This window comes from Schistocerca piceifrons, chromosome 2, assembly GCF_021461385.2.
Source record: "Schistocerca piceifrons isolate TAMUIC-IGC-003096 chromosome 2, iqSchPice1.1, whole genome shotgun sequence".
Classification (NCBI taxonomy): Eukaryota; Metazoa; Arthropoda; class Insecta; order Orthoptera; family Acrididae; genus Schistocerca; species Schistocerca piceifrons.
The window spans coordinates 242053110-242197288 of NC_060139.1; the positions used below are offsets into that span (position 1 = coordinate 242053110).

The 144179-nt window shown below is 41.0% G+C and overlaps 1 protein-coding gene across 1 annotated transcript; it reads left to right on the forward strand.

The window, feature by feature from the left end:
• The first annotated feature begins 9026 nt into the window (after window positions 1-9026).
• LOC124777891 (juvenile hormone acid O-methyltransferase-like) lies at window positions 9027-64145 on the forward strand. The gene is made up of 6 exons (XM_047253436.1): window positions 9027-9048; window positions 11114-11342; window positions 15447-15667; window positions 19430-19562; window positions 35727-35874; window positions 63378-64145. Exons 2-6 carry the CDS (start codon window positions 11190-11192, stop codon window positions 63560-63562), a joined length of 840 nt encoding a protein of 279 aa, XP_047109392.1. The 5' UTR covers window positions 9027-9048; window positions 11114-11189; the 3' UTR covers window positions 63563-64145.
• Window positions 64146-144179: the final 80034 nt, after the last annotated feature.

A 144179-nucleotide genomic window follows, 5' to 3' on the forward strand; every position in this document is an offset into this window, starting at 1 on the left:
GTCCTCAGCTGCAAGCTTACAAGTAATTCACTTATTAAACTCCTCTCTGTTGAGTGGTATTGTGAAGTCTTTTCCCAGAGAGATAACATCAGTTGTATGGAAATGTTTGAGTCCTATTGCTATTTTCTGCATGACTTACGTAGTGCTATGCATATAGTTGTGTAATTAGGACTGACTCTACGATTAATTACGTAATTAAGACCAATCTGTAGTTCAATTTCCCAACCAAAATAAATAAAATACACTAACCTAACCTTCCTCTCCTGCATCTGGACAGTTTCCTTGTGTTGTGGGTGCACTTGGGCTTTCTGTCCAAAAGGACAAGAGTTCGAGTCCTGGAAATAGCAACATCATTTTGAATTTGAGACCACTTCCTTTGTGGGATGGGGGAGAGGTGGGATGTCAGGGTAGCGGTGGGAAAAACAAATTTCCACCAAATTTCGATATTCTCGCCATAATTCGAAATTGCCATCATATTTGCAATTCCCACCAATGGGACTGGGTGAGGGGGAGGCGTTGGGGAGCAATGTGCAGGCTGAGGGAAACACATGATGTCACCTGGGGATGTGGTGGATTTGGGGTGGGGGTATAGGTGGTAGTGGGTGGTGGGACTGTTATAGGGGTGGGTGTGGGAGTAATAATTGATCAACTGAATAAATTTACATATCAATTTGATATCAAAAGTGTCCTGGGAGCCTGAGTACCCTACTGCTCATATACTAGCATCTTAAGGGTCTTACAATTGCAGTTGCGGTAACCTGAATAAAATGCCTGAAAGCAGCTGAGACGTCCTGCTAAACCCGCAAGACAGGACAAGTAGTAGGAACTGTGGAAGGGAGCCAGAATGAGCGGCTGTAAGTTACTCTCCAAACATAACACTTTATGTAGTTATCCAAACATTACAGCGCAACTTCTAAGCTTGACTATCGACAGAAAACGCCTTTAATTCTAAAACGGCTGAAGGCCCATGAATTAAATACAACAACTATAAAAAAATTTTTTTGAGACAGAAGGCGCCACGCTTTAACCTTAAGTAGCATTTAATCCCAAGTGATGTAAGACCTGATAAGTAAGAATCGAAAATTTTAAAGCGGCTGAAGGCCCATCATTTTAAGAACAATACAACTACGATAAATTCTCAACAGGCAGAAAGCCCACAGCTTTATCTTCCAAAGGATGATACTTGATAAGTAAGATCCATAAAACTTAAAGCGGCTGAAGGCCGGTGCTTTTAAAAACAACACACTACAATAAATTCTCAACAGTCAGAAAGCCCACAGCTTTTTCTTCCAAAGTGTGATACTTGATAAGTAAGATCCTTAAAACTTAAAGCGGCTGATGGCCGATGCTTTAAAACAATATAGTAAATTTTCAACAGGCGAAAGGCCCAAGCTTTATCTTCAGACAATGTAAGACTTGCCCAATTTAGAAAAACTTACTTTTAAAACTGCTGAAGGCCTTTGATTTTAAAAACACAATTACAAGCAGACGATTTCCAACCATCGGCTATGAACCATTAAAAATACACACTTAAACGAAAACAGGAAAGGCAGTATAGGCAACGGTGCTCATAAGTTTCCAGGGGGCTCGGTCTGCCCTTGAAATCGTAAAATTCGCTTAGGTGAGACAAGAAGTCGGCCCAACTATACTCGATCCGTCGGTAACACAACCAAGAGAAAGTCAGGGACCCACCGACAAGACCACTTGCTAGTGACCGACCAGTATACGAGAATTCCAAAGCCAGAAAGTTACAGACATAGCCGCCCACAACCAAAAATACATTGAGCTGTCAAAAACTACACACCATGTTGGACAGTGACAACAGGTGAGGAAAGGACACTGCCTGAATTTACGTCAGCGACTTGGGCAGGTAATCGGAATGCTAACGGCCACAAGGCAGAAAATTCCTCTGGTGCACTTGAATTTCAAACCGACAAATGTAGTTAATTCCTCCACACGGCGGCTAAATCTTCACTAACTCGAACACTCGCTGTTGCTCCCAGGAATACCACCAACAGCGAACCACCAACCAAGGGAACAACGTGAACAGACGTGGCTTCGGTAATTAAATCATCACTCAACTTTCATGCCCTGGGTCGGTGAGCCACGAACTTCGTAGCACTCGGAACAGCCCCCACATGCTCTGACACTGCACAGAGACCGACAGCGGGCCCGGCCGAATGTGCCACGCAGACACTTGCTTGCTAATCCGCTCCAACCGACCGATTGGCTGCACACCGCCAAGCCGGAACTATAAACACCAGACCGAAGATGGTATACGGTGCAAATATCGATACACACCGCTGCTGCCACACGTAAAAAGAGGAAGAACCACGGCATAACCGCAATAACCGCGGGAAACCAAACGCAGAGTAACAGCCAAGTTTTAAAGCAACGCATAAGCAGGGGTCAGCACGGCTCATCAACGACTTACTCGTAGACGGTAGTGAGAAACAAGCTGCAGCCATATGTCCATTCCTTCTGTCGTTTGGTATCTTTTAAGGAACAGGCCATACAGATACATAAAATGTGTACCTAACTCAATCGTCTGAATGTATTACAGTATAACAAACACGAGTATAATACTCCCGATGCCATAGTCAGTTAGTTCGATCAACGTCCCGTGTAAAGATCTTTTTGTGGCAGTTGCACCTGATGTAGGACAAATTAAAACTTTATTGAGCAACAAATATGTATGCTGAATTAAGGCCACTTTGTATGAAGTGTTCAGCCAATTTATAAGTATTTCACTATTAGTTCTTTAAATCACCAGAAGACGAAAGCCACTTCGTAATTACATTTACCAAAGAAAAACAAACAAACAAAACCTTAAAACAGCATTTTCTGTTAGGGAATAAAATTGTATAATAATTTCCACAGTGAAATTTAAAAAATTAGTAAAATACATAAGTTTATAAAGCCAGCTAACCATAAGTATAATACGAGGGTTGGAACTTAAATAGTGACAATTGTTTATTCAGAACCGATACAAATGAGTTACATGTTTGCACCTGTTACTGTCCTTCAAAGTAGTCACCAGCATTGTATAGAACCAGTTGCCAGCAATGTGGAAGTCGTAGTATACCGCTAGCAGAGCCTGTTCTGTTGATGGTGCGAATGGAGCGGTCTACTGCCTGTCAAACCTCTGGAACAGTTCTGAAGCGAGTGCCACGAAGTGGTTCCTTCATTTTCGGAATCAAGTCAAAGTCACAAGGACTTAAGTCCGGAGAGTATTGTGGATGGTACAGTACTTCCCAGTCCCATAGACCGAACAGAGCAGCCACAGCTTGCGCTGTATGCGCCCGCATAGATGCGAGGGTTGCGCAGAAAGTGTCGCCGCTTCTTTCGCAAAGCTGGTCGCAGGTGATGCTCCAAAAACGAACAGTAATACTGTGCATTGACGGTCTGCCGTGGAGGAACGTGATGCGTTAGGATAACACCATTACAGTCGTACACTAGAATAACCATAACTTTAGACCCCTCCATTCGCACCATCAACAGAACAGGCGCTGCTAACGGTATACTACGCCTTCCACATCACTGGCAACGGGTTCTACACAACGCTTGTGACTACTTTGAAGGACAGTAACAGGTGCAAACATGTAACTCTTTTGTATCGGTTGTTAATAAATAGTTGTCACTATTTAAGTTCCAACCCTCGCATCTATGGGCCTACTAGCCCACTTTGCACTTAAATACAATGTTGAAGTATGTGATACCACTGAAGTCACACTCCAAGATAGAGGCCATTTGGCACTAAAAAAAAAAAAAAATGCACGTGTTAGTGCGGGCTGCCTACATGGAGTATCAAATCATCAACAATATAAATGGTGTCACCAAGCCACTCTTTCAGACTCCTTCTCTCCTGTAAAGCCAATTATAATCCAAAATAGCCGAACCACTTGTGCTATCGTGCAAAAATAAATTAAAGATGGTAGAACAGCACAACTGTGTTTCGTACCATCTCCCCTCCTCCTCTCCAGGCAGTCACAGGGTAGTATTACAATGAGACAGTAAAATGTATTAAATTGCCGGCAAGTTCGAAGCTATGCATTAAGGAACTACATAAACTTTACTTGAATAGGTACCAAATTCAAGATATGCATTATTTCGGAGAAGGTCTAATGTAATTCTGTACACATACGTACCTCTGTTTTTAAGCAATGTGATATCAAAACTATCTGTAAAAATGGAGTCAACTTCCATTATTTTCATGGCAGTCATTGATTTTTGCATATACATACACATGTCTGTATTTCATCAACGTAATATTAAAATGATATGATAATTGGTATCATGTTCATAATTTCCATGAAAGTCAAAGATATTTACATAAAATGGTATAAGATATTTTACATAAAATGCTATATTTGCCTCTCGGTGTAGGGCACTGCTTAAAGAAATGGTGAGGGTAGCCATTTACAAATTCAGAATTGATCACTCTCCTTTTTTTTTAAAAAAAAGGAATGGGTAATTATTTAAAAAAAACGGATCGAGTAACCATTTAAAGAAATAGAATGGGTCATCAAAATGACTCTGAATCGTACCTCTAACGCGTCAAATTTTGAAACTAAATGTAAGAAGTGTGACGCAGGGCGAAAAGCTGTGTTTCTGTCATTGCTGAGTGTAGGAAGTGGAGCCGACATTCACCGTTTTTCTCGTTTATGGCTGAAATCTAACACATATTTTAAGAATTGAAGGACATGTTGTATTAGACATTAGACTGACAGACCTGGGGGAATGTTTCCAGATGGATTTTCACTCTGCAGCAGAGTGTACACTGATACGAAACTTCCCTGCTGATTAAAACCGTGCACCTCATTGGGACTGGAACCCAGTTTCTTTGCCTTTCGCAGGCAAATGCTCTACCTGCTAATCTACCCAAGCACAACTCACGACCAGTCTTCACAGTTTTACTTTCGCCAGTACCTCATCTCCCATACCTCATCTCCCACTTCTTTCCAAACTTCACAGAAGCCGCCAAATGGCAAGTGTGAAGAACAGGGGGGAACGGGGAGGGGTTTAGCTGCTTCACTACCCTGTCCAGCAACCACTTTCGCTGTTCCCTATGAAGGAATTCATAATAGTGTGTTTAAGGGCGCTGGCTGGCTTTACGGGAGTGACAAGGAGAGACACCACACAATAAATTCAGTTTCGGCCTTGGGAACGGGAGGCAGAGACCACGGTTGGTTTGCTTTCCAGATTAAAACAAATCTAATCAATCTACATTTTTTGTCATGTATTTCGTTAATTCTTGTCGATTAACCTTCGCGGTACCATGGGGGTTGGAGGCGGTAATTTGTATCTATGTTTTGAAAATACTGCAATGTAGTCAGGTAATTTATATTCTAAAATTTTGCTTTAAATATTTATCGTTCCTAATGAACCCATATACCAGATTCCGTATTTGTTTTAAATCCTTCAGTTAAACGTGACCCACAAACAGTCGTAGCAGTAGATGTAATGTTTCACAATGAATCTCATATTCAGGATTTTCAGCTTCACGACCACATGCACAAATTAATATCTCTTTAAAAAGTATGTTGTGAATAAAAGTCAACTATAATTAATGAAATGTATATTTTTAAAATTTTTTGTCGAGGTCATATAATAGCTCCCCACCCACAAGTTGTACACATTAAAAAGGGCATTGATTTTGCTAAGTATGTGCTAAAAAGTTCTACAACGTAGTTTTACATCAGTACCCTTACAAAAACTACGTTGTTAATATGAGTCAACAGCAGTTAATGAATTTTTAATTTTTTTTTTTTTTTTTTTTTTTTTTTTTTTTTTTTTTTTTTTTTGGGTTGGCATAAGTATCCCCCTCTCGAAACTGGTAATAGCCGTTACTGAAAATGCATTGCTATTGCTAGGGCGAATGTGTTGAATATCAAAATCGACGATGATTGAAGTTGTGTTGAAAGTACTGGAAAGCGGATAGTATCAGCGGAGATAGCAGCTAACTTTACATATGGGTGATGTGCTCCTTTTATTGGGAACTACGAATTGTAGGCCTTGATGTTTAGTTACTGAAATTGCGATATTATAGTATTCAATTAATTTTTAGTTAGGAACGAGTTATTCAACGTACAGCATCCTGCAATGGTTCATTTAATCAGCTTGAAAACGTGCATCTGCATAAGTAACTTTATTTGATCAGAAGTATATGGAGACCTATATGAGATGTGGAGTTGATCACCAAATGTCACGAGAAGCGTACCCCCACCCCCCACCCCCAGTATAAATGCAGGTGGTGAGTATTGTGTTGTCAGTAGACGATAAAAAACTGCAGAATGGATCAGACACGAGAACTCAGTGACACTGGATGTCGACTGCGGACTGCTGGTGCTGCAACTGAGAACTGGAAACGCGATGCAACATTTACAGCTAAACTAAGATCATGCGTGCCTCATGTACTAACGGAGAAGTATTACCTTGAGTGGTTGTAAAAAACTACATGAAATCGGAGGAAGGAATCACTCCTGAATTACAAAGTGCTAGTAACAGTTCACCTAGCACAATGACTGTGCATAGGGAGTTAAAAAGGAATGGGTTAAAGGGTTAAAATAACCTCGCAGGCCCTCATGAACCACAAATTCGTGTAGTCAATGCTGAGCACCTCTTGGGATGGACGGACTGCAGTTTACGCTAAATGAGTGACTCAGAGCAATGAGTCACGCTATACCCTGTGGCAGTCCGAAAGAAATGTTTGGGTTTGGAAACGCCCAGAGAAAATTTCCTGCCATCATGTGTAATGCGAATATTTGAGTTTGGAGGAAGTGTTGTGATCGTATGGGGCTGTCCCTCGTGGTTAGGGCGTGTTCTGCTAAATGCACTTAAGTCAATGCTAAATGCGGAACGATATGAACCAATTTTACAGCTCTTTTGACAGCACTATGTGTTCGATCAGCAAGCCAATGCAACCTGTAATGAAGTAGCATCTATCATGCAGTGGTTTGTGTACAATAATATTCCTGGCAATCGGCTGGTTCCCCGTGGGTCCTGACCTGAGCACAATGGAACATCTCTGGGGTGAGTTTGAACATCGGCTTCGGCCCACACTCCAGCGTCTAACTAACTTTTCCGGTTTCCCGATCTTGAGGAATAATCGACTGCCACTTCTCCGCAGACATTCAGACACCTCTGTGAAAGAGTCTCCAACGGAGTTCAAGCCACCATAAGGGCGAATAGTGGACACAGCTCGTATTAGTGTCCACAATAGCTTGTTTGATCAGATTGTGTAAGGGTATAAAATTTGGAATGCAACGACTAGTCGTTACGGAAAGTACAGCTCGCGACTATATGAGGCCGACCAGAGGCTGCAGTGGAACACTACTACTTGGGGGCATTTAACTGCCTATGGATAACACTAACACATAAACATGACAAACACTGGTAAATCCCTGCAGCACAGCAAAATTAACTGGCACCGCCAGGTGTTAACTAGACGTCCAAGCGGCAACGCAGGGGAGCTGATCTGCACACTAAAACAAAATAAAACCCAACCACAGCCCTTACACCGTCATCGATTTACGAGCATTCGACCACTTATATGACAGTCTTGGCCTGTCACAGAGCCAGACGCTGCAGCTGGCCCAGGATACCTCGCAGGTGCCCAGCCCCAGCGCTACCCCTTCTCGAACATTCTTTACGGCGACCTAAGCTATGACAACGGTGCCGGGCATTACACGACACCCAAAACTAAAGGCCACCCTATCCTCATATGTTCTGTCACAGATAGCAAGCAGCTCGCTACTGCTCTTATTATCCTACCAGACAATCGCAGACTCTTGACGCTTGCCTTGGCACATTTTTTCCCTCTGCCCTTGAAAACACTGCCCTTCGCTCGCTTTTCATCCACCATCTATCTCCTCGATGCGACCGTATTAGTGGATAATCTTGCCCAGCCCCATATTCCATTAAGTACTCGGTTAGTAACTGACAAATATGGAGGTGACAGTAGATTTTATGAGATGGTCACCACGTCATTGAGGGCGTAGACGGGCTCTACCCTTTGCGTAATAAAAAAAAAAAATGCAGTGGAACTTTCAGTTTGCGACCACGAACTGTGTAGGATCCAGTCGGTTCGCGTGGCCACTCAACAGCACATTCCCGGATGACACACTGTCTTAGATGTGTGTGCTCTCAGCGCCTGTAAATTTTTAAGTGTCCTAATTCAGTCTACGAAAATATTTAATAGGTTTAACTTTCCTCCCTCCGGTTATGAGAACTTCCGCTGTTATTAAGTAGTAATTGCTGGTTAGAACTTCGTAACTTTTCATGAGTCGCAACCCTCGGGAAATGGATTTATTAGTGGTTTAACGACGAGGCAGCGCTTTTTACTGTCGTGAGTGAACGACACTCGAAAAATCTCGAATAATGCGCTTGATTTGTAATTTAACTTGACTGATTATGAGATTTTTCACCCCAGGCGCATAATGTGACAGTGACGAGTACACTGAGTAGGGACTCTCGTGTTAGTCTAGAGACATTAACTGTTATGAAATACCCTGGGTGCTGAGCTGACAGTCTAGACTCACTATTTGTGCCAGTGGCATTCAGTAGCGTATGGACATTTTAATAAACAAATTAAAAAAGAGTTCAATAGTGTAAGCGTAGGTTTCTGCGGCTGCTGTCACTCTCAATAAAATTCTCTTGCGCTGTGGACAGCATTGTCAATATATAAAACTGTGCGACGTTTCAGCCGCTACTGCAAACGATCTTCCTCGGGGCTTTGTACTGAGCTAGACTGTTGAATGTGAGAGACTTTATATCTTATATAGCAGCGTAGGAAGCTGCCTTACGTAATTTGATGGGGCGCTTGTGGGCAGAAGGGGTGTTAGGCGTCCGTTATTGGTGGGTCCTTGTCATTGGTGGGTAGTGACGTGTGTGACTGGTGTTTAGATTACGTCTTGCCATTGGTGGAAACAGGCGAATCTGAAACGGACGGTAGTTGTGACGTAGCACTGCGTACTCGTTATCAGGTGTGGGCAGCGGCGTGCCCGCGCTCAGTGTGCGTACGACCACCGCGGTGCCCCGCTCGCACGTGTAAGTCGCTTTGCGCGCTGTCCGCTATCTAATGTCTCTCTCATTAGGCAGTGTAGCTCAGCATAAAGCCCCGAGGCAGGCCGTCTACAATAGTGGCCGAAACGTCGGACAGTTTAAGTATTGACAATGCGGCCAACAATCCAGAACAGTTTGAGTGAGAAAGTTCAATAGTATTAACAGAAATGGGTTCGTCTTGGCTGCATAGATTTGTAGTCGCTTGCATTTCTGTCACCAGCCTAATGATATAGTGTTCTCTTACAGCTATTGTACTGCATCAGAACTCCCCAAGTTGCGATAAAACACCTTCCCTTAGGTTTCGTGCTTTTATGTAGCGTTTAATCTTCATATTTTCTTGTCAGGTATTCTTCACCAGCGATTAGAAGCTCGTGTGAGCGCCACATGAAAAAAAAATGAGAGGCAGATGTTAATTTTCTTCTGGTGGACACAATGCTAACGTGCCATCGTGTTTTTGTAACAAATTTGCCAAAGTAAATGGTGGGTCTCAGTACACGTTGGCGCGAACTGCGCTGTTCATTTAACCCGTCGAGTTATCTTAAATTTCCATTAAAGAAACAACCAAAAGCTTTCTTCCGACAGTCACAAGGATCGACCACAAATGATACTAGTCTATGTAGGAGCAACTTACATGCGACTTAGAACTAATACTTACGGATGCAGGTTCTCTCCTCCCCCGTCAACCCATCATCACCACCAGATAACGAATGGCCAGACACTTGATGACATTTAGACTAGAACCCTCGAAGGGACGTTAACTACATTTCTATGAAACCTGACACGATCAAAGTTTCTGGAGTACTTTATCTTGATTTTTAATATAAAATTTGTCTTGGATCGCACATTCATAAAAAGATGCTCTGTCTCGATTGCTAACTCATGACTTTCATATTTAAAATAGACAGAAAAAATATTGTTCGCAAATACTTCTACGTACTTACAGTATTTACCCTATAAAAAGAAAAGAAAATGAATGAGCATAGCATCAGAGTTTCGTTACACTGAGTAACTCGTCAGATGTAATACAAACATGTACAGTGTCATAAAATTACTTTGCGGTCTATGATGCTACTATTTAACATAGAGACAAATGCACATCTGCTAGAGAGCACAACGGCGTGCACGGTAGCATGATTAAAGTTATCGTATAAAAATCATACAAAAACACAGGAAAAAACTATTGGAAGTTAAATTACGTGCATTTAAGGATTACATTTTAACACGAGTTTCTATGGTATCCGCATTTTGTAAACAAATGGAAACATACCACGGCATTAGTTTAACTATGTTTTTGAACGCTAAAACCGGTTTCATCCACCAGTGACGTTTTTCAAATGATTATGAACCCAGCGCCGTTGAGATACACAGAAAAAGGGAAACAGCAACTCGTATTCTAATCTGTATGCTATTAGTAACCAACTTGTCACGAAACATGTAAACGTACTCGTACGGTACACTGTGGTGTATATTATAATTTTCAGGCTGTTATAACCGTGCACCACCAAAGACAAAATCGGTTCACAACACTTACTTATACTGATCACATTACGGGTCTGGAGATGTACAGAAGTCTTATTTTACGAAAAGCTCGTGTTATTTGATGTTATTAATATATACAAAGTGTCCATCAAACGATTCTAGTAAGAAATTCAGGAATGAAATAGAAGGAGTGGGTCACCAATAAACCCCTTAGGATCTTCTTAAACTGAACTTGTTATGGCTGCTGGAAATATATTGTTGATATGTGCTTCTGAATAATGGACACCTTTCTGGACCGGAGTAGGTGACCTTAAATTTTTGTAAAGATACTTAAAAATTGTTCCCATGGAGCGAACTGTTGGTTTGAAAAATGAGGTATATTATTTACGATAAATTTCATTAACGCGTAAATAGCTGGGAAGCAGTAGCCAGTTTCCCTCGGCCTTCTTTAAAAACCTCTTCCAGAAACTGACTAGTATTCCGTCTCTAACGGCAAACGGTCAACGTCCACCTTCCCATTAAACTGTATCCGATGTGAAGGGGGGTTTCTCTAAAAACGTTTTTCTTCCAGGCATCAGCATCTTGTTCCTGGCTGTGAGGAGGATAGACTTCTAACCGGCTTGGCTGAGCAAGAAGTGTACACCAGCATGGATAAGCCGGACTTGTACAACCTCGGGTGTGCTCCACTCACGCTGCTGGCCGCCAAGCAGGTTGACGAGCTGTGGCCGGTCCTCACGTGGCCGAGGCAGCCGCTGCCGGTGCTCGACATTGGCTGCGGACCCGGTGACGTCGCCAGGAAGGTGGGTTCTTCACTTCCAGTCACGTTACTACTCCATCAGAGCAATCGACGACTAAGCAACTCCGATGTACACTCCTGGAAATGGAAAAAAGAACACATTGACACCGGTGTGTCAGACCCACCATACTTGCTCCGGACAATGCGAGAGGGCTGTACAAGCAATGATCACACGCACGGCACAGCGGACACACCAGGAACCGCGGTGTTGGCCGTCGAATGGCGCTAGCTGCGCAGCATTTGTGCACCGCCGCCGTCAGTGTCAGCCAGTTTGCCGTGGCATACGGAGCTCCATCGCAGTCTTTAACACTGGTAGCATGCCGCGACGGCGTGGACGTGAACCGTATGTGCAGTTGACGGACTTTGAGCGAGGGCGTATAGTGGGCATGCGGGAAGCCGGGTGAACGTACCGCCGAATTGCTCAACACGTGGGGCGTGAGGTCTCCACAGTACATCGATGTTGTCGCCAGTGGTCGGCGGAAGGTGCACGTGCCCGTCGACCTGGGACCGGACCGCAGCGACGCACGGATGCACGCCAAGACCGTAGGATCCTACGCAGTGCCGTAGGGGACCGCACCGCCACTTCCCAGCAAATTAGGGACACTGTTGCTCCTGGGGTATCGGCGAGGACCATTCGCAACCGTCTCCATGAAGCTGGGCTACGGTCCCGCACACCGTTAGGCCGTCTTCCGCTCACGCCCCAACATCGTGCAGGCCGCCTCCAGTGGTGTCGCGACAGGCGTGAATGGAGGGACGAATGGAGACGTGTCGTCTTCAGCGATGAGAGTCGCTTCTGCCTTGGTGCCAATGATGGTCGTATGCGTGTTTGGCGCCGTGCAGGTGAGCGCCACAATCAGGACTGCATACGACCGAGGCACACAGGGCCAACACCCGGCATCATGGTGTGGGGAGCGATCTCCTACACTGGCCGTACACCACTGGTGATCGTCGAGGGGACACTGAATAGTGCACGGTACATCCAAACCGTCATCGAACCCATCGTTCTACCATTCCTAGACCGGCAAGGGAACTTGCTGTTCCAACAGGACAATGCACGTCCGTATGTATCCCGTGCCACCCAACGTGCTCTAGAAGGTGTAAGTCAACTACCCTGGCCAGCAAGATCTCCGGATCTGTCCCCCATTGAGCATGTTTGGGACTGGATGAAGCGTCGTCTCACGCGGTCTGCACGTCCAGCACGAACGCTGGTCCAACTGAGGCGCCAGGTGGAAATGGCATGGCAAGCCGTTCCACAGGACTACATCCAGCATCTCTACGATCGTCTCCATGGGAGAATAGCAGCCTGCATTGCTGCGAAAGGTGGATATACACTGTACTAGTGCCGACATTGTGCATGCTCTGTTGCCTGTGTCTATGTGCCTGTGGTTCTGTCAGTGTGATCATGTGATGTATCTGACCCCAGGAATGTGTCAATAAAGTTTCCCCTTCCTGGGACAATGAATTCACGGTGTTCTTATTTCAATTTCCAGGAGTGTATTATGAAAAGTACCGTCGCTCTTGGATATCTAGGACCACCGAGAAAAGGAGGTACACAGAGTGTTCATTTTAACAGAAGATACTGTAGTATCTTGAAACTACACTTCGGACCAAAAAAAGTTCAAATTCCAATTTGCTTGCTTGGAGGGTGACACTCAATGATATCAAACTCAACCCGCCACCCAACCCCGTGCGTGGCTGGTATGGGCGACTTTGAAATCTTCAATGGGAACGCCCGTTTTTTATTGCAGATTACGATTCTACGGCCAAATCTATATACTTTTGTCTGAAGCATTTCCTTCCTTTCGCCGCAGATGACGCTGTAATCAGAGGAACACAAATGGGTACCCCATCGTAATTTATGATATGATACTCAGTGGCCCTTGAAAGGTATTGGGACCGCACCTCCATGCTGTGAAGTTGGGACAGGCCAGTATTTCGTAACTTTTACTTGGAACCCCATTCGCTTCGTCGTATTCCTCCGACGCATCGAACAGGGGAGTACTTGACGCGGCACTGTGGCCATGGCTCGCGACGAACTCTACTCTCCTTTTCCATTTCGAGTAAGTGTTCAAACGTAGTATCGCCATCTCCAGTACACTTAATGATCCACTTTCCAAATGACCGTAAACAGGACAGAAGCATAGATGCGGGAATAGCAGCATCGCCGTTTCCGATGCTGTCGCCCATATCTTTACTGCCTGTTGGCACTTGCTGCTGCACTTCATCTTTTACACATCCCCAAAGGAAGAAATCCAGTGACATCAAATCCGGCGACCTAGCAGAACAATTAACAGGGCCACTTCTCCAGATCCATCGACCAGTGTAAACACGATTTAATAGCTCCGGTGCTCCAATTACATAATGCCCCGGGAACTGTCATGCTGAAACCACATACGTTGTCGAACGTCGGAAACAACGTCTTACAGTTGTACCGGTAGTTCCTGTTTGTGCCCCTTCAACGTGCCGTCGATAAGATACGGACTAATGAGTTTGTTTCCTACGACGCCACAAGATATGTTAACCGACCAAGGACGCTGATGGTCAACTTGTTGTAACCAGTGGGGATTGTATTCACTCCAGTAATGCATATTATCCCGGTTAAGGCAACCATGGTTTGTGAATGTAGACTCACTGGAAAATAGTTTCTCGGCAGATAACTTGGGGTCGATTGCATTTGTTGACGTGTCCATTTACAAACCACTACCCGGTTACGGAAATCGGCGCCATGCAATTCTTGATGCAGCGATTTGTAGTGTGGATAATCCTTAAGACGAAGCAATATTGTACATTACTACCTACGAACATATTCGAATCGCGGTGTAATTGCTTATCCGTGGGCTGTGGTGCACTGCCACTGTTACAGCTACTTCACTATCTTCTCCTTCAACAAACAATTTGATATGCCAGACTACCAGTAAATGGTAGCTTTAATGCGCCGCTGCACATACTTACTCGATCCTGAGAAAATGGGTTTTTGACAATTGGAGAGACAGATGGACTGGCAATAAAGTAATCCAGCAGGGGTTCGATTTTTACCGACTGAAGTAAGGAACCTTAAAAAGAAACGAACTGTAAGTACATTGTGTTTTCATCAGTTTATGAGCAATGTTCTGACACAAGGACACACAAATCTGGAAACGAATCCAGCTCAAACGCAGCCGATGTTCCTCACACCAGCGTTGAACGCTTGCTGAAGACGTGGACCCGACAAGCTCACCCTACGTATACAGGAGCCGGCCACGACCCATGGAGTTTCCACGATACCGGCGGGTTTTCAAATAGACACCGGTTGATGATGCGCCGCCTGAACTACCTTCCAGTTGACGCAGGCTCTACAGGGTGGTCATAAACAGTCTGAAAAGCTTGTAGGGGTGTTGCAGGGTAGGTTGTACTGAGATATAATTGTTGAGAACAAAATTCATACGTTGCGGCAAGTCCGATTTAATTAGCAATAGAAGCACTTGCACGGGCAAAAGTGCGGTAATGCACAGACACCTGTTAGTCCGTGAATTACCACTTCTTCAAATGCACATCACCAGCTAAAATGTGCCTTTTCCGGAAGTTATAGATTTAATCTAGGTGAGTAGAAGCTACATTTGTGCTGTCTGAGGAAACGAAGGAAGAACATATTTGGCAACAGCTACTCCGGTACACTGCTTGAATTCACGCGTTCAACTATTTGTCTAGCTAAGTTCAATAATAACAAAATCAGAAACGATTAATAATAATTTCCCAGTGTAACCTACCCTGCAACATCCATACAAGCTTTTCAGGCCGTTCCCGACCGCCCTGTACAGGCTTTAGTTGGCGCGGTGAGCTATGTTCCGCGGACAGCGCGGCGAGCCGCCCCCATGTACCAGACCACGACACACGGACTGGACGCTCTGTAATCTGCACCGTGCTCTCCATTCGACAACTGTGGCCTCTTTCATCACCCTCCTCTTTTCTCAATATTCGACATGTCTGGAAATTGCACAGCACGGTTGTATCAATGATCTGCAATCCCTGTGGATCGCTTTGCCTCTTCAAAGAAACGGAAGCACTGATTAACTTTATATGCTGTATAGCTTAGAAGAGCAAATCAGAAAGTATATATCTGCACTGGCAGGTTTTAGCTCCGCGGCTGCCAGCGGGCACGAAGCTGGTGGCCTGCGACATCAGCACAAAGATGCTGGAGTTCTGCAGGCAGCACAACGCGCTGCCAGGCACCATCACGTACGAGCAGCTGGACGTGGTTCAGCCCGACCTGGAGAACTCCGCCGTGTGGCAGTATGCGCCCTTCGGCAAGGTGTTCTGTTTGCTGCTGCTGCATTGGGTGCCCGACAACAGGTGTGTGCTCAGTTTGTCGCCCTATCCCATACCGTACAACAGCTGGCCTGCCTTATTTCTCCGATTGTAATGCAAGGGGGTTACACTTGATCACTCCAGCTATGGATTGCTGTTGTGGTACTTCCACGAGTAAGAAATACCATAACAATCAATCATACGTTTTCTCCAATAATATTTTAAGTTTATCGATATGTATATCTTATGGTACGGACAAAACTAGATTATGTAAGGCTTGTTGTCAGACTGGCAGAAGAATGTGTTATGTATTAAAACGAAGTCACAGAGCACCATGCAACTACGAGGGCACGTCAAAGGGTAAAGAACACTGTTTAAAATAGAAATAAACTATTTTATATTCAGGCCAACCTCAGCTTTTGAAAGACATGACGTTAGGCAGAAGTCCGCTAACAGTTGGTTAAATTGATTTTCATTGAAGCACAATGGGTTTCTCTGCCTAAAGCCTCATCGTCAGGTGCAACATACGCGGTAAAAAGCAAAGTACAGGGTCACCATATAATGTGGATGTTAAAATTAGTAAACGAATGTCAAAAGTATAGTCACAACTTAAAAAGATTGCAGGCATACCGGTCGCTCCTATTAAGGATTTACTATTCAGTGAATATCGTCATATGGCGTACCTTCATTTCTTAAAATTTGCCTGCATCAAAAAAGACGAAAGAAAATATTTTATAGTGAGTGGACGCTAAAAGTTTTTAAAAAAGGGACGGTTTAGCGTTAAAAAGTTGTCACTACTAACATGATTTGTTACGACACTACGCAGATTACTGTGTGGAAAGTGTCAGGTGACAGTGTCTTAGCAGTGTGACAGAAGGGCAGGTCGGTGCAGGATAAAGCAAAAGCTCCCTGCATGACCGACAAGGAGAGACTAGCTGGCTGGCGGAACGGAAGCTATCCATGTGGACCGAGGCCCACAAGAAAGACAGGCCGCGGCGCGTACGTCACGAATGTAGGCGTGCGCTCGCTCGCTCGCTCAACTCAGCAGACGAAAACTACGTTTATACGTCTGTTAACTGGTAACTAAATGTGTACGTACTAACGAGAATTGCATCTTTTGCTGGAATCCGCTGTTATGGATTATTACTGTTATTAGTCCTACAATGATAGGAAGTCCACTACGGCTGTACTGGGGTACAATAAAATTAAAATCATGCCAAAATGATTATCAGTTGCATAAGGAACCACTTATTGTATGAAATGAGGACTGCTAAGCAGAAGAGACTAAATACGATACACATTTATATCAAGTACTAGTCTTAAATTACATTTTGTTGTAGTACTGCTAATCAGTAGGACTTGGTTCAAATGGCTCTGAGCACTATGGGACTTAACATCTGTGGTCATCAGTCCCCTAGAACTTAAAACTACTTAAACTTAACTAACCTAAGGACATCACACACATCCATGCCCGAGGCAGGATTCGAAATCAGTAGGACTACATAATAGCAAATTCCAGTAGAAGATGCAATTCTCATTAGTGTGTTCACACCAAGCTGCAAGTTAACAGGTCTAGGAACGCATTTTGTCTGCTGAGCTGAGCGAGCGAGCGAGTTCAGGCCTACCTTCGTGACGTACGCGCTGTGGCCTGTCTTTCTCGTGGGCCTCGATGTGGACGGTGTGACGTCATGTACTCATGGCTAGGAGCGCTGGGTCGATGCCTTTACACACGAGAATAATACAGAATTTTATTACGTTCTAAAACTAAATCATACAAACAATCAAAATTAGACAGAATGATGTGGTGCTTTAATTTCAATTGGTTATTCAACGTGAATTGTGCGTTTTCGTTTACTCTCTCTAACATATTTAAAATGTGGCCTTTTTCTTTCTTATGGAATATTTTTAAATTTTCTGAAGGGCTTGTGATGTTGTGTCCCCCTTCGCTAAGTGCGCCGTTAATTTAACTCGTGGGTTATTTAAGATAAGGTGTTCCTGAAATCTTATTTGAAATGACCTACCGGTTTGTCCTTTATATTTATTACGGCAATCATTGCATGTAAGACAGTATCCAGCCGCTTCATTATACTTGTTTACCAGAGCTCATATATTGGCTCTGAGCACTATGGGACTTACCAGAGCTTTTTGCCTGGGTTTACTGCTTCTATCCGAAAATGTAAAATACGCTGAAGTAATGTTTTACATCTCGTATGACTGCATTTTTTTCGCGTACTGCACCCAGATATGGTATTCTAAAAGAAATAGAGCGTTTCTTTGCCTTCTCGGGTGGTGTTTTGCTTTGCCCTTCACCGAGCTGCCCTAACTCACACCGGAAAGACACTGCCACCTTATACTTTCCACATAGTAACTTGCGTACTGCCGCGACGTGTTAGAAGTGATGATATTTTATTGCCAATCCAGCCCCTTTTTGAAAACTTTTAGCGTCCGCTCATTATAAAATGTTTTCTTTTTTCTTTTTAGATGAAGACAAATTTTAAAGGATGTAGCACACCCCTGGTCTCCCGTTAGAACCGAAATTTTTTTTTTACCAGGAGAGGACTTGGCAGATGTTCGACAAGTCAACTGGAAGAAAAATAAAAGCTGCAAAGGCGTACTGTTTACTGAATATGTTCCTTCTCGATATGCATAAAAAACAATGAAAGTTCATGATTCGCTACAGGTTGTTCTGCAAGGCATCTTTGAACGAGAGACTACGGGGAGAGTAGTATAGATTTAGAAGCTGTAAAATTACTTTGGAGGAAATAAACCCCTCTGGTCTCTACGAGACATGAAAAAAATCTCATTCACGCTTTCAACTCAACGGAGAAAGAAGGAAAGGACACTATAGATGGGTACAGGGGAGAAGCTGCTGGTTTCATTAAAAACAAAACGGCATATCCCGTTGTGGCTACTCCCCCACATCCCCCCGCCGTCCACAGTATCGGCATCTATTCGAGCTATGTGATATAGCAGAAGAAAATGAAGACAACATGGTCGTTATGAAATAATATTAGGAAAGTTGTTGGACGCGAAAACGTATCCCTTTCATCGTGCCAGAATGAGAATTTCAAAGAAATCACAATTGAATGCAATGATAGTAAAAAAAATGCCGTCGATAGCGCCTTAGCTGCAAAATTCAGCAGAAGGGTCCTTCCCTGTCCCTAAGAGTCCGTTAGAAGAACATGTCGCTTTAATTCCAGGCTATGTACAACAATAGTATATTCGTAAGATAAATTTAAAAACTCTTTCATTAATCAGTTGGAGGATAGACATCTTAATTTTTTAGAAAAACTGTTCTTTGCCCCTAAAAGGTTGTAATTTTACAATTAGTCTATAATTTAATGCAACATTTGAAGCCACAGGAACAAAAAAGCTGTAGTCAGTAATTTTTTTATGGAATTAATGAAGTGCAATTCTGAATTTTCACCAAGGTGTGCTCAATCTGCTGGTTTTCAAATAGCACAAGATATCAACAGAGAGCAAGGAATGATTACATTGAAGACCTATAACTACACTGAATTTACCGTTACATGTAATTTCATTTTTGTGCTCACATTTACAATGTTATCGTTCTCATAATGTGTTCGGCGTTGTGAACAGCAAGTTCAAGCCTGTTAATTTAACTTCGTTTGCATAATGTGAAATTAAAATCACCTTATTTTGTGTGGGGTTTTAGTATTAGTGTTGTAAATTTTCACCACAAAATAGTTTTGTTGTAATTCGTTCATTTGATTCTTACAAAAAATCAAAAAGTCTTATGTGTCCTCCACTAGGGCAACGCCTCCTAAGACATTAATATTTTCACAGGCGCGCTGTCCAGAACATTCAAAAGCTGTTGGTGCCTGGAGGAGAGGCTGTCTTCAGCATAATAGCTAACATGGTGTTTTACACAGCGTTTGAAGAAATGGCGAAAGACTCGCGTTGGGCGCGGTACATGCAGGTAACCCTTAGGCCTACCCGATATTCTCCTAAATCTTAGAAATACTTGGGAAATTATGTTTAATAATTCTAAAAATGCCCTACCTCAGGAGAAGTCAACCTGTTTAGCCTGCCACCCACTTTTGTTTCTGTGTTAGTTGTAAAATTTTCTAACCGTCCACCGATTACACAGTAAATATGATTTATGAAGTAGGGATAAGTTTACTTTAGAAAATTTATAAAGCCGAGCTACATCAAGTTAAAACACACAATAGTCAGTCCCTTATTGTCAACCCCCTGCTGCGATCATCAACAGGAGTCTTCTGGTGTCCCGTGGTTAATGGACAGGGCTAATTATAGGGCAGAGAGAGGCATCCGAGCACTCAGTCTTGCCGAGTTTCATGTACGATAAGAACCGGAAGATGCGGTATTACCGGTCAAGCTGATAACAATAAATTATACTGCACTATCCCTTGGAATATGGCTGAACTGGAATGCAATCACACTACTGTCTATGGCTCTACGTTGTCCAGGTGTCTGATTGCATCAGCCGGATCTTGTTCAATTGATAATTCACATGAACGCAGTTCCCTCGAACTGTACAAACAAATAAGTTACAATAAATTTTGAGGCCAATGCAAAGAGTTTGCAATAAATTTAAAAAATTTATTTCAGCAGATTCCATAAACACTTTTCCTGGTGCCTTTTGTCCGCCTCAACTGGTATTTAAAGCAAAATCGTGCACCAGATGTGCTTAAAAGGAAATGTGAAAGTCCATAGATCGTCTCGTGTACCTCCATACAACGTAGGTAACAATGTAAAATTTCTAACTTGTGAGCGCTGATGCGCCAAGTAAGTCACAGTTCGAATGATACGAGGGCTTGTAGAAAAGCGATATCTCCGAATTTTTAATTCTGTTCTCTATACTGGTAGAGGTACTAAAGGTCTGGCTTATTTCTCAGTCGACTGACGTAAGATGGTTTCGAATTGTAGCGTGTTAAATAGCGGTATGTACCGCAACTATGTCGGTGCGTAAGAAACAATGTGTTGTAATGGAGTGTCTAACCGCAGACAACGTGCATCCAATTGAAATCCATAGAAGAATGAAAGCTATGTGTGGTGATGATTGTATCGACATCACTAATGTCCGACGCTGGGCTGTTCGTGCTCTTAATGAAGGGAGTAAAAATCGTCGAAGGAGACCAAGAGATGAATACAGTAAGTAGATTCAGGACCATGTAGTCTGCAGTATTTATTTGGGTATGAAGAGACTTGCACAGTGTAGAATAGCGTGGAGAGCTGCATCAAAGCAGTCTTCGGACAGAAGGCCACAATAACAACAACCTCATTGTGAGTGACAGAGCACAATCTCTTTCCAAAGCTTAAAGAACAGCTTAGAAGACTTCGCTTTAATAGCGATGAAGCAGTGTAATTAGAGGTAAGGTTTTGGTTCCGTCAGAAAGTCAAATATTCTACAATGGCTGATCAACAAACCGGCCTCTAGCTGGGGGAATGTCTTCGTCACCAAGGTGGCTGCGTTGAGAAATAAGTCTATAGACATGAAAAATAATGAAGTAGATATTAATAAAGCTTGTTTAATTTAAAAAGTTTTGCGATTTTTCGAATTAAAAAAGTTCGGAGTCATTCAAGTTCAGCACATCCTCGCAAATACGATTCTCGACTGAACTCAAGCCACAAACCTAGCGGGTATCCCGGGAGCAGTGATCAGTATTGAGGAATATGACAGGAACGATCATTCGAAGCAACAATGCCCAGTAAACATTGACTGTAAAATTCATGATTAATGAGCCTTGAGCACCTGTTCATCATCGATACTGTGAAACCAATCGCACATCGACAACGACCATATACTCTGCAACTTACGCAGAATCGTCACTGGAGAGTGGGACAAACTGGACCAGGGCTGGCTTGATAATCTCATCGAAGATACATAAGCAAAGGTTTAAAGTCTGAACATATTAACGTTGGCCCAGGAATGCTGTGAAAAACCTCTAGTGGGAAGCAGAGGATTTTGTCCTTACACAAATGTCTGTGTGTTTGATTTGCTGATCTGAACACATCCCAAATGAAAACAATCGCATGATTGAAGCCAATTTTTGTTTTCTGCCCAGTGAATTTCCAAATGAAAGGGCGATGCACAACATTTGTTGTTGCGTGTATTTTTTGAGGAAATAAATGCAGATGTCTCGAAGTGTTTGGGTGACGATTTGCCTATTCTTTCATTTCTCCAGAGAGTGGAGAATTCAGCATACGTCCTATGTCCAGAACATCTGCTATGAATTTCGCCTTGATCATTAATAATAAATTTTATCATCATTGCTTTTTCTCAATTCTATTACAGTATGTAGATTTTATTTTAATAAAACGGATTGCTCTTCATAACCTCACTTCGAGAGCCAAACTGCTGAGCAGACAGCTCTCACAACGCAAGCACTTTCGGCGCTGAGGTGTCATCAAGAGAAACCACTCGTGACAGACGAGACTTGTTACGTTGGTACAACGCCAGAGGTCCTGCAGTAGACTCACTTGTCACGAGTAGTCAATGGAGACAACAAAATCGTTCACGTGAAAGGGGCTTTAGACACAATCTGCCGAGACTTTCCAAAATAACCAGTTCTTAGCAGCCGAATCTGCACTAGTATATCATTACGATTTCTACAGGGTGAGAATTATAGAACTATTTGAATAAAACGTAAATTAGTTACAAACTACGGCGTGCACACAATTTATTCAACATATGAACGTCACTACAAATATTCGGATTTAGATTACGACATGTTCGATATTGCAGCCGTCATTGGCGATGGTGTGGCGCAGACGAATAACGAAATTCTGCATGACCCGCTTAAGTGTCGGAACAGCGATGCTGTCGATGACCTCCTGAATGGCTGTTTGCAGCTCAGAGATGGTTTTGGGGTTATTGCTGCAAACGTGTCATTAATATAGCCCCACAAAAAGATGTCGCATGTGTTCCGATCCAAAGGATATGGCGGCCAGTTGAGGCCCATGCAGTGGCTTCTGAGTACCTGTGAGCCATAATGTGTGTCCCCAAAGTGCTCTTCCAGAACATCAAACACTCTCTTGTTTCGATGGGGTCGAGCTCCGTCTCTCACGAACCATATCTTGTCGAAATGAGGGTCACTTTGTATAATGGAGATGGAATCATCTTCCAAAACTGTCACGTGCCGTTCGGTAGTCACCGTGGCATCAAGCATCAACGAATATCGAACCGACAATCCGTGACCGGACATTGCCCACCACGTGCTGAGAGCGAAGAGACTTCTCGATCGCGAAATGCGGATTATCAGTCCCCCAAACGCGTTTATTTTGGTTACTGACGAACCCATCCAAATGACGGTGGGCTTCGTTGCTAAGCCAAACAACAATGCGCATGCTAATTCCCATCATGCTACGCAGCCAACAGTGCAGTAACAGTGCGGTCTGAACTTCATAACGCAAATCATTCAGAGAAGCTATGACGATTTTATTTCATGTAGTTCAATATTTGCCCCCCCCCCCCCCCCCTGTATATCACTAAGGTCAGCTAAATTCTAATGCGCGCTTTTGCGCTGATTAATTCAAGGCGTTACAATAAGATGTGAATGAAGTGTTTCTCACTCTGGACATTTCCACACTATCACAAGTAGACATAATTTAACTTTGTTTATTTGAACAAGTAAACTTAGAACACAAACAGTCACTATTTCTGAAGCAGCGCAACAGAAGAAAATAAACGTTTTCCAACGATTCTTTTTAGTATGTGAAGGAAAGTTTCATCACAAATAACTGTTCTTAAACGAAACCGGTATAGATTCTTGAGAGCTTAGATTACGTTCTCGCGAGCAATGAAAAGTCTGTCTTAGAAAACAAAGTACGTCTGCAAAGTTGTATCTCACGGGCAGTACGACTTGTCCACGGCGCGGAACACAAAGGCTCAGAGCGCAGGTCGCGGGCGACGTCCCATCTGAGGCTGTGTCCAAATAGTGGTGGTACTTGAGTCGCTGGCTGGCGAAGACAGAACTTTCTCTAGCCGGCTCCGTGCTGGGAGAAATACTCGCGAGGCGGAAGTTATTAATTTCCCTATTGGCTTGCGAAGCTGCAGCGAATGCAGCTAGAGATACGTGTCTGGAGTGACGCCTGTTCTGCGCCCTCTAGCTGCTTACCGGGAGACCCTCTGTGGAATGAGCAAGATACGGCGGGAACCAGCATGACCGCAGGTGTTGGACTGACGATAACCCGCTGAACAGAGATGCCTTGCGGGTTGGCGGTGTCGCAGGCGACTCTGAGATAGACACCAGTTTACACGAAAGTTCTCCCTTAAATAATAACAAATATAACTAGAATGACAGCACAGTATCACTAAATTATTGAAACTGCCTAAAAATACTACTAGGCAACCAAGAGGCGTATCATTCCAATGGCAAATTACGTCCTTTTCTGCTAGCACAGACTTCTTGTAACGAATGCATCTGATTCCTTGATTTTTATATTATCGTGTTTCGTTAACAAGCTTTCCAAGATTTATGCGTTACCATTTTCTTCGCCTCAATGAATCTCTTTTAATTTTATGTGCTACTGATACAATTATAATGAAATATTCAGCGTTTCGAGCTCTTTAAGAGGATATATTATGCTTCTCTGACCTTTTATGGTGCAGCAACACAAACACAAAAGTAAATCGTTTCGAATACAAGCAACGCACGTAATCAGATGACCAGTACATGGACGCACCAGCCACGCGTAAGTCTGACATTTCCGCGACGCTACCTATACCTGTCCATCGCGAGGTGACTTTTCTCTGCAGTGACAGCTTTAAGCGACTGTGCCACGCCCCCTCTACTACCAAGGGCGCCATGTTCGTTTCGGTCAGACGCTGCCGACTCATCGCTACTCGGGACAGCTTTTCGTGTGGCAGAGAATCCGTAACGTGTGCTACAACACTGCCTATCCTTTGCCATGCTTTGTGCAGTTTCTTGCAAAGTATGTGTGTATATGTCATGTAATCTCACAATTTCGCTTATTATCGAAAGAACTATCACTTAGGATATAATGTGATATTTGACATGACATCAGAATTGAATTCAAGATGGCGATCCAAGATGGTGGACCTGGGAATACGAACACACTTCCTAGGTCACTTTTCTTAACTTGAAAGTGGCGGGAAATAAAAAAAAAATCATTCCTTGCAAATGAGAAAAGTAAACATAATTTAAATGTACCCAACGAGGGTACAGAGATTGAAATAAATATTGATGACTTCATCCAAACTATGCACAATTTTTGGTGAACTTAAGAACTGTTATAGCTAATCCAGATGAATCAGGATTGTATTATCCAACTTATGATGGAAAATCCAATAATAATGTAACAAAACTGTTTCGTTAAGTGACTGTAAAGGAAAGAAATAACATTTTATCTAGAATCGCACATTCTTTGATATTTACTATTAAAGACAGTCTTGATCACGATTTATTTATCAAGGTGACCGGTTCCGACCACAACTGTGGTCATCTTCTGACGTACAGGATGTATACAAAGCTTTAATTAGAGGGCTACATACATTAAAGAAGATACATAAAGTTATGAAGCTATAAAAAGATGAATTACTATTGAGTAGGATCCTCTTTCTGTTGGAGAATCAATACTGGAGAAACCAGTGCACGTCTTACGATACATAATGGAGGCTCCACTGACTTCAGACTGCATGATGTCATTACTAACCACTGAGTTATAAGTCGAATTACAATTTAAAATTTCTTAGTTAAAAGAACATTGTCAAGAACTAAAAATAAATACACACTAAAATTAGCTTATTAAACAGCTATTGTCAATTAAGAAGTGTTAAAAATATTTAACCATGTAGGAAAAATGAACTTCGGTTTGGCTGTACATGGGTTGCCCTCTCAAGGCCTGTTAGTGAACCATTTGGAACCACTGGTTGCCATGGTGAAGTTGGACGCCGTTGCAAAGATGAGGCAGCAGGCTTCTTTCCACTGATAGTTGTTGTAAAGTCGATAGTCGAACTAGTGGTTGCCATAGTGAGGACAAACGCCAGTGCAAAGATGTGGCAGCAGGCTTCTCTCCAACAAAATTGTTGTGAAAGTGGAATGGTGCGTCAGACGATGTATTATTGAGCAGCAACATGTCTTTATTGAAACGATTTTCAATGTGTAAGCTGCAATAATCTGTAGCTTATATGTATACTACATGCTGCACAGATACAATATGAAGTAGTTGTCCATATATATGAAATATTGTCTATGAAGTTGGTATGTAAATTACATGTGACAATTTTTAAAGGCATTGCTATTCCTCAAGTTATATTCCAGTCTTATAAGCAAATAAAAATAATGAAAAAGGGAGGAAAATTATAAAATTATGAGCCATAGTGTCAAAAATAAAATGATGTGAATTAGCAATATGCAGTCTAAAAGCATATAAGCAAAAATTCTAAAACAGATAGTCAGTCATAAAATAATATTTGGTGAATAAAATTACAATGTAAAGATAAAATATTTCCTAAAAGTCTTAATAATTTTTTAAAAAAAATTTAAAAAACAAAGGACAGAAGAGTAAACATTCTAAAGAAGATCATCGAAAAGCTCAAAGAAATGTTAATCTTTGAACTGAAGTTGTTCGTTTAAAACATATAATGGATTACTTTTGTGAAGTGAAAAGATTTCAATTTCTTCTCAGGTATTTAGCAGTGGTCCTTTTGGCACAGTATGTAATATTTTCAAAGTGTTAGAAATGCAACCCTCTGAATTATTGTAACCATCAAGATGTTGACCAAATATTGATTTGGTACATGCAGTACCAGTAGTATGTTCTTTGAAGCGTGTTACAAAGTTACGGCCAGTTTGGCCAATATACTGTTTCTCACAGTCATTACATGTTATTTTGTAAACGCCTGACTTTTGGTATATATTTGAGTCTCCAATTGTGTGTTTCAGTTTCACCTGTAGGGGGTTATTAGTTTTAAACGCTATTGTCACGATTGTGTTCTTAAATAATTTATTTATTTTATCTGAAATAGGTCCCATGTATGCCTTTTTGTAAATCTCTTCTTGGAATTTGTAACAGCATCATTTGTTTCTTGTAATTTTTGATATAACAGATCAATACCTGATGGGAATTATAATTGTTAGCAACTGCTATCTGTTTTGATGTATCAATCTCCTTCTGGATTGCATCATGTTGGAGAGGAAATTTCTGTATCCTACGTATCATAGTTTTAAAAAAATACCATTTTGTATCTTGATGGATGGCATGATTTAGCACTTATTATTACATCGGTTGATGCGGGTTTTCTATAAATAGAAATATTATGTTTTCCATTCATATTTGTAATTGTGAGGTCCACCAAATAATACTATTGTTACTTTCGTGTTCTACTGTAAATACAAGTTTTGGATGTAAATTATTTGAGTTGTTAGCGAAAGCATCAGTTTCTTCCTATAATTTAACTCCACAATTGAGCAATGCAAATATTAAACGTGTGATTGCTGACGTAAAGATTGCTGCAAAACATGCACAATTTACTAAGTCTGAAATATGTGACATTGCACGTAAAACTAAAAATGTCATTACTAATGAAAAAGATAAAAACAGACATAATAATGAATAAAAACTCGTACAACAAATCAACCAGAAGTTAATAACTAATAAAGCTCTTGCAATCAAGGCAGATAAAGGAAATACTCTTGTCATTGTTAGTGAACATGATTATGTTTCTAAGACTTTACATCTTTTTAATGCTAATGGAACAGTTGAAGTTAATAAAGACCTGACTTCAAGATTTCAAACAAAAATTAAAAAGCTTATTGATGATAGTGACTCTTTACTTTCACCTAAAGATAAAATAACACTTAAAGTTGTGAAACTCACTTTACCTAAGTTGAGATCACAAATCAAATTACACAAACCAATTTACCAATTCGTCCAATTGTTAATAATACCAACAGTCCCTCTTATCACCTGAACAAAAAGCTTAATCAAATCTTAAAATCCTTCTACATTTATGAAGAAAATTATAGTATTAAAAACAGTTTTGAATTAACTAAGTTAATTTATGATGTGCATATGCCAAAAAACGCAAGGTTCACATTGTTGGACATTACAAATATTTACACGAATATACCTATTCAAGAGACTATCTCTATTATTGATGATAACATATCACAAAATCATGAGCCCTGAAGAAATAGTAGAATTCATCAAACTGTTAAGAATTACTCTAGATTTTAATTAATTTTCATTTAATAATAAAATATACATACAGGAAGATGGACTTGCAATGGGGAATTCCCTGGCAAGCACTATAGCAGATATCTTCGTCAATTATGTTGAAATTCAGTTTTTAAAAAATAATCCAGAAATAGCAAATAAAATTATATACTACAAAGGATATGTTGACGACACACTGCTATTATGTAATGGCTCTAAGGAAGAAATTGATGCTTTAGCTAACAACTCAAATAATTTACATCCAAAACTAGTATTTACAGTAGAATACGAAAGTAACAATAGTATTAATTTGCTGGACCTCACAATTACAAATAAGAATGGAAAACATAATATTTCTATTTATAGAAAACCCACATCAACCGACATAATAATAAATGCTAAGTCATGCCATCCATCAAGATACAAAATGGCATTTTTTAAAACGATGATACATAGGACACTGAAATTTCCTCTCCAACATGATGTAATCCAGAAGGAAATTGATACATCAAAACAGATAGCAATTGCTAACAATTATAATTCCCATCAGGTATTGATCTGTTATATCAAAAATTACAAGAAACAAATGATGCTGTTACAAATTCCAAGAAGAGATTTACAAAAAGACATACATGGGACCTATTTCAGATAAAATAAATAAATTATTTAAGAACACAATCGTGACAATAGCATTTAAAACTAATAACCCCCTACAGATGAAACTGAAACACACAATTGGAGACTCAAATATATACCAAAAGTCAGGCGTTTACAAAATAACATGTAATGACTGTGAGAAACAGTATATTGGCCAAACTGGCCATAGCTTTTTAACACGTTTCAAAGGACATACTACTGGTACTGCATGTACCAAATCAATATTTGGTCAACATCTTGATGGTTACAATAATTCAGAGGGTTGCATTTCTAACACTTTGAAAATATTACATACTGTGCCAAAAGGACCACTGCTAAATACCTGAGAAGAAATTGAAATCTTTTCACTTTACAAAAGTAATCCATTATATGTTTTAAACGAACAACTTCAGTTCAAAGATAAACATTTCTTTGAGCTTTTCGATGATCTTCTTTAGAATGTTTACTCTTCTATACTTTGTTTTTTTTTAATTTTTAAAAAAATTATTAAGACTTTTAGGAAATTGGTGTACCAACTATTAAATATGAACCAACTTACGAGTTAGAACAACGAGAAAATATTCTGAAAAAATCGAAATTTAAGATATCTTTTTATGATGTACAACTGCAGAAGTAGCAGGATTGAGTAGTAAGAAAAATTTCGAACTAGATATCACATAACTGCAGAATTTATGGCATATTTCGAATTTATTACATTTCAGACAAATTGTAAAAATAATCAGTTACTTTGCTCTTCGTTATTCGACCACGTTAAATGGAACAAATGAAATTTTACCACAGGAAATCTGGAATATTAACCCACCAAATAATATTCTCAAAGCATACAATCAATTTCTCGATTTTAAATGAGTTACACTACTTATATCAGATGCTGACATAATTCTACGTAATTTCATAACGAACTATCCTATCTATGTGATTAATGTGACGTGCAGAAATAGTATTGTAAGTTCAAAGGAAAGGACTAGGAATCTTTGTGTGGAACTTTTAATGAACAAATCCCTTCAGATACTTCAACGTATGTTGGAATGTATAGTAAGAAAAATTTAACTTACAATGCTTCACACAGAATATTTACTGAAAGTTTTTAACTATATAAATGAATAAAAAATTAGAAAAAGTTAAAGAAATTTTAACATCATGTTTTCATTTCATTTTAAAATATTTTCAGGAAGATAAAGAAAACAAAACTGAAAAATTTAGTATGTTAATTAGAAAATGGTTGCTCATTGTATTTCTTGTGTATAGCTCCTTTTATGTAGATTATATTAGTATTTTGAATTTTTAAAATCAATTAAGATTTGCGTGAGATCGATGGCTAAAGGACAAGTCTGCTTCAGCTGAACTACCAGTTTGCAACTCGTATTTTATCCGGTGGCAGGTGGCCTCTAGATAAAGATAATACTGACCTAGAGCAACAATTTCCGTCAGTGAGAGAAAGGTTGCGCACTGAGTGAACTTACGTAAACATTCTTTTCCTCTATTTGTGGTATGACTTACGTGAAACATTCTCTCGCGCCAATCTAAGGCAATTCAAAACTTCTTTCAGAGACGGCGCTGATGGACGATCTATTGAAAATAATAGCGGTACATGTTTTACTTTAAACATAAATTAATTGTTTTTAAAGTTGTCTTCAGTATTCATACTATCATTTACATGTTATTCACATTTCTTCACTTCAAATAAAACACGAAAATGTGAAGAAAATAACTTATTTACATCCAAATTAACTGATGGAAGTAGTGCTTGTAGAATGTACTTTGTCACTTGAATACCTAACATATATACCATTTTAGAGGATATTTACTGTGTCAAAGCTCTAAACCAAGTATGAAGATTGAAGGATTTTGACCATTATCTCATGAAATCATCAAAGTGTCAGTGGTTAGAGAAGAACTAGCTATTTGACAAAACTTTTTCTATTCTCGCTTCTGTACGATCTATCACCAAGTAAAGGGCAAGTTTAAGACCCATCCTAGGGAGTGGGTGGTGTGTTTCATCCCGAAATAATGGAGCCCTCTGTTATCTCAGAAGCAAGATGCACTGACGTACGGGAGGTCAGAGCCCGGAATCTCGGTTTATAGGACTAACACAGTGGAAGGTGTTCGCTAGCGAACGTTTTGCACTTTTTAGGAATGAAGCTAATTTTGTCGTATTAAATTTCATAATCTTGAAATGGACAATATCAAACAGCTAAAGCAGTGTGGTGACTGCCTAGAAAAAAGAATATTAATGAATTTCATAAAGATAAGTAACGAAAAGATGGATTTGTAAAGAAAGTGCATCGAGACATCAGAAAATTAAAGATACATGTGAATTTGGTAGAACTGTTGGTAAAACAAGAACACTAAAAAATCAAGTACAATCGACAGTTCATAAAAATCGTATGGCTGCTCAAGAAGAAAGAATTAGGAAAATTTTGAGCAAAGGATAGATTTCTTATATTCACCATAATTCATTACGTTTTATTTTCTTACGTTCACTTTTTATAAAGAAATATTAAATTTTATTTTCTTACATTTACGTTTTATATGAAATATTAAATTTTATTTCCTTGCTTTCACCTTTTGTATGAAAAAATAATAATTTGAAAATTATTGAACGTGATACGAAAAAATGTTCAGATTTATTAACTTTTCTAAGTAATTTAAAAGAAATTAAGTGATTTAGACCTGAAAAGTAGATGTTCTGTTAAGTTCTGTGTAAGTTCTAGTGAGCTAGCTCACGAGGAACGAATCAGCTAGTGAGCTAGAACTGAGATATAATCTACCAAAACGTCCTAATCTCATTGTCTATAGAAAATCTGACACCCACGCACATTGAACCACATGTGGAATATTTTTAAGCTACACTGAAGCGCCAAAGAAACTGGGAGAGGTATGAGTATTCAAATACAGAGAAATGTAAACAGGCAAAATACGGCGCAGCGGCCGGGAACGCCTACATAAGACAAAGAGTGTCTGGTGCAGTTGTTAGATCGGTTACTGCTACTACAATGGCAGGTTACAAAGATTTAAGTGAGTTTGAACGTGGTGTTATAGTCAGCCCAGGAGCGATGGGACGCAGCATATCTGCGGTAGCGATAAAGTGGGGATTTTCCCGTATGGCCATCACACATGTGTACCGCGAACATCAGGAATCCAGTAAAACATTAAATCTCCGACATCGCCGCGGCCAGAAAAAGATCCTGCAATAATGGGATCAATGGCGACTGAAGATAATCGTTCAACATGACAGTCTTCCACAAATGTTTGCAGATTTCAATGCTGGGCCATCAGCAAGTGTCAGTATACTAACCATTTTCTCAAGTACCGTTGATGACTGCACAACACAAAGCATTACGCCTTGCCTTGGCCCGACAACACCGAAATTGCACTCTTGATTACTGGTAACATATTGGCTGGTCGGACGAGTCTCGTTTCAGATTGTGTCAAGCGGATGGACGTGTACGGCTATGGAGACAACCTCATGAATTCATGGACTCTGCATGTTAGCTGGGGACCGTTCAAACCGGTGGAGGCTCTGTAATGGTGTTGGGCGTCTGCAGTTGGAATGATACGGGACCCCTGATACGTCTAGATACGACTCTGGCAGGTGACACGTACGTAAGCATCCTGTCTGATCACTTGCATCCATTCATGTCCATTGTGCATTCCGACGGACTTCGGCAACTCCAGCAGGAGTGTTCCACACCCCACACGTCCAGAATTGCTACAGAGTGGCTCCAGGAACACTCTTCTGAATTTAAACACTGACGCTGGCCACCAAACTCCGCGGACATGAACGTTTTGATCATAACTGAGACGCCTTGGAACGTGCTCAGAAGAGATCTCCAACCCCTCGCTCTCATACGGAATTATGGACAGCCCTGCAGGAATCATGGTGTCATCTCCCTCTATTATGGGAATCGATGATGATGCTGACTAGTTGTTCCTGTTATCGACATTGACATTAGCAAGATATATGTCTTACCTTCAAATTTGAAGTCGATAACAAATGACAAAAGAAATATTTTTCTTCGTGTTATATAAGTAAGGATTAATAATTTCGGATTTTTGCTTTAAGTGTACTGTGAAACCTTGGTTCTAAGTCAATGGGAAGTACCCTACAGGTTTTGGTGAGTGAAGTTTCGAGTATCAAAATATGCGATAATCGGCCATTTCTTTTGATAGTATTGACTTAGAAGCTTAAATTTTTACACTGCGAAGGGGCCATAGACCTTGAATATGATACGCCAACCTGTTACAGAGAAAGTTTGTCTTAAGGGACGGACAGACAAACAGACGGATGAAAAATGACCAAAAAATATTTTTTTGTGTTATAGTTTTACATATTAAGCATTTTCGATTTTTTTTGCTTTACAATTGTACTGTGAAACCTTGTTTCTAGCCAAATTTCATGATTCTAGGTCAACGGAAGTGTCCTATAGGTCTTGATGAATGAGTTTTGCGAATATGGAAATATGTGACATACATAGCTGCATCGACTTATAACCTTACAATTTTTTTACCGTTTAGAGACCACAGCCCTCTCTGGCTGCTGAGGCAACACTGGGATAGCTGTGCATAATGGGAGATGGGACTCTGTGGTGTGGGTAATGAGAAGCCTGGGGGCGGGGGGAGGGGGAGGGATAGCAGTGTGGAGTGGAGGACGCTAAAGTGCTACCTGTGGGAGCTCACAGGGACCATGGAGAGCGAGTAGGGCAGCTATGTGCAGCCGGGAGGTTTGACGGAGGGTGGGGTGGGGGGTTAACGGGAAAGGAGACTAATAAAAAGACAGTGGGTACATTGGTGAATAGAGGTCTGTGTAGTGCTGGAATGGGAACAGGCAAGGGGCTAGAGAGTAGGACAAAGACTAACGACATACATAGCCAGGAGGGTTACAGGAACGTAGAATATACTGCAGGGAGAGTTCCCACCTGAGCAGTTCAGAAAAGCAGTTACTGGTGGGAAGGACCGAGGTGGTGCAGGCTGTGAAGCAACCATTGACATGAAGAAAGTTGTGCTGGCAGCATGCTCAGCAATGTGGTGGTCCAGCTGTTTCTTGGCCACAGTTTGTCAGTGGCCGTTCATGCAGACAGACAGCTTGTTAGCAGTCACGCCCACATAAATGCAGCACAGTAATTGCAGCTTAGCTTTTGGATCACTTGACTGGTTTCACAGGTAGCACTGCCTTTGATGGACTAGAGTAGGTGATGGTGGAAGTGTGACGCTACAACGCAGTCCTTGCTATGAATTTTTTCGCTTACTTAACACATGAGCAAATGCCGGGATGGTTCCTTTGAAAGGGCACAACCGATTTCCTTCCCAATCCTTCCCTAACCCGAGCTTGCGCTCCGTCTCTAATGACCTCGTTGTCGACGGGACGTTAAACACTAACCCACATCACCACCACTTAACACATGAAACGGTTTGTATACGATGTATTGTCTAGCGTAAATATGTATTGTAAATACTATGTTTAAATTATGTAATATTTAACACTGGCAAGTCAGGGCATATTTAGTTAACGTTGAAGTCAGAGAGATTGTTTTGTCGTGCCGCTGGGCGCGGGGGCGCACCAGCGGGCAGTAGTATCAGTGACGCCGTGCTCGGCGTAAGATGTACAGTCGAATGCTGCTATTCCTAGCTATGTTACATCTAACGACTAGTGTGTGGATCTAAGTACGACGGGAAAGTAATGGTCGGCATATTTGGAAGCATGGCCGGGCAAGTCATTACGGATTAATGGGCATAGTGCTGAAGAAACGAGGGCTTAAATGTGAAGCGCACTGTGGGCCCAAGTCGCAACAGTAAAAGCCCACTGTCACATTGTGTCGCTGCCGTGGACTTGCGTCGATCCACCGACAACGAGGGAAGTAAGATCTACATAATTTTCGTAGGATTAAATTGTAGAAGGCTTGCCAGTGACTGTGCTTTTCTCCGAAGTTGAACAATTAATAACAAGATTTGTCTAATCGAAGTGTTGCATTCCACCCGACAATAACACCAAGTAGGTTCCTTCCGATCCTTATTTATCTAATTGAGCCGAATGTGTCACGCCATAATCAAGAGAAAATATGTTAATTTTCAAATTATTAGCATACACGGTGAAGAGTAAATTTCAGACTGTTTTGAACGATTGGTTATCATGGTTAATTGTTGCACTTAATAAGCTTATGCGAACCGTAGTAACTTAATAACAGACTGAAGTAATAAAATTGATTATTAAGATTTATTTCCATGCATATTCAGCTTAAGTGGCCGGCCGGTGTGGCCGAGCGGTTCTAGGCGTTTCAGTCTGGAACCGCGCGACCGCCATGGTCGCAGGTTCGAATCCTGCCTCGGGCATGTGTGTGTGTGATGTCCTTAGGTTAGTTAGGTTTAAGTAGTTCATAAGTTCTAGGGGACTGATGACCTCAGATGTTAAGTACCATAGTGCACAGAGCCATTTGAACCATTTTTTCAGCTGAAGTTAGTTCAAGGATATTTCATGAAATTATAAAGCTTATTCCACCTGACAATCGCCCAATTAATGAATTTTTATCATTCAAAACATAGTTAATCAATTATTGGCGATATATTTCATTATCAGTAGATCAAACTGCGCAAAGTACGTAATTTTAAAGACAGAATGACAGTCCATTATTCAAAATCTAGACAGATAATTATCTGTGTTGTCAGCATTGCACTTAACTGACAAATTATGAACAAAATAACTATCAAAATACTTATTGAAAGTTAACCACTAATGTTTAAGTGTAGTTAGATTGTTATGACATTATTTTATATGACTACTGAGCCTGACACAGCACTCACGTAAAAGTTCACGTTCCACCTGCTGCGCTACAAACTGGTAAACTTTATTTTTGACACAATTATTCACGTACTTAACAGTACTGTCGCTCATCAGTTGAGCTGGCGTCCGATTTTTTAATTGCTTTTACAACTTAATCATTTCTTTCGGTAAAATTTCCACTGGCAAAATTTATTTCCAAATTATTTCCATTATTTCATTTACCGATCGTTATTGAATGAAATTACTCATTCAATAATGATCAAGTTATAACGTCTCCTGTTTCCCGTTGAATTATCATTATTTACTTCGGATTCGGATGCCTTATCCCGACATGGGTGAAAGTTCATAAGTCACGGTCATTGTTAACTTGTAATTTCGCAAATCCCGGGAGGCCATGAGGCATAGGGTTGGGAGCAGAATGTAATGTATTTTTTTCTGAAGACAAATCGTTTGCAAGCGTTGTAGTGGAGTGTCGATGTTCACGGATTTTGCCGTTCCTCTCAGGACGTGGAGGAGTTCGTTTCTCCGTACCAGCACAGTGAGGACCCAGTGAGCGACTTCCGCCAGCTGCTGCAGAGCGAGGGCTACCAGGTGCTGCACTGTGACGTAGCGCCGCAGGTGCTCTTCTTCCCGAGTGAGATGCAGCGCAGAGGTGAGCAGCTCCTTTACCTTTAGTGTCAGCCAGTGTCTCAGAAACAACGCTTTACATGTGCCTGGGTGCATCTAACGCCAAAACCTCCAGCTGTCCGACACTCAGACCTGTACCGATCGTTGTATGTCGATAGTGTGTCAACCAAAGCTACGATTTAGTTTGTACTATGTGCTGTCGTCCAGTAGAACGACGTAAACGTTAATTAAAAGCAACATGAGAACTATGGAGCACACAAAAAGCACTACGATCAGTAACTGTCAGGTATAGTTTCCGTGGGGAAGTTGGTAGAGCAATAGATCGTTGTACTAAGCATACTGGGTTTAAAACCCAATGACTGCAATTTTTCTTTACTATATTACGAGTGAAAGTGTTATATGGAACTACGTCATGTTTATAGAACTGTGCACTTGGCAGTCTGTTTTCGCTTCGTTCCATTGAAAGCACGTAGTAAACCTACAGAGTACATTTGCAATTTCACAATATACAACCAGAACAAAAAGGAAGAAACAGTTGCATCACATGTGCAGAAGTAATAATAATAATAATGGTCACAATAATAAAAGTAATAGCCGTAATAATAAAGAGCGTGATCCATTCAGGAATTAAGGCTTCACAGTACTGGCTGCTTAAGAAGAAGTGTATGAAGAAAATTACTTTTGTTCACCAAGCACATTTGATAAGAGCTTACATTTGTGCATCCACCCTGAAGATTGCCGAATGAAAGATTGTGTCTGAAACAGAACTTTGTCGAAGTTTTAAAGCCATTATCCACCGGTGACGGTGAGAATTATGCAAATGTGGAGAACCAAACTGACTGTATGTGACGGGCTGCAGCTTGAGAAGATTTTTCCGTTGTTGCTGACTAATCTCTTCCGAAGAATCTCGAGCACCATCAGACATTTTACGCGTCATATGCTTGTGCACTCTGAAGAAATGAAGATCGGACGGTTGATAAATGAAGGTTGTGTTTGCTGGAATTACGTGAATTGCGATTTTGTTTCCTGGTAGGTTATTTTGTGCGTACTTGTCACGAAGAACACTAATGTCTTCGTGGGGTCCATACGAATCCAGTATTAGCAGAAGTTTCTCCCATATAAATTTCACGCTTAAACACTTAAAAGGATTTTCAATCAGAGGGGTGCTGTGGGGCGACGGGTGGAAGTTATTTGTTTTACAAATGTAATGAAGAATGTAGAAATTATTGCAGTGTTCCCGGCCGTTTTAACCATATGTGGGGCGGCTGGTGGAATTTATGTATATATTTATATATAATGTTTTGTGATGTAGAAACACTGCATTTCCCTGCCGTTTAACCATATGTGGGGCTGCAGGTGGAATTATGTTGTTTAAAATGTTCCTATTATTTATGCTGTCGTTTTGCCGCTCTCAACACTGGGTCTCTAACTACAATTTTGGCAACCAGAATGTGATTAGCAAAACGTGAAGCCTGTAATTAGAATTCCTAGTGCCCACTTCATCTGAGAAATACACTTATAGCTACAGCTTATAGCTCTGAGGAATTAGGAATTTGTCTGGGATTCATAATCAAAAACGATCGTGAAAAAAAAACGTTCTCTATATTCTGAAAGTCACAGATGAAAAAAAAAAAAAGAATCAACACAATCTGACTAACAGAGCAGTTCAGAGTCTAATGCGCTGATGCAACTATAACTGTCCAAATTAAATGTTTAAGTGAATGCTCGCCATAATTTGATGATTAGGTTCATCAAACGCCACGCTAAATAATGGTAGAATGTCTGTCCCGCGGCGGCACGTGAAAATACGACATACAGGTACGCAAACTGAAGATAGATAATTAAAGTCATCCCAGAATTAACACTTCACTCGAAAATGATTTCATGGTTACGCGTATCCCGAGTAACTTAATACGGCATCCGAAGTGGTTTATAGCAATGATACCTACGCGGCGCGACTGCCGACACAGATGGTGTGCTATTCAGCGTCTGGAGAGAACTGGGGCCTTGCTTCTTCGCGTGGATCTGCACGGAGATAACTTGTCCTCCGATGTGTGATGGAGTTCGCAGCAGTTATTGCTTTGCCTCCCATGCATGCCGATGTAATGCGTCTTCACATGTAGGTTGTCTTCTTGAGTGTCTCCTCAGCACAGTTCTGCAGTGAGCTATGCAGCGAGCAGGTGTGGCCAGCGGGTGGTGACGCTGCGCGGCAGTTTGCGGCCCAGCGTCCGGATTTGGGCGTTGTGTGACCGGCCTGCACGTTCGTAAAATGTGCGGGCGGTCGCTGGAAGAGGTCACGGAGCAGAGGTACTTCCACGATGTCGTGAAGATAAGCGGTGGGGAAATCGTAAGGCAGGTGTAAGGCCAGCCGAAGGATGCGATTCTGCAGTGTCTCCAGCTTCTTCAGGTTCGTGTCGGCGGCGTTCCCCCAGACGACGGCGGCGTATTGGAGTACAGGGCGGAGCAGCGCCTTGTAGAGAGTGATGCCCAGCCGCGGTGGTAGTTGGGAACCGGGTTTCAGCACCGGGTACAGGATGCGGAGCCTGTTCCGCACTTTGGTCTTCACTTCGCGGATGTGCGGAACCCACGTGAGTCGGCGGTCGATGGTGACGCCGAGGTAACGCGCCGTTGGACGCCACGGGACAGGGCTGCAACCGACCGTGAGTGGCTGCAGACCTGCAGGAACGAGTCGCCTGGTGACGATCAGGAACTGCGTCTTGGTCCCATTGAATTGTAGACGCCACTTGACGGCCCAGGCTGCCAGGGTGTCAACGGCGAGCTGCAGACGTCGGCGCATGACGGCGGCAATGAGGCTCCTCGTATATAGAGCCGTGTCATCCGCGTACAGGGCGAGCCGCACACGGTCGATCTTCGGCGCATCAGAAGTGTACAGCGAGTACAGGAGTGGCCCCAACACCGAGCCCTGTGGCACACCGGCATTGATGTGGCGGACAGAGGACAAGCCATGCGCGGCCCGCACATGGAAGGTCCTATCGGCAAGATAGGAACGGATGGGGCGGACATGCGACGTCGGGACCCTAAGTTCAAAAAGTTTGAATAAGAGGCCGCAGTGCCACACACTGTCGAAAGCACGCGACACGTCCAGGAACACCGCGCCGAAGAACTCGCGATCCTCGAGGGCAACGAACGCATCTTCCACTAGCCGAAGGAGTAGGTGAACTGCCGAGTGGCCCCTGCGAAAGCCGAACTGCTCGTCGGGCAGGAGGCCTTCCTCGTCAACGTGGCGCTGCAGCCGCCTGATGTACACCCTTTCAAAGACCTTGGAGACGGCCGGCAGTAAACTAATAGGTCTGTAGTTCGCAGGCTGACGCAGATCCTTCCCCATCTTCGGAATCGCCACGATCTCTGCGTGCTTCCAGGACTGAGGAAAACTGCAGGACCGGAGGATTACATTAAAGACGTCGGCAACTTCTGGAGTAGGGCGTTGGAAACTTCGTCTGGGCCCGCATCTTTCCTGGGGTTCAGGGCACGCAGGATGGACGACACCTCCTCCGCCGTCGACTCTCCAATGACGTCATCGTCATCGCGTGCCTCCAAGTAGCGTGGGAGCCGGTCAGCAACCAGGTCGTCGTGGACAGCGTCGGTGGGGTCTTCGATCGGCGGAAACGCAGCCTCAAAGACGTCTGCGAGGGCATCAGCCTTCGAAGCTGGTTCGCAGACAGCCTGACCATGGACCAGCAGCGGAGGGATACGTTGCGTGCGGCGTAGGAAACGCTTCGTCGTCTGCCAGGCCGTGCCGTCGTCAAGACAGAGGGTGGCGACCTTGTTATTCCAGTCGCAATTGCGATGGTTGTCAATGGCAGCCCGAATGTCCCGACGCATCCTGTTGAGGAGGCGCTTGGTGTCGGCAGTTCTTGTCCTCTGCCACTCCCGGTATACCCGGTTCCTCGCAGTGATGGCCGCAAGGATGTCCGGCGGCAGCTGTCGGGAGTAGTCAGGCGGATTGCGAGGTCGGGGCGGCGTTGCTATATTGGCAGCGTCGATCGTGGTGGCCGCGAAGTGCAGAAGTGCTGCGATCGCTCCAGCTTTCGCAGGGGGCGGCGCGGCGGCGAGTGAGTCCGTCACGGCTGCTTGAAACCTGTCCCAGTCGATGCCAGCGAGATGTCTCTCCTGGCCTGTTGGAGGGCGTCTAGGTCGATATCAAAAACCACTGGGACATGATCAGAAGACAGTGCCGTCCTCGTCGTGGCGGTGATCCGATGAGGGATGCCCTTGACGACCGCTATGTCGATGACATCCGGGAGGCCACGGGTAGGGAAGATTGTCGGATCGTACGGCCCCACCACAAGCGCATGGTGACGTTCCACTACCCGGAGCAGGCAGCGGCCACCGGCATTGGTGATCCTGGAGTTCCAGGAGACATGTTTACTATTGAAGTCTCCGGCGACGAACACCTGCCCCCTCAAGGAGAGCAGAGCATCGATGTCAGCAGGGTCCAGTGGACGAGACGGCGGTCGATAGGCAGCGACGAACGTGATGGCGCCCGCCGAGGTGTGAACGACGACACCAGTGACCTCCAGCGTTGCCAGTGGCGGAAGTTGTATCACATGGTGACGAATGCCATTGCGGACGTAAACGGCTGTCCCACCACCCGCCGTCAGTCGATCGGTGCGATAGCTGGAGTAGTTGGCCGCCCTGACGTCGACCCCAGGCTTCAGGTGGGACGCCTGATCAAATCGGCTCTCCCAACTAGCCGCTGGGCTAGTAAAGCACCACTTTAAGTTACTGAATAAATCATAGTTTCTTTTGCTGATGGCAGATGAAGCTCTCAATTTAAATGCGCATTCAGCACACAGATAAGTAATCATAATAACAGTCTGACGTGGCTAAGTAAAATATTTTGGGCGAGAGAATTAATTTAATTACATTACACACAGTAGACGAGCTGTGAACTTGCCCTTTGGAGATACGCTATCACTATAGTTTTATAGTTATTCAATTGAAACTTCTAACATCCTTATGATTATAGCGGATCTCACTTCTACTTAAATTTAAAAATCCTAGCCTTATTTATTCGCCTACTTAATCAATCTTGCTTCCTTATTTTTTAAGACAAAAACCAGAAATCATGAATTTCCACTAAAATTTTAATTTGTGAAATCCAAAGTACTGTTTCTATTAAACTGTTATGAAAAAGGAATCTAAATATAAATTTTTAAATCTCTAGCTCTTTTCTGTTGCGCCAATGATTTTTACAGAAAAACATCCAAATTTCGAAAATGGTTAAAGTTATTGAACTGACATTCAACACATATTGATTTAGTATTACTCCTGACATGCTAGAACCGTTTCAGGTTATTTACTTGATTTTTAAAGTATTGCGCAACATTTATGGTGTCAGATCCAGTTACAGCGGACTGGCTGGCACGCAATGGAAAGACTGAGTAGGCTGCTTCCCTACAGTGCGATCCCGGGACCTATGGTAAGACGACCTCACACTATACCAACACACCCCGAGATCCACAAAACAATCGCTCACAGATACGCTTTTCCAGTGCTCCGTAGTGTTACTTTTAATTACCGTTTACGCATCTTCCACCAGATGACAGCACGTAGCTCGAACTAAATCGGTGTTTTGGTTGATGCTCTATCGACATACAATATGTGGTACCGATCTAAGTGTGTGACATCTTGGAGGTTTAGGTGAAAGCAGCAAAAGTTTGCCCAAACTATAAATCAAATGCCTTTACAGACCCCCTGTCTCTCTAGTCTACATCTACATCTATACTCCGCGAGCCACCTTACGGTGTGTGGCGGAGGGTACTTATTGTACCACTATCTGATCCCCCCTTCCCTGTTCCATTCACGAATTGTGCGTGGGAAGAACGACAGCTTGTAAGTCTCCGTATTTGCTCTAATTTCTCGGATCTTTTCGTTGTGATCATTACGCGAGATAAATGTGGGCGGTAGTAATATGTTGCCCATCTCTTCCCGGAATGTGCTCTCTCGTAATTTCGATAATAAACCTCTCCGTATTGCGTAACGCCTTTCTTGAAATGTCCGCCACTGGAGCTTGTTCAGCATCTCCGTAACGCTCTCGCGCTGACTAAATGTCCCCATGACGAATCGCGCTGCTTTTCGCTGGATCATGTCTATCTCTTCTATTAATCCAACCTGGTAAGGGTCCCATACTGATGAGCAATACTCAAGAATCGGACGAACAAGCGTTTTGTAAGCTACTTCTTTCGCCGATGAGTCACATTTTCTTAGAATTCTTCCTATGAATCTCAACCTGGCGCCTGCTTTTCCCACTATTTGTTTTATGTGATCATTCCACTTCAGATCGCTCCGGATAGTAACTCCTAAGTATTTTACGGTCGTTACCGCTTCCAATGATTTACCACCTATGGCATAATCGTACTGGAATGGATTTCTGCCCCTATGTATGCGCATTATATTACATTTATCTACGTTTAGGGAAAGCTGCCAGCTGTCGCACCATGCATTAATCCTCTGCAGGTCCTCCTGGAGTACGTACGAGTCTTCTGATGTTGCTACTTTCTTGTAGACAACCGTGTCATCTGCAAATAGCCTCACGGAGCTACCGATGTTGTCAACTAAGTCATTTATGTATATTGTAAACAATAAAGGTCCTATCACGCTTCCCTGCGGTACTCCCGAAATTACCTCTACATCTGCAGATTTTGAACCGTTAAGAATGACATGTTGTGTTCTTTCTTCTAGGAAATCCTGAATCCAATCACAAACCTGGTCCGATATTCCGTAAGCTCGTATCTAGTGTGCATTCCTTGCTCAGTATGTGTGCAGGTTAAGCATTAGAATGTTATTCCTGATGAACCCCTCGATGTGATGCTATAACTACCCGGACTTGGTAGACTGGCCTCAGGGAATATGAAGATACTTGCCTTCCAGCTGCTGTGGAGAAATTTTCTCTCGCAGCAAGATTGTCCTCAGTTGAGGTGGAGATGAGGTGTCCTCAGGGTTCTGTGGAGAAAATTATTCTCGCATCAGTTCCGGACAATGTCTCGTCAGCCCGGCAGTGTTGTTGGTGGCCCAGTTCCAGGACGAGCTGGTTGCAGGTTTGACCCAACTTCTCGTAGAACGAGCCATAGGAGCAGATGTGGAGAGTGTTTCATAGTGTCGTTGTTGGTTGGTTTTCTTGTCATAGGGAGAGACTACAATTTAAATTAGATATTGAGTGCCAGTTGTCCTTCCTCCATTAGGGGTAAACAACATAACTCACAGAGAGGAATGGTGTGATTGTGGGAGGGGGGGGGATAAGATTTAATGTCTGCAGAATTAAAGTCTGCTGCAAGTCAAGACACAGTTATCAAAACACAAGGTCATTTAAACATTGTTGTCGGCATCGTGTTGTCGTTGTGCCTTCTCGGGGATTCTGACCTACGCGTACTGTAGCCTATAGCAGACTGACTGCCTTACCTATTTCATTTTTGGATGTGCTGGTTCTTGTTGTTCTCTTCGCGTAGGTCATCTTGTTGCACCTCTTGCTTGTTTTTCTTGCTGTTGCTGCGTGTGGTGCTCGTAAATAATGAACCAGAAGGTCCGACCGCCTCGTAGTCGTTCGCCGGTGCACCTGGTTGCTCAGGCTACTGACGAGACAGTTTTCCGAGTTACGCGCTAACGCGCAAAATTTCCTCGCAAATTGCCCGAACCGATCTCTTAGCATCGGAATTCAGGCAATCATGTGAAGCTGTCCGTCAGTATTTATTAGTTCAGACATTTAGGACAATATTCAACAATTCTGTAAAACATCTTGTTCAGTACAATTACTAAAATCTTTAAATAAATTCTTGTAGCACATCGAGTCATTCCAAAATTGTCAGACATGCTCCCAAATCTCCACTATGGCCTCCAATTACACAAATGCGAGCAAATTCTGACCGCCGTTATATATGGTGTACTGCAAAGATGCAGATTGAACCTTCAATAGCATACAGTTCCCTTACTCTAATACGGTAAGTAATCCATCAGCAACAAAAGGAAGGCAGGTTAACATTTAGATGGGCACTTTGAAAACGAACATGTATTAATACCACGGAAAGTAGTAACTACTGCAACCTACATCCTTCTGAATCTGCTTAGGGTATTCATCTCTTGGTCTCCCTATGATTTTTATCCTCCTAGGACTATTGGATGGAGGAGGTGGACAGAGAGAGGTGGAGAAAAGACAGACAGAGAATAAGGAAGAGGAAAAGGACAGAGAGAGATGAGGAAGGCAGAGATGAACCAGTAGAGGAGTGGAACAAATACATACCAGGAAAATGCTGGGTACTCATCATTTAAACATAAGTACAGTTGCTGTTATTAGTCAATTAATCGTTTGCTGACACACAAGACAACAACACTTCCTCATGCAATTACAGTGTCACAACTCTCGGGTCGCTGAGGGTGGCAGTAGTCTTGGAAAGAGAACAGTCGGCACGAAGTGTTCGAATGGTGCCGACTTCTAACGATCAGAATTTTTTCTTTTTTTTGGGGGGTGGGGGGGAGGGCGGCATCCAACTCATCATGCCCTTTCTACAGCTAGTCTATTGTAGGTGTGGTGTAACGTGTAGGTTACTGATTAATAATAATATCAGTACATATGAGGCCTCAGGTGCCACCTGTTAAGGAAACGATTCCTGGAGATTGACTATGACCGTGAATCTGTAATCAGAAAAGGTTTAAAGAAAAACTACATGAAGTAAAATAGTATTGTGTAAACCCCACGAACCCGTTTTACTTCCGGAAACTTCAAAAGCACACCTCTATATGAGAAGTTTCCCCACCCTGTTAAAATTATGATAATAAAATCCTTTGATATTGGAAAACAGTAAAACAATCTGATGTTAATTTGATAAATAATGACACAGTGTACTGTAGCTTTGTTTACCAGTAACAGTTAAACCCATATAAATAGGCATCTAAACATGAATGAATGGAAATATTACAATAAGATCGCATACAATAACAGTTGTCAGATTCAAAGTTTCCTCTGTAACAGTTAAACCCAGATCAATATGCATCTAAACATGAATGAATGGAAATATAAATTAAGATCGCGTACTATGACAGTTGTCAGATTCCAAGTTTCTTCTAATACGCTAACTTGAACCAATGGCGAATAAGCTACATCTTTGTAATTGGTCGGTGTAAATACCTTCAATGGCAGATGCCTCAACTTACACGTCTAGTCTCATTTCGCCAGTGCAACACATAAATTCTCCTGTCTAAATTACTGTATATACACATCGAAGCACACCCTTCCAAAAGACACATACAAAGTATGCAACGACTAGTACAAATACACTGAAAAGCAAAACCAAATAGATGATGGGAGTAACTGCTGTTCGTGATCGCGTCAACAATCACTGAAGGTGAACAATCTTTACAATACACTACTTTTATTTACAGACATTAATCAATTACAGAGCATGAAGCAATTAAATTGCTTACAATTGTGTTTCTCGAAGAGGGGAATGTTTTTTGAGTCTTATCTGTTCTGGGTCGGCGTGCTGTGGCGACAGCGGTGTAAGCAGTGTGAAGTTGCTGATATGACTATTGTAAGTTCATCCAGTCATGTCCCTGGCATTAAAATATCCTCGTTCTTTTCATGCTCTTTTGGCTGGCAGTGGTAATAAGTGACGTAGCATCCATTTGTCGTAGGCCGGAACAAAGTAACTGCTGATGTAGCACCTGAAGGTCGTATTAGTTCACCTGCAACTTTCACAGGGGATAGTTTGGCACAGTCCACATCGTGTTTAAATTAACCTTCCACTTGCTACACTTTGCCAATTGCGAAGCTAGACAGTCCATCTACCATTAATATTCATGGTTCATAATAACACTTTTCTCACGAAAACAGTCACTAATATAGCAAAACAGTTCACAGTTTCCACATTGGCAGTTAGTGTTTTAGCACATGTCATATATCGTAGTCAAGAAATTGCGCGATATTAAATTCACAATTTATGTAATGCTGCTCAATTCTAAACCGACGACTATACTGTCTGTTCACGAGTCATTGTCACTGCCATAGGCATCGTTTTGCAAAACCAACAGCGTTTGCATAATACAACGTCCGTTTAGAACATCCACCATAAAGTCAGATTTCAAACCGGTCTAACACAAGAATGTCCGGTATAGGCACACACACTTCATGTGCTACACTATATAACCAAATGAAAAATATTCTTTGTCACCAGAAACATATCTATGGAGTACAAGGTAGTAAAAGAAAGAAAAAAATATATATATCGTTATTAGTCATGGCATCACACACCCCACAATGCCAATATTGGCTCTTCTACAGAAAAGTATGACGACCACTAAAACAGAATTAACTACCGCCCAACAATGTAAGTATTGGCTCTTAAACAGGAATGTTTGCGATCACTCATCTAGAATTAAGTACAGGAAAAATCTTGAGGAAATGTAATTCATTTACGAAGCGAGTACCTTACAAAACACTCTTAAGGCTTACTCGTGAGTTCTGCTCATCAGTCTAAGATCCTTACCAAGTTGGGTTAACAGACGAGAAAGAGCCAGTAAGGAGCAGCGTGTTAAGTAGACGCGAGAGCATTGCAGAAATGCTAAACAAACGCCAGTGGCAGACATTGCAGGAAAGCCGATGTTTATTTATTCCATGGTGCTAAAATTGCAAAATGAATCGCATCTGCCCTTTGAATATTCCGTGGAATTTGTATTTTAGACTTCATTGTTATTACTCTTTGAACATGGTTATGGTCTCGTTAAAATAAGTGTACCTTTCCAATTATATGGCCGTGTTTGGTTCAGTTGATAGTGCATACATGTAATATAAACAGGTCCGTTATGGCAAAAGCCTCGCCACTCTTGTTGTTATTGTTGTGATCTTCAATCTGATGGCAGGTTTGATGCAGTTCCCCACACTAGCCAATGTTGTGCAAGCCTTTTCATTTCGGCGTGATTACTACAATCTATGAACCTGCATTCTCTACTGAATGCTTGGGCTCTGAAAATGTTACTCTCCCATAAGTAATTACCAGACTAACTATTCACTAATACTGCAGGACGTCTCATATTAACTGATCCGCTCTTTTGGTCGAGTTGCACCATTAACTTTTTTTCCCTCAGTTCTGTTCAATACCTCCACTTTAGTTATAACTATCAAACATGCAGCATTCTTCTGTAGCACCAGATATCAAATGATCTTATTCTCTTGTTGCCTCTACTCTTTATTGTCCAAGTTTCATTTCCATACGGGGCTACACTCCATAAGAAGTTCTTCAGGAGGGACTTCCTAGCATTTAAATTTGTACGATGTTAAAAAATTCCTTCTTCTGAAAAACGCTTATCATGGTATTGCCATTCTGCATTTTATATCGTCTCTGCTTCAGTCATCATCAGTTATTTTGCTGCCTGAGTAACAAATCTCATCAGTTTTTTGAGAGCCTTATTTTATAAATCTGATTCTGTCAACAACATAAGTTTGGATAGGCTTATCAAGAACAAAAGACAAAACAACTCCGTTAACATCTATCTGAAGCATTGTATTTACCACAGTATTCACATTTTCCCATCTCTCATCGAGCAAAAGTTACTCCATATCTTCAGAATTCAACATGTCTACCTGTTCATAGCTATTCTCTGTCATTTTTCCAGCATCGAAATCGGCTACGTATGGAAGTGTCAGTCCCGTGTTGGTGGGCTCTCCACATGCACTTTATTCCGTGGATCAGCTGACTGCAGCTCTGCAGTGCTCAGACCTTAGTTCCTATCACTCCAGTGGCCATCCCTGGTATATTCCCTGCTACCTCTATTGTTAATAAAGCGTCTACCATTCGAACCGTCTCAACCTGTCCTATCATCATGATTCTCGATGCTACCACTTCCCATTACCACATCTATATCGTCGTCAATATATTGCTCGCGGTCGTAATTTCTAATCCCTTGTAGACTTCAATCAAGATACACAGACTGATTATTACTCCTTCCAGGAGCATTCTCATCACTATTATCATATTCCAACATCTGTAATAAATTCTGACAACCTAAGTCATCTTTCACTCAAGCAGCTAAAATAATTTGATGTAAATGTGACAAAAGTTTCATTACACAGATACGAATCGACGTAGCAAGACTATAAGGACTGTATAAGAATTGATTTTTCAATAACATATGTTCAAATAATCAAGCAGGATTGTATAAACCACAATTGGAAAAATTTTACATTATTACAAGACCGTGTTTAAGTCAGTGTTGTGCTGCCTCAGACCAATAAGCAGGCAGGCACATAGGCCTAAACACCTCATAGGATTAACAATTTCTAGTCAATATATGTATCTGCACAGCATATTCACTTTCCAAGTAACCGTACACAAATTCAGTCTTGCAGCCAGCAGGGAGACTAGGCAGAAGTATAAAATCAAATTGCTCCAACAAACATGAGGATGAATGACAATTGCTGTATTCCTGACAGGTAAGGATTTACTATAAGCGAATTCAGACACACCCTCAGAAATCTCATTCTCTTGATAAAGCTCTCTATGACTACTCTGGGTTCTCCAACTCCGTAATGGCACAAAGGATCTGGTTCGTCTTCATGATCTGAATCCATGTCACAGTGCAGTACGTGATCCCTACTGTAACAGCGACATCCAGTACCTTCACTTAAATTAATATTCTCAAAGCACAGTATATAGTAATTAGTTACCCAGAAAACAACACATGCATTGGGTAACACAACAAGTCAAGCTAAAATACTGGGTCTCTTACTAATGAGTACTACAACATTCACATCTACATCTACAGGATTACTCTGCAATTCACAATTACGTGCCTGGCAGAGGATTCATCGAAACCCCTTGAAGCTACTTTTCTACAGTTCCACTCTCAAACAGCGCGCGGGAAAAACGAACACTTAAATCTTTCTGTGCGAGCTCTGATTTCTCTTATTTTATTACGGTAATCATTTCTCCCTATGTAGGTGTTCGCCAACAAAATATTTTCACACTCTGAGGAGAAATAGGAGACTGAAATTTCATGAGAAGGTCCTGCCGCAGGTAAAATTGCCTTTGTTTTAATAATTGTCACCACAACTCGTTTATCATATCCCTGGCACTTTCCCCGTTATTTCGTGATAATACAAAACGAACTGTACTTCTTTGACCTTTTTAGATGTCCTTCATGAATCCTATCTCATGCGGAATAAATCGCAATCTTTGGTTTGGTATCCCAAGAACATTATCTGTGAACTCATTCCAATTTAAGTTATTTGTGTTGTAATCCCTAAGTACGAGGGCTATCCACAAAGTGCATTACGTTTGGAATTAAAAATAAATACAGTATTGGAAATTTTTTTTATTATATACAGATGAAAGCCACACTTAAATACTACTTTTCTACATAGATGCCATTTAAATTAAGGCACTTATCTTAGCGATGGTCGAGCTTGGAAATTCCTTCGTCGTAAAATTCGGCCGCCCGCGTAATCAACCAAGTGGTTATCTCTTTTGGGACAGAAAAGCTGTGATTTTTGTGGATTTCCTGGAAAGAGGCACTACAATAAACTCTCAAAGGTATTGCCAAACTCTGCACAACCTCAGAAGAGCAATACAAAAGAAGCGCAGGGGAGAGTTGGGCTCAAAGATCTTGCTGATTCACGACAACACCCGGGCCCACAAGGCAAATGCCACTCGTGAAGTTCTAGAATCTTTTAACTGGGAGTTGTTTCCTCATCCGCCGTACAGTCCCGACCTGGAACCTAGCGACTGCCACTTATTCCCACCAATGAAGAAGTGGTTGGCTATGCAGCGTTTTGATGACGACGCACAGCTTCAAGAAGAGGTAACCACGTGGTTGAAGGCGCAGGCGTCCGAATTTTACGACGAAGGAATTTCCAAGCTCGTCCATCGCTACGATAAGTGCCTTAATTTAAATGGCAACTATGTAGAAAAGTAGTATTTAAGTGTGGCTTTCATCTGTATATAATAAAAAAAATTCCAATACTTCATTTATTTTTATTTCCAAAACATAATGTACTTTGTGGATAGCCCTCGTATTTAGCTGGTTTACAGCCTGTTGAATTTTGTGATTTATCCTGGAACTGAAATTCAGCGGATTCTTTTTAGTGATCATATGGATGATTTAGATTCAACTGCCACTTTTTTCGCAATACAGTTAGCTTGTCTAAATCATTCTGCAATTCGATATGATCATCTGACTGTAAATGACAGCATTATCTGCAGAAAATTTGAGATGGCTGCTCTGATATCTCCTAAATCGTTTATGCATGTAAGGAACAACAGAGGGCCTAATACATTTCCTTGGGGTACGCCGAACGTTACTTCTGTTTTACTCGATGACATTCCGTCAGTTATTACGAACAGTGAGCTTCCCGACAAGATATTACGAATCCAGTCACACAACTGAGACGATACTCCATAGGGATGCAATTTAATTAGAAGTCACTTGTGGGGAACGGTGTCAAAAGCCTTTTGGATATCTAAAAATATGGAATCAATTTGACGTCTCCTGTCGACAGCAGTCATTGCTTCTTGAGGATAAAGAACTAATTGTGTTTCACAAGAAAGATATTTCTTAATCTGTGTTGACTGTTTGTCAATAAATCGTTGTTTCCGAGGTGATTCATAATGTTCCAGAATTCTTCTGCAAGTTGCCTTAGGGATATTAGTCTGTAATTTAGTGGATTACTCCTATTTCCTTTGTTGGGTATTGGTATGACATGTGCAACTTTCCAGTTTTTGGGGACGGAACATTCCACGAGAGCGCGACTGTAAATGATTGCCAAGTACTGAGCCATTGTGTCAACGTACTCTGAATGGTATCTGATTGGTACACAATCTGGAGCGGAAGATTTGCCTTTCTTAAGTGTTTTAGGTGCTCCGCTAAACCGATGATATCTGCTTGTAAGTTACTCATGTTGGCAGTTGTTCGAGAGTACAATTTTGGAATATTTACGTTGTCTCCGTTGGTATTCTAGTTTCGGAAAACTGTGTTTAGTAACTCTACTTTAGTGGCACTGTCGTCAGTGACGTCAGCATTGTTATCGCGCAATAAATGTATGGATTGCGTCTTGCCACTGGTGTACCTCACATACGATGAGACTCTCGTTGGATTTTCTCCCAGGTTTCGAGACATAGTTTCGTTCGGGAAACTATGAAGAGCTGAAAATAGGTTAAGGAAAATGCTTGTAAAATTGAAATAACTAACAACATTCTGAAAGGTGTTTCTATGAAGTGCTGCCTGATTGTACACAATAACTCAAATACTCTACACGATCCTTCAGTATCCTTAACATCACACGAGACCCTAAATCCTATGCAAAGCTTGTTAAGTTCTAGATGGCTCCAACCAAAAATTAAATGAGATAAATTTAATTAAATGAGATGAATTTAGAGTAACCAATGAATTTAGTATGCTTTAAATTATTTGAAAATTCCTCTTCCATCAGTCTTCTACACTGAAGAGCCAATGAAACTATTACACCTGCCGAATATCGTGTAGGGACCCCGCGAGCATGCCGTAACACGACGTGGCATGGATTCGACTAATATCGGAAGTAGTGCTGGAGGGAACGGACACCACGGAATTGCCCAAGTCCGTCGAAGTGCACAATGGACATGAATGATGCAGGTGATCAGACAGGATGCTTCTGTACGTGTCACCTGTCACAGTCGTATCTAGACGTATCAGGCGTCCCATATCACTCCAACTTCACACGACCCACACCATTACAGAGCCTCCACCAGCTTGAAGAGTCCCCTGCTGACATGCAGGGTCCATGGATTCATGAGGTTGTATCCACGCCCGTACACGCACATTCGCTCGATACAATTTGAAACGAGACTCGTCTGACCAGGCAACAAGTTTCCATTCATCAACACCCCAATGTCGATGTTGATGGGACCAGGCGACGCGTAAAGCTTTGTGTTGTGCAGTCATCAAGGATACAAGAGTGGGCCTTTTGCTCTGAAAGCCCATATCGATGATGTTTCGTTGAATGGTTCGCACGCTGACACTTGTTGATAGCCCATCGTTGAAATCTGCAGCAATTTGCGAAAGGGTTGCACTTCCGTCAATCTGAACGATTCTCTTCAGTCGTTGTTGGTCCGTTCTTGCAGGTTTTTCTTCCGACTGCAGCGATGTCGGAGATTTGATGCTTTACCGGATTCCTGATACTCACGGTATGCTCGTCAAATGGTCGTACGGGAAAATTCCTACTTCATCGCTACCTCGGAGATGTTGAGTCCCATCGCTCGTGGGCCTACTATGACGCCACGTTCAAACTCACTTAAATCTTGATAATGTGCCACTGTAGCATCAGCAAGCGATCTAACAACTGCGCCAGATACTTGCTGTCTTATACGGCCACTGCCGACCGCAGCGCCGTATTCTGCCTGTTTACGTATATCTTTATTTGAATACGCATGCCTATACCAGTTTGTTTGGCTTGGCACTTCCGTGCAGAAAAACTGCAATAAAGGGTACCTAGGGGGGGTTGGTGGAGGGTGGGGGGGGGGGGGGAGGATGCCCTCGAAATCGACACAACCGTCAGTAAAAACTGAATCAACCATTTGTAGCACTGTCTATGCTATCACAGAATCAATTGCTGAAACACATCACAGAAGTTCCAGATTTACTTCTCTTTATGAGCAGACGACTTTCAAAATGGTTCAAATGGCTCTGAGCACTAAGGGACTGAACGTCTGAGGTCATCAGTCCCCTAGAACTTAGAACTACTTAAACCTAACTAAACTAAGGACATAACACACATCCATGCCCGAGGCAGGAATCGAACCTGCGACCGTGGCGGTAGCGCGGTTCCAGACTGTAGCGCCGAGAGCCGCTCAGACGACTTTCCAAGTTGAACAAAATAAATAGTTTATCAGCACCAATATTCTACACAGAAAACACACTTCCAAAGAACAAGCATCCAAATCCAGAAAATCACGTTACATGCCAAAATATACAATGATTAAGAATGAAAATTAGCAATGCAGGATCCAGTCCTTAAGACAAAGTACAACACTTCAACACACGGTAAGAAGAAAATGTTTATCAGTTTAACACTAAAAAAAAGTTAGCAAGAAAAGTAAATTAATTCACTCTGCAACAGTCGCAAACATTCCGATGCTTAACATCTGCCAATCTTCTATCTGAAAAAAAATATATCAGTCCAAATTTAAACTTAAATAACAAAATGCTGATTATACTTTAAATTCGAGAAATTTTTCACCAGTTTCGACTGTCTCTTGTTTCAGTATGCAGAATAGTGCAAGAAGTAATCATTAGCAACCGCCATTTGTGTTTAGACCACAAACAGCAAAAAATTACTTTCCATATTGTCCTTACTTATCACAGTAATTATTACATAATCATGACAAAGTACTCTTTACTATTCTCCCTCACAGTGAGTTATGTCAAGAATTAAGTGAAGAAACTCTTTTGAGCCACGCCAAGTATGCACTCATTACTGATCAATTAAGTGCTTAAAGAAGGTGAGAAGATAACGTGTATCATATGCTTTAACGCAAATTGTCCTGTGTTCTCAGCATAAGCAACGATATTCTGTAATAAAATGTATGCCAAACTGATAATTGTTTCAGAGAACAAAATTTTCAACAAATAGATGAAAAGATTTCTGAACATTAACAAATATACCCATTCGATAGGTAAATTTTATTCGTTAGATAACTCTGGAAACTTACGTTCTTTCATCTTGGCAGTGTCGCCAATATGTACATCTGCTGTCGTGTTGTAGCTTTCAAGTGAGTCATCCGGCTGAAAATTCCCCCTTTCAATCATAAATGTTCACCCAGGAAATAATATTATGACGTAACCTGAAACGAAGAGCAAGGCTGAGTGTTGGGAAGAAATGACCTGAGGTCACATGGTCAACAACGGACGATGAAGTCAGCTGTCTCAAAACCTTGTACCCGAGAAACTTTGACGTTGGCTTGATGTGACGTTATGTGTTGGCCAGTGTGAGTGCTATTATTTGAAGTGGAATATTTTAACATGACATGACATGATGGGAAGAGCGACTTGGCCTTAATAGGTGCGTGAAATACGATATTTGGAAGTTGACAAATTATAAGACAACTTTCAAACACAATGTGAATGGTCGACCTAAGTTCAAACGGTGTTAATGACTGTGGAATCAAGTGATTTCCTGATCTCATTAAGTGGCCCCTAAACTATCAATAATATTGGGCAGCAACATTGTGCAACATATCAACAGCTGGTTCCAGACAATGAATCGATATGGCACAATATTGGTGTCAAATCCCGGATGTGCAAACATGGCAAATACTGATGCCACATATGGCGCTTGGGCTGGTTTTGCGCTCATGCAAGAAAAGAGAAAGCGTAAACGAATAAAGGAGTGATATAATAAGAGAGGAGAATTGACACATGTAAACGTCCTAAGTGACTTGACAATAAGCGAGCCAAATGAGTATCGGAAATTTCTGAGGATGGACGCTCACTCATTAGATATACTGTTTCACGTGATTACATCTATAATTCTGAATATATATAGTTAGTATTTATTTATTTACATCCAGTTTTGAAAATAAGAAGTACACATAATTTTACTTATAGTGTGTTAAAAAATTTCTTGCCCTTGCATAAAGCTCAAGCCACCAACGCACCAAAGTGGTGGTTCCAGTAGCTCGGCACCACCAGCCTCGCTTTTCGATGCACTTGTAATTCTTTTCAGCTCTTTCCTATAATTTTTCCACAATGAATTCAATTTCTTTACTAAATGAAGCTTATGTGCTCCCAGGTACGTTTCCCTATATTTCGACAACAACTGATAGAATTGTTCCGTTTTCTCATGGTGACTGCTATATTCGTTCCATTTATGTTGAGGTTTGGTGAACAAAAGATATGTTATGGCCATTGGCAGTGAGTTAATGTGTATGGACCTTTTCACCTAATATGTGTATTATTAGCTATCTATGCTAGATTTTTCGTTGTATGCTTTTGTGTGTTGGCCTTTGCAAACTGCCAGGAGCAAATTAAATATAATAAATAAAATCTATTTTCGTGAACAGTATTTCTCTGCCTATATTATTTTACTGTACAGATATAAAATTCAATAGGTTATGGTCCTAGGAAAACCGAATTGAATAACTTTGACCAGTAAATTGTGGTATACTTAATATTACTTGTGAGAAGTCTATAACTTACAGTACTTGTATTGCAACTGCGCAAAGAACTTCTGCCCAAATGAGGCAGATTGAGAAGTTCATGGGTCGATATAATTATGCAGTTTAGAAGTCTGTGGTATAAGCTTATCTGCACTTGGACAATCTTCGGGATGTCATTGATGGAACCTTGAATTTCACAGATTCAGATTTCCAGAACAAAGATCGTAAGGCAAAATCCAAATTAATTCTTCTAGTCGGATCATGTTAATTACCTTCACACAGAAAAGGCCAGTACAGCGAAGGAAGTATGGGACAATCTAAGAAGAGCGTTTGAAGAAGGATGTTTGATTAGGAAAATGAATTTGCAAAGAGAGCTTATCACCACACGTCTAGACGAATGTAAAAATGTTGATGAATATGTGAACAAAATCTTCTTCCATTTTGAATCGTTTAAGAAATATTGGATTCGACATCGCTAATAAATGGATTGGTACCTTGTTACTAGCGGAACTACCTCTAAGTTCTCCCACATAATAATGGGCCTAGAGAATTCAGGTAAACCCATTACAGGCGACAGCGTAAAAGTCAAGATATTAAGAATATATAAAAATATTCTGTCCAGGACATAGGAATGCCTTCGTATCGAAAATACAAAAAGAAGAAACCTGTTCGATGTTATAAATGCCAAGGGAAAACAAGTACACAAGAAAAAGTCTTGTTTCAAAGGGAACACAAAGGAAAGCGAACAGTAAAGGTAAGGTACTGGATATTATTCTTGGCAAAATTTGGGTAAGAATACAGGTTAGTTCCTTGATTCTGCAGTGTCTATGAATGTAACCAAAGGCCAATGAGTTTTATACGATGTTTCACCTAGAACATACATTATTCGCCTAACAGTGGATGGTTCTCCATTGCAATGTGATTGGAAAAGAAAGACAAACTTTAATTTGAATGCTAATGCAGAATCACACGGCATTACAGCTCATAATGTACATTACATTAAGAATGCTGCTAAAGATTTTTCCTTCAGTTAGTGAAAGGGCTACAAGATAATTTTTCTATTTAAATGGTGGAGAAATAATTGATCAGAAGGGCCAGTGTGAGACCCACAGATACTAAAGAAGAAGTTATTTATGAATTAGATGTTCCTGTAGTTTGAAATAGTTATCCTTTACATTCTGCGAAAGGTTTTTTATGTCATAAAGGACTGGACATCATAGTAGGAGAAGTACGGCCTTGTTAAAACACACGGCAACAGGGTTAAAGGAAAATAAGCGTTGTAACTTGCGTTGTGAAATTTGTTTACAATGAAATCAAGCCAGATTATCGTTTAAAACAAGTAAAAATAGATGTACTGAGCTTTCACAGCTGATACGCAGAGACGTTTGGACCCATGGAAAAGGAATCTATCAGAGCACTTGTTGTTTCCTTACCTTGATTGGTAATTTTTCGAAATAACCCACGTTTATTTCCCTGGAACCAAGGACAAAGTGAGCGAGATATTTGCCACTTTCGCGTCATGGCTGAAAGAAGCAGTGGTAAGAATATAAATGGTATGAGGTAAGAAAATAGTACCGAATGCGTCAATAAACACTTTAGACAACGACTGAGTGAACTTGGAATCAGAAATCAAACTGCAGCTTGCTTTAGTTCTGAGCATAATGCAGTAGCAAAACAGGCTAATAGAAAAATTCTATAGAAAGTAAGGAGCATGTTTAAAGGATCCAGAATTGCTCTTATGTTATTGGGCAGAAGCAGAATCAAGTGCTGAGTATCTGAATAGTAAATCGTCTACTAAAGATTTACCAAATACGACCACATATGAAATTTGGACTGGAAAGAAGCCAGATCTAGACCATCTAAGAATATTTAAATGAAAGGCCATGGTACAAGTTCCCAAACTACTTAGAAGAAAATGGGGCTCTAAATTTGAAAATCATATTTATTGTAAACTGTAAAGATTTCCAAGGTTATTGAATCGTAAAGCCTGAATAAAAAACGGGACTAACTAGCAGAGAGGTAACATTTTTATAATTGGTGAGAATGAAATGTATAGTGAAAAAGTATGTGCACATATTAATCTGAATAAGATGTCCAAGAACGTTCAAAAGCACCAGAAAATTTTAGATATAAAGTACATGAAAGAGCTGTTCAGGTAGAATCAGATATGTTGAGTGAAGATGAAAAGGATAATGAGAACCAGGAAACTCCAGCAGCAATGGACGTAAATTTGCGGCGTTCATCGTGTAGAATATAATCTAAATTGTATCCAGAATATAAAATGTGTGTGGATGCTCAAATATTCAACAGTAACCTCTTACAGTTGAAGAAGCCTTGGTTAGCCCGAGTGCAGTTTATTGGAAGAAAGCTACAGAAAAGGAATTAGAGCCTTTTTCTACTCCGACCGGTGTAGCCGAGCGGATCTAGGCGCTTCAGTCCAGAAAAGGGCGATCGCTACGGTCGCAGGTTCCAATCCTGCCTCGGGCATGGATGTGTGTGATGCCCTTAGGTTAGTTAGGTTTAAGTAGTTCTAAGTTCTAGGGGACTGATGACCTCAGATGTTAAGTCCTATAATGCTCAGAGCCATTTGAACCATTTTCTTTTTGTACGAATGATATTTACGAGTGCACCACAAGGAAAGAAACGATACGAGTGAGATGGGGATTGTACACTCCTTATCTATGGTGCACGTGATCCGATCGCGTAACGGCGATTCAAACCGATAACCGTCTTCCCTCCCACTGTGCGCCGTGTACTTTGTGGTCGCTACGTAACGATACCGGTGGCGCTGTATAGAAGATCCAGATCGCGTTGTGGAGAACTCAGTTTAAGCTCGACACTTTGGTCCACAGCTCGACGCTTTGGTTTGCGGCAAAAAGAATTATACACATGGATACACGTCTATATTGGTCCGTTGCTCAGCTCACACTGGTCTCCACTTTGTCTTGTGCGAGCCCGTGCACTTCGCACTATTCCCAAAACTTGCCCAAATGGTAAATCTGCGGGTGTGGTGTCGGCGGCCACCGCTAGTTTGGGCCGGCACTAGCTACAGCTCGCGCATTTCTCGGCACAGCTGCCACAAAGCTGTTTGTAGAAAACGAAGGTAGAATGTGAAAAAGCAATTCCCTTATTTGCAGGCAGTCGCCATACTTTTATAATCAGCTCAAATTCCACGCCAAATAGTGCCTTCGCTACTAATATCGTGAACAAAATTTGCTAAGACCCTAGAATTAAACGTTGGGTTGTAGTTAAAAGAAAATTGTTATATTTAAAAGGAACCGTTGTTTACCAATTAAGTAATTGTTAGTGAACAAGAACCTGGAAAGTTATATTGATGCAGACTGGGGAGAAGAACTGCATAACGGACATTCTATTACAGGCAGCTGTTTCAAGTTGATGGGAGGATTAATATCCTGGTCTTGCAAGAAATAACCAACAGTGGTTTTGATTACTGTTGAGGCTGACTATATGGCATTGTCTTTCACCATACCAGAAGTGATATGATTAAGAGCTCTAATAGGTGAAACTGAGCCACATACTATTATTGAGTCTACCAAAGTGTTTTCCGACAACAAGGGAACTGTCAAGCTAGCTCAGAAGCAAATAACAAGTGTACGATTCAAGCACATTGATATTGGGTACCATTTTACTAGGTATCGCCTAAAACAGAAGGATATGGATATAAACTGTTTGTGTACGGAGGAAGCAGGTCTGATTTATTGACCAAGGCTCTCAGTAAAGACAAATTCCAGCTATTTGAAAAACTGTATGGTTTAACAACATAGAGTACAATGCGTAGTGCTCCGAAACGATGTAGTGTTCATGATTATTGTGAGCACATAAAACATTTGTTCAACAGGAAGTGTTGAATGTTCGTGCTCGAAATATGTGTTATGTGTGTCAGTATTGAGTTGACATGTATAGACTTCCTGGCCCAAGGTATGTAGTCTTGGTATATATGCTAGATGTTATGTGTTCCATTCTTGTTGTAGTATGTCTTTGTAAATAACGGGGAATACATCAAATATAATAAAAAATATGTTCCTAAATAGCGTTTCTCCATCAATATTATTTTACTGTGTAAATGTGCAATGCAACAATTAAGTACTTTGTGAGACTGGAAACCACTAAATATTCTCAATAATAAATGTCCGTTCCTCTATTTTGAACCCATTTCCATTTCACAACACATCAAAATGCACAAAATAAACACCGTAACAGACAGCTCTGACAGGCATTCAATATTAGCCAGCGCCATTAGCATAAGACATTTTACTTTTAATCTAATTTCAGTAGATCCGTCAGTGTGCCGTATAATATATTACACAACTTTCAATATTACCTACAGACAGCCAATATCATTGGGCAATATGAAATATTGAGTCATTCTCTGACATTTAGTTCCCACAAATATACCGTGAAAATGTTGTTGAATAATATGTATGCGTGCACCCAGAAATGTACTCATTTACGTGAAATACACTAATATGCACAACCCTTAAATTTAACATAATGTTGTAAACTAACTAACCTCAAACACATGTACACCAGCTGTCAGATTTTAATATTGCGAGGGCTACAGTTCCGGACCTGTCAGAACAAAGCACACTTATAATAGGTGTGTCAGCACGCAGTGTAATGGATTTATAAATATCTTCATTTCATTAAGTTATTTATGTATCACGTCAGGAACGTGACGCTATACAACGTGGTTAATCCACTGAATGAGAGCAAGTATGGATATTAATTTACTAATTAGTAAAAAAATTATTGGATGCGGAATGGAGCGAACAGTACATTTATGTGTCCGTACTGTTCCAATGACAACATTGTCTTAAAAATTAAATGAAAACAGTCCTGATCACGTTTCCAGATTTTTCATTTGTTAGCAACAGGTTTCGGCTCGTTCCTCGAATCATCTTTAGGCTCTTTCTGCCATTATGGCTGCTGGTGCCCGCAGACGGAGCGAGATCCGTGTAATTACGGTTCTTTAGCATTTTATACCGATCGCTATGCTCCATCTACAAAATGCTTTCTATAATTTTGAAAACATTGTCGTAGATTGACCAGATATTATGACTGGAGCAAATATTGTTTTAACATGAAACCAGATTGACAAAATATTATGACCGGAGCAAATTCTGTTTTAAAGAGAAACCAGATACCGTACTACATTGATACTTCCTGGCAGATTAAAACTGTGAGCCGGACCGAGACTCGAATTCGGGACCTTTGCCTTTTGGAAGGTGGGATTCGAGGTACTGGCAGAAGTAAAGGTGTGAGGACGGGGCGTGAGTCGTGCTTGGGCAGCTCAGTTGGTAGTGCACTTGCCCCCGAGAGGCAAAGGTCTCGAGTTCGAGTCTCGGCCCGCCACACAGTTTTTATCTGTAAGGAAGTTCCATATCAGCGCACACTCCGCTGCAGAGTGAAAATCTCATTCTGGAAACATCCCCCAGGCTGTGGCTAAGGCATGTCTCAGCAATATCCTTTCTTTCAGGAGAGCTAGTTCTGCAGGGTTCGCAGGAGAGCTTCTGTAAAGTTTGGAAGGTGGGAGGCGAGGTACTGGCAGAAGTAAAGATGTGAGGACGGGGCGTGAGTCGTGCTTGGGTAGCTCAGTTGGTAGTGCACTTGCCCGCGAAAGGCAAAGGTCCCGAGTTCGAGTCTAGGTCTGGCACACAGTTTTAATATGCCAGGAAGTTTCATATCAGCGCACACTCCACTGCAGAGTGAAAATCTCATACCGTACTACATTATTTATCCAGCTAAGAGCCTTATTAACGTAGCAGCCTTTTTCAAAAATTCTCGCTGTGACTGCAGCTGACATGGTTGCAGTATTCCAAGATAGTATGGCGGGTCTGGTATTGGACAATAGTATGCTGAAAATATTTTTAGATCCGTTATACATCTGAGGTAGAGACAGGACTCCGATACTGGCGCAGCTGTCGGCGTGAGCTTGATGTCGTGGAATTGCAGGTCCAGATATGCATAATTTGAAACATTCGGTCATATGTTCGTATATTCTTCTGCTCAGTGGAACTTGTGATACAATTTCAATTTAGTGACTTACACGACACAGTTTTAGATTTACTCACGTAAAAGTACAGTCTTCGAAACACTCAAACGAGATACCATGCACACACATTGTTCCACCAGTGACCTACCGATTTGTACCCAAAAACGGACTCAGTTTATTCAAGAATAAAAGTGCGACACACAGTTCACATTATATTACTCGCTCTCTTTCTGCAGTTCCCATCAATGCGCTCACGTATTAATATAATTATCCGTGAGATAACGTACGAAAACCATCGCACCAGCCAAGCCACAAGTCTGCAGTCCGCGTTCTCATGTTACTCACGGTCCTACAACTCGATTATTCAGTCTCTACAGGGTCTTTTTTTTTTCACCATGTACTGAGAGTATACTGAAAAAATAAAAAAAGTCTAATGAACATACGTCCGAATGTGCATGTTTTCCACGCTAGAGACCATTTATTCAATCATACTTTGATACAGAGACTGCGGTCTAATACGCGCTGCAATACCATGCAGCCACACTTAAAGTATGCATGGTTTTCTCCTAGAGGGTGGTACAGTTCTTCAGATATCAGGCCCTAGAGCCCTCTCCTGCCATAGCAGTTGGTAACGTTGTGTCCGATTCACTTCTCTATGTGATTCATGTTGAAGTGGGTGTGATACAGAGTTGTACACAATGGTTCCGACATAGTGTTCACTTGCGGAAAGGCAAATGGCAAAAGGGGGGGGGGGGGGAGCAGCAAGATTGTATCAGGAGAGATATCCTCACCGTCAGTAGCCACAGCATTCAATATTTGCAACAGTGTATCGCCATTTGTGTGAGACAGGGTCGTTTCAGGAAACAGGAAACCACGAAGAACTTACCCGAAATGTTCGAACACCAGACTTGGAAGAAAATATGATTAACACATCAGGAAGGCGACCGCTGAGTCAGTACCATTCGGTTTGCCCACCGGTAAGGGGTAAGCCAGACGACCGTGAGGAACTTTCTCTGTATCAGTTGTTACTACCCTCATCACTTCAGAGGTGTGCTGGGCGCTCTAGAGACACACTTTCCACATCTGGAGCAGTTTCGTCACTGGTTTCTTCCCCAGGCAACCACGATTCTGGGATTTGTGTCGTCTGTCCTATTCACAGCTGAGACCACCTTTACGAGAATTGGTATGTTCAACTTTCTTATCAGTGATCTGTGCTATAATATGCAGAACCCCCATGGTATGGTGACAGCGAATTATCAGCATCAGAGCAGCCGGAATGTGTGGGACGGGATAATTGGCGATAGTCTTTTGGCGCCAGTCTTCCTTCAGCGTCGCCTAACGGGCCGGAACTATCGGCGTTTCTTGCGGGTGACTTTGCCTCCCTTACTGGAAGAAGTGCCAAAGATGATTCGAAGGGTTACGTGGCGGCTACATGATGGTTCTCCAGCCTACTGGACGCATCTTAATCGTGTCTTGCCAGGTCGGTGGGCCAGACGAGGGTGTCCAGTTGCATGGCCTCACGTTCACCGGATCTCAACCGGTGTGGTTTCTGGTTATTGGGCCATCTCAAATGTATCCTGTACACAGAATCATTCCAGATATGCAGACAAGGAAGGAGGATATTCATGCTGCTTTTGACACTGGTCGGATGCAGCCTGGCCCACGTGAACGTGTGAGACAGAGCATGCTACAGCGCGTACATACATGCCTTGAGGCACTCGAAAATCATTTTCAAGACATACTGTAGCTATGGCTGCATGGTGCAGCGTGCATTAGACCGCAGTCTGTATAAGAGTGTATGATCGAATACCCAGAAATCATGAATTTCCGGACATAAGTTCATTAGATCTTTTCTGTTCTGTATCCTCTCATCGATAAATCCACAGACTTTGTACACGGGGGGAAAAAATCCTCCTGTGTTGTCGAAAACGGGAACTTTTATAGCACAGAGAATTATAAACAGAAACAATGAAAAATTAATGTTCAGGTAGAACTACTAATTGAACGTCTTGACGTTTGCTACTAAACACAATGAATAAAACAAAACAATAAAGGGAAAAATTAATTATGTAGGCTCCCTAGAGCTATACCTTCAATTTTTAAAAATTGTTTTGTTTTTCTACTATATGACATGTCTGATACAGTCTGTAAATGCACTATGGATGAATAAACAACTAATTAACAGTGCCTCGATAGATAAAGTCTGAAGCATTGAACATACTGTAGAACATCCTTCTTTTGCGAACTTTGTCTTGATAAAATGCTGCTTTCGATATCTTAAACCATTATTCAAATATAATATTTGTATGCTTTGTGATTTTCCATCGTAATCTGATATTTGTCGTAATCGAATATTTGCCTTTTTATTTTTTTTAGATTTTCTGAAGTCAGTATGTCCATTCCTGGACCGAGTTACGGAAGACCAGAAGGATAATTTCTTAGATGATTGGCTACAGCGTATGGAGAAACTGAATGGATTATCAAAGGACGTTGGAAGCAGTGAAGAGCCGAAATACTACATGCACTTTAACATAATGGTGGCTATGGCCAGAAAACTGTAATTGGGAGTTTTGCACCACCGCTTGAACAATAAACAATATTTAATAACGGAAATGACAAACAACACAGAGCACAAACAGAATTCCCCGGCTAGTCTGTTGTTAACAGAAAATTAAACTATAGACATTTATATGTAATTATCTTCCCGTAAACTGTTTGGAAAATCCTCTCAGGTGTAAATGGCACTCTAAGAGTATCCTGATCTGTACAGTTTTGACGATACTCCTGTCAAAGATATTCCAACTGTGCTAGTGTTCCGTTTTTAATTACCAGGATGTCATCAAGATGCTCCTTTGCTCCCTTAATTCGTTGGCTTCTCCCTCACTTTAACATCAGGGGCATAAATGATTCGTTTCGCACCTCTGTCGAAATGAAGAACAACTAAAGGTTTGCTGCTTTAGTATATACACCAACAGAAGTGTAAGCAGAAAGCTTACCAATCGAACGGAGTGAAGTAACCGAACAGAGAGACTACTAAAGGTTTGCACCTTTAGTCATTCTTCATGTCGACAAGGGTGGCGAAAGGAAATATATTGTTAAGAAGAGTTGTAATTTATACCTTCACTGGTATTCACTGACAGATGCAGCTCAGATTATTACGAAAGGGGTAACTATTGCATAATTTATTCTCATGGCAAATTTTTTGAACCCTGCAATACCAACAATGCTGCCGGCTGCGGTGGCCGTGCGGTTCTAGGCACTTCAGTCCGGAACCGCGTGACTGCTACGGTCGCAGGTTCGAATCCTGCCTCGGGCATGGATGTGTGTGTTGTCCTTAGGTTAGTTAGGTTTAAGTAGTTCTAAGTTCTACGGGACTCATGACCTCAGATGTTGGGTCCCATAGTGCTCAGAGCCATTTGAACCATTTGAACCAACAATGAAACAAGCAGAAAGTTTACCCCGCAAATAGTGTGAACTAATAGGGCGTGTTGAAAAGTAATGTCTTCGATTTTCTATGTGAAAACTCTTACAACTTTTTTAAATAATCCAACCTTATGAAGATAATGCATCTTCAATGTTCATGCCTACATATTTATTTCTGAACGTAGGCACCCTGATGAAGAACACATTTCTTCCAACGAGGGACACGTTTGTTAATATCGTCACTGCAGAATGTTTGACTTAGTTGACGGAGCCACGCCCTCACCTCTGGTGGCACCGCTTCAACCCTATCAAATTGAAGTCCTCAAAGGTGTTCGTTAAGGTTTTGAAACAGCTGAAAATTGGATGGAGCCAAGTCGACATTGAATCGAGGATGGTCGATGACGGTGAACCAAAGACGTCGGATTGTTGCAGATGTCGCAGCGCTCGTGTGTGGTCTGGCATTGTCGTGCTGAAGAACAGGGTGTTCGATATGCGGACAAACTCTTGGAATTCGCGCTTTCAGATATCTGAGTGTCTCGCAATGCACTGACACTGTTACGTAACACATCGCCATGCTGCATACTATAGTTTGGAGCCCTCTAGCGGCAGAGCGTTGCAACTTGCGTCAGAGATACGGAAAAGTCTACCGGCTAATATCAGTGTCATGTAACAGCCGCTATTGAAAACAAAATGAAGAAAATTAGGAGACATTACTTTTCAACCCGCCCTCGTAATCGGACAGTGTGGTATTTGAAGTTAAGGGCCGATCAGAAAAGCAATCTTCAGCGAAGCTCTTTGTTGCCCAATATTTGATATCTATGCATATCTAAATGTTTTCAGAGTGGACAGTAGTGGAATGAATTTATTTAGCTTTGTGGAGAAAGTGCCACTAGAAAATTTAAAGTGTTTACATTTCTAAGCAGAATAAGCTGGAGAAGTGTCACAAAGGAAAATGACGTCAAATCTGTGCATTTACATTATCACAAATAATGTAAGGTACGAGGGCGAAAGAAATACTTTACTAAAACTTACTGGCAGATTAAATATGTGTGCCGGACCGAGAATCGAACTTGGGGCCTTTGCCTTTCGCGGGCAAGTGCTCTACCAACTGAGCTACTCAAGCACGATTGATGATCCCTCCTCACAGCTTCAGTTCTGCCAGTACCTCGTATCCTACCTTCCAAACTTCACAGAAGCTCTTCTGTGAACCTTTCAGAGCTAGCACTCCTGGTGGTGGTGGTGGTGGTGGTGGCTAGTGTTTAACGTCCCATCGACAACTAGGTCATTAGAGACGGAGCGTAAGCTCGGGTTAGGGAAGGATTGGGAAGGAAATCGGCCGTGCCCTTTCAAAGGAACCATCCCGGCATTTGCCTGAAACGATTTAGGGAAATCACGGAAAACCTAAATCAGGAAGTCCGGAGACGGGGTTGAGCCGTCGTCCTCCCGAATGCGAGTCCAGCGTGCTAACCACCGCGCCACCTCGCTCGGTAGCACTCGTGGAAGAAAGGATACTGCGGAGACATGTCTTAGCAACAGCCTAGGGAATGTCTCCAGAATGATATTTTCTATCTGCAGAAACAAGTTTTTATAAAATGGATTAATGTGGTTAAATGATCTTTATCAAACCCCAAATGTCTTCCTGAACATGGAGAGTCACTATACCTACATCTACATCTACATTTACATGGATACTCTGAAAATCACATTTAAGTGTCTGGCAGAGGGTTCATCGAACCACTGTCACAATTCTCTATTATTCCAATCTCGTACAGCGCGTGGAAAGAGTGAACATATATATCTCTCCATACGAGCTCCGATTTCCCTTATTTTATCATGGTGTTCGTTTCTCCCTATCTAGGTCGGCGTCAACAAAATATTTTCGCTTTCGGAAGAGAAAGTTGGTGATTGGAATTTCGTGAGAAGATTTCTACGCAACGAAGACGCCTTTGTTTCAGTGATGTCCATCCTAAATCCTGTATCATTTCAGTGACGCTCTCTCCCCTATTTCGCGTTAGTACAAAAAATGCTGCTCTTCTTTGAACTTTTTTATGTACTCCGTCAGTCCTATCTGGTTATGATCCCATACCTCACAGCAGTAGTCTAAAAGAGGATGGACAAGCGTAGTATAGGCAGATCTGTAACATTTTCTAAGTGTCCTGCCAATAAAACGCAGTCTTTGGTTAGCCTTCCCCATAACGTTTCCTATGTGTTCTTTCCAATTTAAGTTGTTTGTAATTGTAATTCCTAGGTACTTAGTTGAATTTAGTGCCTTTAGATTTGACTGATTTATCGTCTAACCGAAGTTTAACGAATTCCTTTTAGCACTCATGTGCATGACCTCACACTTTTCGTTATTTAGAGTGAATTGTCAATTTATGCACCATTCAGATACCTTTTCTAATTCGTTTTGCAATTTGTATTGACCCTCTGATGACTTTGCAAGTCGATAAACGACAGCGTCATCTGCAATATGCATTTAAGATCTCTGCCATCGATTCTGTATCACGTAGCCGTGGTTTTCCTCTGTGGTCGCTGTTCGGCTATTTAAGCACGCGACGCTGTGGGGAGAGGGGTCATCTCCTCCAGTTGGCTGATGACACCGCCTTCCTAGCCCTTTATCCTAACCCTCAACGGTCCCAACGTACCCTCCAAATTGACCAATTCACTGCTTGGTGCAACCAGTGGTTCCTCGGTATCAACCCCTCCAAGACCCAGGCGATCATCATAGGTCGAACCACCAGCTATTTCCATCTCCATGATCTCTACCTCACCATTTATGGCCGTCCTGTCCACCTCACTCCTACCCTCAAATACCTTGGCCTCACCCTCGACCGCCACCTCACCTGGACTCCCCATCTCCTTACCATCCAACACAAAGCTCACAACAGACTCCGCCTCCTGAAACTGCTGTCCGGCTGGACATGGGGTCTGCATCCTTCCACCATCCTTCACACCTACAAATCCTTGATCCACCCCATCCTCTGTTGCGAAAGCGTGGCTTGGATTTCCGCCCCTCCCTGGTTCTATAAATCCATCCAAATCCTCGAACACCATGCGCTCCACTTTTAATTCTGCATTGTCCTTCCATCCCCCATGAGCATCCTCTACGACCTCATCCCCTTCCCCCACATTCTCCTTTTCCTTGAACACATCTGCACGCTATATATTGTCCACCACATTGATTCCCCTCACCCCCTCATGTCTCCCTTCCTCTCCATCCCCAGCCCGTTGCTGTGCCTTTACTGCTGTGTCCCACCCTCTGTCCATCTCCACACCCTCCGCCTCCTTTCCTAACGCAACTTTAACCATCTACCCCTTCCAGATGATGAGCTTCGCCCTGACATGTATCCTTCATACCAAATCTGACCCCATCTTCCACCTGCCTCCTCCTCAGGGCTCCCTCTTCTCCCCCTCCCTTCTCGGGTCTTTCTCCTCCTAGTCCCCATCCCTCTCTTGTACTCCCCTTCAGTGTCTCTGCACTCCCTCCTGCCTTGTCTTCCCTCTTCATCTCCTGCCCCACCAGTTTCCTGCCTCTTGGTGTAACCGCTGACACCCCTACTCTTTTCATCCCACTCCCTCCCCTGCTGCCCCATGCTCTCCCCTCCTTTTCCATCCTGTCTGGCCTCTCCCTCGGCAGGTCCCACCTGTCAGTTTTATTCTTCATCGTATGTGCTCCAAGTGGATTTAAAGTGTGTTGTTCTGGAGTGTTTTTAACACTGTGGCTGACTTTTAACCTGTGTGTTTGCCTTCGGTGTCTTCTTAGTGTTTTGAGATTGCCAACTGTGTTTTTTTAACTTTATGTCGACTTTTTTAATTATCCCCACATGACCGTCTCCATGTCAGTGTATTTTTACCTCCATTATCTCCCCTTACTCTGTCTTATGTCCCCCGTTTTTATCGCCTTATATGTAACATTTTATTCTCGTATTATTGTCATGTCACTCGGCTGAAAAGCGGCGGACTGTGCCGCTGACAGCCCTCCCCTGCCCTTATGGCACAGGGGAATGAAATGACAATAAAGAAAAAAATTGGGGAGAGGGCTGGTTTTGATCGGTTGGTTGGCGCTCCAGTGTGCAGTCTGGTTGTCGACGGTCGCTCTTCGCGCATTCTCTGCCTGTTTCTGTCACGTGGGCAGTGGGGTTGCGGACGGAGACTTGCGTGCGGTCGGCGTGTGTGTATTGCGTCTTGTGAGAGGGCGATGTTCTCATCTCTGCTGCTAAACGATGTGAAGATGTGAAAGTGCCTTTCGTATACATCAGCCTGCAACCAGACGCGCTAAAGAATCAAACGGTGGGAATTATTCAGGTTCTTAGAGTTCTGCTGTATACATGTTTATTGAGTTTCGTGCTGTTTGCAGTTAAAGGATCTTATAGTGTTTGCACTCCCTTGTAGTCTGTTTCGTATTGACCACTGGTGCACAACGTATTGAACAGTGGTTACCTGTCTGAATGAGGTTTGCCTGTTTTGGTTTTATGTTGGTGTTTCCGTGGTATAATCAGCATTGCGCGTCGTCTGTTGTAGCTGATCGTTTAACTGGGGGACGACGCCTTGACGGCGGCCAGTTTGAACTGTAACCGATAGCGTGGTCGCCGTGTTTGCCAGTAGACACCAGTTCTTCAGTGAATCTAAGTTGAGTATTACATTATTTGTTCCTGGTGACGCCAAGGCGTCCGTCTTTCCTTCTTCATCATTCCTTTCAGCTTTCATTCAGGCTCGATCTGAGCTGCAGTTTCCGCAAACCCCTGATATGGTACTACTTGTCACTGAAATTTTGTAAAATGTGAAAGATGCCTTTCATTCTACTGTGTTTTTAATATCTTACTGCTGTTATATCTTAGAAAGGTGTCTTGCTTCTGTGGGAGTGTGTGTCAGTAAACAATTTATTGTTTGTATAGTTCTTAAGATTTATGTAAACAGGATTCTAAAATTGTTGATTTGGTTTGTTTGGAGTGGGCTTTGACGCCCGTAGACATTTTGGCTTTTTAGTAATGTTTCAGTTTCTTGGGTAATTATGTATATTATTCTGGAGTAATAGCAGTCTGCTGTTGCCATGCAATTGTTAAATAAAATATGTTGGAAATTATAAGTCAGTGTGTGTGTTTCATTGATAATTAATGCCTTGTCTTTATTGGGTTGAAGTATCCTTGAGAGTGTGTCTAATGTCACAATGATGTTGATGGTAGAATCAAAAATTTAAGATGGCGTTGGTGGAAAACTAAAAATTAGAAGATGTGAAACAAACCCTGTTGTGCTATTGGGCAATTAAAAACAATTAAATTAGAAAAATAAAAAAATCCAAAAACGTTGGAAGTATACCAGTTATACCTTGCAAGACTGCTGACTCTGCAGTCCAGGACGGCGCTATGTTCAAAAGTATCTGAACGATTTGGATTTTGTGCCGCACTCAAAGGCGCTCGATTATACAACCCAATATGATTTTTGATTCTGTGAAATTTTCACGGTTCTTGGAGAACTTTTTCGTACTGATTTCGGATCTGTTAATAATTTTTTTGTATCGTCTACAGCTTTTTCACAAGCGAAGTAAACTCATTTTTCATTTAGATTTATGTTTGACCAGGAGAAATTTTGTTGCAAGTAAGGAAAATTGTGTTTTAATAACATGGAGTAGCTGGCTACACTTGTGACAACCATCTGACTGTTAGGGGGAAGCATTAATTGATTGTGGATATGCTACAGTGTCGTGAGATTACATTTGTATTGTTAGATGTACTTTTCCAGTTTCTTAGAAATGAGTTTCAACAAGTGTTTGAATAACAGAAACGTATTCTTTTATGTTTGTGTTAACTATGTAATTGGTAAGAAAAGACTAGTCATTAATAGTTTTGTGAAAAATGTCTGCTAAACAAACTTTTTTCGTATAAGGCTTGGCAATCAAGACAAAAGCTGAGCACAACACAAGATGCGCCGTACATATGTTGAGGGACTGAGATTGTGGAATAATGTGAAGAGAAAATCAGTGCTTTTCGCAATTCGCATAGTGTAGAGGGAGTTGCAAAAAGATATATATAAGATTATGTAACTCAATTATTTAGTTAAAACGATCTAAGTATTTAACTCGTGCCTTGACTCTGACAAGAGATCCTGCCAAACTGTACGGGCTTCGACTGGAAGCCAAACACCTATTACCTGGAGACTCATTCTCTTTGTACGGAAACAGACCCACCTACGATTCTTAAGAATTTGCGAGAGGAGAGCAGCTCCAAAAATGAATGCGATGATGGTGATGATTACAAGCTAGAAAAAGATTATGTACCTCAATTATTTAGTTAAAACGATCTAAGTATTTAATTCGTGCCTTGACTCTGACAAGAGATCCTGCCAAATTGTACGGGCTCATTCACTTTGTACGGGAAGAGAGAAACAGAATAAGTAAAATTATTTATAGAAGAACATATGGCTGTTTGTTGTGACACTGAACGTTTATGATCCAAATCAGTGGAGGTTATTTATATTCTTGTCAAAACATAGCTGAAAGATGTACTTTTATGTAATGGAAATTTGTTTGGCTCAATACCAGTTGCACACTCAGTGTACCATAAGGAGGTGAACTGTTCCGTATGCGGCACTATTGCCTAGGTTTGCATTAGCAGCCCAAGGCCATCGGGTACCTATACTGCCTACTGTTTTCTGCTCTTTCCTCTCTGGTGGCAGAGGTGGTTATTGGCAGCAGTCAAGACACAGACGAGATCAGTCATCTGGTCCTTGGTCGGAACCACGGCAGCTATTATAGCGCGTTTACTCAAGTTCGTAGTACGGAAGGAATCTATGTAAGCTTCTGTTTGAAACAGATACTTTTTCTTGGAGTGGCCATATCGCCATTTTCTAGTTACTATTTAAACGGATTGTGCATCGATAGAGTTTGAAAGTTGGACGTTCATAGCGTCTTTTGGAGAGTTGGCTATTGATTCTGCTGCTGCGTGCATACAGCAACTTTGAGATATTATTATTGCGAGTGGTAGCGAGCGAACAGTTAGATGTTGGTAGCAGTGGGACGCAGCCTGGCGTGGGGAGAAGCTGCGCGTCAGGAGAGGTTGCAGCGTGCCCTGACCGCGATGGTGGCGCCGGAGGAGAGCTCTGTATTAGTCGAGGATTTCCAGTCATTTGCAATTTGGTGCTCCTAGTTGAGCGCTGAAGGGACTTACTCGATTTTGTGTGTGCACACATTGAAAGTACTCGTAATATTCATATCTTTGTTGTCACCAGATACGTAATTATTGATGTACGAAATCGTAGAATAATTGATGTTTTCAAAATGTTCAAGGAAAAGAAAGGTCTGATTGAGGTTTGTCAGTGTGTGAATCGTCAGTTTTTGGAATATAGCGAATTAAAAGTTTTTATTGATTCTTTTAATTTTTTTCACCGCTTAAAAGGGTTGTTGACTAAATCGCTCCTTACATTTAATTTATATGAAAAAAGGGTAGTGGTTGCATCATTAGTTGTGAACATGCGTTGCACTCTGCATGGATCGCAGTATTTCTTTTGAATTATTTTAGCATTTTGCTGAATGCAGAATATTCAAGCAGTTCCAACGGAAAGACGAGGCAAGTTGTCTGTTGCGTGCAGGAACATTACAATATAACGGAATATTCTAAAAATTGCGGTCACATACAAAAGACTTAATTTTTCCTGGTGTAACGGTAGCGTCATCGGTCCCGAGTTCGAAAACTGCCACAGCTTAAATATTGATTGATAATGACCGTTGACAGCTGAGATTTCCAGCATAAGATGTCAACCTCATTCTTCCAGCAGCCATTTCAAAGAGGACGTAGTAACAGACATAGAATCATGGCACTCTCTTGTCCTTGGGATGGGAAACTGCACCTAAGGGTGGAAGCATCAGCAATGAACAACGGCTAGAGGATACAGAAGGCAATGGAAACCATGCATTAAAGACACATAACGTGTATCCACAGGACATCTGACCTGTAATTGAAAAGGTGTCATGATGATCTCGCTATTGGCAAAAGGTTCCGGAACAGTCTCGATTCTGGAATAGTCTCGTATCTCCAGGAGCGGACTGCCAAAGAGAACGCGACAATAAGAAAACGACTGAATAACCAACGAAAGGATAATGTTCACGATTTGTAGCGTGGAAAGTCAGAAGCTTGAACGAGGTAGGCAAGCTAGAACATCTGAAGAGGGAAATGCAAAGGCTCAATCTAGATATAGTAGGGGCCAGTGAAGAGAAGTGGAAAGAAGACAAGGATTTCTGGTCAGATGAGCATACGGTAATATAAGCAGCAGCAGAAAATGGTATAACGGGAGTAGGATTCGTTATGACTAGCAAGGTAGGGCAGAGAGTGCGTTACTGTGAACAGCTCAGTGATAAGGTTGTTCTCATCACAATCGACGGCAAACCAACACCGATAACAATAGTTCAGGTATACATGCCGAGGTCACAAACTAAACACAAAGAGACAGAGAAAGTGTGTGATGATATTGAAAGAGTAATACAGTACAGGGAGATGAAAATCTAATAGTCATGGAGGAGTGAAATGCAGCTATAGGGGAAGAAGTAGAAGAAAAGGTTACAGGAGAATGTGGGCTTGGGACAAGAAAAGAGAGAGGAGGAAGACTAATTGAGTTCCGTCATAAATTTCAGTTAGTAATAGCGAATACTCGGTTCAGGAACCACAAGAGGAAGACATATACTTGGAAAAGGCCGGGTGATACGGGAAGATTTCAGTTTCATTACATCATGGTGAGAAAGAGATTCCGAAATCAGACACTGGATTGTAAGACGTACCCAGGAGCAGATATAGACTCAGATCACAATATAGCAGTGATGGAGAGTAGGCTGAAGTTTAAGACATTAGTAAGGAAGAATCAATACGCAAGGAAGTGGGATACAGAAGTACTAAGGAATGATGTGCTACGCTTGAATTTCTCTAAGGCCACAGGTGCTGCGATAAGGCATAGCCCAGTAGGCAGTACTGTTGAAGAGGAGTGGACATCTCTAAAAAGGGCAATCATAGAAGTTGTAAAGATAAACATGGGTACAAAGAGGGTATCTGCGAAGAAACCATGGGTAGCAGAAGAAGTACTTCAGTTGATCGATGAAAGACGGAAGTATATAAATGTTCAGGTACATTCAGGAATACAGAAATACATTTCGCTGAGGAATGAGATACATAGGAAGCGCGGAGGAGGTTCCATGATGTAGTTTTTAAAGTGCATTTAGCGGCATACGTGGATACTGCCTAAGATACGTATTGCGAATTCAATACGTCACACACGACATGGCAGTTTCGCACGCATCTCATTGTTTAAGACGTCATTACTTATCTCCAGAACTATAATAGGTAGTTGGTTCTTACCCCCACAGCGATTGTTGCCTGACAGTAAGGGCTACGTGTACTAGACTTGTTTGAAACTGATCTAGGTGGCTTGGAAGGAAATGTGAAAGTTACATACATACATACAGACACACACACACACACACACACACACACACACAAACACACTGCATTTTTATAATATGTATGGACTTACAACAAGGTAGAGTCATTAAGCCCATGAAAATATTAGCCCCAAAAATTATAACTACAAAAAAATTTTAATTTAAATTCTAGCACCACGTTTAATATTGTAGCATTAAACAAAATGTTGGTCCAGCGAACTTAGGACAGCAGTTAAATACATAGATTTGCTCCGAAATTCAAGATACAACAAGACTCTTAAGACAACGTTAGTTAAAACTTTTCAGTGTCATAGCATACGAGGCAATAAGGTTCTTTAAGTTCAGAATGGTCTGGACTCGATTTCAATTTGTTGATAATCACTCAATTCAGAAGAATGAGGTAATAATTACAATAAACACGAAGCTCTCATTGGAAGGATCCCAATGTGTTACATAGGCCTTGGTACCGTAGCCACAGTCCATTAGTAAATACACAAATAAGGAAATGTCAAAGGCTACCCTGAAACAGCTGAGTGGTACCAATACTAAACTAGGAATTCTTGCCGCGGTAAGGGAGTGTAACAACACTTTGTGCAAGTTTCACAAGCTGGCTGCACATGAACAATGTGCCGTCCTGCAAGGCTTCAGTTACAGAACAGCTTTAAAATATATGTGCGATTCATACATGGTTGTAGGTAATCATACAACTGTCCATCCACAACTCACACTCACACGAAGTCTATCGCTATTAGAACCAGTCGGCACAACGTAGGGTCAGGTGCCCTAAACATGATACAGCCAAAACTTTCCAACTATCTGATACATCGAATCCGTTCATAAGAAAACTATACCTACTACAAACATTCCTACTGCCAGTTATACAGCCAAAATTTAGGAATAGGTAATCATAATTTCCTTTTTCAACAGAAACATCGCTTTTGAATTTAAATACTGAAAATAAATGTGCACACAGTTCTAAAATACTTGCCACATTTACGCAATTAACGAAATTTGTGCTACATAGATAATTGTGCTGTGTAGGTTGGATTATTCATTATTTACAGATTTATTATAATGAGATAATTGTTAAGCAATCGCTATAATTCTTAAATATGATACGCTTCATTCCAAAATACACGGAGGTGACAAAGTCATGGGATAGCGATCTCATGTATACAGCTGACGATAGTATAAATTACACAAGGTGTAAAAGGGCAGTCCGTAGGCGGAGCTATCATTTGTACCCACCTGTTTCATGTGAAAAGGTTTCCGACGTGATTATTGTCGCGAAGTGGGAATTAACGGGCTTTGAACACGGAATGGTAGTTGGAGTTAGACTATGGGACCTTCCAAATCATTAGGGATTTCAACATTCCGTGATCCACAGTGCCAAGAGTGGGGCTAGAATACTAAATTTCAGGCAATACCTCTTACCACGAACAATGGTGTCACCGACAACCTTCACATAACGACCGAGAGCAGCGGCGTTTGTGTAGAGTTGTCAGTGCTAACAATCAATGTGGGGCGAATGGCTAACTATCCATTATGACAGTACGAAGAAATTTGGCAGCAGAAGACCGTCGCTAGTTTCTTTGGTAGCAGCACAACATCGCCTCTCCTGGGCTCATGGCCATAAACGTTGCATCCCAGACGACTGGAAAACCGTGGGCTGATCAGGTAAGCCCCGATTTCAGTCGGTAAGAGCTGATGGTAGGGTTTGAGTGAGATACAGACCCCTCGAAGCCAGGGACCCAAATCATCAACAAGGCACAGTGAAAGCTGTTGGTGGCTCCATAAAGGTTAGGCGTGTGTTTACAGGGATCGGACTGGGTCCTCTTGTCCAACTGAATCAAGCACTGATTGTACATGGTTACGATGAGCTGCTTGGAGACCATCTGCAGCCATTCATGGACTTCATGTTCCCAAACAACGATGGAGTTCTTATGGATAACAAAGCGCCATATCACGGGGCCACCATTGTTCCCTAAAGTTTTTAAGAACGTTCTGAACAGTTCGAGCGTATGACTTGGCTACCCAGATCGCCCGACATAAATCCGATCGAATATTATGGGACATAATCAAGAGGCCAGTTCGTGCACAATATTCTGCAGCGGCAAACTTTTAGGAATTATAGGCGACTGTAGAGGCAGTACGGTTCAGTATTTTTGTAGAGTACTTCTAACGACTTGTTGAGTCCATACCACGTCGAGTTGCTGTACTACGCCAGGCTATGCTTGGACCAAAGCTACGACAAGTACACAAAAAAGAAAAGAAACTAAGGAGACTTATTCTGTTTCTGACATATCTTTCAGGAGTGATGACAGCGTAGATAATGTCAACCCATTTGGAAAATCCACACTGGATCCTATTGTAAAGACAGATCAAATCCATATTGTTGGAGGACGTTGTATCTTGGCTAAATTTCATGGAGGAAAGAGGAATTCATACAGATACAGATATGTCTACAGCATACAAAGAGTAAAATAAATATCTCTTATTAATAAAACTGATTTGATACGGAAACTGACGATTTCTCATATTCCTACAGGGGTCGTAAACATATTATACGAGGGACCTGCTTCATGTTTAACGGTCCTGTTGATGTAAAACAGTGATTATCTTTTGCGAATCTCCTATTTTTGTATTACTGTCAGTATAGTCAGTTCAACTGTAAACAGTTCATTGCTGGATGACGTTATAGTACTCACATTAAAACAGTAAAAAGAAGTAGACATTTCTGTAGTTCAGTCTGACATAAATTTCTTGCCATAAATTTCCTAGAAATACGCCCCATAGGAATATCCCATTTGCATTTATTTATCGTTTTGTGGGTTCTCTATCTCATTTTTAAGATCTTAATTTTCCTCTTCTGTGTACATAACAATATCACATTTATATTATGTTTTGGAACTACGTATCATATCTAAGAATTTTAGTCCACGAAAATGATACACAGTTTTTATTTTTTCTAGTCTGCATTTGTAACTTTAAAGAATTATATACTTTTATTTTAAAGTAAACTGTCTGAAATTTACAATTTTTTCGCTACAATTACTCTTTTTCTTTCAAGCGTACAGACAAATTTTCTCATTCTGTATCATATTTAAGTCATCTTAGCTTATATCCGAATCTTTAACACAGTTTAAATAACTTGAAAGTTATTATCAAAAATTATAACTATTGTAGGGCTAGTGATAGATTCAACATAAAAAATTATTATTATGGCAACACATACACGAAAATGTGTAAAGCTCTCTCTGACCATATTGTCGTTATCTACACTTTTTCTCCAGAAGTTGCTAGGCTATCTAGCGAAACTTTATTGTCGTTACCATAAACTCTCATTAGATGGTTCATTCCATTCAGCAGAACATGTAACTCTTCTTCACCTTCTATCATGATAGCAAGGTCATCAGCGAATCATATCATTTATGTTCTTTCACCTTGAATTTAAATCCCACTGCTGAACCTTTCTTCTATTTCCATCATTGGTTCTTCGATGTACAGATTGAACAGAAAACTACATCCTTACCTTGCACGCTTTTTAATCCGAGCACTTCGTTCTTGGTCGTCCACTGCTAGTATTCCCTCTTGGCTCTTTTACATACTTTATATTACCAGTCTTTCCCAATAGCTTAACTCTATTTTTCTCGGAATTTCGAATTTCTTGCACCATTTTACATAGACGAACGCTTTTTTCAGGTCTACAAATCCTACGAACGTGTCTTGATTTTTCTTTAGTCCTGTTTCTATCATAAACCGCAACTAATCATCATCTAACGCATCCTCAATTTTCCTTTTCATTCTTATATATATTACTCTGCTCAGTTACCGGAATGTATGAACTGTTAAGTTGATAGTGCGATAATTCTCGCACTTGTCAGCTCTTGCAGTACTCGGAATTGTGTTGATGTCGCCAAACTCATACATTCTACACGTGAATAGTCGGTTTGTTATCACTTACCATGATGATTATAGAAATTCTGATGGAATGTTATCCATCCCTTCTGCCTTATTTGATCTCAGGTCCCCCAAAGCTCTTTTAAATTTTGATTCTAATATTGGATCCGCTATCTCTTCTCAATCGGCTCCAGTTTCTTCTTCTATCACATCAGACAAATCTTCTCCCTCATAGAGCCTTCAATGTACTCTTTCCACCTGTCCGCTCTCTCCTCTGCATTTAACAGTCGAATATCCGTTTCACTTTTAACGTTACGACTCCTCTTTTAATTTCACTGAAGGTTATTTTGACTTTGCTATATTCCGAGTCAGTCCTTCGGTCAATTATTTTCTTTTTAGATTACTTCACTTTTTTCCTGCAGCCATTTCGTCTTACCTCCTCTGCGCTTCCTATGTATCTCATTCCTCAGCGAAATGTATTTCTGTATTGCTGAATGTACCTGAACATTTTTATACTTCCGTCTTTCATCGATCAACTGAAGTACTTCTTCTGTTACCCACGGTTTCTTCGCAGAAATCCTCTTTGTACCAATGTTTATCTTTCCAACTTCTATGATTGCCCTTTTTAGAGATGTCCACTCCTCTTCAACAGTACTGCCTGCTGAGCTATGCCTTATGGCAATACCTATGGCCTTAGAGAAATTCAAGCGTAGCACATCATTCCTTAGTACTTCTGTATCCCACTTCATTGCGTATTGATTCTTCCTGACTAATGTCTTAAACTTCAGCCTACTCTCCATCACTGCTATATTGTGATCTGAGTCTATATCTGCTCCTGGGTACGTCTTACAATCCAGTATCTGATTTCGGAATCTGAAATCTTCCCGTATCACCCGGCCTTTTCCAAGTATACGTCCTCCTCTTGTGGTTCCTGAACAGAGTATTCGCTATTACTAACTGGAATTTATGACAGAACTCAATTAGTCTTTCTCCTCTCTCTTTTCTTGTCCCAAGCCCACATTCTCCTGTAACCTTTTCTTCTACTTCTTCCCCTATAGCTGCATTTCACTCCTCCATGACTATTAGATTTTCATCTCTCTGTACTGTATTACCCTTTCAATATCATCACACACTTTCTCTGTCTCTTTGTGTTTAGTTTGTGACCTCGGCATGTATACCTGAACTATTGTTATCGGTGTTGGTTTGCCGTCGATTGTGATGAGAACAACCTCATCACTGAGCTGTTCACAGTAACACACTCTCTGCCCTACCTTGCTAGTCATAACGAATCCTACTCCCGTTATACCATTTTCTGCTGCTGCTTATATTACCGTATGCTCATCTGACCAGAAACCCTTGTCTTCTTTCCACTTCTCTTCACTGGCCCCTACTATATCTAGATTGAGCCTTTGCGTTTTCCTCTTCAGATGTTCTAGCTTGCCTACCTCGTTCAAGCTTCTGACTTTCCACGCCCCAAATCGTGAACGTTATCCTTTCGTTAGTTATTCAGTCTTTCTCTTATTGTCGCGTTCTCTTTGGCAGTCCGCTCCTGGAGATACGAGACTATTCCAGAATCGAGACTGTTCCGGAATCTTTTGCCAATAGCGAGATCATCATGACACCTTTTCAATTACAGGTCAGATGTCCTGTGGATACACGTTATGTGTCTTTAATGCATGGTTTCCACTGCCTTCTGTATCCTCTTGCCGTTGTTCATTGCTGATACTTCCACCCTTAGGTGCAGTATCCCATCCCAAGGACAAGAGAGTGCCATGATTCCCTGTCTGTTCCTACGTCCTCTTTGAAATGGGTGCTGGAAGAATGAGGGTGACATCCTATGCTGGAAATCTTCAGCTATCAACGGTCATTATCAATCAATATTTAAGCTGTGGCAGTTTTCGAACTCGGGACCGATGACGCTACCGCTACACCAGGAAAAATTAAGTCTTTAGTATGTGACCGCAATTTTTAAAATATTCAGTTAAATTGTAATGTTCCTGCATGCAACAGACAACTTACCTCGTCTTTCCGTTTGAACTGCTTGAATATTCTGCATCCAGCAACATGCTAAAATAATTCAAAAGAAATACTGCGATCCATGCAGAGTGCAACGCATGTTCACAACTAATGATGCAACCACTACCCTTTTTTCATATAAATTAAATGTAAGGAGTGGTTTAGTCAACAACCCTTTTAAGCGGTGAAAAAAATTAAAAGAATCAATAAAAACTTTTAATTCGCTATATTCCAAAAACTGACGATTCACACACTGACAAACCTCAATCAGACCTTTCTTTTCCTTGAACATTTTGAAAACATCAATTATTCTACAATTTCGTACATCAATAATTACGTATCTGGTGGCAACAAAGATATGAATATTACTTTCAATGTGTGCACACACAAAATTGAGTAAATCCCTTCAGCGCTCAACTAGGCGCACCAAATTGCAAATGACCGGAAATCCTCGACTAATACAGAGCTCTCCTCCGGCGCCATCTTTTCACGGTCAGGGCGGGCTGCAACCTGTCCTGACGCGCGGCTTCTCCCCACGCCAGGCTGCGTCCCACTGCTACCAACAACTAACTCTTCACTCGCTACCACTCGCAATAATAATATCTCAAAGTTGCTGTATGCACGCAGCAGCAGAATCAATAGCCAACTCTCCAAAAGACGCTATGAACGTCCAACTTTCAGAATCTATCGGTGCACAATCCGTTTAAATAGTAACTAGAAAATGGCGATATGGCCACTCCAAGACAAAGTATCTGTTTCAAACAGAAGCATACATAGATTCCTTCCGCACTACGAACTTGAGTAAACGCGCTATAATAGCTGCCGTGGTTCCGACCAAGGACCAGATGACTGATCTCGTCTGTGTCTTGACTGCTGCCAATAACCACCTCTGCCACCAGAGAGGAAAGAGCAGAAAACAGTAGGCAGTATAGGTACCCGATGGCCTTGGGCTGCTAATGCAAACCTAGGCAATAGTGCCGCATACGGAACAGTTCATCTCCTTATGGTACACTGAGTGTGCAACTGGTATTGAGCCAAACAAATTTCCATTACATAAAAGTACATCTTTCAGCTATGTTTTGACAAGAATATAAATAACCTCCACTGATTTGGATCATAAACGTTCAGTGTCACAACAAACAGCCATATGTTCTTCTATAAATAATTTTACTTATTCTGTTTCTCTCTTCCCGTACAAAGTGAATGAGCCCGTACAATTTGGCAGGATCTCTTGTCAGAGTCAAGGCACGAGTTAAATACTTAGATCGTTTTAACTAAATAATTGAGGTACATAATCTTTTTCTAGCTTGTAATCATCACCATCATCGCATTCATTTTTGGAGCTGCTCTCCTCTCGCAAATTCTTAAGAATCGTAGGTGGGTTTGGAATAGGGAGAGATTCACAATGCATAACTGGTCGTAAGGGCGAAGAAATATTAGGATACTTTATATCATTCTTTCTTTTTGTGTCCAACAATAACCATACAACAGCAACAACAACAACGATATATATCTTTTTGCAACTCCCTCTACACTATGCGAATTGCAAAAAGCACTGATTTTCTCTTCACATTATTCCACAATCTCAGTCCCTCAACATAAGTACGGCGCATCTTGTGTTGTGCTCAGCTTTTGTCTTGATTGCCAAGCCTTATACGAAGAAAGTTTGTTTAGCAGACATTTTTCGCAAAACTATTAATGACCAGTCTTTTCTTACCAATTACATAGTTAACACAAACATAAAAGAATACGTTTCTGTTATTAAAAACACTTGTTGAAACTCATTTCTAAGAAACTGGAAAAGTACATCTAACAATACAAATGTAGTCTCACGACACTGCAGCATGTCCACAATCAATTGATGCTTCCCCCCTTGTTAGATGGTTGTCACATGTGTAGCCAGCTACTCCATGTTATTAAAATGCAATCTTCCTTACTTGCAACAAAATTTCTCCTGGTCAAACATAAATCTAAATGAAAAATGAGTTTACTTGGCTTGTGAAAAAGCTGTACACGATTCAAAAAAATTAATAACAGATCCGAAATCAGTACGAAAAAGTTCTCCAAGAACCGTGAAAATTTCACAGAATCAAAAATCATATTGGGTTGTATAATCGAGCGCCTTTGAATGCGGCACAAAATCCAAATCGTTCAGATACTTTTGAACATGGCGCCGTCCTGGACTGTAGAGTCAGCAGTTTTGCAAGGTATAACTGGTATACTTCCACCGTTTTTGGATTTTTTAATTTTTCTAATTTAATTGTTTTTAATTGCCCAATAGCACAACAGGGTTAGTTTCACATCTTCTAATTTTTAGTTTTCCACCAACGCCATCTTAAATTTTTGATTCTACCATCAACTTCATTGTGACATGGGACACACGCTCAAGGATACTTCAACTCAATGAAGACAAGGCATTAATTATCAATGAAACACACACACTGGCTTATAATTTCCAACATATTTTATTATACAATTGCTTGGCAACAGTAGACTGCTATTACTCCAGAATAATATACATAATTACCGAAGAAACTGAAACATTACTAAAAAGCCAAAATGTCTACGGGCGTCAAAGCCCACACCAAACAAACCAAATCAATAATTTTAGAATCCTGTTTACATAAATCTTAAGAACTGTACAAACAATAAATTGTTTACTGACACACACTCCCACAGAAGCAAGACACCTTTCTAAGATATAACAGCAGTAAGATATTAAAAACACAGTAGAATGAAAGGCATCTTTCAGATTTTACAAAATTTCAGTGACAAGTAGTACCATATCAGGGGTTTGCGGAAACTGCAGCTCAGATCGAGCCTGAATGAAAGCTGAAAGGAATGATGAAGAAGGAAAGACGGACGCCTTGGCGTCACCAGGAACAAATAATGTAATACTCAACTTAGATTCACTGAAGAACTGGTGTCTACTGGCAAACACGGCGACCGCGCTATCGGTTACAGTTCAAACTGGCCGCCGTCAAGGCGTCGTCCCCCAGTTAAACGATCAGCTACAACAGACGACGCGCAATGCTGATTATACCACGGAAACACCAACATAAAACCAAAACAGGCAAACCTCATTCAGACAGGTAACCACTGTTCAATACGTTGTGCACCAGTGGTCAATACGAAACAGACTACAAGGGAGTGCAAACACTATAAGATCCTTTAACTGCAAACAGCACGAAACTCAATAAACATGTATACAGCAGAACTCTAAGAACCTGAATAATTCCCACCGTTTGATTCTTTAGCGCATCTGGTTGCAGGCTGATGTATACGAAAGGCACTTTCACATCTTCACATCGTTTAGCAGCAGAGATGAGAACATCGCCCTCTCACAAGACGCAATACACACACGCCGACCGCACGCAAGTCTCCGTCCGCAACCCCAGTGCCCACGTGACAGAAACAGGCAGAGAATGCGCGAAGAGCGACCGTCGACAACCAGACTGCACACCGGAGCGCCAACCAACCGATCAAAACCAGCCCTCTCCCCAATTTTTTTCTTTATTGTGATTTCATTCCCCTGCGCCATAAGGGCAGGGGAGGGCTGTCAGCGGTACAATCCGCCGCTTTTCAGCCGAGTGACATGACAATAATACGAGAGTAAAATGTTACATATAAGGCGATAAAAACGGGGGACACAAGACAAAATGGTTCAAATGGCTCTGAGCACTATGGGACTCAAAGTTGTGGTCATTAGTCCCCTAGAACTTAGAACTAGTTAAACCTAACTAATCTAAGGACATCACAAACATCCATGCCCGAGGCAGGATTCGAACCTGCAACCGTAGCGGTCTTGCAGTTCCAGACTGCAGCGCCTTTAACCGCACGGCCACTTCGGCCGGCGGACACAAGACAGAGTAAGGGGAGATAATGGAGGTAAAAATACACTGACATGGAGACGTTAATGGGGGGACAATTAAAAAAGTCGACATAAAGTTAAAAAAACACAGTTGGCAATTCTCAAAACACTAAGAAGACACTGAAGGCAAACACACAGGTTAAAGTCAGCCACAGAGTTAAAAACACTCCAGAACAACACACTTTAAACCCACTTGGAGCACATACGATGAAGAATAAAACTGATAGGTGGGACCTGCCGAGGGAGAGGCCAGACAGGATGGAAATGAGGGGAGAGCATGGGGCAGCAGGGGAGGGGGCGGGATGAAAAGAGTAGGGGTGTCAGCGGCTACACCAAGAGGCAGGAAACTGGTGGGGCAGGAGATGAAGAGGAAAGACAAGGCAGGAGGGAGTGCAGAGACACTGAAGGGGAGTACAAGAGGGGGATGGGGAGTAGGAGGAGGAAGACACGAGAAGGGAGGGGGAGAAGAGGGAGCCCTGAGGAGGAGGAGGTAGGAGGAAGATGGGGTTAGAGTTGGTATGAAGGATACATGTCAGGGCGAAGCTCATCATCTGGGAGGGGTAGATGGTTGAAGTTGCGTTAGGAAAGGAGGCGGAGGGTGTGGAGATGGACAAGGGATGGGACACAGCAGTAAAGGCACAGCAACGGGCTGGGGATGGAGAGGAAGGGAGACATGAGGGGGTGATGAGGATCAATGTGGTGGACAATATATAGCGTGCAGATGTGTTCAAGGAAAAGGAGAATGTGGGGGAAGGGGATGAGGCCATAGAGGATGTTCATGGGGGATGGAAGGACGATGCGGAATTCAAGGTGGAGCGCATGGTGTTCGAGGATTTGGATGGATTTATAGAACCAGGGAGGGGCGGAAATCCAAGCCACGCTGGCGTAACAGAGGATGGGGTGGATCAAGGATTTGTAGGTGTGAAGGATGGTGGAAGGATGCAGACCCCATGTCCAGCAGGACAGCAGTTTCAGGAGGCGGAGTCTGTTGTGAGCTTTGTGTTGGATGGTAAGGAGATGGGGAGTCCAGGTGAGGTGGCGGTCGAGGGTGAGGCCAAGGTATTTGAGGGTAGGAATGAGGTGGACAGGACGGCCATAAATGGTGAGGTAGAGATCATGGAGATGGAAATAGCTGGTGGTTCGACCTATGATGATCGCCTGGGTCTTGGAGGGGTAGATACAGAGGAACCACTGGTTGCACCAAGCAGTGAATTGGTCAATTTGGAGGGTACGTTGGGACCGTTGAAGGTTAGGATAAAGGGCTAGGAAGGCGGGGTCATCAGCCAACTGGAGGAGATGACCCCTCTCCCCACAGCGTCGCGTGCTTAAATAGCCAAACAGCGACCACAGAGGAAAACCACGGCTACGTGATACAGAATCGATGGCAGAGATCTTAAATGCATATTGCAGATGACGCTGTCGTTTATCGACTTGCAAAGTCATCAGAGGGTCAAAACAAATTGCAAAACGATTTAGAAAAGATATCTGAATGGTGCATAAATTGACAATTCACCCTAAATAACGAAAAGTGTGAGGTCATGCACATGAGTGCTAAAAGGAATTCGTTAAACTTCGGTTAGACGATACATGAGTCAAATCTAAAGGCACTAAATTCAACTAAGTACCTTGGAATTACAATTACAAACAACTTAAATTGGAAAGAACACATAGGAAACGTTATGGGGAAGGCTAACCAAAGACTGCGTTTTATTGGCAGGACACTTAGAAAATGTTACAGATCTGCCTACACTACGCTTGTCCATCCTCTTTTAGACTACTGCTGTGAGGTATGGGATCATAACCAGATAGGACTGACGGAGTACATAAAAAAGTTCAAAGAAGAGCAGCATTTTTTGTACTAACGCGAAATAGGGGAGAGAGCGTCACTGAAATGATACGGGATTTAGGATGGACATCAGTAAAACAAAGGCGTCTTCGTTGCGTAGAAATCTTCTCACGAAATTCCAATCACCAACTTTTTCTTCCGAAAGCGAAAATATTTTGTTGACGCCGACCTAGATAGGGAGAAACGAACACCATGATAAAATAAGGGAAATCGGATCTCATATGGAGAGATATATATGTTCACTCTTTCCACGCGCTGTACGAGATTGGAATAATACAGAATTGTGACAGTGGTTCGATGAACCCTCTGCCAGACACTTAAATGTGATTTTCAGAGTATCCATGTAGATGTAGATGTAGATGTAGATATAGTGACTCTCCACGTTCAGGAAGACGATCGGGGTTTGATAAAGATCATTTAACCACATTAATCCATTTTATAAAAACTTGTTTCTGCAGATAGAAAATATCATTCTGGAGACATTCCCTAGGCTGTTGCTAAGACATGTCTCCGCAGTATCCTTTCGTCCACGAGTGCTAACGAGCGAGGTGGCGCAGTGGTTAGCACACTGGACTCGCATTCGGGAGGACGACGGTTCAATCCCGTCACCGGCCATCCTAATTTAGGTTTTCCGTGATTTCCCTAAATCGTTTCAGGCAAATGCCGGGATGATTCCTTTGAAAGGGCTCGGCCGATTTCCTTCCCAATCCTTCCCTAACCCGAGCTTGCGCTCCGTCTCTAATGACCTCGTTGTCGACGGGACGTGAAGCACTAGCCACCACCACCACCACCAGGAGTGCTAGTTCTGAAAGGTTCACAGAAGAGCTTCTGTGAAGTTTGGAAGGTAGGATACGAGGTACTGGCAGAACTGAAGCTGTGAGGAGGGATCATCAATCGTGCTTGCGTAGCTCAGTTGGTAGAGCACTTGCCCGCGAAAGGCAAAGGCCCCAAGTTCGATTCTCGGTCCGGCACACATATTTAATCTGCCAGTAAGTTCTAGTAAAGTATTTATTTCGCCCTCGTACATTACATTTTTTGCGATAATGTAAATGCACAGGTTTGGCGTCATTTTCCTTTGTGACACTTCTCCAGCTTATTCTGCTTAGAAATGTAAACACTTTAAGTTTTCTAGTGGCACTTTCTTCACAAAGCTAAATAAATTCATGCCACTACTGCCCACTCTGAAAACATTTAGATATGCATAGATATCAAATATTGGGCAACAAAGAGCTTCGCTGAAGATTGCTTTTCTGATCGGCCCTTAACTTCAAATACCACACTGTCCGATTACGAGGGCGGGTTGAAAAGTAATGCCTCCTAATTTTCTTCATTTTGTTTTCAATAGCGGCTGTTACACGACACTGATATTAGCCGGTAGACTTTTCCGCATCTCTGACGCAAGTTGCAACGCTCTGCCGCTAGAAGGCTCCAAACTATAGTATGCAGCATGGCGATGTGTTACGTAACAGTGTCAGTGCATTGCGAGACACTCAGATATCTGAAAGCGCGAATTCCAAGAGTTTGTCCGCATATCGAACACCCTGACCTTCAGCACGACAATGCCAGACCACCCGCGAGCGCTGCGACATCTGCAACAATCCGACGTCTTTGGTTCACCGTCATCGACCATCCCCGATTCAATGTGGACTTGGCTCCATCCAATTTTCAGCTGTTTCCTTTACTGGAAGATAATTACATATAAATGTCTATAGTTTAATTTTCTGTTAACAACAGACTAGCCGGGGAGTTCTGTTTGTGCTCTGTGTTGTTTGCCATTTCCGTTATTAAATATTGTTTATTGTTTAAGCGGTGGTGCAAAATTACAGTTTTCTGGCCATAGCCACCATTATGTTAAAGTGCATGTATTATTTCGGCTCTTCACTGCTTCCAACGTCCTTTGATAATCCATTCAGTATCTCCATACGCTGTAGCCAATCATCTAAGAAATTATCCTTCTGGTCTTCCGGAACTCGGTCCAGGAATGGACATACTGACTTCAGAAAATCTAAAAAAATAAAAAGGCAAATATTAGATTACGACAAATATTAGATTACGATGAAAAATCACAAAGCATACAAAATTTATATTTGAATAATGGTTTAAGATATCGAAAGCAGCATTTTATCAAGACAAAGTTCGCAAAAGAAGGATGTTCTACAGTATGTTCAATGCTTCAGATTTTATCTATCGAGGCAATGTTAATTAGTTGTTTCTTCACCCATAGTGCATTTACAGACTGTATCAGACATGTCGTATAGTAGAAAAACAAAACAATTTTTAAAAATTGAAGGTATGGCTCTAGGGAGCCTACATAATTAATTTTTCCCTTTATTGTTTTGTTTTATTCATTGTGTTTAGTAGTAAATGTCAAGACGTTCAATTAGTAGTTCTACCTGAACATTAATTTTTCATTGTTTCTGTTTATAATTCTCTGTGCTATAAAAGTTCCCGTTTTCGACAACACAGGATGATTTTTTCCCCCCGTGTACAAAGTCTGTGGATTGATCGATGAGAGGATACAGAACAGAAAAGATCTAATGAACTTATGTCCGGAAATTCATGATTTCTGGGTATTCGATCATACACTCTTATACAGACTGCGGTCTAATGCACGCTGCACCATGCAGCCATAGCTACAGTATGTCTTGAAAATGATTTTCGAGTGCCTCAAGGCATGTATGTACGCGCTGTAGCATGCTCTGTCTCACACGTTCACGTGGGCCAGGCTGCATCCGAACAGTGTCAAAAGCAGCATGAATATCCTCCTTCCTTGTCTGCATATCTGGAATGATTCTGTGTACAGGATACATTTGAGATGGCCCAATAACCAGAAACCACACCGGTTGAGATCCGGTGAACGTGAGGCCATGCAACTGGACACCCTCGTCCGGTCCACCGACCTGGCAAGACACGATTAAGATGCGTCCAGTAGGCTGGAGAACCATCATGTAGCCGCCACGTAACCCTTCGAATCATCATTGGCACTTCTTCCAGTAAGGGAGGCAAAGTCACCCGCAAGAAACGCCGATAGTTCCGGCCCGTTAGGCGACGCTGAAGGAAGACTGGCGCCAAAAGACGATCGCCAATTATCCCGGCCCACACATTCCGGCTGCTCTGATGCTGATAATTCGCTGTCACCACACCATGGGGGTTCTGCATATTATAGCACAGATCCTGATAAGAAAGTTGAACATACCACTCCTCGTAGAGGTGGTCTCAGCTGTGAATAGGACAGACGACACAAATCCCAGAATCGTGGTTGCCTGGGGAAGAAACCAGTGACGAAACTGCTCCAGATTTGGAAAGTCTGTCTCTAGAGCGCCCTGCACACGTCTGAAGTGATGAGGGTAGTAACAACTGATACAGAGAAAGTTCCACACGGTCGTCGGGCTTACCCCTTACTGGCGGGCAAACCGAATGGTACTGACACAGCGGTCGCCTTCCTGATGTTTTCTTCCAAGTCTGGTGTTCGAACATATCGGGTACGTTCTTCGTGGTTTCCTGTTTCCTGAAACGACCCTGTCTCAGACAAATGGCGATACCCTGTTGCAAATATTGAATGCTGTGGCTACGTTGGTGAGGATAGCTCTCCTGATACAATCTTGCTGCTCCCCCCCCCCCCCCTTTTACCATTTGCCTTTCCGCAAGTGAACACTATGTCGGAACCATTGTGTACAACACTGTATCACACCCACTTCAACATGAATCACATAGAGAAGTGAATCGGACACAACGTTACCAATTGCTATGGCAGGAGACGGCTCTAGGGCCTGATATCTGAAGAACTGTACCACCCTCTAGGAGAAAACCATGCATACTGTAAGTGTGGCTGCATGGTATTGCAGCGCGTATTAGACCGCAGTCTCTGTATCAAAGTATGATTGAATAAATGGTCTCTAGCGTGGAAAACATGCACATTCGGACGTATGTTCATTAGACTTTTTTTTTTCAGTATACTCTCAGTACATGGTGAAAAAAAAAAGACCCTGTAGAGACTGAATAATCGAGTTGTAGGACCGTGAGTAACATGAGAACGCGGACTGCAGACATGTGGCTTGGCTGGTGCGATGGTTTTCGTGCGTTATCTCACGGATAATTATATTAATACGTGAGCGCATTGATGGGAACTGCAGAAAGAGAGCGAGTAATATAATGTGAACTGTGTGTCGCACTTTTATTCTTGAATAAACTGAGTCCGTTTTTGGGTACAAATCGGTAGGTCACTGGTGGAACAATGTGTGTGCATGGTACCTCGTTTGAGTGTTTCGAAGACTGTACTTTTACGTGAGTAAATCTAAAACTGTGTCGTGTAAGTCACTAAATTGAAATTGTATCACAAGTTCCACTGAGCAGAAGAATATACGAACATATGACCGAATGTTTCAAATTATGCATATCTGGACCTACAATTCCACGACATCAAGCTCACGCCGACAGCTGCGCCAGTATCGGAGTCCTGTCTCCACCTCAGATGTATAACGGTCCTAAAAACATTTTCAGCATATTATTGTCCAATACCAGACCCGCCATACTATCTTGGAATACTGCAGCCGTGTCAGCTGCAGTCACAGCGAGAATTTTTGAAAAAGGCTGCTACGTTAATAAGGCTCTTAGCTGGATAAATAATGTAGTACGGTATGAGATTTTCACTCTGCAGTGGAGTGTGCGCTGATATGAAACTTCCTGGCAGATTAAAACTGTGTGTTGGACCGAGACTCGATCTCGGGACCTTTGCCTCTCGCGGGCAAGTGCTCTACCAACCGAGCTACCCAAGCACGACTCACGCCCGTCCTCACAGCTTTACTTCTGCCAGTACCTCGCCTCCCACCTTCCAAACTTTACAGAAGCTCTCCTGCGAACCCTGCAGAACTAGCACTCCTGAAAGAAAGGATATTGCGGAGACATGGCTTAGCCACAGCCTGGGGGATGTTTCTTGAGTGAGATTTTCACTCTGCAGCGGAGTGTGGGCTGATATGAAACTTCCTGGCATATTAAAACTGTGTGCCAGACCTAGACTCGAACCCGGGACCTTTGCCTCTCGGGGGCAAGTGCACTACCAACTGAGCTACCCAAGCGCGACTCACGCCCCGTCCTCACACCTTTACTTCTGCCTACCTTCCAAAAGGCAAAGGTCCCGAATTCGAGTCTCGGTCCGGCTCACAGTTTTAATCTGCCAGGAAGTATCAATGTAGTACGGTATCTGGTTTCTCTTTAAAACAGAATTTGCTCCGGTCATAACATTTTGTCAATCAACGACAATGTTTTCAAAATTTTAGAAAGCATTTTGTAGATGGAGCATAGCGATCGGTATAAAATGCCAAAGAACCGTAATTACACGGATCTCGCTACGTCTGCGGTCACCAGCAGCCATAGTGGCAGAAAGAGCCAAAAGATGGTTCGAGGAACTAGCCGAAACCTATTGCTAACAAATGAAAAATCTGGAAACGCGATCAGGACTGTTTTCATTTAATTTTTAAGACAATGTTGTCATTGGAACAGTACGAACAAATAAATGTACTGTTCGCTCCATTCCGCATCCAATAATTTTTTTACTATTTAGTAAATTAATAGCCATACTTGCTCTCATTCATTCAGTGGACTAACCACGTTGTATAGCGTCATGTTTCTGACGTAATACATAAATGACTTAATGAAATGAAGATATTTACAAATCCATTACACTGTGTGCTGACACACCTATTATAAGTGTGCTTTGTTCTGACAGGTCCGGAACTGTAGCCCTCTCAATATTAAAATTTGACAGCTGGTGTACATGTGTTTGAGGTTAGTTAGTTTACAACATTATGTTAAATTTAAGGGTTGTGCATATTAGTGTATTTCACGTAAATGAGTACATTTCTGGGTGCACGCATACATATTATTCAACAACATTTTCACGGTATACTTGTGGGAACTAAATGTCAGAGAATGACTCAATATTTCATATTGCCCAATGATATTGGCTGTCTGTAGGTAATATTGAAAGTTGTGTAATATATTATACGGCACACTGACGGATCTACTGAAATTAGATTAAAAGTAAAATGTCTTATGCTAATGGCGCTGGCTAATATTGAATGCCTGTCAGAGCAGTCTGTTACGGTGTTTATTTTGTGCATTTTGATGTGTTGTGAAATGGAAATGGGTTCAAAATAGAGGAACGGACATTTATTATTGAGAATATTTAGTGGTTTCCAGTCTCACAAAGTACTTAATTGTTGCATTGCACATTTACACAGTAAAATAATATTGATGGAGAAACGCTATTTAGGAACATATTTTTTATTATATTTGATGTATTCCCCGTAATTTACAAAGACATACTACAACAAGAATGGAACACATAACATCTAGCATATATACCAAGACTACATACCTTGGGCCAGGAAGTCTATACATGTCAACTCAATGCTGACACACATAACACATATTTCGAGCACGAACATTCAACACTTCCTGTTGAACAAATGTTTTATGTGCTCACAATAATCATGAACACTACATCGTTTCGGAGCACTACGCATTGTACTCTATGTTGTTAAACCATACAGTTTTTCAAATAGCTGGAATTTGTCTTTACTGAGAGCCTTGGTCAATAAATCAGACCTGCTTCCTCCGTACACAAACAGTTTATATCCATATTCTTCTGTTTTAGGCGATACCTAGTAAAATGGTACCCAATATCAATGTGCTTGAATCGTACACTTGTTATTTGCTTCTGAGCTAGCTTGACAGTTCCCTTGTTGTCGGAAAACACTTTGGTAGACTCAATAATAGTATGTGGCTCAGTTTCACCTATTAGAGCTCTTAATCATATCACTTCTGGTATGGTGAAAGACAATGCCATATAGTCAGCCTCAACAGTAATCAAAACCACTGTTGGTTATTTCTTGCAAGACCAGGATATTAATCCTCCCATCAACTTGAAACAGCTGCCTGTAATAGAATGTCCGTTATGCAGTTCTTCTCCCCAGTCTGCATCAATATAACTTTCCAGGTTCTTGTTCACTGTCTAACAATTACTTAATTGGTAAACAACGGTTCCTTTTAAATATAACAATTTTCTTTTAACTACAACCCAACGTTTAATTCTAGGGTCTTAGCAAATTTTGTTCACGATATTAGTAGTGAAGGCACTATTTGGCGTGGAATTTGAGCTGATTATAAAAGAATGGCGACTGCCTGCAAATAAGGGAATTGCTTTTTCACATTCTACCTTCGTTTTCTACAAACAGCTTTGTGGCAGCCGTGCCGAGAAATGCGCGAGCTGTAGCTAGTACCGGCCCAAACTAGCGGTGGCCGCCGACACCACACCCGCAGATTTACCATTTGGGCAAATTTTGGGAATAATGCGAAGTGCACGGGCTCGCACAAGACAAAGTGGAGACCAGTGTGAGCTGAGCAACGGACCAATATAGACGTGTATCCATGTGTATAATTCTTTTTGCCGCAAACCAAAGCGTCGAGCTGTGGACCAAAGTGTCGAGCTTAAACTGAGTTCCCCACAACGCGATCTGGATCTTCTATACAGAGCCACCGGTATCGTTACGTAGCGACCACAAAGTACACGGCGCACAGTGGGAGGGAAGACGGTTATCGGTTTGAATCGCCGTTACGCGATCGGATCACGTGCTCCATAGATAAGGAGTGTACAATCCCCATCTCACTCGTATCGTTTCTTTCCTTGTGGTGCACTCGTAAATATCATTCGTAGAAAAAGAAAATGGTTCAAATGGCTCTGAGCACTATAGGACTTAACATCTGAGGTCATCAGTCCCCTAGAACTTAGAACTACTTAAACCTAACTAACCTAAGGGCATCACACACATCCATGCCCGAGGCAGGATTGGAACCTGCGACCGTAGCGATCGCCCTGTTCTGGACTGAAGCGCCTAGATCCGCTCGGCTACACCGGCCGGAGTAGAAAAAGACTCTAATTCCTTTTCTGTAGCTTTCTTCCAATAAACTGCACTCGGGCTAACCAAGGCTTCTTCAACTGTAAGAGGTTACTGTTGAATATTTGAGCATCCACACACATTTTATATTCTGGATACAATTTAGATTATATTCTACACGATGAACGCCGCAAATTTACGTCCATTGCTGCTGGAGTTTCCTGGTTCTCATTATCCTTTTCATCTTCACTCAACATATCTGATTCTACCTGAACAGCTCTTTCATGTACTTTATATCTAAAATTTTCTGGTGCTTTTGAACGTTCTTGGACATCTTATTCAGATTAATATGTGCACATACTTTTTCACTATACATTTCATTCTCACCAATTATAAAAATGTTACCTCTCTGCTAGTTAGTCCCGTTTTTTATTCAGGCTTTACGATTCAGTAACCTTGGAAATCTTTACAGTTTACAATAAATATGATTTTCAAATTTAGAACCCCATTTTCTTCTAAGTAGTTTGGGAACTTGTACCATGGCCTTTCATTTAAATATTCTTAGATGGTCTAGATCTGGCTTCTTTCCAGTCCAAATTTCATATGTGGTCGTATTTGGTAAATCTTTAGTAGACGATTTACTATTCAGATACTCTGCACTTGATTCTGCTTCTGCCCAATAACATATGAGTAATTCTGGATCCTTTAAACATGCTCCTTACTTTTTATAGAATTTTTCTATTAGCCTGTTTTGCTACTGCATTATGCTCAGAACTAAAGCAAGCTGCAGTTTGATTTCTGATTCCAAGTTCACTCAGTCGTTGTCTAAAGTGTTTATTGACGCATTCGGTACTATTTTCTTACCTGATACCTTTTATATTCTTACCACTGCTTCTTTCAGCCATGACGCGAAAGTGGCAAATATCTCGCTCACTTTGTCCTTGGTTCCAGGGAAATAAACGTGGGTTATTTCGAAAAATTACCAATCAAGGTAAGGAAACAACAAGTGCTCTGATAGATTCCTTTTCCATGGGTCCAAACGTCTCTGCGTATCAGCTGTGAAAGCTCAGTACATCTATTTTTACTTGTTTTAAACGATAATCTGGCTTGATTTCATTGTAAACAAATTTCACAACGCAAGTTACAACGCTTATTTTCCTTTAACCCTGTTGCCGTGTGTTTTAACAAGGCCGTACTTCTCCTACTATGATGTCCAGTCCTTTATGACATAAAAAACCTTTCGCAGAATGTAAAGGATAACTATTTCAAACTACAGGAACATCTAATTCATAAATAACTTCTTCTTTAGTATCTGTGGGTCTCACACTGGCCCTTCTGATCAATTATTTCTCCACCATTTAAATAGAAAAATTATCTTGTAGCCCTTTCACTAACTGAAGGAAAAATCTTTAGCAGCATTCTTAATGTAATGTACATTATGAGCTGTAATGCCGTGTGATTCTGCATTAGCATTCAAATTAAAGTTTGTCTTTCTTTTCCAATCACATTGCAATGGAGAACCATCCACTGTTAGGCGAATAATGTATGTTCTAGGTGAAACATCGTATAAAACTCATTGGCCTTTGGTTACATTCATAGACACTGCAGAATCAAGGAACTAACCTGTATTCTTACCCAAATTTTGCCAAGAATAATATCCAGTACCTTACCTTTACTGTTCGCTTTCCTTTGTGTTCCCTTTGAAACAAGACTTTTTCTTGTGTACTTGTTTTCCCTTGGCATTTATAACATCGAACAGGTTTCTTCTTTTTGTATTTTCGATACGAAGGCATTCCTATGTCCTGGACAGAATATTTTTATATATTCTTAATATCTTGACTTTTACGCTGTCGCCTGTAATGGGTTTACCTGAATTCTCTAGGCCCATTATTATGTGGGAGAACTTAGAGGTAGTTCCGCTAGTAACAAGGTACCAATACATTTATTAGCGATGTCGAATCCAATATTTCTTAAACGATTCAAAATGGAAGAAGATTTTGTTCACATATTCATCAACATTTTTACATTCGTCTAGACGTGTGGTGATAAGCTCTCTTTGCAAATTCATTTTCCTAATCAAACATCCTTCTTCAAACGCTCTTCTTAGATTGTCCCATACTTCCTTCGCTGTACTGGCCTTTTCTGTGTGAAGGTAATTAACATGATCCGACTAGAAGAATTAATTTGGATTTTACCTTACGATCTTTGTTCTGGAAATCTGAATCTGTGAAATTCAAGGTTCCATCAATGACATCCCAAAGATCGCCCAAGTGCAGATAAGCTTATACTACAGACTTCGAAGCTGTATAATTATCTCGACCCATGAACTTCTCAGTCTGCCTCATTTGGGCAGAAGTTCTTTGCGCAGTTGCAATACAAGAACTGTAAGTTATAGACTTCTCACAAGTAATATTAAGTATACCACAATTTACTGGTCAAAGTTATTCAATTCGGTCTTCCTAGGACCATAACCTATTGAATTTTGTATCTGTACAGTAAAATAATATAGGCAGAGAAATACTGTTCACGAAAATAGATTTTATTTATTATATTTAATTTGCTCCTGGCAGTTTGCAAAGGCCAACACACAAAAGCATACAACGAAAAATCTAGCATAGATAGCTAATAATACACATATTAGGTGAAAAGGTCCATACACATTAACTCACTGCCAATAGCCATAACATATCTTTTGTTCACCAAACCTCAACATAAATGGAACGAATATAGCAGTCACCATGAGAAAACGGAACAATAGGAAAGAGCTGAAAAGAATTACAAGTGCATCGAAAAGCGAGGCTGGTGGTGCCGAGCTACTGGAACCACCACTTTGGTGCGTTGGTGGTTTGAGCTTTATGCAAGGGCATAACGCACTTTAAGTAAAATTATGTGTACTTCTTATTTTCAAAACTGGATGTAAATAAATAAATACTAACCATATATAATCAGAATTATAGATGTAATCACGTGAAACAGTATATTTAATGAGCGAGCGTCCATCCTCAGAAATTTCCGATACTCATTTGACTCGCTTATTATCAAGTCACTTAGGACGTTTACATGTGTCAATTCTCCTCTCTTATTATATCACTCCTTTATTCGTTTACGCTTTCTCTTTTCTTGCATGAGCGCAAAACCAGCCTAAGAGCCATATATGGCATCAGTATTTGCCATGTTTGCACATCCGGGATTTGACACCAATATTGTGCCATATCGATTCATTGTCTGGAACCAGCTGTTGATATGTTGCACAATGTTGCTGCCCAATATTATTTATAGTTTAGGGGCCACTTAATGAGATCAGGAAATCACTTGATTCCACAGTCATTAACACCGTTTGAACTTAGGTCGACCATTCACATTGTGTTTGAAAGTTGTCTTATAATTTGTCAACTTCCAAATATCGTATTTCACGCACCTCTTAAGGCCAAGTCGCACTTCCCATCATGTCATGTCATGTTAAAATATTCCACTTCAAATAATAGCACTCACACTGGCCAACACATAACGTCACATCAAGCCAACGTCAAAGTTTCTCGGGTACAAAGTTTTGAGACAGCTGACTTCATCGTCCGTTGTTGACCATGTGACCTCAGGTCATTTCTTCCCAACACTCAGCCTTGCTCTTCGTTTCAGGTTACGTCATAATATTATTTCCTGGGTGAACATTTATGATTGAAAGGGGGAATTTTCAGCCGGATGACTCACTTTAAAGCTACAACACGACAGCAGATGTACATATTGGCGATCCTGCCAAGATGAAAGAACGTAAGTTTCCAGAGTTGTCTAACGAATAAAATTTACCTATCGAATGGGTATATTTGTTAATGTTCAGAAATCTTTTCATCTATTTGTTGAAAATTTTGTTCTCTGAAACAGTTATCAGTTTGGCATACATTTTATTACAGAATATCGTTGCTTATGCTGAGAACACAGGACAATTTGCGTTAAAGCATATGATACACGTTATCTTCTCACCTTCTTTAAGCACTTAATTGATCAGTAATGAGTGCATACTTGGCGTGGCTCAAAAGAGTTTCTTCACTTAATTCTTGACATAACTCACTGTGAGGGAGAATAGTAAGGAGTACTTTGTCATGCTTATGTGATAATTACTGTGATAAGTAAGGACAATATGGAAAGTAATTTTTTGCTGTTTGTGGTCTAAACACAAATGGCGGTTGCTAATGATTACTTCTTGCACTATTCTGCATACTGAAACAAGAGACTGTCGAAACTGGTGAAAATTTCTCGAATTTAAAGTATAATCAGCATAAATTTGGACTGATATATTTTTTTCAAATAGAAGATTGGCAGATGTTAAGCATCAGAATGTTGACGACTGTTGCAGAGTGAAATAATTTACTTTTCTTGCTAACTTTTTTTTAGTGTTAAACTTATAAACATTTTCTTCTTACCGTGTGTTGAGGTGTTGTACTGTGTCTTAAGAACTGGATCCTGCATTGCTAATTTTCATTCTTAATCATTGTATATTTTGGCGTGTGACGTCATTTTCTGGATTTGGATGCTTGTTCTTTGGAAGTGTGTTTTCTGTGTAGAATATTGGTGCTGATAAACTATTTATTTTGTTCAACTTGGAAAGTCGTCTGAGCGGCTCTAGGCGCTACAGTCTGGAAGCGCGCTACCGCCACGGTCGCAGGTTCGATTCCTGCCTCGGGCATGGATGTGTGTTATGTTCTTATGTTAGTTAGGTTTAAGTAGTTCTAAGTTCTAGGGGACTGATGACCTCAGAAGTTCAGTCCCATAGTGTTCAGAGCCATTTGAACCATTTTGAAAGTCGTCTGCTCATAAAGAGAAGCAAATCCGGAACTTCCGTGATGTGTTTCAGCAGTTTATTCTATGATAGCATAGACAGTGCTACAAATGGTTGATTCAGTTTTTAGTGACTGTGGCGTCGATTTCGAGGGCAACCCCTCCCCCCCTCCCGGTATAGGCATGCGTGTTCAAATAAAGAGATACGTAATCAGGCAGAATACGGCGCTGCGGTCGGCAGTGGCCATATAAGACAGCAAGTATCTGGCGCAGTTGTTAGATCGCTTGCTGATGCTACAGTGGCACATTATCAAGATTTAAGTGAGTTTGAACGTGGCGTTATAGTAGGCGCACGAGCGATGGGACACAACATTTCCGAGGTAGCGATGAAGTAGGGATTTTCCCGTACGACCATTTAACGAGCATACCGTGAATATCAGGAATCCGGTCAAAACATCAAATCTCCAACATCGCTGCAGCCGGAAGAAAAACCTGCAAGAACGGGACCAACAACGACTGAAGAGAATCATACAGATTAACAGAAGTGCAACATTTTTGCAAATTGCTCCAGATTTCAACGCTGGGCTATCAACAAGTGTCAGCGTGCGAACCATTCAACGAAACATCATCGATATGGGCTTTCAGAGCAAAAGGCCCACTCTTGTATCCTTGATGACTGCACAACACAAAGCTTTAAGCGTCGCCTGGTCCCATCAACATCGACATTGGGGTGTTGATGACTGGAAACTTGTTGCCTGGTCAGACGAGTCTCGTTTCAAATTGTATCGAGCGAATGTGCGTGTACGGGCGTGGATACAACCTCATGAATCCATGGACCCTGCATGTCAGCAGGGGACTCTTCAAGCTGGTGGAGGCTCTGTAATGGTGTGGGTCGTGTGAAGTTGGAGTGATATGGGACGCCTGATACGTCTAGATACGACTGTGACAGGTGACACGTACAGAAGCATCCTGTCTGATCACCTGCATCATTCATGTCCATTGTGCACTTCGACGGACTTGGGCAATTCCGTAGTGGCCGTTCCCTCCAGCACTACTTCCGATATTAGTCTAATCCATGCCACGTCGTGTTACGGCATGCTCGCGGGGTCCCTACACGATATTCGGCAGGTGTAATAGTTTCATTGGCTGTTCAGTGTAGAAGACTGATGGAAGAGGAATTTTCAAATAATTTAAAGCATACTAAATTCATTGTTTACTTTAAATTCATCTCATTTAATTAAATTTATCTCATTTAATTTTTGGTTGGAGCCATCTAGAACTTAACAAGCTTTCCATAGGATTTAGGGTCTCGTGTGATGTTAAGGATACTGAAGGATCGTGTAGAGTATTTGAGTTATTGTGTACAATCAGGCAGCACTTCATATAAACACCTTTCAGAATGTTGTTAGTTATTTCAATTTTACAAGCATTTTCCTTAACCTATTTTCAGCTCTTCATAGTTTCCCGAACGAAACTATGTCTCGAAACCTGGGAGAAAATCCAACGAGAGTCTGATCGTACGTGAGGTACACCAGTGGCAAGACGCAATCCATACATTTATTGCGCGATAACAATGCTGACGTCACTGACGACAGTGCCACTAAAGTAGAGTTACTAAACACAGTTTTCCGAAACTAGAATACCAACGGAGACAACGTAAATATTCCAAAATTGTAGTCTAGAACAACTGCCATCATGAGTAACTTACAAGCAGATATCATCGGTTTAGCGAAGCACCTAAAACACTTAAGAAAGGCAAATCTTCCGCTCCAGATTGTGTACCAATCAGATTCCATTCAGAGTACGTTGACACAATGGCTCTGTACTTAGCAATCACATACAGTCGCGCTCTCGTGGAAACGTCCGTCCCCAAAGACTGGTAAGTTGCACATGTCATACCAATACCCAACAAAGCAAATAGGAGTCATCCGCTAAATTACAGGCTAATATCCCTAAGGCAACTTGCAGAAGAATTCTGGAACATAAACTGTGCTTGAACATTATGAATCACCCCGAAAACAACTATTTATTGACAAACAGTCAACAAAGATTAAGAAATATCGTTCTTGTGAAACACAATTAGTTCTTTATTCTCAAGAAGCAATGAGTGCTATCGACAGGAGACGTCAAATTGATTCCATATTTTTAGATATCCAAAAGGCTTTTGACACCGTTTCCCCACAAGTGACTTCTAATTAAATTGCATCCCTATGGAGTATCGTCTCAGTTGTGTGACTGGATTCGTAATATCTTGTCGGGAAGGTCACTGTTCGTAATAACTGACGGAATGTCATCGAGTAAAACAGAAGTAACGTTCGGCGTACCCCAAGGAAATGTATTAGGCTCTCTGTTGTTCCTAATATGCATAAAAGATTTAGGAGACATCAGAGCAGCCATCTCAGACCTTTTGCAGATAACGCTGTCATTTACAGTCACATAAAGTCATCAGATGATCATATCGAATTGCAGAATGATTTAGACAAGCTAACTGTATTGCGAAAAAAATGGCAGTTGAATCTAAATCATCCATATGATCACTAAAAAGAATCCGCTGAATTTCAGTTCCAGGATAAACCACAAAATTAAACAGGCTGTAAACCAGCTAAATACTTAGGGATTAGAACACAAATAACTTAAATTGGAATGAGTTCACAGATAATGTTCTTGGGATACCAAACCAAAGATTGCGATTTATTCCGCATGAGATAGGATTCATGAAGGACATCTAAAAAGTCCAAAGAAGGACAGTTCGTTTTGTATTATCACGAAATAACGGGGAAAGTGCCAGGGATATGATAAACGTGTAGTGGTGGCAATTATTAAAATAAAGGCAATTTTACCTGCGGCGGGACCTTCTCATGAAATTTCAGTCTCCTATTTCTCCTCAAAGTGTGAAAATATTTTGTTGGCGAACACCTACATAGGGAGAAATGACTACCATAATAAAATAAGAGAAATCAGAGCTCGCACAGAAAGATTTAAGTGATCGTTTTTCCCGCGCGCTGTTTGAGAGTGGAACTGTAGAAAAGTAGCTTCAAGGTGTTTCGATGAATCCTCTGCCAGGCACGTAATTGTGAATTGCAGAGTAATCCTGTAGATGTAGATGTGAATGTTGTAGTACTCATTAGTAAGAGACCCAGTATTTTAGCTTGACTTGTTGTGTTACGCAGTGCATGTGTTGTTTTGTGGGTAACTAATTACTATATATTGCGCTTTGAAAATATTAATTTTGATAGTGATGGTGATGTAAAAAAACAGAATTTCCAGTTTGGGTGCTTCACAGTACCCACTGGTAATCTGGAATCACTGAAACAAAGTATAGACTACAAGTTGCAGATAGATGTTTACTGTTACAATCGTTTTGATAATCATTTCCTTTCATCATTAGTGTAGTGTGTGGCTCAGTAATGACTTCTACTTTTTATGTATTATTACTTTAGGCTTTACACAATTCACATTTTATAGGCAAGTTGCTGTAACCTTGTATTACGTAAATTAATCTTCATTTTATGAAACGTTACGAAGAGAACAGAAAGGGCGAGGGGAATTCGTTTCAACGGACTTGATAAGAAAATAAGAACCAGTAATATAGAACTGAGCAAGAAACTTAGCTGAGAATATAGAAAATAGTGTTGCTAACGTGCAGGGACAGATACTGAAATATCAATCTGTTAATGGAGAGGTTTCCATGACATTCAATGTATTTAGCTTTCAGTAGAGGTGGGATTTCCACACAAAATTTGATGTAAGAATTTCTAATGTTGAGACTAAACTTTCCATTGTTGCACAGAATTGGTTAATCTCTGGCGGATGTTAATGAACAAATTAGCAATTGCAAAATAATTTTCAAAGTTTTAGGGAAGAGTGTTAAAAAAATAAGACAGAAGTTGAACCAAATCAAGCAGTAGTTACTCACATTGAAGAACAGATTTCAAGCCATGCTACATTAAAACCGGTGTTAGAAGATAATTCTGAAAAGTGAAGGCTTAGTTCAAAAAAATAAATGTTAGAGGGTAAAGAGGAGATTACTAAAATGGATAAGAAAGTTCGTGAATTAGGTTATTACTGTTATGGTTTTACTCTCCGTGTTGCTGTTTGTGAGTATGAAGAGATGATATCACTGTTGAGGTTTAAGGTAACGAAGATGGAAATTATCAGGAGGAGAAGGGAATTAGGACAAGATTGTCTACGACTGAGGAAAGGTTAAGTGAAGGTACTGCATGTCGCTGTTACAGTAGGGATCACGTACTGCACAGTGACATGGATTCAGATCATGAAGACGAACCAGATCCTTTGTGCCATTACGGAGTTGGAGAACCCAGTGTGGTCATAGAGAGCTTGATTAAGAGAATGAGATTTCTGAAGGTGTGTCTGAATTTGCTTATAGTAATTCCTTACCTGTCAGGAATACAGCAATTGTCATTCACCCTCATGTTTGTAGGAGCAATTTGATTTTATACTTCTGCCTAGTCTCCCTGCTGGCTGCAAGACTGTATTTGTGTACGGTTACTTGGAAAGTGAATATGCTGTGCAGATACATATATTGACTAGAAATTGTTAATCCTATGAGGTGTTTAGGCCTATGTGCCTGCCTGCTTATTGGTCTGAGGCAGCACAACACTGACTTAAACACGGTCTTGTAATGATGTAAAATTTTTGCAATTGTGGTTTATACAATCCTGCTTGATTATTTGAACATATGTTATTGAAAAATTAATTCTTATACAGTCCTTATAGTTTTGCTACGTCGATTCGTATCTGTGTAATGAAACTTTTGTCACATTTACATCAAATTATTCTAGCTGCTTGAGTGATAGATGACTTAGGTTGTCAGAGTTTATTATTGGATATGGATATTGGAATATGATAATAGTGATGAGAATGCTCCTGGAAGAAGTAATAATCAGTCTAAGTATCTTGATTGAAGTCTACAAGGGATTAGAAATTACGACCGCGAGCAATATATTGACGACGAAATAAATGTGGTAATGAGAAGTGGTAGCATCGAGAATCATGATGATAGGACAGGTGGAGACGGTTGGAATGGTAGACGCTGTATTAACAATAGAGGTAGCAGGGCATATACCAGTGATGGCCACTGGAGTGATAGGAACTAAGGTCTGAGCACTGCAGAGCTGCAGTCAGCTGATCCACGGAATAAAGTGCATGTGGAGAGCCCACCAACACGGGACTGACACTTCCATACGTAGCCGATTTCGATGCTGGAAAAATGACAGAGAATAGCTATGAACAGATAGACATGTTGAATTCTGAAGATGTGGAGTAACTGTTGCTCGATGAGAGATGGGAAAATGTGAATAATGTGGTGAATACAATGCTTCAGATAGATGTTAACGGAGTTGTTTTGTCTTTTATTCTTGATAAGCCTATTCAAACTTATGTTGTTGATAGAATCAGATTTATAAAATAAGGCTCTCAAAAAACTGATGAGTTTTGTTACTCAAGAAGCAAAATAACTGATGATGACTGAAGCAGAGACAATATAAAATGCAGAATGGCAATAGCAAGAGAAGCGTTTTTCAGAAGGAGGAATTTTTTAACATCGTACAAACTTAAATGTTAGGAAATCCCTCCTGAAGAACTTCTTATGTAGTGTAGCCATCTGTGGAAAGGAAACTTAGACGATAAAGAGTAGAGGCAACAAGAGAAAAAGAGCATTTGATATGTGGTGCTACAGAAGAATGCTGCCGGTTTGATGGTATAACTAAAGGAGAGGTATTGAATATAAATAAGGGAAAAAAAAGTTAATGGCGCAACTCGACCAAAAGAGCGGATCAGTTAATATGAGACGTCCTGTACTATTACTGAATAGTTAGTCTGGTAATTACTTATGGCCGGCCGTAGTGGCCGTGCGGTTCTAGGCGCTACAGTCTGGAGCCGAGCGACCGCTACGACCGCGCTGCTACTACGGTCGCAGGTTCGAATCCTGCCTCAGGCATGGATGTGTGTGATGTCCTTAGGTTGGTTAGGTTTAAGTAGTTCTAAGTTCTAGGGGACTGATGACCTCAGAAGTTAAGTCCTATAGTGCTCAGAGCCATTTGAACCATTTGAATTACTTATGGGAGAGTAACATTTACAGAGCCCAAATATTCGGTAGAGAATGCAGGCTCATAGATTGTAGTAATCACGCCGAAATGAAAAGGCTCGCACAACACTGACTAGTGTGGGGAACTGCATCAAACCTGCCATCAGATTGAAGATCACAACAATAACAACAAGAGTGACGAGGCCTTTGCCATAACGGACCTGTTGATATTACGTGCATGCACTATAGACTGAACCAAACACGGCCATATAATTGGAAAGGTACACTTATTTTAACGAGACCATAACCATGTTCAAAGAGTAATAGCAATGAAGTCTAAAATACAAATTCCACGGAATATTCAAAGGGCAGATGCAATTCATTTTGGAATTTTAGCACCATGGAATAAATAAACAACGGCTTTCCTGCAATGTCTGCCACTGGCGTTTGTTTAGCATTTCTGCAATGCTCTCGCGTCTACTTAACGCGCTGCTCCTTACTGGCTCTATCTCGTCTGTTAACCCAACTTGGTAAGGATCTTAGACTGATGAGCAGAACTCACGAGTAAGCCTTAAGAGTGTTTTGTAAGGTACTCGCTTCGTGAATGAATTACATTTCCTCAAGATTTTTCCTGTACTTAATTCTAGATGAGTGATCGCAAACATTCCTGTTTAAGAGCCAATACTTACATTGTTGGGCGGTACTTAATTCTGATTTAGTGGTCGTCATACTTTTCTGTAGAAGAGCCAATATTGGCATTGTGGGGTGTGTGATGCCATGACTAATAACGATATATATATTTTTTTCTTTCTTTTACTACCTTGTACTCCATAGATATGTTTCTGGTGACAAAGAATATTTTTCATTTGGTTATATAGTGTAGCACATGAAGTGTGTGTGCCTATACCGGACATTCTTGTGTTATACCGGTTTCAAATCTGACTTTATGGTAGATGTTCTAAACGGACGTTGTATTATGCAAACGCTGTTGGTTTTGCAGAACGATGCCTGTGGCTGTGACAATGCACTCGTGAACAGACAGTATAGTCGTCGGTTTAGAATTGAGCAGCATTACATAAATTGTGAATTTAATATTGCGCATTTTCTTGACTACGATATATGACATGTGCTAAAACACTAACTGCCATTGTGGAAACTGTGAACTGTTTTGCTATATTAGTGACTGTTTTCGTGAGAAAAGTGTTATTATGAACCATGAAAATTAACGGTAGATGGACTGTTTAGCTTCGCAACTGGTAAAGTATAGAAAGTGGAAGGTTAATTTAAACACGATGTGGACTGTGCCAAACTATCCCCTGTGAAAGTTGCAGGTGAACTAATACGACCTTCAGGTGCTACATCAGCAGTTACTTTGTTCCAGCCTACGGCAAATGGATGCTACGTCACTTATTACCACTGCCAGCCAAAAGAGCATGAAAAGAACGAGGATATTTTAATGCCAGGGACATGACTGGATGAACTTACAATAGTCATATCAGCAACTTCACACTGCTGACACCGCCGTCGCCACAGCACGCCGACCCAGAACAGATAAGACTCAAAAAACATTCTCCTCTAGAGAAACACAATTGTAAGCAATTTAATTGCTTTATGCTCTGTAACAGACTAATGTCTGTAAATAAAAGTAGTGTATTGTAAAGATTGTTCACCTTCAGTGATTGTTGACCCGATCACTAACAGCAGTTACTCCCATCATCTATTTGGTTTTGCTTTTCAGTGTATTTGTACTAGTCGTTGCATACGTTGTATGTGTCTTTTGGAAGGGTGTGCTTCGATGTGTATATACAGTAATTTAGACAGGAGAATTTATGTGCTGCACTGTGCGAAATGTGGCCAGATGTGTAAGTTGAGGCATCTGCCATTGAAGTTATTTACACCGACCAATTACAAAGATGTAGCTTATTCGCTATTGGTTCAAGTTAGAGTATTAGAAGAAACTTTGAATCTGACAACTGTGATAGTACGCGATCTTAATGTATATTTCCATTCATTCGTGTTTAGATGCATATTGATCTGGGTTTAACTGTTGCAGAGGAAACTTTGAATCTGGCAACTGTTATTGTATGCGATATTACTGTAATATTTCCATTCATTCATGTTTAGATGCATATTTATATGGGTTTAACTATTACTGGTAAGCAAAGCTACAGTACATTGTGTCATTATTTATCAAATTAACTTCAGATTGTTTTACTGTTTTCCAATATCAAAGGATTTCATTATCAGAATTTTAACAGGGTTGGGAAACTTCTCATATAGAAGTGTGCTTTTGAAGTTTCCGGAAGTAAAACGGGTTCGTGGGGTTTACGCAATATTAATTTACTTCATGTAGTTTTTCTTTAAACCTTTTCGGATTACAGATTCACGGTCATAGTCAATCTCCAGGAAACGTTTCCTTCACAGGTGGCACCTGGGGCCTCATATGTACTGATATTAATATTAATCAGTAACCTACACGTTACACCACACCTACAATTGACTAGCTGTAGAAAGGGCATGATGAGTTGGATGCCGCCCTCCCCGCCCCCCCCCCCCCCCCCAAGAAAAAGAAAAAATTCTGATCGTTAGAAGTTGGCACCCTCAGCGACCCCCGAGTTGTGACACTGTAATTTCATGACGAAGTGTTGTTGTCTTGTGTGTCAGCAAACGATTAACTGATTAATAACAGCAACTGTACTTATGTTTAAATGATGAATACCCAGCATTTCCCTGGTATGTATTTGTTCCATTCCTCTACTGGTTCATCTCTGCCTTCCTCATCTCTCTCTGACCTTTTCCTCTTCCTTATTCTCTGTCTGTCTTTTCTCCACCTCTCTCTGTCCACCTCCTCCATCCAATAGTCCTAGGAGGATTAAAATCATAGGGAGACCAAGAGATGAATACCCTAAGCAGATTCATAAGGATGTAGGTTGCAGTAGTTACTACTTTCCGTGGTATTAATACATGTTCGTTTTCAGAGTGCCCATCTAAATGTTAACTTGCCTTCCTTTTGCTGCTGATGGATTACTTACCGTATTAGAGTAAGGGAACTGAATGCTATTGAAGGTTCAATCTGCATCTTTGCAATACACCATATATGTCGGCGGTCAGAATTTGCTCACATTTGTTTAATTAGAGGCCATAGTGGAGATGTGGGAGCATGTCTGACATTTTTGGAATGACTCGAAATGCTACAAGAATTTATTTAAAGATTTTAGTAATTGTACTGAACAAGATGTTTTGCAGAATTGTTGAATATTGTCCTAAAGGTCTGAACTAATAAATATTTGCGGACAGCTTCACAGGATTGCCTGAATTCCGAAGCTAAGAGATCGGTTCGGGCAATTTGCGAGGAAATTTTGTGCGTCAGCGCGTAACTCGGAAAACTGTCTCGTCAGTAGCCTGAGCAACCAGGTGCACCGGCGAACGACTACGAGGTGGTCGGACCTCCTGCTTCATTAGTTACCAGCACCCCACGCAACAACAGCAAGAAAAACAAGCAAGAGATGCAGCAAGATGACCTACGCGAAGAGAAGTACAAGAACCAGAAATCCAAAAATGAAATAGGTAAGCCAGTCAGTCTGCTATAAGCTACAGTACGCGTAGGTCAGAATCCCCGAGAAGGCACAACGATAACACGATGCCGACTACAATGTTTAAATGAGCTTATGTTTTGATAACTGTGTCTTGACTTGCAGCAGACTTTAATTCTGCAGACATTAAATCTAATGAGTGTTGTCTACCAGTTGAATGATTGCTTTGTGATATTTAAACAGAGCAAAAATTTACTGATGAAGATTGTCTTCAGGTTAATGTTTTTGTATTCTCAAATAAATATGTAATGAAATGTTCAATCTGTGTGTAAAGTAGTACAGTCCTCCCCCCCCCCCCTCCCACACACACACCATTCCTCTCTGTGAGTTATGTTGTTTACCCCTAATGGAGGGAGGATAATTGGCACTCAATATCTAATTTAAATTGAAGTCTCCCTATGACAAGAAAACCTACCAACAACGACACTATGAAACACTCTCCACATCTGCTCCTATGGCTCGTTCTACGAGAAGTTGGGTCAAACCTGCAACCAGCTCGTCCTGGAACTGGGCCACCAACAACACTGCCGGGCTGACGAGACATTGTCCGGAGCTGATGCGAGCACTGGAAAAGCGTATCGGTGAGCGATTGTTATGTAGATCTCGGGGTGTGTTGGTTGATAGAGTGTGAGGTCGTCTTACCGTAGGTCCCGGGTTCTCACCCCTCTGATTAAAAACCCTTTTAAGTGTTTAAGCATGAAATTCATATGGGAGAGAACTTGTGCTAATACTGGATTCGTATGGGCCCCACGAAGACATTAGTGTTCTTCGTGACAAGCACGCACAAAATAACCTACCAGGAAACAAAATCGCAATTCACGTAATTCCAGCAAATACAACCTTCATTTATCAACCGTCCGATCTTCATTTCTTCAGAGTGTATAAGCATATGAAGCGGAAAATGTCTGATGGTGCTCTAGATTCTTCGGAAGAGATTAGTCAGCAACAACGGAAAAATCTTCTTAAGGTGCAGCCCGTCACATACAGTCAGTTTGGTTCTCCACATTTGCATAATTCTCACCGTCACCGGTGGATAATGGCATTAAAACTTCGACAAAGTTCTGTTTCAGACACAATGTTTCATTCGTCAATCTTCAGGGTGGATGCATAAATGTAAGCTTTATCAGATGTGCTTGGTGAACAAAAGTAATTTTCTTCATACACTTCTTCTTAAGCAGCCAGTACTGTGAAGCCTTAATTCCTGAATGGATCACGCTCTTTATTATTACGGCTATTACTTTTATTATTGTGACCATTAGTATTATTATTACTTCTGCACATGTGATGCAACTGTTTCTTCCTTTTTGTTCTGGTTGTATATTCTGTGAAATTGCAAATGTACTCTGTGGGTTTACTATGCTTAGTACAACGATCTATTGCTCTACAAACTTCCCCACGGAAACTATACCTGATAGTTACTGATCGTAATGCTTTTTGAGTGCTCCATAGTTCTCACGTTGCTTTTAATTAACGTTTACATCGTTCTACTGGACGACAGCACATAGCACAAACTAAATCGGAGCTTTGGTTGACACACTATCGACATACAACGATTGGTACAAGTCTGAGTGTCGGACAGCTGGAGGCTTTGGCGTTAGCTGCACCCAGGCGCATGTAAAGCGTTGTTTGTGAGACACTGGCTGACACTAAAGGTAAAGGAGCTGCTCACCTCTGCGCTGCATCTCACTCGGGAAGAAGAGCACCTGCGGCGCCACGTCGCAGCGCAGCACCTGGTAGCCCTCGCTCTGCAGCAGCTGGCGGAAGTCGCTCACTGGGTCCTCACTGTGCTGGTATTGAGAAACGAACTCCGCCACGTCCTGAGAGGAACGGCAAAATCCGTGAACATCGACACTCCACTACAACGCTTGCAAACGATTTGTCTTCAGAAAAGAATACATCACATTCTGCTCCCAACCCCATGCCTCACGGCACATATCCCCGTAACAGACCTAGATGCAACAACTGTCACATACGTCCTTCTATAACACCCCCCAACTTCCCGGGATTTGCGAAATTACAAGTTAACAATGACCGTGACTTACGAACTTTGACCCGTGTCGGGATAAGGCATCCGAATCCGAAGTAGATAATGGTTATTCTGCGGGAATCAGGAGACGTTATAACTTGATAGTTATTGAACGAGTAATTTCATTCAATAACGATCGGTAAATGAAATAATGGAAATAAATTGGAAATAAATTTTGCCAGTGGAAATTTTGCCGAAAGAAATGATTAAGTTGTAAAAGCAATTAAAAAATCGGTCGCCAGCTCAACTGATGAGCGACAGTACTGTTAAGTACGTGAATAATTGTGTCAAAGATAAAGTTTACCAGTTTGTAGCGCAGGAGGTGGAACGTGAACTTTTACGTGAGTGCTGTGTCAGGCTCAGTAGTCATATAAAATAATGTCATAACAATCTAACTACACTTAAACATTAGTGGTCAACTTTCAATAAGTATTTTGATAGTTATTTTGTTCATAATTTGTCAGCTAAGTGCAATGCTGACAACACAGATAATTATCTGTCTAGATTTTGAATAATGGACTGTCATTCTGTCTTTAAAATTACGTACTTTGCACAGTTTAATCTAATGATAATGAAATATATTGCCAATAATTGATTAACTATGTTTTGAATGATATTAATTCATTAATTGGGCGATTTTCAGGTGGAATAAGCTTTATAATTTCATGAAATATCCTTGAACTAACTTCAGCTGAAAAAATGGTTCAAATGGCTCTGAGCACTATGGGACTTAACATCTGAGGTCATCAGTCCCCTAGAACTTATGAACTACTTAAATCTAACTAACCTGAGGACATCACACACACCCATGCCCGAGGCAGGATTCGAACCTGCGAACGTAGCGGTCGCGCGGTTCCAGACTGAAACGCCTAGAACCGCTCGGCCACACCGGCCGGCCATTTCAGCTGAATATGCATGGAAATAAATCTTAATAATCAATTTTATTACTTCAGTCTATTATTAAGTTACTACGGTTCGCATAAGCTTATTAAGTGCAACAATTAACTATGATAACCAATCGTTCAAAACAGTCTGAAATTTACTCTTCACCGTGTATGCTAATAATTTGATAATTAACATATTTTCTCTTGATTATGGCGTGACACACTCGGTTCAATAAGATAAGTAAGGATCGGAAGGAACCTACTTGGTGTTATTGTCGGGTGGAATGCAACACTTCGATTATACAATGCTTGTTATTAATTGTTCAACTTCAGAGAAAAGCACAGCCACTGGCAAGCCCTCTACAATTTTATCCTACGAAAATTACGTAGGTCTTACTTCCCTCGTTGTCGGTGGATCGACGGAAGTCCACGGCGGCGACACAATGTGGCAGTGGGCTTTTACTGTTGCGACTTGGGCCCACAGTGCGCTTCACATTTAAGCCCTCGTTTCTTCAGCACTATGCCCATTAATCCGTAATGACTTGCCCGGCCATGCTTCCAAATATGCCGACCATTAATTTCCCGTCGTACTTAGATCCACACACTAGCCGTTAGATGTAACATAGCTAGGACTAGCAGCACTCGACTGTACATCTTACTCCGAGCACGGCGTCACTACTACTACTGCCCGCTGGCGCGCTCCCGCGCCCAGCGGCACGACAATACAATCTCTCTGACCTCAACGTTAACTAAATATGCCCTGACTTGCCAGTGTTAAATATTACATAATTTAAACATAGTATTTACAATACATATTTGCACTAGACAATACATCGTATACAAACCGTTTCATGTGTTAAGTAAGAGAAAAAATTAATAGCAAGGACTGCGTTGTAGCGTCACACTTCCACCATCACCTACTCCAGTCCATCAAAGGCAGGGCTACCTGTGAAACTAGTCAAGTGATCCAAAAGCTAAGCTGCAATTACTGTGCTGCATTTATGTGGGCGTGACTGCTAACAAGCTGTCTGTCTGCATGAACGGCCACTGACAAACTGTGGCCAAGAAACAGCTGGACCACCACATTGCTGAGCATGCTGCCAGCACAACTTTCTTCATGTCAATGGTTGCTTCACAGCCTGCACCACCTCGGTCCTTCCCACCAGCAACTGCTTTTCTGAACTGCTCAGGTGGGAACTCTCCCTGCAGTATATTCTACGTTCCTGTAACCCTCCTGGCCTCAACTGTCGTTAGTCTTTGTCGTACTCTCTAGCCCCTTGCCTGTTTCCGTTTCAGCACTACACAGAACTCTATTCACCAATGTACCCACAGTCTTTTCATTAGTCTCCTTTTCCGTTAACCCCCCACCCCACCCTCCGTCTAACCTCCTGCCTGCACCTAGCTGCCCTACTCACTCTCCATGGTCCCTGTAAGCTCCCACAGGTAGCACTTTAGCGTCCCCCACTCCACACCGCTATACCTCCCCCTCCCCACGACGCCAGGCTTCTCATTACCCACACCACAGAGTCCCGTCTCCCATTATGCGCAGCTGATCCCAGTGTTGCCTCAGCATCCAGAGAGGGCTGTGGTCTCTAAGTGGTGTAAAAATTGTAAGGTTCTAAGTCGATGGAGTCAAAAGATACAGCTATGTATGTTGCATATTTCCATATTCACAAAACTCATTCATCAAGACTAATAGGATACTTCCGTTGACCTAGAATCATGAAATTTGGCTCGAAACAAGGTTTCACAGTACAATTGTAAAGCAAAAAAAAAAAAAAAATCAAAATTGCTTCATTTGTAAAACTATAACACGAAAAAATATTTTTTGGTCATTTGTCCTCCGTCTGTTTGTCTGTCCGTTCCTTAAGACAAACTTTCTCTGTAACAGATTGGCGTATCATATTCAAGGTCTATGGCCCCTTCGCAGTGTAAAAATTTAAGCTTCTAAGACAATACTATCAAAATAAATGGCCGATTATCACATATTTCGATACACGGAACCTCACTCACCAAAACCTATAGGGTACTTCCCATTGACTTAGAAACAAGAAATTTGGTAAGAATCAAGGTTTCACAGTACAAGTAAAGTAAAAATCCGAAATTATTAATCTTTAATTATATAACACGAAGAAAAATATTTCTTTTTTCATTTGTTATCGACTTCAAATTTGAAGGTAAAACATTATCGAAAGTCTTGGAATCCCTGCGGTCGATATCTTGCCAATATCAATGTCGATAACAGAAACAACTAGTCAGCATCATCATCGATTCCCATAATAGAGGGAAATGACACCATGATTCCTGCAGGGCTGTCCATAATTCCGTATGAGTGCGAGGGGTTGGAGATCTCTTCTGAGCACGTTCCAAGGCGTCTCAGTTATGATCAAAACGTTCATATCCGCGGAGTTAGGTGGCCAGCGTCAGTGTTTAAATTCAGAAGAGTACTCCTGGAGCCACTCTGTAGCAATTCTGGACGTGTGCGGTGTGGAACTGTCCTGCTGGAGCTGCCGAAGTCCGTCGGAATGCACAATAGACATGAATGGATGCAAGTGATCAGACAGGATGCTTACGTACGTGTCACCCGCCAGTGTCGTATCTAGACGTATCAGGGGTCCCGTATCATTCCAACTGCAGACGCCCAACACCATTACAGAGCCTCCACCGGTTTGAACAGTCCCCAGCTAACATGCAGGGTCCATGGATTCATGAGGTTGTCTCCATAGCCGTACACGTCCATCCGCTTGACACAATTTGAAACGAGACTCGTCCGACCAGGCAATATGTTACCAGTAATCAAGAGTGCAATTTCGGTGTTGTCGGGCCAAGGCAAGGCATAATGCTTTGTGTTGTGCAGTCATCAACGGTACACGAGAAAGCCTTCTGCCCTGAAAGCACATATCGATGAAGTTCGGTTAAATGGTCCGTATACTGACACTTGCTGATGGCCCAGCACTGACATCTGCAGAAATTTGTGGAAGGCAGTCATGCTGAACGACTATCTTCAGTCGTCATTGATCCCATTCTTGCAGGATCTTTTTCTGGCCGTGGTGATGTCGAAGATTTAATGTTTTACTGGATTCCTGATGTTCGCGGTATACACGTGTAATGGCCATACGGGAAAATCCCCGCTTTATCGCTACCTAGAAGATGCTGCGTCCCATCGCTCCTGGGCTGATTATAATACCACGTTCAAACTCACTTAAATCTTTGAAACCTGCCATTGTAGTAGCAGTAACCGATCTAACAACTGCACCAGACACTCTTTGTCTCATGTAGGCGTTCCCGGCCGCTGCGCCGTATTTTGCCTGTTTACATCTCTCTGCATTTGAATACTCATGCCTCTCCCAGTTTCTTTGGCGCTTCAGTGTAGCTTAAAAATATTCCACATGTGGTTCAATCTGCATGGGTGTCAGATTTTCTATACACAATGTGAGTAGGACGTTTTGGTAGATTATATCTCAGTTCTAGCTCACTAGCTGATTCGTTCCTCGTGAGCTAGCTCACTAGAACTTACACAGAACTTAACAGAACATTTACTGTTCAGGTCTAAATCACTTAATTTCTTTTAAATTACTTAGAAAAGTTAATAAATCTGAACACTTTTTCGTATCACGTTCACCAATTTTCAAATTATTATTTTTTTCATACAAAGGGTGAATGCAAGGAAATAAAATTTAATATTTCATATAAAACGTAAATGTAAGAAAATAAAATTTAATATTTCTTTATAAAAAGTGAACGTGAAAAAATAAAACGTAATGAATTATGGTGAATATAAGAAATCTATCCTTTGCTCAATATTTTCCTAATTCTTTCTTCTTGAGCAGCCATACGATTTTTATGAACTGTCGATTGTACTTGATTTTTTAGTGTTCTTGTTTTACCAACAGTTCTACCAAATTCACATGCAACTTTAATTTTCTGATGTCTCGATACACTTTCTTTACAAATCCATCTTTTCGTTACTTATCTTTATGAAATTCATTAATATTCTTTTTTCTAGACAGTCACCACACTACTTTAGCTGTTTGATATTGTCCATTTAAAGATTATGAAATTTAATAGGACAAAATTAGCTTCATTCTTAAAAAGTGCAAAACGTTCGCTAGCGAACACCTTCCACTGTGTTAGTTCTATAAACCGAGATTCCGGGTTCTGACCTCTCGTACGTCAGTGCATCTTGCTTCTGAGATAACAGAGGGCTCCATTATTTCGGGATGAAACACACCACCCGCTCCTTGGGATGGGTCTTAAACTTGCCCTTTTCATGGTGATAGATCGTACAGAAGCGAGAATAGAAAAAGTTTTGTCAAATAGCTAGTTCTTCTCTAACCACTGACGCTTTGATGATTTCATGAGATAATGGTCAAAATCCTTCAGTCTTCATACTTGGTTTAGAGCTTTGACACAGTAAATATCCTCTAAAATGGTATATATATTAGGTATTCGAGTGACAAAGTACATTCTACAAGCACTACTTCCATCAGTTAATTTGGATGTAAATAAGTTATTTTCTTCACATTTTCGTGTTTTATTTGAAGTGAAGAAATGTGAATAACATGTAAATGATAGTATGAATACTGAAGACAACTTTAAAATCGATTAATTCATGTTTAAAGCAAAACATGTTCCGCTATTATTTTCAATGGATCGTCCATCAGCGCCATCGCTGAAAGAAGTTTTGAACTGCCTTAGATTGGCGCGAGAGAATGTTTCGCGTAAGTCATACTACAAATAGAGCAAAAGAATGTTTACGTAAGTTCACTGACGGAAATTGTTGCTCAAGGTCAGTATTATCTTTATCTAGAGGCCACCTGCCACCTGATAAAATACGAGTTGCAAACTGCTAGTTCAGCTGAAGCAGACTTGTCCTGCAGCCAGCGCTTTCCATCGATCTCACGCAAATCTTGATTGATTTTGAAAATTCAGAATGCTATTATAATCTACATAAAAAGAGCTATACACAAGCAATACAATGAGTAATCATTTTCTAATTAACATACTAAATGTTTCAGTTTTGTTTTCTTTATCTTCCTGAAAATATTTTAAAATGAAATGAAAACATGATGTTAAAATTTCTTTAACTTTTTCTAATTTTTTATTCATTTATATAGTTAAAAACTTTCAGCAAATATTCTGTGCCAAGTATTGTAAGTTAAATTTTTCTTACTTTACATTCCTACATACGTTGAAGTATGTGAAGGAATTTGTTCATTAAAAGTTCCACACAAAGATTCCTAGTCCTTTCCCGTGAACTTACAATATTATTTCTACACGTCACGTTAATCACATACATAGGATAGTTCGTTATGAAATTACATGGAATTATGTCAGCATCTGATATGAGTAGTGTAACTCATTTAAAATCGAGAAATGGATTGTATGCTTTGAGAATATTATTTGGTGAGTTAATATTCCAGATTTCCTGTGGGAAAATTTCATTTGTTCCATTTAACATGGTCGAATAACGATGAGTGAAGTAACTGATTATTTTTACGATTGTCTGAAATGTAATAAATTCGAAATATGGCATATCAAATTCTGCAGAGTTATGCGATATCTAGTTCGAAATTTTTCTTACTACTCAATCCTGCTACTTCTACAGTTGTACTTCATAAAAAGATATCTCAACTTTCGATTTTTCAGAATATTTTCTCGTTGTTCTAACTCGTAAGTTGGTTCATATTTAATAGTTACTACACGAATTTCCTAAAAGTCTTAATGATTTTCAAAAAAATTTAAAAAACAAAGGACAGAAGAGTAAACATTCTAAAGAAGATCAAGCTGAAAGAAATGTTTATCTTTGAACTGAAGTTGTTCGTTTAAAACATATAATGGATTACTTTTGTGAAGTGAAAAGATTTCAATTTCTTCTAAGGTACTTAGCGGTGGTCCTTTTGGCACAGTATGTATTATTTTCAAAGTGTTAGAAATGCAACCCTCAGAATGATTGTAACCATGAAGATGTTGACCAAATATTGATTTGGTACATGCAGTACCAGTAGTACGTTCTCTGAAACGTGTTAAAAAGTTACGGCCAGTTTGGCCAATATACTGTGTCTCACAGTCATTACATGTTATTTTGTAAACCCCTGACTTTTGGTATATATTTGAGTCTCCAGTTGTGTGTTTCAGTTTCATCTGTAGGGGGTTATTAGTTTTAAATGCTATTGTCACGCTTGTGTTCCTAAATAATTTAATTATTTTATCTGAAATAGGTCTCATGTATGTCCCATGTACTTTCACCTAAAGATAAAATAACACTTAAAGTTATGAATCCCACTTTATCTAAGTTGAGATCACAAATCAAATTACACAAACCGAATTTACCAATTCGTCCAATTGTTAATAATACCAACAGTCCCTCTTATAACCTGAACAAAAAGCTTAATCAAATCTTAAAATCCTTCAATATTTATGAAGAAAATTATAGTATTAAAAACAGTTTTGAATTAACTAAGTTAATTTATGATGTGGATATGCCAAAAAATATGTGTTTGTCATGTTTGTGTGTTCGTGTTATCTATCCATAGACAGTTAAATGTCCCCAAGTAGTAGTGTTCCACTGCAGCCTCTGGTCGGCGTCATATAGCCGCGAGCTGTACTTTCCGTAATGACTAGTCATTGCACTCCAACTTATATACCCTTACACAGTCTGATCAAACGTATCCAAACAGCTGTTAGTGGACACTAATATGAGTTGTATCCACTAAACGCCCTTATGACGGCTTGAACTCTACTGGACACATTTTCACTGAGGTGTCTGGATGTCTAGCGAGAAATGAGAGTCAATTGTTCCTCGAGATCGGGAAACTAGAGAAGGTAATTAGAGGCTGGCGTGTGGGTCGAAGCCGATGTACAAACTCAACCCAAAGATGTTCCATTGTGCTCAGGTCAGGACCCACGGGAGACCAGGCAATTGTCAGGAATGTTACTGTCCACAGACCACTGCATGATAGATGCTACTTTATTACAGGTTGGATTGTCCCACCGATCGAACACACAGTGCTGTCAAACGAGCTGTAAAATTCGTTCATAATATTCCGCATTTAGCATTGACTTAAGCGCAATTAGCGGAACACTCCCTAACCACTAGAAACACCCCCATGCGATCACAATACTTCCTCCAAATTTAAATATTCGCGCTACACATGATGGCAGGCAATTTTCTCTAGGCGTTTCCGAACCCAAACCTTTCCATCCGACTGCCACAGGACATAGCGTGACTCATTGCTCCTAGTCAGTGTAAACCGCTGTCCATCGATCTCAAGAGGTGCTCAGCACTGACTACATGAATTTGTGGCTCATGAGGATCTGCGAGAGCATTTTAGCCCATTCCTTTTTAACTCCCTACGCAGGGTGTTGAGTGGTGCAGAGCACGGAACTCGGCAGGATTCGGTCGGGAACGGGATGTAAATCAAATATTGGTAGGAAGGAATACATTCCCTGGAAGTATCCCCTGGCACATCCCCTATTTACAAGTTACTATTTACAAGTATGCAGAAGTGGTCATATTAGACTGTACTGCTCTTGTCTTCAAATGAAGGGCTTATTTCAATAGTGGTACAAGTCCATTTTTGTTCATTCTGAGATACAGAGTCCTAAAGTTAAATGAGCGCTGAAAAATCTGAGTTGAGATACCAGAAATATTCAAGTATATGTACTTGAACAAAAATAGACTTGTACCACTATTGAAATAAGCCCTTCAAATACAAGTCCTACTGCGGCTAAGCCTCGAGAATCTTTCTAAATACTGCCTATTCCAAATAATACACGTACAACCCTTGACCCCGAGCGTCACAGAGGTAGTGCCCCAGACAACTACCGATCTGTTCTCCCACTGCAGGTGGTGGTTGGACTATTTATAAGGAGCAGTTGCACACTGCACCACCCGTATGGTGTGTTCAGTGATGGTTGTGTCGATTGGGATCGTCATGGAGTTGCCGCATGACGTCCGCCATACTTTTCTGTCGTATACTTGTCGGCGCTGGTGCCTGTACCGTTCAAGGGTCAAGCTGCTTAGCTCGCTGCTGGCGAAGTGACGTTCCACTTCTTGTTAGCTGATAAAACATTGGATACCGGCATCTAACTCGTCACACAAAGATTTCACTTCTTCTCTTCAAGAAACGATTTTTCAACTTTCTTACCAACTTAAGCTGAATACTTTACTGTTGAATATTTTACCCTTCGCGACACTGATTCGTTACCAGTCGTTCATTATCAAAAATACTCTGGATCGTAGAATTACGCCGAAATTCCAGCACAAGTGGTAGTTCTTTTTCCCCAAAGTTCATATGCATTTTTCCGTCAAAAAACAAGTTAGTAGTATGTGAAAATGCCCATTCTCCATATAAAAGTAAACTGTAATTTCTTCACATGTGTTATCCCAAACCCACAGCAGTTTTTGTTTCTACAGCTATTGATGGTTCTTAAGAATTGCATTATTTCACTCAAAAAATCAGTATCTGCTTGACTGTCGCTATACATGTGGAAGTTTCTCAATATAATCATATGAAAAAATGTGTACTGTGATTTTCCAAACTCTTGTTTCGATATCTGAAACTGTTCATGAGATATGAGGAATGTTATGATATTCAATTCTGGCCTTTTTGTTGGCGTGCTAGTTTGAGATGAAGTGCTTTACATACATCCACCTTCTCTAGAGTGGAGGCAGTTAGCGATTCTCACCCAAGTTTAAAGAATAATTCAGTGTGTCAGATACATTTCATACGAAGCAAAAATGACTTAACATGCCCAAACACAAATTCATAGTGTCCTCTATTTTTTGTGGCAAACTTTAAAAACTTCATGCAGTAGCTTATTTTATCTGGAAATATCACAGTAACTATGACAATTAGCGAAACGGTAGGCAGATCATCATGAAGCTAATGTATTAAGCTGTGAGATGTGTGAAAATCGAGTTTGTTGTACCAAATAATGTCCTTATAATCGATTGAGACAGATAGCAGGTCGGTTGGGGGCGCGTGACACTCAGTTTCACCTCGAAAGTTAACTGCGGTTGTCTAAGAGTTCTCATCCTGTAGGTTTTGGTGTCAGATGCCGAACAGGACTCATGACTGGCCAGCGCAGGAAGCATTCAGGGAACCTTATAAGGACTTACAAGGAAAACAGTAACAGAGCTATCATGGAAAATTTATCCACTGTAAGGAAGAGTCCAAGAATCCTAGTGAAACAGAGAGAATTGTCTGGAGAGTTTAATACATTGTACGTGAGTTTATAATCAGATTCCAATAAATTCCATGAATACACGGGGAAGTCTGTGCCTACGTTTGATTATCTTTGGGAAAAGCTCGATGCTCACTTAGGAGTACCCTGCACCAATTTCCATTAACCTACATAGCCAGACGAAATGCTTATAGTTATCTTGAGATAAGTAGATCTGAAATCAACAATTTTTGTTGGTTTTTCACAATTTTATTTTTAACGAAAATAGTTTAAACAATTGCTTATAATATAATTCCGTAGGCTTCCGCGGCCAGAGTCAGTCGACATAAAAGTTTTCTGGGTGTGGTACCGCGTCATAATGTATAAAACTACTGCTGCTGGAGAAAAACCAACGTTTTGGCCACGGTTGCAGCGGCCGTCTTCTGGGTCTACTGATGCGTCCTAGCTATGCAGTGTCCCTATATTTTGTTGTTACTGTTCACTGCGCATGCCATTACGTCATGATTTTAAAAAGATAGTTCGTTTCATAGGTCACTTAAGACAGAAGGAAAGGAAACTTTTTGTGTTGCGTATTTAAGTATTTCTATGGCTTCTCTGCCTCGTGATGACTGGATGTTGTGTGATGTCCTTAGGTTAGTTAGGTTTAAGTAGTTCTAAGTTCTAGGGGACTGATGACCATAGATGTTAAGTCCCATAGTGCTCAGAGCCATTTGAACCATTTCTATGGCCTCTCTGATTTTGCGTTTCGTCACAACCGGCTGTTTGGCCAACACACAATCTTCGCTCAAGCAGCTGGTTATGACGAAACGCAAAATCAGATAGGCCATCGAAATACATAAAACCCTAAGAACGTGAATAGAGAGGATGGACTCAGGCTTGCCACATCTTGGCTGCCAGCAATCGGAGCCCAACAGACCGCACTGTCAACACGAGGCACGAGCACTACCGGCGAGTAACTGCCGCCGCGCGACCGACTTCCAGCATTTGGTAAACAGCAGCCAACTTCTCATTGGACGGTGACCACCAATCATGGTACATAGCACAAGAGCCAATACACAAAAGAGGTTACGCTCTCCATCCACCGCAATAACCTATTAAAATAAATTTCCCTCTCCTTCTTCCTTAAGTGACCAATGTAACGAACTATCTTTTTAAAATTATGACGTAATGGCATGCCCAGTGGACAGTAACAATACAATATAAGATACTCTGCATAGCTAGAACGCACCAGTAGACCCAGAAGAAGGCCGCTGCAACCGTGGCCGAAACGTTGGTTTTTCTCCAGCAGCAGCAGTAGTTTTATACATTATGACGCGGCACCATACCCAGAAAACATTTATGTAAATTACTAATAACATCTAATAGTGTAAAGTCAAGCACAACAGAAGTAATTTGAGTAATGAGTGATGTGTAAATTATCAAGAATAATTTATTTGATACTGACATAGTCTGGGAAGAGGAGAATAACCAGTCTGGTTCTCACTCGCAGCTTCAGTCAATCACTCACTGATTTTTTCCTGAATGTACAATTTCTGTATCGTAGACAACTTCTTCACAGAAGACGAAATACTCATGAAAACAAATGACCCTCATCTTGTTTTAATTTCTCATGTGGTTCATTTTCACTTGAACTTTCCTCCATTAGTAAAACTTTCTGTTTTTGGAATGCCATCATGTCTTATTGCTTCCTTTTTGTAGAAGCTAATAGGTGAGTTGTGGGTCGAGGAGGGGGAGGAGGAGATTAGTGTTTAACGTCCCGTCGACATCGAGGTCATTAGAGACGGAGCGCAAGCTCGGGTGAGGGAAGGATGGGGAAGGAAATCGGCCGAGCCCTTTCAAGGGAACCATCCCGGCATTTGCCTGAAGCGATTTAGGGAAATCACGGAAAACCCAAATCAGGATGGCTGGACACGGGATTGAACCGTCGTCCTCCCGAATGCGAGTCCAGTGTGCTAACCACTGCGCTACCTCGCTCGGTTTTGTGGGTTGAGATAATCTATCAGTCTCGTAATGTTCAACATAGAGATCTCAGTAGACGAAATAATAGTGTGTCACTAGTAGCAAGAAATGTGTGAGATATGTTTGTGAATTACTTTTGTCAAAACAGAATGACACAATAAAAATATTTACTTACTGTTAATATTAATCTTAAATACTTACAATCGACCTATTTTTATACTGACAGTGACTAGACTGCCAAACTCCTGGTCTTCATTGTACCACTGCGGTAATTTTTTCAATGGACATAGCTCATTGCTCTCTGCATGCTCGAGAAACACAAACTGGGCTCTGTCACATATGCACGATCTCCTGGACGCTGGTAATGCCAATTGCACATGCCTCCCAAAATGCATGCATCCAGGACACTACCGAATCATCTAACCAAGTTTGTGTTGCATGTTGCAGGGGAAATCACAATCATGATGGTTGCCCCATTTCAATTCAGACAATGCCTAAGGGCCAGACTCCAGCAGTTTATGGAAACAATTTCTGCTAAGGCGACGATCATACTTGGCACTTGGAGCACAATGAATTATAAATGAATAATACAAGAAAATATTTTTATTGAAAAGTTTCGATTTTTGATTATCTGAAATTTATTATCTACAGCTACCTCAGCTGTAATTAGCAATTATACAAATGTAGGATCGTAGCTGAACTGATTTTAGGCTACACTAGGTGCATATCCATGTAATTACATCCAAATAAGTTTAGAAACAGCCACTGATGTGTGTTTAATTGTAGGCACATCATCTACCAATAACAAGTAAATGTGTGGGCAACGTCAGTCACGTTCCCAAACCTTGACTTAACATTAACTTCATTTGAGTTTTCAACTATGTTCAGCACTAAAAAAAATTACTCATAAGTATGAGAAATATTTTTGAGCTAGTAGTGGGTTCATTCAATCGACATTGTAAGTTTACAAAAACATAAGAAGAAGATACAAAGTGAGCATCTGAATATTATTCAGTCTATAGATCATCTACCAATTAGCTACAGATTCTAATTTGCATCAGTATAGTGTCTTTCGGATACTATTTGCTCTTCCTGGACCCTGTGTATGAATGGAGCTCATGCTTAGCGACCAACAATTGCGCAATATCACATCATTACAATGGCTGCCATTTAACATACACGAAAAGAAATGGAATGTGTACAAAAGTAAAGTCTGAAGCCAACATACATAATGGGGTACTAAGAAATGTAGTATTTTTGGAATTTTGAGTTCCACCAAAATACAAAAGTCACAAACCTGAAGTTTTGACACCTTATGATTTTGAAATGGAAATGTTCTCCTGATAACCTTGTTCAGTTACTTCCTTTATTTTCCAAGCTATTGACGAAATTATGTATTCGTGACGTAAAAACGAAAAATCTTTAGCGATTTTGAACACCTTTGTCTTAAATTACAGAATAGGAATTATAGCACCTTATTCACAGCCTAGTACGGGGTGTCCTAGGAGGAATAGGAATTCTCATTTGAAACCAAAAACTTCATACGGACATACGTCGTAGTTCGATTGTTACTACGCAGACTGCAAATCATGTTAGTGATTGAACACTTCGTATGCCAGCAGACCTCTAGACGACATCTTACACTAGTATGAAATGTTCCTCTGGTAATTTGGTCATGCTTAGTGATCATACGATCTTTTACTTGCATCTGATGCAAAAGCAATTCATTACAAGGAAATAATTATAAACAATTCTGTTGGAGGAATATTCCCAACTGAGCATTATACCAGAGCTTGCAAATCCCGCTAGAGTTGTAAAGTTCTTTTATTATCACACGACCGGTTTCGGGCTCTTATAGGCCCATCTTCTTCAGGTGTCGTAGCGTGGTGCTGTGACCCCGAAGAGCCGAGGTGGTACACGTTCACCACAGCGCTCAGGGGACACACCACCAAGTTACGACACCTGAAAATGGGCTTATAAGAGACTGAAACAGGTCGTGTGATAATAAAAGTAATAAATACAACAAATTTCTGAATTATTTTCAGTGAGAATAAATTAAAGACCGTTAAAACTTGTTTATCTATTTCAGACGAGAAAGAACCCTGTGCTTGTGTGTCCTTTTCTTATTGATGCAAAAGCTAGGTATCATATACCACATTTCCAGTTATGTAAAAATACTAGGCATCGCACAGAACGCCTAAAACAGTTCCCTTCCTAAACAAATTCCTATTACATACATAATTAATTGGTTGGTACTTTAAATAATCAATCATAAAATCTTGATGGATGTCTAATGCAGATTACCTCTTTGCAACAAATTCGGAAAAATGACAACATCCATCAGTCTCAAGACAAAATATTTAGCGGAAGAAGACCAGTAATTGATTAACACGATGGAACCCACATAATTACAATGATTATGGTAACTACAGCCTTCACTGTGTATTGATTTCAATGCAAAACACTTTTATATTCCATTTAACAAAATTATTCTGTGATGTAAGATATTCTTTTCATGGTGATGCCAGACCCACATATTGGCAGCTCTTGGACTGATGATGATACTGTCTAGTGACAAGTAGTCAACACCAATATTGCACTTTCAAAACTATATAGCCGTTAATATCTATCTCGAGATACAGGCTCATCATTGCACAGGGAAGAAAAAAGAAAGAGGTATGTGTTAGTAATTAGTGTTATCACCTGACACTCAGGATGTTAAAGCTATTAAATATTGTTATAAAAAGTGACTTAACAGCAGAGCCACATATCAGGGGACTGACAATGTAATGACAACCATAATGTAGGCAAAATTCACTATAATCTGATGGTAAGACTAAAAAATGACGAGGTCTAGATAACTATATCAAAATGTGGCTTACCATTGTGAGATCACTCTGGTTCGTTCCATTGTTTCACTGAAGCGCCTTGTAGTCTCCACTGTATGATAACGTATGTTAGCATTAAGAGCAGAAGATGACAAATGTTTTGTACTGCAAGATAAAGTTGATGATTATGCATTGCGGTCACTATATCTTTGAGTAACTTTTCGATATTAATCGAATTAAGATAGGTGTTTCACAAAATAATACAGGCAGTTTATACTTGGACTAACATTGTTTACTTTTGTACAAAGGTCAAATTATTCTTGTCGACAAGTGCACTTTAAGCTATAAGTTATATCAGTAGTAACACCTGTAAGTGTTTTGTCGTGTTATAGAACAAACTTTTATGCATTTCGATAAATAATACACCCAGTTCTTGTATTATTGAAGTCTGACACCAAGATCGAACTAATCTCATCGACAAGTGTCACTGAACCTGTAGGTAAAATTAATAGTGCAATGAGTGGGCCACATCTATTTTTCTAACGTTACAGAACAATCAGGCTAGGTGGGAATGCTATGTGTATTTTGTACTCGAAATATTACGTATTTTGATAAATAATTTTATTTTGGTCCAAAGATCGTATTTTCGTTCACCATTAGAGATCTGAAATTGTACTTACGTACTGTGATAAGCAACCTGTGTGTGTGTTATGTACTAGAAATCATTAGGCATTTGATGAGTACATTTAATTGGGTCAAAGATCGTGTTTTCAAGATACCAAACTTTCACCTCTATGTGGAAGTTCGTTCCACCAATGCCTCTGGTGGTGTGGGCATGTTGTGTGTTTACAACTCATATTTGGAACATTATGAAGGCATATACATGTATTCCATCACCTCTATATTGTGATCTGAGTCTATATCTGCTCCTGGTTACGTCTTACAATCCAGTATCTGATTTCGGAATCTCTATCTTACTATGAAGTAATCTAACTGAAACCTCCCCATATCACCCAGCCTTTTCCAAGTATACCTCCTCCTCTTGTGATTCTTGAACAGAGTATTCGGTATTATTAGCAGAAATTTGTGACAAAACTAAATTAGTCTTTCTCCTCTCTCTTTTCTTGTCTCAAGCCCATATTCTCCTGTAACCTTTTCTTCTACTCCTTCCCCTACAGCTGCATTCCGCTCCCCAATGGCTATTCGATTTCCATTTCCCTTTACGTATTGTATTACCCGTTCAATATCGTCATATACTTTTTCTGTCTCTTAGTCTTCAGTCTACGACTTCGGCATGTATACCTGAATATCGGTGTTGGTTTGCCGTCGATTGTGATGATGACAAACCTATCACTGAAATGTTCACAGTAATACACTCTCTTCGCTACCTTGCTAATCATAACGAATCCTACTCTCGTTATACCATTTTCTGCTGCTGTTTATGTTACCCTATGCTCATCTGACCAGAAATCCTTGTCTTCTTTCCACTTCTCTTCACTGACCACTACTATATCTAGATTGAGCCTTTACATTTCCCTTTTCAGATGTTCTAGCTTACCTTCCACATTCAAGCTTCAGACTTTCCATGTCCCGAATCGTGAACGTTATCCTTTCGTTGGTTATTCAATCTTTATCTCATTGTTGCGTCCTCTTTGGCAGTCCACTACTGGAGATACGAGACTATTCCGGAATCGAGACTGTTCCGAGACTATTCCGAGATCATCATGACACCTTTTCAATTACAGGCCAGATGTCCTGTGGATACACGTTATGTGTCTTTAACGCATTGTTTCCATTGCCTTCTGTATCCTCATGCCGTTGTTCATTGCTTATACTTCCGTCCTTAGGTGCAGTTTCCCATCCCAAGGACAAGAGAGTGCCATGAATCTCTGTCCGTTCCTATGTCTTCTTTGAAATTGTAACTAGGCTGTTTAGGTTCTTATATTGGTAACGCCGCTGCCACGTAGCGCTCTGTATGAAAATCACTGGCTGTGCTGTGTGCAGTCTGTGGCTGGTTGGCATTGTTGTAATACTCGCCATTGTAGCGTTGGGCAGTTGGCTGTTAACAGCGCGTAGCGTTGTGCAGTTGGAGGTGAGCCGCCAGCAGTGGTGGATGTGGGGAGAGAAATGGCGGAGTTTTGAGAGCGGATGATCTGGACGTGTGTCCATGAGAGACAATACATTTGTAAGACTGGAGGTCATGAACTGCTATATATATTATGACTTTTGAACACTATTAAGGTAAATACATTGTTTGTTCTCTATCAAAATCTTTCATTTGCTAACTATGCCTATCAGTAGTTAGTGCCTTCAGTAGCTTGAATCTTTTATTTAGCTGGTAGTAGTGGCGCTCGCTGTATTGCAGTAGTTCGAGTAACCAAGATTTTTGTGAAGTAAGTGATTTGTGAAAGGTATTATCGATCGATCGGTCGGCAACAGCCCGCCTCAGGAATCCGAAAGGACAGGACAGAATCTTTCAAATACTGTAGATTCAGGTTTTGCGTCCTCACCGTTTTCTCAAATAAGTCAAGACACATTTTCTACTTTTCAAAATGCGAATATTGCCGGTTCAAATGCACTGCCGAATAGCACTGAGGAACATGTTTCAGTCGCCAGTGCGTTGTTATTACAGTTCATGCAACAAATGGGACAAAGGCTACAAAAGTTAGACACAATACTTGAACAAAATCAGAAACAAATGGGACAAAATCTTTAAAAGTTAGACGCAATGGAACAAAATCTTCACACCACGCTTGAACAAACACGTGAAGATTTAACTACTGAGTTACTTAAATCGAATCAAAATGTCAAAAAGTCTGTAATGTCGTAAAATCACAAATTTGTGTGCATTTCCAACCTATTTTTTCGCGGCATGAATATACATTTCAGAATCACGAAGCAGCCATAAAAGAACTGCAAACTATTGTTCACGAAAATCATGAGACATCGCAAGCTAAAATTGACTCAGTTGCATCTACCGATTCGGTTACGCAACTTGCAATAACTCAAGAAAACTTAAAGGACACAGTAGACACGATTTCAACACAGATGGACACTCTGAAACTTGGTTCAGAAAAACACACTGCGGAAATAGTACACTATCGGAGAAAGTAGCCGAACTTTCGGACCAGTTCACTAACTTATCTACAAAGGTAGATGATGATCTGAATGACACAAGGCCTGTAGCCATCACTGACACAGAAGAGTATGAACAAATTAAGAAATTCAAACAAAATCAGAATCAAATTAATACGCAACACAAAAGAGAAATCCGGGAAGTACAAGATCAGTTGGCACAAGTAATACAAAAATTACATATTTCAGAGGACACTCGCGCGCCAACACGGGAAGAGGGACTTAGAAATACGGAAAAGCCGCAAAATAATAACACAGGGCATTTCGGAAATTATGAAAGAAAAATTGGCAAGTTGCACCCAATTTTGAGATGGAACCGCCGACACGACGTAACAATGACCGATATGCGACTCGCTGACACGATGATTTTGACTATAAGCTGTTTATTACTACACGTAAATTCAAAACATTTAAGAATTCCGGCAACGACATTCATCCACAAGCATGGCTTCATCAATTCTCTCATTGTTTTCCTCCCATCTGATCATTAGAGCACAGATTAGAATTTATGTGTGGCTACTGACAATCGCGGGACGCGAAAACAGGAACACAACAATTATAGGTCACATCCGTCACAATTCCGTGACGACAGAAATAATAACTGGACACGACAAGGCTATTCTTACAACGTAAATCGTGACCAAAACAGACACCACCCATATGACAACCGTTGGCAGAGTAGTAATAATTACAGGGAAAGATCACCTCTCTGCAGTAATGACTATCTCAGAGACAATCAGAGAAACAGACAATATGGGAACCAAAATAATTATTATCAAGGGAGACAGAATAACTTCAGACGCAACGGTCCACCACGCAGTTATGATTCCAGGAGAAATTCTCCACCACATGACCGACAAACAAGAAACTATGTAAACTACCGACAAAACGACAGCCATGAATTCCATCACAACTGGCGAGATTCAAACAGGGCGGGGCCCTCTTGACAAGGTGAATTTGTAGAAGTTAGATCTCCAAATCCCAATAACGACGCGCGCCAACAAAGAGACAATAGGCAATGACTTACACCGCTGGCAGCCACAAAACGTACTTATGAAGCTGACGACGTAGCTGCCGTTGCTAGTAATTAGGTAAAAATGGAAGACATTAGGGACATCTTACTCCAGGAACACGACGTAAAACATAACAACATTGCATATCCTGTAATTCACATTACAGCAAATGACGTAAAATTTATGGCAGTACTTGACTCTGGTAGTCCCATTTCAGTAATTAATGAAACAGCTTTTAGCAAATGCAACAAATCGAACGATTGCCCCACACTTCCTTTACGTAAGATTAAATTACAAGGTTCAATTTTTGGAAAAAGTGTAGATGCACGCCAACAAACCAACTTAGAATTCTTTTGCCACAGTCACAGCTACTCTATGAACTTTCTTATTGTTCCATTATTGTCGACGGAAATTATATTTGGAGTAGACTTTTTGAATGAATACAAAGCAATCTTAAACTTTCACGATGCTGAAATAAGTTTAGAGAAAGAAGGTAAGTCAATAGCTTTGAAATTTGAAGATTGTCTCTCAAACCATGATGAAGAAATTAATTGGCTTTACCTTCTGTTAGACAACAGTTCGGAGTTTTCGACGAAACTTGACACTAACAATCACTCTGCAAGGACTGACAGGGATGATATCGACGGCGTATTTGATACTGATGACTTAATTCAGAATAAAATTTCAAACAATTGAGAACTGTAATGACATTGATAAGCAGGACCTTTTTGAGATTTTACAAGCACATTCCACAGTTTTTACTTACAAAACAAGAACAATCAAGGGATTTCAATACCTATTTCGTGATCGTGAGCATACTAAATTTTGTGTTAGACCATACGTAATTCAGGTACATTGTAGGGACCGTGTTAGAAGGGAAATACAGTCTATGCTTGACGAGGGCATTATTGAGCCTGCAGTAAGCTCATAAAACAATCCGTTACATGTTGTTGAGAAGAAAAATGGATCGATCAGGCTTGTCTTACATTCGAGACAAGTCAATACTATCATCATTCCTGAAACAGACAGGCCGCAAACGATGGAAGAACTTCTTCTAAATTTTAATGGTGTAAAAGTGTTGTCTTCTATTGATTTTAGACCCAGCTTTTATCAGATCGAACTTCATCCAGAATGTAGAAAATACAGAGCTTTCCTTTGTTTCGGTGTTTGTTATCAATTTCGGAAACTTCCTTTTGGTTTGAACATTTCTTCGGCAGCGTTCATTCGCGGGCTAAATTCCGTATTACCTGAGTTCTTAAAACGTCACGTCACCTTATATGTGGATGATATTCTAATAGCAGAAGCCTCATGGGAACAACATAATCGCATCCTCAACAGTTTGTTACGTATTTTAGCAGAATCTGGAATTACAGTTAACTTGGAAAAGTCTGAATTCGGTAGGTCAAAGGTAAGGTTTTTGGGACATATTATTTCTTCTGAAGGCATTCAGCCGGATCCTGAAAAGTTAGAAACAATCAGAGCCATTCCAGTTCCATCCACAAAAAAACAAGTCCGCAGTTTTCTAAATATGCAAATTCTAGTTACACCAAAACTTTGTGCTCTCACTGCAAAAAATACTATTTGGAACTGGGACGAACAAGCACAGTTGGAATTCAATTCTTTGAAAGAATCGCTACTTAACGCGCCAATACTAGCTCATCCAGATCTGTCACAAGATTTCTGCCTTAGCACGGATTCTTCTAAAGTCGGTCTTGGTGCCCATTTATTCCAAGAAGCCATAGAAAATGACACTATTGTTCAGAAAACCATTGCTTTTGCTAGCCGAGTTCTAACAAAATCTGAAAAAAACTTATTCCGTTACTAAATTGGAAGCTTTAGCTATCGTTTGGGCATTTAACAAATTCCGTTTCTTCCTTTCTGGTAAGCACGTAAAAGTATGCAGTGATCATCGTGCATTACAATTTCTCATGTCTTCAAAATTAAATCATGACAGGTTAAAACGCTGGGCATTGTTTCTGCAGGAATTCCACTTCACAATAGTCTACATTCCCGGCAAGGAGAACATTGTTGCGGACGCACTGTCACGCGCACCGGCAACAGAAGGCAACCTCGAGAAAAATTTCAGTACTCTTTACATTCAGAAAGTCGCCTTTGAAAACTTCATTAGCACATCACTAAAGGACATTGCTCATGATCAAGATAAAGATCTGATTTGGAAAGACATCAAAAGTAAATGGTATGAAAAGACACACACTCAGATTCGGCATAATTATCTGGTTAGAAACAACATACTCTCCAGACGCTGCACTGTTGATGACAAGCTATGGGTACTTTCATTCCAGACGATTTTGTTAATAAGCTCATTTGGTACATTAATTTCAGCTACGCACATTTTGGTCCACGAAAATGTTATCATATTCTTCAGATGACTTGTTATTTTAACAATATGGAAAAGAGAACTCGATGAGTCTTGTCTATTTGTAAACTTTGTCAAAAGGCGAAACCATCTACTATTTCACATCGTGCTCTGTTGTTTCCTATCATTCCTTCTAAATTAAAAGAATTTGCTGCTGTTGATCTCTTGGGATCCCTTGTCAGTATATCGAATGGATTTTCCTACGTTCTAGTCGCTGTTGAACTTACTTCAAAATCTGTTTATTTCACTCCGTTACGTAAAGCCACGGGACGGTCTGTATCCAATGCCTTTCTTAAAAATTTCTTACGTGGAGTTGGACACGTTCGTAAAGTCATTTCAGATAACGGACCGCAATTCAGATCTGCTGTTTGGCCACGCATGCTTCGGAACCATAAAATCAAACCTGTTTTTATTTCATTGTACTTACCACATTGTAACCCGTCTGAACGGATTATGAAAGAAATCAATAAGCTTTGCAGACTTTATTGTCACAGAAAGCATCAGCGTTGGGACAGGTATCTACACTTATTTCAAAACGTGCTGAATGAAATGCCTCATGACTCCACTGCTTTACCACCTATTCTTGTACTGAAGAATAAAGAACCACCGAACAGAATCAGAGAGCTTGTATCTTTTCCGAATACACGTAAACTTCGACACAAAGACATAATTGATTTGGCTATTAAAAATATAAATTCTGCTGCAGACAAAAGGAGAAAACTACACGGTAAAGCAAATGCAAAGAAATTATATATTGGTCAGAAAGTTCTCATTAAAGCTCATTCATTGTCACATAAGAAGAAACACTTGAGTCACAAATTCTTTCTAGTTTACAATGGACCTTACAGAATCCGACGTATACCACATGATAATTGCATTGAAGTTGAAACTTTGCGTACTAGGAAGAATAAAGGTTTACACCACATTTCACATGTAAAAACGTTTATTGAAAGATAATCTGCAATGTTTGAAGTTAAATATCAAGTCAAGAACCAAGAGAACTTACTTAAACAGAAATTACGAATGCATTGTTATAATGAACAGACGACACAGTGTTGTTATTTGTACATTCTTGCGTGTTAGTTGCACGATCACGTAACGACTATAAGGTTCACATACTTAGAACATATACTGGCACTGCTAATGAGATTTCATGCAACATTTTGGTTTACTTGAAAAGACGTTCTTTATTTGAAGTACTTGCTGTGGGATTAAAGATGACTTAGCATTTGGTTTCTTTGACAGCTACACAGTTATATCTCGACGCTACTAATGTGTGACACAATTTACATTGTTGCTTTTGTGCTGTATCTGCTTTATATCTGCACAGTTTTTCTGAATTTTTCTGGGAAGTAAAACATGTTTTAGTAGTAACTTTGTGGTATAGCTACAATAAGACAGCCTTTTTTGTAGCACAACAATACGTTACAGTGTAGTACTTTCTTGATCACGGTACTGTACGTAGTAACTACGATATCTATACGCATAGCATTTCGCTTTTGTTTATTATGAGGTAGGTACATTGACTTCCACAGAACTTTGCTTACGGACGACGATAATTAAGACACTTGGCACTTTCTTTACCCTTAAGTAATGACAGAGATAGGACTACAGTGGGTCTACACCTTTGATGACTCACAAGTTCCATTATTTCTACAAGGACTGCAGTGTGTCTGCACCTCTGGTGGCCCACCAATAACATAATCTCTACCAGGACTACATTGGGTCTGCTCTGTGATGACCTACCTACCAATATTCGTCAAAACTTCGACTGACTCTGCTGTTGGTTTGCTCTGTTGTGGCCCGTTACCTGTCAGCATGTCAAGAGTCAGCATTGTCTTTCTGTTGGAAGGACAACACTCCTTCAAGACCGCATGGAAATCCACTACTTCCGTGTGCATTCTCCTTTACTGCTCAGACTTTGAGAAAAAAACAAACACTGCAATTTTACTGTGATGAATGATCAAGACTGTCTCTATGGAGTGTGAGAAAATTATAGCTTTTGAGCAAAATTGTATCAATAAGTGTGTGCATTTGATATCTTTTTTATTGTAATTATGAAAAATTTTATCAAATCATTATTGGCCACTGCCCAAAACAATTTGTAAAATTTTTTGTGGGGAGGGTTGGGGATATGTAAGTAGGCTGTTTAGGTTCTTATATTGGTAACGCCGCTGCCACGTAGCGCTCTGTATGAAAATCACTGGCTGTGCTGTGTGCAGTCTGTGGCTGGTTGGCATTGTTGTAATACTCGCCATTGTAGCGTTGGGCAGTTGGCTGTTAACAGCGCGTAGCGTTGTGCAGTTGGAGGTGAGCCGCCAGCAGTGGTGGATGTGGGGAGAGAAATGGCGGAGTTTTGAGAGCGGATGATCTGGACGTGTGTCCATGAGAGACAGTACATTCGTAAGACTGGATGTCATGAACTGCTATATATATTATGACTTTTGAACACTATTAAGGTAAATACATTGTTTGTTATCCAACAAAATCTTTCATTTGCTAACTATGAATATCAGCAGTTAATGCCTTCAGTAGCTTGAACCTTTTATTTAGCTGGCAGTAGTGGCGCTCGCTGTATTGCAGTAGTTCGAGTAACGAAGATTTTTGTGAGGTAAGTGATTTGTGAAAGGTATAGGTTAATGTTAGTCAGGGCCATTCTTTTGTAGGGATTATTGAAAGTCAGATTGCATTGCGCTATAAATATTGTGTGTCAGTTTAAGCACAGTCATTTATAATTTTTCCAAGGGGACGTTTCAAAATTGCTGCTTGAAGAATGAGGGTGACTTCCTATGCCTGAAATCTTCAGCTGTCAACGGTCATTATCAATCAAAATTTAAGCTGTGGCAGTTTTCGAACTCGGGACCGATGATGCTAGCGCTACACCGGGAAAAATTAAGTCTTTTGTATGTGACCGCAATTTTTAAAATATTCAATTATATTGTAATGTTCCTGCACGCAACAGACAACGTACCTCGTCATTCCGCTGCAACTGCTTGAATATTCTGCATCCAGCAACATGCTAAAATAATTCAAAATAAATACTGCGATCCATGCAGAGTGTAACTCGTGGTCACCACTAATGATGAAACCACTCCCCTTTTTTTATAGAAATTAAATGTACAGGAGTGGTTTAGTCACAAGCCTTAAGTGGTGTAAAAAATTAAAAGAATCAATAAAAATTTTAGTTCGCTATAGTCAGAAAACACGATTCACACCCTGCATACTTTACTCAGACCTTCTTTTTCTTTAACAGTTTTATTACCAAAAACTTTAATTATTCCACAATGTCTTTCATGACGTATCTGGTCACAACGAAGATACGAATATTACATTCAATGTATGCGCACACAAATGTGACAACATCCCTGCAGTGGGCAAGCAAGCAACAACAAGGAGCGGCCTAAAGGCAAATGACCGAAAATCCTCGATTAATACAGAGCTCTCCTCCGGCGCCACCATCGCGGTCAGGGCGCGCTGCAACCTCTCCTGACGCGCGGCTTCTCCCCACGCCAGGCTGCGTCCCACTGCTACCAACAACTAACTGTTCGCTCGCTACCACTCACAATAATAATATCTCAGACTCAGAGTTAGTGTATGCACGCAACAGCAGAATCAAAAGCCAACTTCCCAAACGAAGATATGTACGTCCATCTTTCAAACTCTATCGGTGCACAATCCGTTTAAATAGTAACTAGAAAATGGCGATATGGCCACTCCAAGACAAAGTACCTGTTTCAAACAGAAACATACATGGATTCCTTCCGTACTGCAAACTTGAGTAAACGCGCTATAATCACTGCCGTTAAATTCAGGCTGCTCCATTCCTAGAGCTCACATTACTCCAGGGCAGCAATCACTCAGTGGTGGCCCCATAAACAAACCACATTGAGAGCTGGTGGAAAAGCTCTTCTTGAGCGAACAAGCGACTGCCTTTCTTATTGGTTCCGACCAACGACCAACTCACTGATCTCGTCTGTGTCTTGACTACTGCCAATAACCACTTCTGCCAACAGAGAGGGAAGAGCACAAACTACTAGGCAGTATAGCCAACCAATGGCCTGCGGCTGCCAATGCGAACCTAGGCAATAGTGCCGAGTACGGAACAGTATATCTCCTTATGGTGCACTGAGTGTACAACTGGAATTGAGCCAAACAAATTTCCATTACGTAAATGTACATCTTTTAGCTATCTGTTTGTCTGTTCCGGTACAAAGAGAATGAGTCTCCAGGTAATAGGAGGTGTTTTGCTTCCAGTCTACGCCCATACAGTTTGGCAGGATCTCTTATCAGAGTCAAGTCACGAGTTAAATCACTTAGATCGTTTTAACCAAATAATTGTGGTACATAATCTTTTTCTGGCTTGTAATCATCACCATCATCGCATTCATTTTTGGAGCTGCTCTCCTCTCGCAAATTCTTAAAAATCGGATGTAGGTTTGTAATAGGGAGAGATTCATAATGCATAACTGGTCGTAAGGGCGAAGAAATGTTAGGATATTCTATATCCTTGATGTCTTTCCTGACTTGCAATAAAATTTCTCTTTGTGAATCTTAAATTTAAATAAAAATGAGTTTACTTGGCTTGTGAAAAAGCTGTACACGCTACAAAAAAACTAATAACAGATCTGAAATCAGTACGAAAAAGTACTCCAAACGCAGTGAAACTTACACAGAATCAAAAATCATTTTGCGTAGTATAATTAAGTGCCTTTGAAAGTGGCACAAAATCCAGATCGTTCAGAAACATTCGAACATATCGCCGTCTTTGATTGTAGCGTCAGCAGTCTTGCAAACTAAAGTAGCTATACTTCCGACATTTTGGCTTTTTAAATTTTGCAAATTTAATTATTTTAATTGCCCACTAGCACAACCGGGTTAGTTTCACATCTTGCAATTTTGAATTTTCCACCACTGCCGCCTTCCTTTTTTGATTTTATGTCCAACGGCACTGTGACGTGGGACACACGCTCAAAGATACTTCAACTCAATAAAGACAAGCCAATAATTATCAATCAAACACAAACCCTGGGTTATAATTTCCAACAGATTTTATTTTACAACTGCATGACAACGTCAGACTGCTGTTACTCCAAAATAATATACATAATTACCCAAGAAACTGAAAAATTACTAAACAGCCAAAATGTCTACGGGCGTCAAAGCCCACACCAAACAAACCAAACCAATAATTTTAGAATCCTTTTTACATAAATCTTAAGAACTATACAAACAATAAATGGTTTACTGAGAAAAACTGCCACAGAGGCAGGACACCTTTTAAGATATAACAGCAGTAAGACATTAAAAACACAGTAGAATGAAAGGCATCTATCAGGTATTACAAAAATTCTGTGACAACTAATGGCTCGTCAGAGGTGCACTGAAACTGCAACTCAGATCGAGCCTGAATGATAGCTGAAAAGAACGGTGAAGAAGGAAAGACGGACGCCTCGGTGTCACCAGGAACAAATAATAAAATACTCAACTTATATTAGCCGAAGAACTGGTGTCTGCTGATAAACACGGCGAACGCGGTATCGATTACAATTCAAACTGATCGCCGGCAAGGCGTCGTCCCCCAGTTAAACGAAGAGCTATAACGGACGACGCGCACTGCTAATTATACCACTGGCACAACAACATAAAACCACACAGCAACAGGGAAGTATCTAGAATAACAAAATCACTAAAATATTAGAAAATTCCAAATCAGGAATACGGCCACAAGGGATCCACAAGCCAACCACTTTAAATATCTGCACTACTTTGTCATTAATAATACGTGCAGACACACTTACTACTGCCAGAGCAGGAAGTGATGATATACTCAAATATATAATAAGTTGGTCATAGTGCTAAATCAGGCACTCGTAATATAACCCCAGGGCCGATTAATTATTATATATATATGTATATATATATATATATATATATATATATATATATTCCGTTAACACACACTCAATAATTACAATACGACAGGACTCTAGCATGCAATAAATTTTTCGCCATTACACCCCCGCTTGTTTACCTCTGAACACATTAGCTAAATACCAGCAGACACCCAGAATATCGTACCTGTGGTTATTTCGGAGTGCACAGACACGCACTTAGATATACACTCCTTGCCTGTATCTCAGTGCGTCCAAAACAGCAAACCTCGTCCACACAGGTAACTACCATTCAAAAAGTTGTGCACCAGTGGTCAACGCGAAACAGATAACATGGGCGTCCAAACACTGGGAGAGCTGTTAACTGCAAACAGCACGAAATTCAATGTACATATACAGAACAGGACTTCAAAAACCTGAATAATTCCCACCATTTGATTCTTTACCGTATGCGGTTGCAGGCTGATATATACGAAAGGCACTTTCACGAGTTCACATCGTTTAGCAGCAAAGACGGGCCCATAGACCTCTCACACGACGCAGTACACTCTCGCCGACCGCACGCACGTCTCCGTCCTCAGCCCCACTGCCCACGTGACAGAAGGAGGCGGAGCATGCGCAAAGAGCGACCGTAGACAACCACACTGCATACCGGAGCGCCAACCAACCGACCAAAACCAGCCCTCTCTCCACAGCGTCGTGCGTTTAAATAAACGAAGAGCGATCAAAGAGGAAAACCGCGGCCACGCGGTGCAGAGTCAATAGCTGACATCTCAAACGGATACTGACAAGGGAACCTCCCCATCGCACCCACCTCAGATTTAGTTATAAGTTGGCACAGTGGATAGGCCTTGAAAAACGGAACACAGATCAATCGAGAAACAGGAAGTAGTTGTGTGGAACTATGAAAAAAATAAGCAAAATATACAAACTGAGTAGTTCATGCGCAAGATAGTCAACATCAAGGATAATGTGAGCTCAGGAGCGCCGTGGTCCCGTGGTTAGCCCGAGCAGCTGCAGAACGAGAGATCCTTGGTTCAAGTCTTCCCTTACGTGAAAATTTTACTTTCTTTATTTTCGCAAAGTTATGATCTGTCCGTTCGTTCATTGACGTCTCTGTGCACTGTAATACGTTTAGTGCCTGTGAAAGGACGTGCCTCTCCAATGGGAACCGAAAACATTTGATTGCAATGTCATAGGTCAACCGATTCCTCCACAGGAAAACACGTCTGATATATTCTATACGACACTGGTCACGGCATGTGCGTCACATGACAGGAATATGTTGTCGACCCACCTAACTTGTACACTTGGCGAATGGGTAAAAAGATTCTTCTACATTGCCCGATTTAGGTTTTCTTGTGAATGTGATAATCTCTACCAAAGAAAGTGAAGAAAACATAACGGACGGACAGATAATCATTGTCTCAAAATAAAAAATTAAACTTTTCACTCGAGGGTAGCCTCGAACCAAGGACCTCTCGTTCCGCAGCTGTTCACGCTAGCCACGGGACCACGGCGCTCCTCACCTCACGTTTTCATTAATATTACTTATCTTACGCATGGACGACCCAGTTTGTATATTTTGCTTATTTTTTCATAGTTCCACACAACTTCTTCCTGTTTTCTCGATTGATCTGCGTTCAGTTTTTCAAGGCCTATCCACTGTGCCAACTTATAACTAAATCTGAGGGGGTGCGATGGGGATGTTCCCTTGTGAGAAGCGACTGGCGCCAGCAGTGCCCTTATCAGTCATCTTGGACTTTTTTAATTTATCACCAGCTCCATCTTGGATTTTAAAGAAATTTTCTGCCATCGCCATTTTGGATCTTTTCAGCAACTGCTGTGCAGATTAATGGTAAACTCTTGGGTTGTGCGACAGACCTCTCATAACCATACTACTTCCGTAATTTTTCATCCAGTTGGTCTAAATGTTTGAAGCTAGTATTTGACAGGTACTATCTTATCCTTTATAAGGTAGTCAGAAAGAAACCGTTTTACATCTCGAATACCTTTCCAACAGAAGATAAAGACTTGACTTTTTATGGTGCAGGGACAGTGTTGCCGTTTTATTTCTGCCGTGAAGTGTTGACCCATATCTAACCCACGATAGTTTATTGATTTACGAAGTCTATTGCATTTCTTGTAAAACGGTCTAATTTATTTTCGTATTTGCTTTTGGACAGCATTCAGCTAGCTCCGCAACTATCTCACAGAGACTTTTTTTTGTTAATTCTCCATACTGAATGAATATACTAATTTTCAAATGCCTGGGGCGTGAGCTACGTCTTACACCGCTGTGCTGTTAGAATGCCACGATTGACAACCAACTGGGTCCTGCTATGAAGACAAATGGCGCCCCAGACCGTCACTGCTGGTTGAGAGTCAGGTTGGTATCCACCACTATGGATTCTCATTGACTGGAGTAGAATTGTGTTCAGTGATGTGTCCTGCTTCGAAATGGACCCTGATGATCAGTGAGCGGCCCCTTTCAGCACTGCGCACGTCGACGATACTCTACGCCCTTCATGGCGGGCCATCCTGGACTTACATATCGTCACAATAATGCCCACCCACGCACGACCAGTGTGTGTGATGACTGCTTGCCTTCGCGCTTGTCAGACCCTGCTTTTCAGCTGGGTCGCCGTATCTTTTCCCAGTTGAGAACTTTGGGGTATTACGGGAAGGGATTCTGACGACCTAACGCGCCAATTGGACAGTAGGACATCCAACAACTCCATTAATCAATGCCAAGCCGAATAATTTCTTGCGTAAGTCTCAGTGTTGGACCAATGCGTTATTGTCTTACTGAATTTATGGAGCTCTTTCACTTAAATAAATCACCCAATAAAGCTGAAGCTGTAATTGTTTGCTTGTCTGTCATGAACATCAGACCTACCGGTTTCCATCTCATTCGGATAATTCGTTCGTGGTGCATCTTTTTCTCTTGTCTTAGAGTGTACATTAGTGTGAATGAGAAATATATCGTTTTAATACTAATAAACCAAGTCATTTTTATTGCGGAAGATGCTTCTCATCAGTGATTAATTTTGTGTGGCAGTAACGAAGGCAGTAGGCACATGGTTTCATAATATTTCTGGTGTGAAAAGTTTGAAAGTTGTCCCCCTTCAAAGGATCTGCCTACAAATTAAGTGAACGGTAGTATTTAGTAAAATATGGCGCAGCTTACAATTTCTGTAGTCTAAGAAGTGTCCAAAATGATAATATGATAGCCATTGAACGACACACCAGACTACTTGAAAAGGACGGATCACGTTGGTGCTTCACTTCTGTTGCTACTTACCCTGTGTAAAAATAACTAAATAAGTCTTTCATATTAGTGCCATCTGCTTGTAGAGTTACCGATGTTACCTACGGTTTTCTTTAAAGAAAAAAAATCTGGCCAGAGTTGTTTTTAGAAAATGACCAGATTTTTGCTAACGAAGTTGCACTTCATCATCCAACGAATTTCAGAGTTTCGTAATTAGACTGAATGGTAAGCTGCACTCATTTTGCCATATGGTTTTCACAAGATTTGTTATCAAAGGTGCAACTGTTTGTAGAAATGACGCATTCGTGAGCGATATCTCGATTCAAGATCTTTGATTTATTAAGCATTGTCTCGATATTTTAACTTTCTGATACGAATGCTTGTTAGCTAATCTTTTGAAGTTGGAGAATTTTGTATGCTGTCGTGTTTAGAAGTCCTGTTTCAATGAGAAGTTTGGCTGAGTACTGTCGCTGTATGTGAGCGTTTTCTACTAATTCGAAGTATCCCGTATTATTTTCTCCTCATACTGATATTAAAGCATGTTTATTATCCCAGTGTGTAAAATACAAACAGTTTATTGATTACAAAATAAATAACTGTCAGCCTTTTTTAAAAAAAAGATATTCTGCTTTTTGTGAAGCACTGTCCTGCTTTTGTAACCTTGAGTTGGTAAACCTTTCTGCGTGTCAACCAGAAAACTATTTCTCTTACCCTCCTACTATTATTTGCTAGAATGTAAATGCAGAGGACTGTCGTCATTTTGCTTTGTGCCACTTCTCCAGCTTTTGCTTAGCAACGTAAACACGTATTGGCACTTCCTTCAGAAATACGAATAAATTCATGCTACTGCTGCCCACTCTGAAACCGTTAAAAACGCATCGATATTAAATAGTGGGCAACAAACAGCTTCGGTGAAGATTGCTTTTCTGATCAGCCTTTACCTTCAAATACCACTGTCCGATTACGAGCGCACGCTGAAAAGAAATGCCTCCGAATCTTTTTATTTTGTTTCCAGTATCGCTTGTTACATGTCATGCGTATTAATCGGTCGACTTTCCCGCTCGCTGACGCAAGTTGCAACTCTCTACCGTTAGATGGCTGCGAACTGCAGTGTGCAGCATGGCGAAGTGTTACGTAACTATGTCGAGGTACTGCGAGACCCTCAGAAACGTGAAGCACCAATTCGAAGAGATCGTCCACGTATAGAATACCCTCTCCTTCACCATAACAATGCCAGACCACACACGAGCGCTGCGTCATCTGCAACAATCCGACGTCCTGGGTTCACCGCCATCGACCATCATCTATACAATCCCGACTTGGCCCCACCCATTTTCAGCAGTTTCAAAAACTTAAAGAACACCTTCGAGGACCTAAGTTTTACAGTGATAAAGCGTGCAACGCGAGGTGAGAGCATGATCCCGTCAACTGAGTGAACGATATCAACAAACATGCCTCTCTTTGAGAGAAATGTGTTCGTCGCCAGGGTAACTACTTTGAGAAATAAATACGTAGTCATAAACAATAAAGATGCATAATGATCATAAAGTTTGATTATTTAAAAAGTTTTAAGAATTTTTACATTAAAATTTCGGAGACATTGCTTTTCAGCACGCCCTGTTACTTCACACTGTTGGATGGGTAAATTTACTGCTTGTGCCATGTTGGTATTTACGGGTTTTACAAAATTTGGCATGAGAATTAATTATGCAATAGCAGCCCCTTTCGTAATGATTTGAGCTGGATCTCTCAGCGAATACCATTAACGCCATAAATTACAACTTTTCTTCACAATACACTTCCTTTCTCCACCCTTTCCGACATGAAGAACTACTAAATGTGCAAACCTTTATTAGTTCTGTTCATACTTCTCCTGGTGTTTGCACTAAAGCAGCAAACATTTAGTAGTTATTCATTTCGACAGGGATGAAAAACGATGACCATGATGATGAAGTGAGGGAGAAACCAACGAATTAAGGGAGCAAAGGAAAGTATTGTCGACATCCTGGTAATTAAAGACGGAACACTGGCACCGTTGGAATATATTTGACAGAAGTATCATCAAAACTATCCAGATCAGCACTCTCGTATAATGTCATTTACATCTGAGAGACTTCTCATAACACATAGTTTATAGGAAGATAAGTACATATAAATATCTATAGTTTAATTCTCTATTAACAAAAGACTAGCTGGGGAATACTACGTAGATTATCATTTCTGCCATTAAACATTGTTTCTTGTTCAAGCCGTGCTGTAAAACTCCCAATTATAATTTTCTGGCCACAGCCACCATTATGTTAAAGTGGATGTAGTATTTCGGCTTTTCGCTGCTTCCAACATCCTTTGACAATCCATTCAGTTTCTCCGAACGCTGTATCCAATCATCTAACAAATTATACTTCTGGTCTTCCGGAACGCGGTTCAGGAATGGACATACCGACTTCAGAAAATCTAATAAAATAAAAAGGCAAATATTAGGTCATGATCAAACATCAGAAAGCACGCAAATATTATATTTGAATAATGGTTTAAGATATCGAAAGCAGCACTTTATCACAATATAGTGCCCAAAAGAAGGATGTTTTACAGTGTGTTCAATGCTTCAGACTTTATCTATCGAGGCACCGTTAATTAGTTGTTTACTCATCCATAGATAATTTACAGAATAAGTCACACATGTCATCTTAATTGAAAAACGAAACAATTTTAAAAAATTAATTAATTCATGAGTACAATAGTATACCTTGATGGTATACCTTGATGGTATAACTTCGAGGAGTCTACGTAAATAATTTTTCCCTTTATTGTTTTGCTTTATTCATTGTGTTTAGTAATAAATGTCAAAATGTTCAGGTATTACCTCTGTCTGAACATTAATTTTTCATTGTTTATGTTCATATCTTTGCCATAAAATGCCTACTTTCGACAACACAGGGTGATTTTTTTCACTGCATACAATGCTTATGGCCTGATCGATGAGAGGATGTGGAACAAAAAAAGTCTAATGAACTTGTGTCCGGAAATGCATGGTTTCCGTGTATTCGATCATACATTGTTACAGAGACTGCGGTCTAATGCACGCTGCACCATGCAGCCACAGTTACAGTATGTGTTGGAAATGATTTCCATGTGCCTCAAAGCGTGTATATACGCGCCGTAGCATGTTTTCTCCCACTCGTTCATTTCTGCCAGGCTGCATCCGATCAGTGTCAAAGGCAGATGAATACGCTGCTTCATTGTCTGCATACCTGGAATGGCCTCTATGTAAACGATTCTTTTGAGATGGCCCCATAACCAGAAACTGCACCGGTTGAGCTCCGGTGAACGAGCAAGCCATGCATCTAGACACCCTCGTCCGGTCCATCGACCAGAAAACACACGAATGAGATGCGTCCGGACGTTAACGACGAAGTGGGCTGGAGATCCGTCACGTGGTAGGCACATAACCATTCGAATAATCAATGGCACTTCTTCCAGCACGGGAGGCAAAGCCACCCGCAAGAAACGCCGATACGTAGTTCCGGCCTGTCAGGCGATGTAGAAAGAAGACTGGTCCCAAAAGACGATCGCCAATTATCCCGGTCCACACATTCTGGCTCCACTGATGCTGATAATTCGCTGTTACCATATCATGGGGGTTTCCGTATTATCCCACAGAACACTGACACGAAAACTGAACATACCACTCCACGTAAAGGTGGTCGCATCTGTGAACAGAATGGACGACACAAATCCCAGAATCGTGGTTGCCTGGTGAAGAAAGCATTGACGAAACTGCTCCCGATGTGGAAAGTCTGTCGCTGGTAAGCCCTGCACAC

Coding starts and splice junctions, on each gene's coding strand:
- LOC124777891 (XM_047253436.1), top strand. CDS start 11,190: ATGGATAAGCCGGACTTGTACAACCTCGGGTGTGCTCCACTCACGCTG. Junction 15,668..19,429: donor CATTGGGTGCCCGACAACAG/GTGTGTGCTCAG, acceptor ATATTTTCACAG/GCGCGCTGTCCAGAACATTC. Junction 35,875..63,377: donor GAGTGAGATGCAGCGCAGAG/GTGAGCAGCTCC, acceptor TATTTTTTTTAG/ATTTTCTGAAGTCAGTATGT.